The sequence below is a fragment of the Chaetodon auriga genome, chromosome 19 (assembly GCF_051107435.1).
Source record: "Chaetodon auriga isolate fChaAug3 chromosome 19, fChaAug3.hap1, whole genome shotgun sequence".
NCBI lineage: Eukaryota > Metazoa > Chordata > Actinopteri > Chaetodontiformes > Chaetodontidae > Chaetodon > Chaetodon auriga.
The window spans coordinates 2,024,417-2,168,595 of NC_135092.1; the positions used below are offsets into that span (position 1 = coordinate 2,024,417).

Genomic DNA, 144,179 nt, shown 5'->3' on the forward strand with positions numbered 1-144,179 from the left:
ATCTTCCCTGGATCGAATACGCCCATAACTCCATGACCAGCGCAGCAACCAGGCTCTCCACACTCAAGGCATCACTGGGATACCAGCTACTACTGTTTCTTAGCCGAGAGGGGGAGATTGCTGTCCCATCAGTACAACATCACCTACACTGCTGTTACATGGTGTGGAAGATCACCCACACAGTTCTGCTACGCTCTATGGATCTAAACAAGAAGCATGCCAACAAGCATTGAATCCCTGCTCCAGCTGACCAACCAGGTCAGAAAGTTTGGCTGGCTTCAAAAAATATCCCATTAAAAACTGACTACTTTGGCCCATTTTTGAGGTTGACACTGCAGTTAAAGTCCATGTGAGTGCATCCTACTTTCCATGTCTCTCAACTTAAACCAGTTTTCCCTAGTCCTCTATGCAACAAATAACCAAGGAGTGTGTGTGTGTGCGTGCGTGCGTGTGTGTGTGTGTGTGTGTGTGTGTGTGTGTGTGTGTGTGTGTGTGATGACTGTGTGTTTACTTTGGCTGGGCAAAGTAATTACAGTTCTTAGAGTAATTGGAGCAGTCAGCATAAGTCGCCTGTGGGAGATATGTTCACTGTCTATCTCAGAAGGAGATGAGGAGAGATCAGTTTGATCACAAAATTAAAAACATGTTTTGTTCAGTGTCATGTTTGTGATTGTTGAAACTTAATGTTAATTTCTGACACCCTGGTGTCAATCTCATGTTGGACTTCTGATGGACATTGTGTCAGAGTAAATGTTTGTCTCACACGCCCACAATAATAACATGCTGTTGTTTTGCAGGTATAATGTTTATCATGGTCACCATTTTAGTTTAGTGTATTGGCATGGTAACATTTACTAACTGATGCTAAACACAAATGAAGCTGAGGCTAATTTGCTTTTGCAGGTATTTAGATTTACATAAACCAAAGTGGTGGACAAATTGAAACTTGACCTGATGATGGCACTAGATGAAAGGTCAGAGCTTGGCAGAGGTTGTTACAATTCATCCTGAGGGGAACATATGGAAAAACCTGAACCAAAATCATATTTCCAATAGTGGTTGACACATTTCATCTGACCTAAAGTGTTACACTAACCAACACGACCTTCTTTACAGGCTTCAGCACTAGTGTGGCTAAAAAGTAGTAGTAGTCATACTTTCACCAATAATAACAATAACATGATACTGTAAGGTCCATGCCGGTTGCCTGGCAACCTCACAGTGATGACAAGGTGACAAAGTGACTGCGCCCATGCAAGAAGTATTCTGAGTTTGACCAGTCCAGTGTCAAAGTGCAGCATACTGTGTGCTAGACTGTAAACTGACTTTTGAATGGAAACACAGCACAGGAAGCCGGTCCATCTCACACAGCAGATATTGACTTGACTCTGAGGTATTTGGCTGTTAGGGGCAAGAATCCACTGAGTGTTATGGAAAAAAAATCTCACTCTCACATCTGAAAGTTATCAGCTGCCATGACATCATCTGAATAAAAAGGCATGATGACATTATACTGTGCAAGAGACAGAGAGAAAGGGAGACATAGACAGACTACAAGAGAAAAGTTGAGACTGAAAGTGTTAAATATTTGAAAACACTTAAAAACATCCAAGCAGAATGTCATTTTATACTGCACATGTTTCTAATACAACAGTATAGCAACAAAATGAAAGGAGCACTGTACAGGCTTTACGAGTATGTGGAATAATGACTGAACACAAAGGAACATCACATAAACCTGCAGGAAAGGTGGAGATTTTTAGTACTCACATACCCATATGTGTGTTGAAAGAGTTACTAGTGGCTGTAATCAATTATTCTTACTTGCTGTTAAGTGTTCTAAAACTTATTTTGTTTGCCACAACAGACCTGGTGCATTAATCCAACTTTTTTTTTTTTTTTTCCAAGTTTCCAAGTGTGCAGTTTACCGAATCCAATAAAATATGAGGCATTTCTTATTGTCAGCAAATCCCATGAGGTCAATGGTTGTCCCAAAACACATCCATGAGTCATACTGTTGCACTGGGTGACATGTTCCTTCATAACCATGACCACGTCATGCAGTAGTTTATTTTGACTCAATCCCATATGCACCGTCCTGCTGCCCCAATATACTCACTAGAGCACCAAATGTAGATAATCCGTCACTGACAATACTCTCCAACAAATTGACTATTTCCTCTTATTTGACTGAAATTGCAAAAATCTACAGTGCCCAGCTGTTTTTAAAATTAAAATGATTTTGAAATGATTGAGGGTACAGCCTTTTAGATTAATTGATAAAACAACTGCATAAATAGTAATTGGAATAATGTTGTTACATATTCTCGTGCCCAGTGGATCTTTTCTAACAATCGTCCTAACAATCGAGCTGTATCCTCGTTGTATTTATATATGTGGTGGAAGTGGTGGAACAAGTGGTGGAAGAAGCAGTCGGTGACATAAAATGGAAACTTATACAGTATCAGTACCTCAGAATTGCCCTTGAAGGTCAAGAGTGTAGTATTTAGGTGGATTTATTGGCAGAAATTTAATATAATATTCAAAGCTATGCTTTCATTAGTGAAGCTATAGTATAGCTCATTACTGTAATGAGTTCATTATGTCCACAGAGGCAGTGGGTCCTCCTCCACAGAGTCCACCGTGTTGCACTCCCATGTTTCTATAAACCAAACACTGGCTTTTCAAGAACCCCTTTTGCATTTGTCTTGGCCACTGTAGAGAAGCGTGAGGAAAGGAATGCTCAGTTGGTTGCAGTCTGCAACCTTAACACTAGATGCCACTAAATACCACACACTGGGCCTTTAAGAACAGTACTTATTTACTTTCTGCCCCTGAACCACACTGTAACAGCTCAGTCACAGGCCACACTGAATCATGTAATCAGTAATGTAGTGCTAGCACCCTCTAGTGTTCAATACAGAAATCGTTGCATATCCATTATGATAGTTAAATAAAAAAATACTTAATATATACCTATTTTCTGTTTCCGTGACAAAGGCTATCAGATGTTTATTGGAGAAGCTCAGCAGATATTTCAACAAACTGGAAAATCAGCTGATGATCCCATGAAGAGTCTGAGGAAACTGGCAGGATTTAATGATGTGGAGATTTTACTTGAGTGAATTATTGATTCAAAGACAACTGTATCAAGCAAGGTATGATTACTGTGGGATGATGGAATAAATGGTATTAACATAAGTATGTCTTATTTAGAAAAAAGACGAATGGAGCAAAATGTTTCCAAATGAGCCATATAATATAAAACACTTTCCCTATAAATGTATTCATCTCCATTGAAAGTTTCCCTGCTTAATTGCTTTACAGCATTGAAAAATGGCCCTTTAATGTCACAGTTCACAGATATTTGTAAAGTGATCAAAATTAATTACAAATCCAGAATACAAACTGCATATTCATATTTGTAAGTATTCACCCCCATAATAGGACACATCTAACTAATCACATCATCATGTTGCAGTCAGCTGGTTATAGAAGTCACATTATTGATTAAATTAAGATCACCTGTGTTTCACCCAGGGGTCTTAGTTGACTGAAGTATAGATACACCTGTATCTGTAATACAATATCTCTGTATCTGTAGTATAAATACAAATGTATCTGTAGTTTAAATGTGCCATTATCTGTAGTGCAGTACCTCTGTAGTACCATCTGTAGTATAATATACACCTGTATCTATAGTGTAAATACACCTGTATCTGTTGTATGAATGCATCTGTATCTGAAAAGCATAAGTCAGGGGCATAGATGCAAAATTATTTCCAAGTCAACACCCCTTAGTATCATTAAGAAATTTGAAGAGTATGACACAGATTTAGCCTCCATGTAGTTCAAGAATGTGAATTACAGCAACAGTTGGTCGGCTGCATCACCATTTGCAGCCATACATTATAAAACGTGGACATAATCTGCATGATGTCACCCATAGGTTTCTGAAGAGCCACCATCACACTCAGTGACAGTGACCATCACCATCTCTGCAGATGGTGCAGTTTAGACGGGCCAAATGAAGCCTGGTTGCTGAAACCTAGCAGCCAGCTGTTACTCAGTAAACTGGCCATGCCCGTAATGATCCATAACTTTAAACCTGAATCTAATTTAATTGGATGATTGAAAATTTCAGTCCCTGCATAGTTGTCATAGAAGGTGAAATTAGCTTTCAGGACCAAAACTCCTTTTTTGTACAGGGCAGTAAACCTGTTTATTTCAGCTAAAAAGATGGGTATTTTAATATAGGATTCTATGGGGATTGACTTGCTTTTAGAGCCAGCCTCAAGTAGCCATTTGAGGAGCTGCAGTTTTTGGGACTTCACATTGGCTTCATTTTTCATTATAGAAATACTTGGTTCATAAGTAGAAGGTGTCTCAATGAACACCCCTCCCCCTCTCCTAATTGTTTGTATTATTTCATATTTTATGTAGTCAGCTGATATATACTGTATGTACAGGGTATACAATATACATTCCTGTGAATAGGATTAACCATTTGAGCAATGTTTTAGCTTCAGCTTTTCCATTTTCCAATCCATTTTATGTCATTTCAGGGTACCAAAATACTCTGAATGCAAGTTACACATGTCTCATCTGACCACTGTGATTCACAAAGAATTCATTATGACAGTTGCATGGATTTACGGTTTTGCTTTATAGAAGGATTTATTGTATTTGAAACTTAGAAGTAGAAGAGACATAGATACCAAAATTAGGACAGGAAGGTTTTACCCATACAGGAGTTAAAATGTTAAAGGCCTTCTTGTAATTTATTTACACATATATAATCACACTGCATTGGCAAAAAACCTCAGGAAAAACATTACAGTGAAGATTGTATTTTGCTTCATCAGTCAATCATGAAACAACAAGGTTATTGAAGCTATTCTACAATCTGACATTCTCTTCTGCTCAAGTATATTGGCCCCTTAAATGACTTTGCTAAGGTTAAATGCCTGGGAGAACTGAAGGTGCCTTTTTGATGAGAGGTGAAATATCTTAAAGAACCTAAAGCCATGCTTGCAGCAGCTAGCAACAGCAGTGCGTGAAGATTAATGGTCATGTCAGCATGCTAACATGCTCATAATGACAATGAAAGCATTCTAACACACAAAATAGAAAAAAATGAAAAAAAGTTTGGGAATCAGAGTTATTCTAATTCATCCTCTGGGATCATGAATGTCTGTATTAAATTTCACAATCACAATCTTTACAATAGATTTTTCATTAAAAAAACAAAATATCTGCCTCTTGGTGGTGGTACATGAAAAGTTAAAGGATCATCAAAGTCTCCAGCATCATGAGAATTTATCCCTAATGGGCTTTGAATGGGTAGTGTTTCTAAATTTCATTGCAAACCATCCACTAGCTGTGAGTTATTTCAGAGTACACCAAAGTAGTGGACAGACAGACATGGTCATCCCTAAAGCTATGCCTTTAGCATGGCTAAAATATGTTTGAAATAACATTGTAATGTGTAAATATGTACAAATAATAATAAAAATTCTGTTCACCAAATTAATTTTCAATATCTGTTTTTTGGCAGAATTTTCATTTTCACCATCGCACACACCATCATGTGGATCAGGAGGTAGAGTGGGTCATCCACCAATTAAATGGTCTCCTCCAGGGTGCATGTCAAAGTGTCCTTGGGCAAGATACTGAAACCCAAATTGCTCCCACTGCTGTGTGTGTGTGTGTGTGTGTGTGTGTGTGTGTGTGTGTGTGAGAATGGGTGAATGTGGTATGTGTCGTAAAGCACTTCGAGTGGTCAACAGTGCAGTTTACTATACTGGCTGTGCATGCATCAGCTACTTTGAAGCTGACTGTGGTAATAAAATATAAGTGGAGACCCCCGACATAGGACTTTCTGGATCCTCTGTTGTCTGGTTTACAGTAAAGGTTTCTGCGGTAGTCTGAGGTTGGTATCCGCTGGAGCTTCTGTGTATATGTGTGCCCTCATGAAGCTCTGGACCAGAGTTGGACTGATGATCCCTAGACTGTATTATCAGGTCGTATGATGGGTTAGGAAATACACTTCTGCTTTTGAATAGAGAAGATGGTAACCCCAACTGAGATCCGTTGGCTGTGATGGGATAAGTGAGTGGTGATGGGATGTACTTCTTCAAGGGCTGGTTGTAGTAACCTTTCACAGTTTGTGAAAAAACAAAAAACATGTTTTCCTGACTGACATAGCCATTCTCAAGTGCTACTGAGTTGCAATGCAGCTCTGAAACATCCACGATATCTGCTTCACTCTGATCCATGCAAAGAGGACGACAGCTTTTTCCATCCTTGAAAACAGAAAACACAAAAACATTCATAAAAAGATGTGTGGTAGTTGGGTGTGCATATAGTGGGAAAACTAAGCATTATTTTTACCAAATATGAAAGGGATATTTCACCAATTAAGTGTTACACTTCCATAAAGTTGGGGACTCAGACACAGTAAGATAAGACCAAATGCCTACAGCCATGTTATCTTAAACTGCTGAGGCAGTTGTGCTTAGAGCCAAATGCTAATGTCAACATGCTGATGTTTTGTAGGTAATGTCATGTTTACCATCTTAGTTGAGTGTGTTAGCATTTGCTAATAAGCACAAAACCCAATAAACGTTAGCATTGGACAAAATACAATTTTTAAGATGGCAATAGAGGAAAAATGAAGGGATCACCAAAGTTATCCCAATTTATGCTGTGTGGAACATGAACATCTATACAAAATCTCATTGCAATCCATCTAAAACTTGGTGGGATATTTCTGGGCCAAAGTGATGGACCAACAGATGCACACTGCCATCCATGGCAGAGTCACACAGCTAGCATGGCTAAAAAAGAATGTTCGAAATCAAAGCATCAGAAGCAGAGATATATTGGCTGTATATATTTAAGTGTTGATAATCAGTCAGGCTCCAAAACCACGGAGACCACACTTCCCATAATGCCACTGAATGGCATCTGTGACTTGGACAGATACCAATGCCCACATCTAACAAACTACAACTACTTTCAAGACTTATCCATGACAGTGCTGATGACATTCTTGTGACATCATCGGGGCTGCTTCATCACACTACAAAGGTCCCTCCAGAGCAATACAAGATATTTTACAATTGACAAGCAAAATTAGTGGAGTGCTCCTTTAAGACACAGTCATGAGAACCTACCGGTGATGTTAACCATTCATCCGTCAACACTGGCTTTGGGATTGAAGGATAGACTTTCTGTTTGATACTGTTGGATGTAAGAATACATGAAAACAAATCACAAATGAAGGTCTGGCAACAACAGGCACTCATTCAAATGGCACCATCTGAGTACAATCAGAGGCAACATCAAAATTGGTTACTTGCTTACCATGTCCAGTGTCTGTAGCAAAGGATAGTGATGAGGGAAAGGAGACTAAAAACAGTGACCAGGCATATGATGACAGGCTTGACCAAGTTATCAGCTGTTGAGTTAAGACACACAGTCCAATTGAAAAACAGAAGGAAATCAAACCAAATAACAAATACATGATTCGATTTAATGAAGAAAATTGATTTGCCCACATGCAAAAATAGTGGTTTGAAATGAAAAAGAATCAACATACTCAGTGAATTCAAAGTGACAGTAGTGGATGTAGTGCCACATTCTCCAACTGCAGTCTGTGCCTTCATTGTGAATGTGTAGGAACTGATATTGAGATTTCTTGCGGTCAGGTTGGTGGCCTCAGGATTGTCTAAACCAAGAGAAGGAGATTAGTGTCACTAACATCCTGACGAACCTTCAACGTCACAATTTAACACTAAGAAAGAGTGCAATAAGTACTAATACTTAGTTTACTATGTAAGTAGCATACAGCCATATAATAAATGATTCATAATGCACTGTAATGTAGTTTTATGCAGTTTCAACGAAATTTAAGTGCTTACTAATGTACAGTATTTGTTAACAATTATAACCTCTATGATGACACATTTGTCATTTATTATCTGTTTATACAGCAGCCTGCACTTAAGTTAACAAGAGGATTTATAGTTGTTGACAAATACATTAATAAACACATCATTGCCCAGTAGTATCTAAAGTGTCTAAAACTGTCTCCACATTGAGAAAACTACAGCATTAAAATGCTCTTACATTTCCTCCTTTGCCAATGGCCATGGTATATATACTTTTACTTAAGTAAAGGATCTGAATACTTCTTCAACCACTGAAAGTAAATAACTATAATGAATAACATGCAACAGGATTCATGTCCAGCTCTGCATATCCTGAATCACATGCTTTGTATGCATTTCGTGGATACACGTTTCATAGATTTCAGTTCACATTAGTATTTATGAGGCTGTACATTCAATATTAAAAAGTAACTTAACTGCCATCAATGGTTGAAATTTTTATGTCTGTTGCACCTTTGACTATATCCAGTATTACTGATCGGTGTGGTTGGGAGCTCTGTTTCACCTGGAACCACATCCTACTGTAATGCCACGGTGTACTGACACATGCTATCATACACTTCTATGTCACTGCAGCAAGGTGACCGTGTTAAATCTCTAGAAGTCAGTGAAACTTTTCCAACTGGTACTAAATTGCTTTATTAAAGTCCTGATTTTATTTATCCATACTAGCAGGTTTGGTAGGTGAGAGAGAGAGAGAGTATATATATGCTTCATAGCATCATTTGTTGCCTATCATCAGATAATAACTGGGTGTCACAATACCTGAGTGGAAACTGATGATTATTTTGTTGTTGTTGTCCAAACAATACAGAACATAGCCTTGGATGAAAGCCGACTGTTGTCTTAGATCTATAGGGTCCCAGGATACCTCAACATCTGAATCCCGCTGTTTCCATTCCAATGATTTAAACAGGCCATCTTCTATTCCTGGCAACATAGGTGAAATACTGTTGATCACATTATTTTCTGGACTGACAAATTTATTAAGCAAACAGTGCGCCACACTGACAATCCAAACCTACTTTTCTCACTGACATAACCTTCTCTTCTTTCTAGTAGCACTGGAGCTCCTTGGGTGCAGGCATATAGCGATAATGAGTACCTCACTCCATCATTTAAACTTTCTGTGTTGGAGAAAAAGCAAAAGAGACGTTTTGTTGCATAAGAAAATGCAATGTGACATAGGTGCAACTGTTTTGTTGGCAAAGAATAAGACTTACTTGAACATATTCTGGCATTGGTTTCATTTGGATGCATTTTCAGCCACTCCATCTTGCACTCCTTTATGGTAGGACACCAATCTACTATGTAGCCACAGCTTGCTGTAGGACTGGAGGACCAGGACAGGTTGAAGCAACCATTGCTGCCAATGATCCAGGAAGTGTCCACTCTTTCTACACTGTCTGAAGATTCTGTGAAAGTTTACAGAGTTTACAGGAACATATAGCTGCAGGTCACGTGGACATTATTTGTCACAGAGAAGATCACAATATCTTAAAAGCATCCTACAATTCCCTAAATGTCTTTGATACAAACCTCCTTGTATCAAGCATAAAAAGACCAAAGTTTTGCTAATCACATCCTCAGTGATGAATAATGAAAAAATGTTGGAATGTTGGTTTTCAGATCTTACTGTGAAGTAAGTACTCTTTCACTGGATGTTTCACTTTCATCAATTATGACTGTTACTTTACTATATTTGTTAACTGCAATTCACCATATGCTTTGCCACAATTAAAGTCAAATAAGCAGTTACACATCAAAAGATATACACTAAATACTATTGTAATCTCGAAAGAACCACATTTCAAAAACAGCTTGTTTGCATGTAAGTGCTTGTTTTGACTGTTTTTGATCTTTAGACATGATGAACTGTTGCATATTGGAACTCTAGATTCAATGAACATAAGCATAGCCCACTTTTTTTTAATGAATGACATCTTGAAATAGATTTGGGCCGTCACTTCAGCAAGGAGATCCCTCAGAACAGGCAGTACCAGGGGCAAATTCTAGAGAGCATGCAACAGTTTTCTGTCCGCTGACTCCATAAAAAGTGCTTCACTGAAGGATGTGTGAAAACTGATATCTCTCTCCAAAGTCCTGGAGAAGTCCTTTGGTGGCCGGAATATGGCTGGCAGACTGACATGGAGGGGTTCCTCACCCTGTTGCACGGGAGCCTTGTAATCATAATCAGACACCAGGGGAGATAGGAGAACCAGGAGAAGATCCTGAGATGGAGGGAGTCGGGCTGTCTTACTCATGCCCACCGTCTGGGTTCTTTTCCGAAGTGACTGGGAAGTCACCTCTGATTAGTCTCCTCCTCCAAAGGGATGGAGGACGAGACTATGATTAGGGTATAATTAAGACTTTATAGCCTCTCTTCAGGTAAAACTTTAATACTGCAACACTCTTGCCTTTGCAAAGTGAGAAATCTGACAGAATCAAGTCCCTATCTCTCCCTGTCAGCCCATTCTGGACTGCTTCAATGCATTTGCCATAAAGGTGAGAATATGACTTCAAATTTAGGGGTTGCTGGTTTGACCACATAGTTGCTAGTGACTGCTTCCTTGACTGCAGTTAGCCTACCATACATAAGGATCTGCAACAGGCCACTGTACAGTGCACAGTGACAGAACAGAAAATCTGTGCACATGTGCAAGGATACACCCTAAAGCAACATCTCTAAGAGGGCAAAGGCTACACGAAATAGAAGAGTTCTACACTTTATTGGACATGCACATGGACTTCAGTGTTTCTTAAACAAAGATGCACATGAAAATCATTTTTCTTTTTCTATGAATAGGCTATTAAATCTTCACGTCTTCAAAATAAATTATTTATAAGGGTATTAACTGACATCTTGTTTTGTAGCCCCTTTTCAGGATTACGGCCTATATTCTTCCCTAACTCTATGTGCAGCTCTGTTAGCTTAATACCTGGATTGAGGCCGGGGATGGTGATGGTTGATGGGGATGAGCTGCCGTTTATATTCCAAGCTGTAACTGTGACAAGATAGTCTAGAGTCGTGTCCAGACTGAGCTGAGCTGAGCTCAGTCTGTGCTCGTTCTTAAGTTTGACTCTTTCTTGTCGTTCTCTCTCTGTGGTCTTTGCCCATGTTACTTCATAGATTTTGATATCACCATGACTTTGGTTGGCCAGTGGTATCTGCAGAAAGGTAACATCAGGACATAAGCTTACCTGGCAAAGCACATGTATGTAGATCATGCCCTTATCAACACTATTTCATAATCATGCACCCTGTATAAAGAGTTTATAAGTCATCACTTATATCTTCATCAATGGTAAAGAAATAATTTTCTTATCATTTACAGATTAGTTTTAAGCCATTAATGAGAACAACTTATAACTGATCTATTATGCATTCATGAATGATTTACTATGCATAAATAAAGGCATTACTTGCAATTTATAAGGGCTTTGTAAAGAGAAGCTTAATATAAAGTGGTTCCCACTCATCTGACTTACTTTCCAAATGATTATAGTTTGGGTACCCTTCAGCTGCATCCACACATCAAGAGCATCTGGAACTGTGAGACAAATCAGTGTTCAGAAAATGTAAACAGTATCTATTAAAGTGCAGATATCATTTAAAAGTCTGTTTGGTTTTATCAATACTTGCCATCACTCTTTGTCAGAAAGTTGATGCTTGTGCTCCAGTCACTCCATTTCCAGAAATGTTGCGTTGTTCCACATCGTACTGTCACATTATATGTCCAATGCGGTATCAAATCATTCAAAACTGAAAAATCAAGGCCAACTCCAAAGCTTTCCCTCTGGGAACACAATATGGGTAAAAATGATGTAAGTGTAGATCAGAAAATGATTTGAATTTAAAAACCTGGCAATATCTCATCTTCCTTCCTTTGTGAACTCACAATGGTATTTCTTTCACCATGACTAACTTTTACTTGGCACGTTATATTGAGATTATTGTACTGTTGAACTGTCCACTCCCACTCCAGGGTGACATTTCTGGCATTCACAGATGAAACTGTCATTCCCTTCGGAGCAATCATGTGCACTGAAATAAAAGACAAAAAACAATCACCTGCATTTAATTATTAAAAAGAGATATCAATAGCCAAAAGAACATTTTAGCACATAAAATGTGATTTTTTTTTCTAAACAAAGACATACCTCTTTTAGTGAGGTCTGCATAGTCTGAGAGCTCCACCTTCCCAAGATTATTTTGTGCTGTTAATGTCCAATTTCTCTCCCCAACATCTACTTTCACTTCCATCTTGCATCTCCCCATAGACCCATTTTCACATAAGCTGAAATGCAAATGGAAAGAAAATATATCTTTTAGGTTAATACGTAGATGCTTTTTTTTTTTTTATCTCAAACATGGATAAATGAAATACTATGAATTTAACATTTGTAAGCAACTGAACCATTAAACTGAATAAACACTGAATACATAATACATGTTAAATGTCGAAATATAAATTAGAATAATGCTTTGGCAGGTTATGTTCTAAATATAAATACCACCGAATTTATGCCATTGACATATTTTACTTTGAAAACCATCTGTCTGAATTCATGTGATTTAAATTTCTTTCTTCTTCTTCTTTAACATTTCCAGAAGGTAATTCCAAGTGTTTAAGGTTTCCAGTCACTCTTTGAACTTCTCTTTCTTGGATCATGTGACTGAAAAATATAACTGATAGGACAAAGGTCTGATCAAGGCCATTCAGGCTTGACAAATCTATATAAGAAGGTGGAGTGGATGGATGAAACAAACAAACACAGGTCTTTTCACTCAGGAGACTACTCTTTATGTCCTGTGTGAAACCAGGTAAGTGTTGATTTTTTTTTAAAACTTTCATGCTTAAGTTATGTAATGTTCATGAGAGTAATGTTTTTAAGCCAAACCATGTTTTGTTTTTGTTTTTTTTTTCTAAACTTAACCAAGTACTTTTGTTGTTTAAACTAAGCCAAGTAGTTTTGGGCTATAAACCTAAGGAAACTGCGACCATTTCACAACGTTAAGTATGTGCTGACAAAGGTCTGGTATGACAAAGGTCGGATTTGAGCTGAAAACAAGCACATGGCGACCATTTCAAAATGTTAAACACATGACAACAAAGGTGATATTGCTGGTATTCAGTTGATTTAGTATGAGGATGTTGGTTGGTCAATTAACCTTTGGTCCAGACTGAAATGTCTTAACAAATTTTGAATGGATTGCCAGGAAATATTGTAAAGATATTCAAGTTCCTTGCTGTATGAAGTGGAATAGCTTTGGTGATCCCTTAACTTTTCATCAAAATTATAATTTTTCCAGTACTTTGGTTTACGACCAACACACTAAACTAAGATGAACATGATAAACATGATAACTACTAAACATCAGCATGTTAGCATTTTCAGCGTGAGCATGTTTGCATGCTGATGCTAGCATTTATCTCAAAGAACCAAGTACATCCTGAGCTGCTGGCATGACTGTAGACTCTTTATATATTGTACGCTTTACTTCTATATTGGAAAGTTTTATTTTACATCTAAATTGCTGAACCCTAAGAAAAATTTTAAATTAAAAATTAAAAAAAATGTAAATGTTTTTTTTTTTTTTAATTGCACAGCTTGAAAATACCTGGATATTTAAAAGAGGGGAATTCGAAATATTTAAATCCAGATAGATGGTTTTCAAAATAAAATATTTCAATGCTTGAAAATTTGTAGCATTTGAATTTCTGCATTAAAGGGGAGCTCCAGCAATTTTCCACTTCAAAGTCTATTTCTAGGTCTTGGGGAGTACTACTGCATAAGTGAAAGTAGTTGTATAAAGCCCTTTGTGTCTCCAGAGGGAGCTGTGTGAAGTCTGATGAATGCCCACAAGTGATGTCATTTGAGTCAATGTCAGTTGGAGCTGAAGACTGAAATTGGACAAGGCTAAAAAAGCATAAGCACTTAGAAGTACCATGACCTGGATGAATGAAAATTTTCACAGAGAAGTCTGAAAAGGGTCTGGCTTACTCTGTATCCCACTCCTCATGTCTGCTGCAGGCTAGAGGCTCCAGGCTACATTAACCACTACCAGCATAACACACCTGAATCTCTGACTAAACTGTTGCTCATGAGTTTGACAATGTGTTAGGAGTGCAATGCTAAATCCATGGAGTACTCTTTCAAGTATTAGGTAGTGATTACATTTCACAATTATGTATTCAGTTGCTGATAAAGATTCAAAACCTGACATCCCTTCTTGCTTCCAAATTCCAAATACATCAGGTATGGTTTTATTATACCTTCCAAGTAGCTGATAAACTGTTGGATTCTTGAGCAACAAGTGTGTGTTTCTTCCTACTGTCCAGTGACATTCAACTGACTCCAGATTTTGGGTTTCACACTGAAGATCCCTGTCACCAGGTGGGTCTGAGTCATGGCAAGCATAAAAAAGGAACATTCAACATTTATTGACAAGTATTTAAGACTACGAAATCACAAAATTCCACACCATATTAAGTCATACTTACAGCCAATGTAAGCACAAGCCCCATTGTTGGATGTGTTTGTTTCACATATTACATTAGTGCAACTGTCTTTTGATGCTTGTTTTAGGGGGACAGTCAAGGTATATGTCTGATTGCTGATCTTGGTAGTGTTCATATTAGAATCATTATAACCCATCAGATACATTTTGTTGAAAATTTGCCCCGCCGGCAGAATGCAGCAGAAGGTGACTCTACTGCCAACCTTAAGCACTCTGTCCCATGGAAAAACCTGTGGCCTTTTTGAGTTTTCTATCCCTGCAAAAGCATAATGAGAACAGACAATAAACATCAGAAGGAGTGTCATGACTGTTGAATGTGTTAGAATGATGGTTTGAATATTTTTTGCAATCAAATATGAAGCTAAGCAATTTTAGTATCCACCAGGAAGAGTCTGAACTTGTTTCCATGGGCTTGTATCATTTTTGCATCGGCACCTGAGCCTGACTGAATGGTAAGCACACTCCAATGGCAAATGGGACATCCAGTTCCATGAGTGGGTAGATCCTATCTGGTCAGGTATTACAGCAACTTCCTCCTAAAAGATTTTCATAACCAAATTAGAGGTATGTTTGTTTTGCTTTTCCAAAAGTTGGTTAGGTTATTGTTATTGAAGTCAGAAACGATGGCGTATGAACTCGTACATAATGTACTTGCTTGTCCGCTGTGAGGACCACCAGCTCATACATCAACACATCATCTAATGCAGAGCAGAAAGGGTCGTCTTCCCATGTTAACAGGATCATCTTGCCAGAGCTGGTAAGAGTCAGATTCTGAGGTCCATAATGCAAGACACCTGAGGAAAAGGAATCAGAATACATTTTAAAAGACCTTCTTCATCCTGTCCAGCAAAGAGACACAGAATGAAGAGAAAATCATCAGCTGTACAGACAGTGGTACAACAGTACTCCTGATGGCTCTACTAGGACACTGTATGGCCTTATTTCATGTTTCAAGTGGAATCACATAGTTGGCTTAGGCATAGGTTCACAAGTTTATTGCCAATAACACATTTTAAAAATCACTTTTTCCAACATTTGAATATAATTCTTAAAAAAGATATCTAAAAATATTTTTTTTAAAACATTCTATTATCATTAGCAGTCCCATTGTTCTCATGTTGAAGTATTTACTGTACATTATATCACAGAATTTATAAGCAGTAATATAAACAGCTTATGACACACAACAATAGACTATAAGCAGACATGAAGACCATTTAAGTGTTTATGTATGAGCCAACAATAAAAACTTTTATTTACAAATACCTAGTCTTCACTTTGAGGGTTAGGATTAGGGCTACTCCATCTGCTGATGGATGCCATAAGATGTAGCTGAAAGTCATTCACAGTTGGTGGTGCTAAAAGGTCAGTCTACATGATGATGTCAGTCTGAATGGAACACAATTTTCATGTTTTTTGCATTAATTTGAATGGCTAGGATAACTTATATATAATAGTTATGAACAACAATTTGAGAATGATTTGCAGACAGTAAATCTGAACTCCAATATACTGTATGTCAAAGCAGCGACGGTGAAAATGATGAAAAGGATGAAAAGGGAGAGATGGTGCCTGGATGCAGGCTAGAGATGTGACCCATGACCAGTTCATCATAGTTTAAAATGCAGACCTGTGAGGACACAAACATTTCATAGAGGAGTCGGGCGAAGCCTAAACACAGATCTAGCTGCCCTAGCTGTCATTGTTGTCACTTCACTAATGAACCACAGAACTGTAGAATGAAATTAGGCTTCATGATCAAAGTAAGTTTTTATGTCACATCCTGATGCTCCCTCTCTCACTCGTCCAGATAAGCTCTCTCTGTCTCTGCTGATCAACTCAACCCATGTTGAACCCATTCATATGAGACGGCTATCATCCTGCTTCGCACTGTTAGCGAAGACTCCATTCTGCAGTGTACGCTTTACCAAAAGAGCTGAAAATCACACTGAATTATATAGATTCATTCTCATGCAAATTTCATCTCTCTATTTTTCCATAAGCTTCCCCCTCTCTCTTGATCACCCATGCACTCTGCTTTGTAATTCTCTCTCTCTCTTCTTCTCTCTTTATCCCTCTCTCTTTTGTCAGCAAGTCAGTTAAATAAAGTTAATGAAGGATTAATATCGCTGGATCACTTTCCATTCCTGGTTGCAAGCTAGTCAAGTAGCCTCCAACCCCAGTCTGGAGGAGGGTTGGTTTACGCGCTCACCCATTCAGATAGACCCCTGTTACAGGTTTGACCTGTGTCATCTTGTCGGTCTGAATGGGGTAATAGCCTCAGCTGTACTTTCTCATGTGTAATACACTGGCTACATCAGAAAACAGCTGTCCAGTTGGAGCAGAGTCGGATCTGTATGTGTGAACACATGCAGTTTCGTTACATGCTTGGGGATCTCTGCTATAAATGAGAAATTAGAAAGAGAAGCATAATCATACACTGAAAGGGTCATGGCTAAAAGTTTTCTTCTTCTTTTTTTGCATTTTACCAAAAACAATCTAGAAAATGTAAAGAAGTATAGAGACCATGGTCTTCTTTCAAAATCAGTATAATTTGCAATATAAATTCACTTGGAAATAGGTCAACATTCTTATGCTGTTAATACAGTATTGTATCAGATATTCTGACACTAAGTAAAAGGATGATATACTCACCATTTTCTTGGCCATTTCCATCTTGTGTGCTCTTGCAGAACAGTGAGACCAGTAATAACCATGTGATCATGATATTCCTCCGTACAGTGACTGTTTGTGGTCAATTGTTATTCCGATATGAGAAAGTTGTTGGCAAGTCTTCTTTAGCACTTTTATCATGGAAAAGACATCCCAAAAAAAACGTCCACTAATTACACCTGAAACCTGTGGAAATAAATGTCAGTTCACTTAGTGTCAAAATAATATCAGCTTCAATGATGAGCATATTCCCAATGTATTTTTAGAAGAATGAAAACTTCCATGAGCAGGTCCGACTGGTTGCTACGAATCTTACCCGGGGAATGAATTTAATTGGAAGGCTAAAAAGGCTTAGAATGAAACAGGAAAAAGTCATAGTGTCAAGTTACTCCCTGAAGCAACTCCCTTCAAAAGCAGCCAGCGATGTATTCTTGGAAAACTCATTTCCTGTTTGAACTCATAATGATTGTGAAATCGATGTGGACCTCAGTGCAGGAAATTGAGAGGCTGCTTTCTGGTAATCGTGAGTCACAGTGCCAGATCAGACATGCCTAACATGCAGTCAGAATGTTTTGATGCTTGGAAATGATGTTACAAAACTACTTTCAGTATTTCAGTGTGGTGGGAGTACATGAAGACAGTTTGAAAATTCTCTTCATTTATTTGGATGTTTTCTCATGGGTCACAGTACCAGCTGGACTGTAGAGAGAACCTTTACAACTCCTTGAAAATGTTCTCTTAAAACCCCCTCCCATTCCTGTAAAATTACTCTGAACTGCCTGTCCAAGGCATACACAGAGTAAATTGAAAGCGGTTCTTGAACCACTTGTGGTACATGAATGGTTTTGGTTTTTGAAAGGTTACACACTGACATTTTATCCCAAGTGCTACTGGTATTGAGTAATAGAAGTCTGAACACACTGAAGTAGTATTTTTTTCCCACCAGATTATATTGGGTTTTTTTTTTTTTGCAAATAGACACCTGCAGATGACTATATCTTGGCCTTATCAGCTGGAAAACACAAGGGGACCACAGCATGATGCCTTACCATAGCCCAAATTTAATCAAAATGGATAACAATACCTCAGAAAATGAATATTTTACGTTTTTGCTAATGGTATGTCGAGGCATTCTCCAAATAAGGCCATTTATTGGATTTATCTACACAAATATCTATATTTATATTCAGGAAATCTAAATTGTGGTTAACTATATTCATATTTAAGGTGTCTATTCCTACATCTTAGCTATATATCTCTAACTCTTCTTCTACTGTTCTTCTACTACAGCCACCTCATACACTACCACTCAGGTGTCACTATTGTTCTCTGAGACTAATTGATCCGCTTCCCTGTGTCCTGCCCTTATGTCTGTATTGGGTGCAAGTGTCAAGGCTGGTGTGCAATTAATGCTTGTGCAGTCATTATCTCAGTCTTAGCTGTTCTGTGTGTTTGTCTGAAGCTCACTTCTCTGGTCTGAGGGTACAGTCACCAGATCTGTTTGGACTCCCTTGAGATTTACAGGCTGAGCTTGCCTTGGACCAGCCCTTAGTTATGCTGTTATAGGATTAGAGTGTCAGGGGACTTCCAATGGTACACTGAGCTCCTCTGTTCTTCTATTCCTTTCCACACATTCATGTCCTACCAAGGCATGTTAGCTTCTTCCCTGTAGTTTCCGTGCTTTGTCGTCTCGCAGGTTCCCATGAATAGTCGTTGAACCAGGATTGTGAATTATAGCCACATATCCTGCCATGGCCCTGCCTGACATCCACTGCAACTGCTATTACAATTACAATGAGTCATTTGGCAGACGCTTTAATCCAAAGCGACGTACATATGATTCATTGATATGCCTAACCAATTATGAGCTAGACATCCAGAGATATAAACTTTTAAAATGGCAATAAAAAGTTAAAAAAGTACTTAAAAGGGGATTAAAACTGAAGCGATCAGTCAGCCTCACAGAATCTTATCAGTATATCAGTTATACTGTGAAGTCATTACTTAATATAAATGCAGATCTCAGTTTAGGTGCCATATTTTAGCTTTATCAGAGGTCAAAAATTAAGATTTGAAATTAAAAAGATCGAACTTAAAAATTAAAAAATTCAAAAAAGCTTAAAATTTAAAAATTAAAAAGAGGGTGAGAGAGAAAGTAAGACAGACAGTGATGGAGTCATATCTGTAACAACCAGGAAGGGCTGAAAAATAGCAGCTGATGAGGAGACTTCCCCCTGACCAAGTTATAATAAGTTCCTCTTAATTACATATGTCCACACACACACACACACACACACACACACACAGCAAAAGAATTTTCTTATTTCTCCAAAGTACACCAAGTTTATTCCCGCATCGACTATTTTTTCTATAGACAGGGCTCCTCTACCTGCTGTGAAATCCATTGAATACTCTGCTGTCGTTATTTCTGATCACGCTCCTCACATTTTAGACTTAACACTTTCACCTATTACTACAAAACAGTGGAAGTTTAACACAGGGCTATTAGCTATAGATGAGTTCTCTGATTATATTTAAAAAAAAAACAAAAACTGTTTTCCTTGAAAATAATAAGACTGAGTCCACATCGCCCTCTCTATTATGGGAAACATTAAAAGCAGTAATTAGGGAGATATTATATCATACAGCACACATATGGCTAAGAAAAATAAACAAAAACAGCAAGAGCTTATCGATTTAATCCTCAGCATAGATAGAGAATATTCATGCTCCCCCAGGCCAGAATTGTATGCTAAAAGGGTCAAATTACAATCTGATTATGACCTTCTCTCTACAAACAAAGCAGAGTACCTTTTAAGACGGACCAAAGGGACATACTTTAGATATGGTGATAAAGCTAGCCGTCTCCTCGCCCTCCAACTTAAACGTCAGTCTGCCTCAAAGTTTATATCACAAATATATGACTCCTCTCACTCCCTAACTACCAGCCCAGCTGAAATAAACTCCACCTTCACTTCCTATTATTCTAACCTGTATCAATCTGAACCCTCTGCAAGTAAGATTACAATGGATAATTTCCTGGATAACATTGATATACCTACCATAGATCCTCGTATCAAAGAGGAGTTGGAAAAGCCTATACAATTGGAAGAATTCATTTCTTGTCTTAAATTAATACAAAATAACAAGGCTCCAGGGCCGGATGGATTTCCGGTTGACTTTTATAAAAAGTTCTCCCACCAACTTGCTCCTTTGTTATTAGACATGTTTAATGATTCACTGAAGCAGGGCTCTCTATCACCAACTTTAAATCAGGCTTTAATCTTGCTCATTCCTAAGAAAGACAAGAACTTAGATGAATGTAGCAGCTGGAGACCGATAAGTTTATTAAATTCAGATGTAAAGATTTTAGCCAAAGTACTAGCATGCCGTTTGGACCCCTGTCTAACAGGTATAATTTCTTTAGATCAAACAGGGTTTGTTAGAGGTCGTCAACACATGCACACACACACAGACACACACACACACACACACACACACACACACACACACACACACACACACACACACGTAGGATCATGTGGCTGCTCAGATTCATGTCTATGTCTATTATGAAACTGTTTTCCTCTGTGTTTGGTCCTTCCAACCATTTTGAGTCCAATTTCCTAAGAGGAAAGGAGTAAATGGCAAAACAGAACTGATGTGTTAGTTGGGCTGCACATTTTCTGTATGGTTAGTCTTGCTGTTGTAATTAGTCCCAACAGGCATCAGGTACTGTTCATTACCTGACTAATGTGTAGACAGACAGCAGAGAGAGAAAAAAACAAGTCTGATGAACAGAATCAAACATTTGTTAAGCTAAACAGAGACAGTGTGAACAATAGACTTACATTAAGTCAGATGATAATGAAACATGAAGAAAAGATGAATGCTAATGTTACTTTGTGCCTGCTAGATGGGACAGTAACACATTAGCAAGACAATCACATAAAATGGCGATATGACAATCAGTAATTGATGATCAGTAATTTTGTGGTTTTCATAGAGGACTATGAATGCCTTGAATTTGTTGAAAAAAAGACTACTGGATGTTGGTTTAATCAGAACAGAGCCACTGATGTTGAGGCAAGTTAAAGAGTATGGTAAAATGTTTGATATCCCCAGTTTTGAAATCACACGTATGCTCATCAGACATTTAGCTCTTTAGGTCCAACAGGCTTCCAAAAATGGAGGGCATAAATGACACATCATGTTCCATGTGTTAAAATGGACCTTTACATATGGAACCATGATGACTGAAGGACAATTAAGTGCACTGTACCACTGTATCACTGTATCACTGTACCAGGGTTGGAAAAAGAGATCTAGTGCATCTTAAGTGACATGGGCATGCAGGATTAGGACCTTCCGTCTTGTGAAGTCTCCATCAAGTGGAAATGTGAACTGCTGTGGATCACTATATGCAATATCAGGCAGGAGACATTTCACAGAGGTCACACTTCACTATTAATTAGTAGCCCTCTGTGGGCGTGGGAAGGCAGAGAGATCTGGAGATATGGATCAGTTAATTTGTTCTCATGCTTTCGGCCTACTTTTATATTATCATTACATTAGAGTATGGTCCCCACCCAAGTGAAATGAAATTGTCATGTATTGAAAAATAAAGTGCTCTGTTGCTTACTGAATCACTGTATTTTTGTGGACATCTGACTCAAATGCACAAACTACGTTTTTACATTGTTAGAATGACATGAGAAATAATAAAACCAAAAGAGTTTCCGTGACATAGTGAAGCCAAAAGATCAATTTTTATCAAAGATATCAATTTGAGTTCGTAGTTGAAACAGAATTCTCTCCATTATGTATATATTGCCACTAACAACACCCTCGATGAGTATTTATCTTGTTTTGCACAGTGCAGCTCTTCTAGTTCACAAAGGTACATGGTTTTTAAATTAAAATAGATTTTCATCTTAAAAACTGCTTCCTGGATAGTTCTCCAAAATGGATCCACTGAGGGAGAGTTCCAGAAAATGTGAAAGTGGTTTGCCACTGTGCTTCCACAGTACCTTGGAATAGTTAGTCATGTGCTCTGGAGTACAGAAGAATTGAGTCACATTTTTCCAGCTGAATTCTCTCCAGGAGGGAGAGCTTGTCACTAACCATTGCTGTCTGCGGATCTTTAGTATTGTTGTGAAAATACCTTGTTTCCCATTTTGCTTTCATTCAGTTCAACTCAGTTTCATTTATATAGTGTCAAATCACAACAGAAGTTGTCTCATGACACTTTCTATGTGGAGTAGGTCAGGTAGGTGTTAATGTCAATGGAATGGTAAATGGACAGTATTTATATAGTGCATTTCTAGTCTGATGAGCACTCAAAAAACTTTTACAACACAAGTCTGCATTCACCCTTTCACACACATTCATACGATGGCAAGGCCATCTCCTCATTACAAGCTTAACCATTCACACACAGTTAGTATCTTGCCCAGTACGGTACTTCGACACGTAAGACTGCCAAGGCCAGGTATCAAACCACTGACCTTCTGATAATAACGTATAATGATGACTGCTAAAACTCCTGAGCCACAGCCTACAGAAGCCCAGCAATTCCCCCATGAGGAGGCACTTAGCAGTGGTGAGGCAGAAACCTGAAGCACAACCAGGTTATGGATGGTAACATTCAGAGCATGATCTTTCTCATTGTACTGTCATCTTTTAGAAATTTCTTGTCAATGTAATCTTTGTTTTGTAAATGTGAAGTGAAAGTGAAAGTTGTCCTTAAGGTCCTGGTAGCTTAAAAGTGTACTGTACCTCTAGACTGTACAATACAGTGCAGCTTCTAAACCTTGTGTCATATTTTCTGGGTATGAAGTCTGGGTCTCAGCCAAATCATTCAAGGATTTCAATCGTACTCTTCGGTTGGCAACTATTATTTCATTCCTTTAGAGCAGTGTTTCCCAACCACTGTGCAGTGGCACATAAGTGTGCCGTGAGAAATCATCAGGTGTGCCGTGGAAGATTATCCAATTTCACCAGACTGGTGCTCTAAGGCTTAGAGCACCAATCAGGTGAAATCTTCCTGTGTGTCTTTCTTCAGTTCCTGCAAGAATATCAGCTTTGTGTTCAACTAAACAGGCCCAGGTTTCACACTTTCAGTGAGTAAATTGAGTAAAATGAGAATAGATTTTCATTAATTCAAAAAAATATACTTTTTGTGACATTTTTGTTTGGTGGTGTGCCTTGTGATTTTTTTGGTGTGTGCCTTGTGATTTTTTCAAATTCCACATATTAATATCTACTAGAATTACCCTTTTCAAAGGACCATAATTTACTTTTTCTAATGTGGATAAGTCTATAGACAGTAAAATAACCAGATATTTTTTAGATTTCCTATCCCAGACCATTTGATACTTATAGCACAAATACTGAGGGGGCTTATAATGGTTATTAAGGACCTGAGTTTTTTGATTTTATAGCTTGAGTATGACCTGTGGTGTAATGGTGCCTGAAGAAGTGGGTATGATCTTAATTCATACCCCATTTTTTGCCCAGTGACCTGTCCAGCAAAGGATAAACACCCTGTGTTTTTAACACTGACATGTAAAACTAGGGAGTGGGAACTGAGCTATTGTTAGCAGAGCTGCTGGCTAGTAGCACTGACGTAGCATCACAAGGTCGTTTTTTTCTGAAAGCAGATTGTTGTTTGAGTTGCTTCATATTTTCTTCATTCCTTCTTTCTGTCATTAATGTAATTATTGACTTTATTATCCAACAGGACAAGCAGGTAAACCACAAACCACATTCATTTTCCTAGGATGGCATTGGCAACATATAACCTGCCCTACTCTGCCTCTGATTGGTTTACCCTGTTATTCTTACCCAACCAACCAACAAAGGCAACAATGACTAGTAACCAATCAGAGGCAGAGTAAGGTGGGTCATGCTTTTGCCATTCTAGTGCGCATCAGAGGGGATTTTTAAGTGGGTATACACTGTATACCTGCGTATACCCTGCACTACACCACTGACATTAACACGTAGAAAGTGTGGGCTACACAAGAATAGAGTTAATATCGTGTGCAGATAAGGTCAGTTTTTGTTCCTGCTGCCATCTAATACCTTCGATCATATCATTCTGTCTAATCCATAGTACCGATGGTTCAAAAAAAAAAAAAACACAAATAAAAGTGGACTTAATGGGAAGCCCTGTCTTGTGGATCTCTCCAGCAGAAAAGAATCAGTGAATCAGTGATCGACTCATCATTGATTTTCAGTCTATCTGATGACCGGCCGGCTTCTATTGTCTTAATGATTACTTAATTAAACCCAAATTTCTTTAAAAGATTACATTGGAATTGCCATCTTACAGAATCAGAAGCATTGTCAGCGTGCCGTATTTTATTTTGATTTATACATCAACTTTTCTCTTACTCAGTATGAATCAGACTCCTTTATCCTCAATAGTGGATATATGTTCATTCATTACTCTTCCAGAAATCAGTTTAACTACCCTCTTCTATGTTTTCAATCCATCTGAAGAAAAAATACTGCATATTGAGACATCGGGACATTTTGCAGACTTGTTTCTGGTGAGTCCACTGGATATTTTTAACAAGACATCTGGATATTTTCCAGCCATGTTTGTTGTGATTCCATTGCTTATTTTTAAAGAGATGTCAGGATATTTTCCATGTGTGTTCCTACCAACTCCACAGGGTATTTTTTTTTTTTTTATCAGAAATCGGGATGTTTTCCAGCTGTACTTGTGGTGACCATGTAGCTCACCTGCCCTGCTGAGCTACATGAACCCTTTGAGGCATCTGATACAGGCCTGTTACTTACAACATTGCCTGTTCTAGTGTGTGTAAACAACAACGTGTCCTGCTGTAAAAAGCCCAATGTAAATAAAGATCAGTCATTTGTTCATTCATTAAAGTCCTTCAATGTCAGGAAATGTACACGCAAATATAATCAAAAGTATTTGGGTCTGGTCTCACAGGGTGGTTTGTTGATAACAACATGACAAAGTATCCATCCATGTCCATTCACAAGATAATTTATGCTGACATTTCAGTGCTGCACTTTGAACCAGAAATGTTTAATTAGAAAAAAAAACTGCATGATTATTAATTTAATGTGCATTGTACCACCAGAGGAACAGCACCACTCAATCATTACACAGCATCATTTTAAGTGCATGATGGTGATCAATAAGAGAAAAAAACAGAACACTGGTCCACACTACCAACTGGAGCTTGGTGGTCTTGCACCAGGTGTGGGGTCCAATCGTCCAAATATCACTCAATCACTCTAAGAGTGGTATTACTATAAAGTGGGACTGATTAGAGTCATCATTGACACTAGCCCTGCAGCATCCATTACATCTATGAAGAGGTGAGTAAAGTCTGGAGAAGCTTCACAGTTTGGCTATTGGGGTTTGTTCCAGCAGTGTCCTCATGTCCAACAGTGCATCCTCCATGACCTGAGCCAGATGTGCTGCATTAGTTTCTTCACAGGTGTTGAAAGACGACACTGCAAAATTGATGTGATCATCCATAGGATTGTAGCACACGCCGTATCCGTCAGTCACAACTGGGCCGAAACACATGACGCAGTCAGTCTTGGATGGTACCTTGTGAAGAAATGAGAATGTGGTGAAATTAAAATGTGGTTAGATGAAAGTTTTGGTTAGGAGGTCAAAAAACTTCAGGATCAGGTTACTTTATTTGTGCCCCTGCGTAGATTTGGTTTGCAGTAGACAAGAACAGGTAAAGACAGGGATATTGTGACACATTTTACAAAAAACACCACCAATAGACAACAAGTACTCAATGCTCCAATTCTTAAAAAAAAAGAGAAAAATAACAAATTAGAACTATAACAAACCAACTCGCCTTGCTGTTGTAAGCCTCTGCCAACCAGTCAAGTTGCAGTTTACATCTGTGCCTGTCCAAACTCATTTATGTAGTGAAGAATTTCTGTAAGGTGTCTTGATGATACCAGTGAATAGGCACCCAAGATCAATTCAGCATCCCACAACCTTCTGTTCCTGACTTTTGACTTTGAATAATGGCCAGATAAGTGTTCTTGCACAGTGTAGGTGACCTTTTGGATATAAAATGCTATCACTTCATTTTTTCAGATGAGGTATTTGAGTAAAATTTGTCATAATTAGCATCTGAATTTTTGAGTTATGGCGTGTGTGTGAATCTGGGTTGGATGTCCAACCAGAAAACATGTCTTCAGCCACAGATGTTGAGGGGCAGAGGCATACAAACCATTAAAATAGATAACCACTGGATAAATAAGTTAAAATGCAGGTAGAGAATGTTTGTCTCTTAAAATAGAAACATTGCTTCTGTAGCATCTGTGCAATGTTGTTTCGACTTGATCATCTGAGTGATGGCTGCTGGAACAAAGCTGTTTACATCTTGGGAGTATAAACCATATCTTACATCTAATATCACATTCTACTGCTTTAGACTACTGATGTGTATTTATATTAAAGATGCAATGTGAAAGAATTGGTTGCTCTAAACAATTAGGGAACAGCATATCACCAGAGTAACTGCTATCTGCTGCTCACTGTGGCTATGCCACTGTGGCTATTTTTGGCTGTAGCTACCAGCTGCCGTTAGCTAGTTAGCTCAGTTAACTGTGCAGCTAACGGCCCTAGGAGAGAAGCAAGAGGAAGGCTGGTCATCACCAGTGTGGAAAAGCAGCATCTAGAATATATTATAACATGTAGCTCTGAGAACCAAACTGGAGATGGCAATTGTTTAATCAGTGGAAAGACAACACAGTTTTTGTGAGTTTTATTTTTGTTTTTTTCTGTTGAGTTTAGTGTGTTTTACAATCAGTTAACTTGGCAATTAAGTTCATCTTAGCTCAATACAAGAGAGAAACTTGAATTCAGAAGGTTTCTTTGCATTTTTATGTTTAATAAGAAAATACCTGTATTTCCTTGCTTGACATGACATTTCGTAGCATGAGCTATACTATCAGACTATCACCTTTTGAGGTGCTAAGTGGTATTATGAGACAGGATGGGCTGAGGCTAGCTGGTTAGCATGCTAACTTCCGCAGATAGCTCTGCAGCACAAACATATAGATGCCTTTGACAGAACTTCAGAATTGTTAGTTTCTGATGATAGTGACAGCTTTTTTTGGGAATACTTTTAACTACAATCCAGGCCATATCTTGCAATGCACCTCTTATATTTGGCCATTAAGCAATAACTTTCCTTACTTTCCTTACTTACTTTTGTCATAGGAAGAAAATATCTTTGCCATTATGGAGTGGCATTCCTTGATTTTTTTTTTGTCAACTTCAACCTTTGCCCATACCTGACTTGTAGATAGCTGGTAGTGTAAGGCTTTGGCATAGGCAGGGTCTGTGAAGATATCAGGTATGGAGAGTTTCTCCTCAACAGCCACCATCTTAAGGCCCAGGAGGTGTCTGTCTATGGCCTGGCCACTGATTGCCTGTGGGGACAGAGAGAATTCATTTAAATATGACTTTAGTCAATGGTAGTCGCGTTTAGTCATGTTGACTACTTAAACATAAACAAACAACTACCAGTAAACACGAAGTATATCATTTCCTGAAACAGATGTTCACTGAAGTTTTTCATTCCAGTGAAATTAGCCTAGAGCACCTGTCCAAGGCATACCCAAAGTGACTGAAATCTGTTCTTGAACCATTAGGAGTACATGCATGATTTTTATTCTCTTATGAAAGGTAACGCTTGGGGGTTTAATAGCTGAAAAACACAATGGAAGCACAGCATGAGCCCTTGCCCTAGTCCAAAGTCAACAGAAATTGCTAACAATACCACAGAAAATGAAAATTTCACATATTCTCTAATGATATATCTAGGCTTTCTCCAAAAAAAGGCAATTTATTATATTTACCCAGATAAATATCTATATTTATATTCAAGCATTCTATATTTAGGTCATTTATATTCATATTTTGGGGATCTATACTAAAATTTTGACTACATATCTTTATATTGGGACCATTTACTATATTCATCATTTCAATACCATACTCGCATTGAATTCCTTGACTTGTAAATTACCCACTACTGCAGCATATCCTCATTTTTGGATTTTCAAAGGGCATCTATCTATTTGTTTAACTGGTCAGGAGGGCTGGCTCTGTCCTGGACTGTCCTCTGGACAACATTGAGGAGGTGGGTGAGAGGAGGATCATGGAGAACCCATCCCACCCCCTGCATGAGACAGTAGGGGGCTTAAGCAGCTCCTTCATTAACAGACTGCTTCATCCAGAGTGTAAGAAAGAACGCTATTGCAGGTCTTCCATCCCAACAGCTGTCAGACTGTTTAACTCCAGCATCATGTGATGTGGCACTGTGTTGATGCTGTTTACCAAATTCTACATCATAAACCCACTTTTGTTTTGCACTACTGTTATCTATGCTAATACATGCTCACATTATCCATTTCATCTGGTGCAATCTTTAATTTGTTGTATTTTTTTCAACCGTGCAAAAAAATACTGTTGCCAATATGGGTGATAAATACTGTATTTATCACCCATATTAGCAACAGTATTATTTTAGAAACTGTACATATTGTACATATACACACACTTGTGCAAGTCAATGTTCTCTTTATGCAACAGTATTTCTCAAGTGCAATACAACATATGACAGTGGTAGTTTTTCTCATAAGAATATTGGCAATAGCATTTTTATGGGCAGTAGTATTTTTACAGATATTAGTATTTTTATAATCTGTACATAATGTTCAGATACAGTCGATTTTTTTTCCCATGTGAAGAGCCAAGCCAACAATGAATGTATCCTAGTAACAAGTATTGTGCGTGTATATCTAACATGATATCTCTCATTTGTGTGTGCCATAGGGCTCGATTGTTGTTGCTACACTGTTGCACTGGGTGACATGTTCCATCATTACCATGAACACACACTGTGGTTTATTTTGATTCTGTATCCTTTATGAAATTTATCTTGATCCTTCTGTGCCACTGTTTTTACCTTTTTTAATACTTGCTGGCTCTAATGACTTAATTTCCCCAGTGGGGATCAATAAAGTGTTATCTTATCTATCTTTACACAAAAGAAGAGAACAAGGCAGATTCTTGTTGGCTCTTGTCAGCTCTACAGATGAAAAAAAAGATCCTAATTGGTCAAGTGAGGTGTCAATTGAAAGGTCAAAGTGCTGAGGCCATTTTGAAACCATGTCTTCTATCCATGCATGCTTACTGGATGTATAATGGAGAAAATGCAGAAGATTTGCAGGCTGCTGGCTAATCTGAAATGATAAAACAGTTTTCCGTGGATTATCATTGTGTTTTGGACTAAATATTTTACTAGATTGGATTATCTGAACCTCTGATAATGTTACCAAGAACATCTTTGTTGGAGTGTTACGATCTGTGGATTACCATGACACAGGTGAGTTACCTCAATTTTAGAATCAGTTATTTGTTTGTTGTTGCCGTTGTTTGCTGTTGTGATTGTTGTGATCATAAGAATCTTAGTTTTCTAATGATGTATGGCACAAGTATATGAATATCCAACCATAGCGTTTACGTCAAATGACGGGCACACAGTTGAACACTCTTTGGCCTGTGGACAGGCGTCACTCATAGAAGAGGAAATGGTGCATTTCTTGGGTACTAACTACAGCAGCAGATTAACATGGTTAATGTGAGTGTTTGGGGCAGCAGGATGGTGTATGTGGGGCTGAATCAAAATAAACCACAGTGTGTGTTCATGGTAATGATGGAACATGTCACCCAGTGCAACAGTGTAGCAACAACAATCGAGCCCTATGGCACACACAAATGAGAGATATCATGTTAGATATACACGCACAATACTTGTTACTAGGATACATTCATTGTTGGCTTGGCTCTTCACATGGGATTTGTTGACAATAAGAAAAATGCCACCAGACTTCTCCTTTACACCGATCCTGGTGTTGTGAATACCCACCATGTTAGTGTATGACCTGTGTGCTTTAATAGCTTTCACCAATAGAGCAACCTTCTCTGTGTTCTGTGAAAAACAGGAAGAAGACAGCAGTGTTAAGACATATAGTTTAACAGTGTTCAAATATATTGAATTATGAACTTGAAACTTGATAAGTAACACTGAAATTCCTCCCCATTAAAGACCTGTTTGCTGGGGTCGTCAAAGGCCTTGACAAAGGTAGCTGAGGCACTTGAGGCTGATCGAATTGTGTCTGTACGGCCCTTTCTGAACATACGCAGGGAGGCACTTTCATATGTGGCACAGCAGCGCTGGTACATCCTGCCAAGACAAGAGGAGAGATGGCATGAGAAAACTCTGCAACACACATGCAGTTGCTGAGCCATAATGGCCTTAATGTATAAAGCTGCTCTGTGAAAAATACTGTGCGTTAAAATTCTAACCAGTAAATTATAATTCTCTTATTCTTAGAAGGATGAATGTCATGCATAAACAACTTAAAGTGCTCAGACTTGACCTCAGTTCCCAAATGATTTAAGAGAGCTCCAGTAATCACTTCAATCAGTTTAGAGTGAAGAGCAGATGGGAGCATTAAAAACACAAAGACTCAGGACACGACTGGACAGGACTTTGAACAAAGAGACGATGTTTGGGAAATGCATGAAGATACAGTAAAACTGCCACAACACCAACAGAACATGATCCCACACATTTTTCTTCCTTGTCAAAACCTAGCACCACAAATGCAGCTCATCAAATACAGGTCAGAGATTTGCATGTGTTACCCAAGTAGTGGCTAATAGCTCACTTCTTTCTAACTCCACACGCCCAGATTCTTTTTATTTTCAAAATTTTAGTCATCACTCAAGTCTTAATGTTCAACTTAGACATAATGCCACTTGCTGCCATCACACAGAAGCATATTATGTGTTATCATTCATATGCTGATGATCCACCATTGCGTATTTTACTTTCACATGATAATCTCAGCCCTATGACTGACCTTGCCAAGTGTATCATTGACATTAGACATTTGATGACCCAAAACTTTCTGCAGTTAAACAAAGACAAGACTGAGATTCTTGTGGTAGGTACTGGAGGTCAGAGACAGGAGATCCACTCCAAACCCATCTTGCTGTCTCTGAAAACCATTGAGCAGGTGTGAAATCTAGGTGTTATCTTGGATTCCCAAGGCAACTTCACAAGCCACATTACACATTTAACTAAGACAACATTTTACCACTTAAAAACATTTCCGTAATGCACTTCTTGTGGGTCGTCTCAAAAAGACTAGGGGATGGCTCTACCTCTTTTTAAATGCTGAAGTCTGAGTGCTCACTGGTACAAGAAAAGACAAACATATTACTGGTATACTTAGATCACTTCACTGGCTTCTGATAATATACAGCATTGATTTCAAAATATCGCTTACTGCAAATCACTTAATGGTCTAGCTCCTGAATAGATCTGTGACCTCACAAACTTACACTGCTTACAAACCCTCCAAAAACCTCAGATCATCAGACACTAGTCTCTTAACTGCATCCATGATCAGAAGTGAATCTGGTGAGGGTGAATTCAGTTGCTATGGGTCTGCTCTTTGGAGCAAACTCTGATGATATAAGCTGTATCACAACTGTGCTGTCCTTTAAACATAAGCTTAAGACCAGCTCTTCTGTCTCTCCAACTCTCTGTCTCTTTCTCTTTGGGTACGTTGATGGGTGGGTGGGGGGATAAATACTTAAATACTTTTTATGAATTTCTTCCTTAAAATCATTTAAATATATATTCATATTTTGTTCATATTTGTGTGTGTGAATCAGATTGAACCTAAATGATAAGAAATGTGTTTTATATATATAAATTTGACACGACTTGACTGATTTGAGATATTTTTCAGACTTCACATAGCGCCCTCTGGAGTATCCAGTTAATGGATACAAAAAAATCTGTTGGAGCCAAACTGTGAAATGAAGGGTTTTTTTTATTTTCTAATTCATTTTTTTCATTTTGTAAACATGATGCTCTGTAGTTAGCCTTGGTTTAGAATGCAAGACACTCCATCTCCACACCACTTTTCAGCATCTCACCTGTAGTAAGCCAGTTGTAGAGCTATCTGTATGAACGCATCAGGGCTCATCTTGTGGGCCTTTGGGACATTTTTCCCAAAATGACCAAATACGATGACCCTCATATCCAGGTCTTGAGCCAGGCTGTGATGGGAGAAATGTTAGGACAGTGAGACCAGGTCTATCTGTATGAGTATAGTAGTAGTATATAAGTATAAATATGTATATACTTATATACTTTTAGTGGTCATTGAGTGACATTATAAAATCTGCCCGCACGTGTTCATGTTGGTCTTGGCTTCCTCAATGTCCTTCTTGACCTCAGGTGTGATGTTGAAGTGTAGTTGCCGGGGCATGGGCAAAGGCACCATAGGAGACCGAATCATCTCTGGCTTCCTCCTTTTCCATAAACAAGACAGAAAAGAAATGATTCCCGAGATGGAATATAAACAAACGCTGGGAAAAACCAAAGTCATGCAGAATAAAGCAATGGTTTTCTAATTCTGATTTTCAAGCAGACTGGGGTGATACTGCTATTCTCTACGCTGTTGCAGGCTGGGGCAGCAGGCTGAGGATGGCCGACGCCAACAGACTCAACAAACTGATCCACAAGGCCAGTGACGTTGTGGGTATGGAGTGTGACTCTGACGGTGGTGTCAGAGAGGAGGATGCTGACTAAGCTACGGACTATCTTGGACAACGTCTCACACCCACTTCCTGATGTGCTGGTCAGACACAAGAGTACTTTCAGTGAGAGACTCATCCCACCAAAATGCACGACTGAACGCCACAGGAAATCATTCCTGCCTGTGGCCATCAAACTGTACAACTCCTCCCTCTGAATGGCCCTTGACTCAGTACATATATTGTTTAGTTATCTGTATGTGTGTGTGTGTGTACACACACACAAGTCTATATATTTTGTTTTCTATATCTCTTCTATTTCTTCTATTCTTTTAAGGAGCACCTGAAACAAAAACAATTTCCCCAGGATCAATAAAGTATATCTAATTCTGATTCTGATTCTGATTTTGTGTTGAGTCTCTCTGTAGTGTCTTGTTGCTGACTTTTCAAAGATGTTGCAACAAGAAAAACCCCAAACACCTACAGAGCCAAAATAATCTTTGACCTACTTACGTGTATTCAACAACATGGTCGATCAAGGCAACTATGGGTGGGCCCTCAGCTGGGGCATGTTCATAGTTCGCACCACATGTCCCATCCTCTCCAATAATAAACTGAAAGAAAGGTCAGACTCATTTAGAAAGAAACAGAAAACAAGAAATTACAATACAGACAGAAGAATTTGTTTTAGGGTCAAATTATGACCTTATCAATTTTACAAATCTTTCATTTTTCTAAGCCTCAAGTCTGTTTAAGTCAACAAATGAATGTAATCATTTTATTGTGGAGAAGTTTCTATGTCTCTGTGACTCTGGGGGCTACAGCTCTTAGTGGGTCCCTTGAGGCAAAGTACTGTAGTTTCAGACATGGGGCCAAGGTAGGGGCCAGGGTGCAATAGAAAAGAACTCATTTGTATGATGTGTCAAAAATCTAAAGTATTTATAGTGGCTCTGAACCCTCCTAAGTGGAGTGTAGAGCTTCTTGTCATAGAGATACTGTTTAAAAAAAATAAAAATAAAAAAATAGAGTAAAATACTTGACAATACTTGACACATAGGCAAGAATCAGCCAAAAACTTAGCTTGAAACTTACATGGAGAGTTATTCAAACCTCCTCTACAAAATATGATTTTTTATTAAAATCAGCTCGAGTTTGAGAAATAAGCCCACATGGACTGCAGCATGGTGGCTCAGTGGTTAGCACTGCTGCTGCAAAGCAGGAAGGGTTAGGAATTCGATTCTCAGCATCAAAAACATGTTTATATGTGTATATTATGTTAATTCTCCGCTTCAAACAGGAGTTGCTGCCTACTGCTCCTACTACTATACTTAGGATGGGTTAAATACGGAGAATGAATTTCCCTACCAGGATCAAATAAAAGGAAAACTTCTCTTTAAATAACAACTCTAAAACCATAAATGTATCTGTGAACATAAAGCCTGTCTATTGGTCAAATACTTCTTTACAAGAAGATAAGAAAAAAGCTAAAACAGCACAGAAGTGTTTGGAAAATGAACAACGAGCTTTATGGCATCATAGGGACAAACGTCTGTGGGAAACATTAGTTGAACTATTACCAACAACTGTACTTTAACTAAGGAAAATGTGTGTGTGTGTGTGTGTGTGTGTGTGTGTGCGTGCGCGCATGTGTGTGTGTGCATGGCTGCATCCGTGGATGTGCATATAACAAGCCTTCATGGGTCACCTGCAGTGTCTTGTCAAACCAGCGGTTACCACTGTTCCACTGGCTGCCTCCTCCATGCAGCATCTGGATGGCAGCAGTGCTGCGGTACATCTCTTCAGACACTCGAGGCATTGCTCCATCCAAACACAGTGTGAAGATGCTCCTTTGGATAGCTGACACTGATTCTTTGTTGGTGTTATCTGGACACATCAAATACACGTACACATAGTAAACATGTCATTACGTAATCAGATTAAAACACTTAAACTACTCGAATCTAAAATTTGCATATTAGGGGTGCTAATAATTTTATACCTTTTAGAATAAGTCATTTTAATTTTGTTTAAAAATGATTCCATAATTTAGTCTGAATTCTACCAAAGCAGCTCCATGTGTCCATCAGCATAGTGTCAGTGGTCTTTGAGCTCACCCTTAATGAGGTTGACGTAGGCCTTGCCCCAGGAGTCGCGATGCTGGGTAGTGAGGATGCCGACAGGCTCCATGTCGGTCTGCAGCGAGGTGCTGCAAATCCTCTCCAGCTGAACGCAGAGCTGATCAGCTGTCAGTGGAGTTCCATCACTGTTGTACACGTCCAACACAAAGAACTGATTCAAGCAGAAGAAATACAGGAAAGGCTGAGTCAGGGTTCTCACTCTTAGTATACGGTTGTCGGTTAGTTTTCCACCTATATCTGGCTTTCTGGTATCACCAAACTGGCTCACTATTAACAAGGGCAGATCACTATGGTAAGCTATGCTGCACAGCGACCCTGTCCTAAACAGGTTGAGTTTAGAGGATGTGATCAAAACTTTGCCTCCTGACCTGACCTTCTACAGCTTCTAGGAGAGAAAAACAGACAAATGCTTTTAAAATCAAGCGTTAACAAAGAGAACATTTTTACAGATCAGTAGAATAACTTTGCTTTCTACGCATTCAAACATTTTTCACACACGTCCTTGAAGATTCTAACAAATAGAGATGATATACACCCAAAAGAATTGTGATTACAGCTTTAACCAGCAGCAATTGTTTTCCTTTCTGGCAGCAGAAACTTTACTTTTAACTGTGATTAATCACTTATTCTAATTGTTTGTTCTCAATCTAGATGAGTGAATGTGGTGAAAATGCCAGCCATACTCTAGAAACCCCAGAGTTCTTGTTTTTGTTCTTGTTTTGTGATACAGGCCCCTCATCCCAGACGAGCTCAGCCACAGATGTGGGACACTGACCAGCGTTCCTCACCTGATAGTTGTGTACAACAGTGATGTGTTTGGGAGGCCTGGAGCTCTTGGCATGGTTCACCACTGAGTCTCTCTTCAGACCAGGGATACGACAGGACGACAGAACTTCATAGTACTGATTCATACAGAGAGGCTTCCCTGCCAGATATTCAATGGGTAGTGTCTCACTGCAAAACAAAAAGCGCAAGCTCTGTCATTTAACACTAACTTAGCCACAATATCATTTACAATATGTTACAATTTACTCAATACCCTTGAAATTGCCACATTTCACTGGAAGTTGCAGGACTACTTTGATACAGTCTTGTCTTTAACCTAACACAGATTCAGCCTCACCCACATGATAAGAGAAATTATGAGGCCTTTGGATATAGTCAGCTCACAATTAGACAAGGCACATGATACAAAGTTCAGGGTTTGATACACACACAATTTTGATTGATTAACCATAGTTGGTCAACAAACCCAGTTCACAGCTCTTTGGAGAAACTGATTTTATGTTTTTGGTTGAAGGGAAAAATAAATCAGCATGATAACACTTTCAAGCATGTCATTTGAAGTAATGTAATTTTACTGCCTCTCTGGCATTTAATGTGTGGAAAAGATGCATAGCATTGTTATATTTCTTTTAATGACATTTTGACACAATGTGCTGCTTTACCTCTAGAAGACTGAAATGACGTGGTAGGATGGCAGCTGTGTAGCTCGCATGTGTCTGGTATTGACTTAATGTGTTTCAGCAACAAGAAAGTGCTCTGACTCAGGAAGTTAAAAGACAAAATAACAGACTGCATGGGAAATTGGGAAGTGTTGCATTGTGGCATGTTGGGTGTGATCACCTTGCACCTGCATTGTATTAAATATCTGAGCAGTTCTAATAATAAGACATAAAATGTGAATGACTGACAGAGGTCAAAGAAAATGTGAGACTTTCTACTCTAGCAGTCTGACAAACATCTATCATCATCATATTTACATAGTAGCACTAGTTAGATCAGTTCTCTGGGATCAGCTGATCATCTTACTGTTATAGTAGTTGTGGTGACTGCTCAGACCCAACAGAGAGTCACAGTAGAGACTCATCTAGTAGTTACACAATTACATAGAGTCCAGTTTTCTATAACATATATCACCATGTTTACCATGATAAATCAGGTTCCAGATCAACATCAAGTAGGCAAATAATGTCAATAACTTAATAACCTACACCACCAAGTTAGCATTACAGCTTTTCATCATAGAAACAGCTGCTGCAACACACAGTCAACTAGTTGAGCTCACTTAGATGCAAACTCTGTAGGTAAATTCAAAGCAAATATGGTCTTTTTAATCCTTAAATCTGGTATCTGTGGTAGTGTTATGGTCTTTTGACCAACTCACAAATGTGGACTCTATGAAGTGTGTAGTAGGCTGTCTGATCCGGTCAGGACCCCAAATGTTTACTTCTATTTCACTATAGCCAGAAATAGCAGCTGGAGGCTAAGACACAAAATAGGGAATCATAAATGGTCAATCAGAATAATATTTGAAGTTCAGTACTCACTTGTCAATCATTGTCTTAAAGTCCAACACACCTGCGATGAGTTTGGCAGCAAACCTAAAAAGAGACAACATTATTCATATTCATTTAAATGTTAACTTGTATGAACATTTACTAAAATCTTTAACTATGCGCTTTCTGAAAACACTTTAAAAAAAAAGAGAACAGATCACCGCACAGTGGAGCTACATGATATGGAAAAAATAGCGATGGTTGTAACCTGTAGAAAAAGTAATGAGACAAACAGTACTGTAATAAACTGGAGTTGTTATATATTTTGTTATATAAAACTCACAAGTGATTATCATTGGGCCGTTCAAATGGAAAATATCAGTATCTAATAACCACGCAAACCTTAATCTGATTGTTCCTCTAATACATATATTCTTTCTGCACGTTTGTTCCATGTGGGGCAAACACTGCAGACCTTTTACTAATCACAGAGAGTTAAGTTAAATCATCCTTTATAATTGGTCTGCCTGTTGTTGTCAGGACCACTACTTTTCACCATTAATTGCTACAGGGCTATAGCTCGAACAGCCCAAGTAAAAGTAGAAATTTAGTCTAAAAAAGGCATATGTTGAGCAAGTTGTCATGTTTTACAAACTGTTAGATTGTACCTTCACTACGCAAAGCAATCTAAAATTACAATAGCAACAAGGGCATTTGGAATAACGGCCCCAAAAATTATGTCCAATGTGTCAATATCGCTTAAGATCTTTTACGAATCACAGAGAGTTCCATTTCAGGTGGATGTATTTGCTTTGTCAATGGCTTAATGCACTTGTGTCATCTGTGTCATCTAAAGGAGACTTATCAAACTGTTTTAAATGGGGTGTATGGGTGGTACAAGGGCAATGACGTCCACTGTTACTCACAGCTGGAAACACTGAACGCATAAATAATACATGCAAATGTCTGAAGCAGACCAGATACATGTTAAAAAGGAGTGTTTGTGTGTTCGTTTGTTTGTGTGTGTGTGTGTGTGTGTGTGTGTGCGTGTGTGACCAGCTGTGGCTCAGTTGGTAGAGCGTTCACTAATCAGAAGGTCAGTGGCGGTCTTGATCCTCTGCTCCTCCAGTCTGCGTGTCAAAGTGTCCTTGGGCAAGAAACCACATATTGCTCCTGATATGTCTGCCATCGGTGTGTGTGTGAGTGTGAGTGTGTGTGAATGAGTGAATGTGGCATGTGTTGTAAAACATGTGTTCTAAAACACCTCACGTGGTCGCTAGACTACAAAAGCACACATAAATGCAGTCCATTGATCATTTACCTAATTTGCCCCTGCTTATCCCTGAAGTTCATGCGGGGTAAGACCAACCCAGGACTTGAATGAACCACCACAGGCATTCGGTACTCCAAATAAGCAACCTGCACCCACCACTCTGACAACTACACAGAGACACACGGTCAGTAACAGATCGACATAATGACAGAGTTCATCAAAACGAAATCAAACAGACTGTGTCAGGAAAGCACTGTATCTTAAGTCCTATATCCTCATCCTCACAATATGTTTTGGTGTCAAAGTGTCCACAGCTGTGGACCCAGGTGTTGAGCTCACCCAGTTCTCAGTGTTGCATGCTCTCTTTTCCAGACTTCTCTGCAGTCGCTCTCCCACTCCCCCTGCTTTCTGAAACTCATCCACCAGCTCTTTCGTGTGCTTCAACTCGTCCACCTCCATGATGGGCTCCAGGGCGGTGATGTAGCGCTCACAGGTCTGCTGCAGAGGGGGGACGGGCAAACTGGGCAGTCCCCTCTGATGGGTCAAGTATCTGCCTGTGACCCGAGTCGCCGATACAGGCTTCACCAAGTGACATGGTTTCATAAAGCCACAGGGTTTCGCCATCCCAACCTTTACCTGAGAGGCAAAAGAACATCCATTAAATACATGTTTGGAGTGGAATCTTGTTGAAAGAGCGTGATGACATTAAGTGGACTAACTGGAAGAGTCTGCTCTTTAATGGGATTATTTTTCAAAACCAGCAATTTTTTTTGCCAGAGACTGTGCCTTATTTCATAATATGTATCTAGAAGGACTCCTTCTGTTAGTTAGAAGTAAAGCCAGTAAAACTCTTTAGTAGTCTGATCAATAGATCTGGTTTCTTACTGGAGTTTTAAACATTTTGTTAAATAACACTGGTCAATGTTTTGCTTTTAGATACTCCATAACATTATGACCACCTGTCTAATATTGTGTTGGTCCCCGTTTTGCTGCCAAAACAGCCCTGACTAGTCAAGACATGGACTCCACTAGACCTCTGAAGGTGTGCAGTTGTATCTGGCACCACGATGTTAGCAGCAGATCCTTTAAATCCTGTAAGTTACAAGGTGGGGCCTCCATGGATCAGACTTATTTGTCCACCACATCCCACAGATGCCTGATTGGATTGAGATCTGGGGAATTTGGAGGCCAAGTCAACATCTCAGACTCGTTGTTGTGCTCCTCAAACCATTCCTGAACCATTTTTGCTTTGTGGCTCGGTGAATTATCCTGCTGAAAGAGTTCACAGTCATTAGGGAATACCGTTTCCATAAAAGGGTGTGCATGGTCTGCAACAATGCTTAGATAGGTCGTACGTGTCAAAGTAACATCCACATGGATGGCAGGACCCAAGGTTTCCCAGCAGAACATTGCCAAAAGCATCATACTGCCTCCGCCGGCTTGCCTTCTTCCCATAGTGCATCCTGGTGCCATGTATTCCCAAGGTAAATGCCACACACGCACCCAACCATCCACTTGATGTAAAAGAAAATGTGATTCATCAGACCAGGCCACCTTCTTTCATTGCTCCATGGTCCAGTTCTGATGCTCACGTGCCCATTGTTGGCGTTTTCGTTGGTGGACAGGGGTCAGCATGGGCACTCTGACTGGTCTGCAGCTATGCAGCCCCATATGCAACAAACGATGCGATGCACTGTGCAATCTGACACCTTTCTATCAGAACCAGCATTAACTTTTTTGGCAATCTGAGGAACAGTAGGTCATCTGTTGGATTGGACCACACGGGCCAGCCTTCACTCCCCACATCCATGAATGAGCCTTGGCCTTGGCCGCATGACCCTGTCACCGGTTCACCATGGTTACTTCCTAAGACCACTTTTGATCGATACTGACCACTGCAGACCGGGAGAACCCCACAAGAGCTGCAGTTTTGGAGATGCTCTGACCCAGTCGTCTAGCCATCACAATTTGGCCCTTCTCAAACTTGCTCAAATCCTTACACTTGCCCATTTTCCTACTTCTAACACATCAACTTTGTGGACAAAAGGTTCACTTGCTGCCTAAGATATCCCACCCACTAACAGGTGCCATGATGAAGAGTTAATCAGTGTTATTTGCTTCACCTATCAGTGGTCATAATGTTATGCTTGATCAGTGTACACCATACACCAAAATCAGTCGCCAGTGGTTTCTGCCATCACAGCCATTCTTGATTAACAGCTGTAACAAATCAGAATACAATCTAACACCAACTGAGGTGTAGTTTCCAGTAGCAGTTTGACCTCCTTAAAAGCGACACATCGCCAGCAGATGGCAGTCTGTACTTATTTTCAATCAGCCCACAGCATGTACAAATACATAAACAAAAGTGAAGAAGTCAATGGCAAAACATCAAAAATATTCAGAGATCAATTCTCAAAGGTTCACAATGCATGTGAGACTAACAGTAAACTACGATTACTGTTAGTCTCACCAAGTAACATTAAACTCAATCTCAACGATCAGGTGTCAAAAGCAAGGTGAATTTTGGAGCGAGTCCCCAATATCATACGTTACTATTCTCATATGAACTGGCGAGACAGACGAGTAAGTTTGAGAGATCCCAAAGGACATATTACTATATCTACAGTATTTGTAGATTACTGGACTGTCTTTAGATCAACTGATAACGCTATTTAGATGCCCTGCAGACAAGTAGACCAGCAGGTGCCTTAGTCGCACAATAATATTTGATGAGTTGGTTTAATTTTACGTTTTTATACTGTCTCCCAATCTATAGTAAAGATGACAGTAAACGTTCGCCCACTAATTAAAGCGGGATATGGCAGTATCGGCAAAGTATGTCCTTTAGTGCCTTGTAGCTATACTGAATCTTAGCTAACCACAAAATCACCTTTGACCCAGTAAGTTAACGAGCTAACTGCTAACTGCTAGGTGACTTCAGTTCATTGCGAGCCGTTCGCTAACGTTAACTTTGCTAACAGCTTCAAATACTTCACCATCGAGTCGGCTAACGTGAGCTAGTGTTACCTGATCAATCGCCATAATCATAGCAGTCTCTGTAGTGTCAAGGTGGTCGATTTCAGTATCTTATGCTAAATTTAGCTTTTGACAAGTCTAACGGTTTAACAAGCATAGTCAGCTAAATGTGTCACTTACCATAGTTCTACTGCAAATACCCCACATTCTGCACTCAAAGGAACGCCCACAGAGTCAGTGTTCAGGTCCACCGTCAGCGATGAGCTTTGGCTTAGGATCGTATCGGCGTTTTGTCAACACCGGTCCGCTGGAGACGAACTGGAAGCAGGTCAGCTGCTGAGCACAAAGGCTGGGCAAAGTTACTCAGCTGTCAGCGGTGGGATGTGCCGAGAAGTGATGGTCTGCCAAACACTGATCCTTCTATGCAGTTTATTCGTCTGCAGCCACTTTGACCTGGAACAAACAGTCATAATGTGCAACTACGTAACTTGTTCGTGATAATGTCAAAGGTCTTCAGCGTTTCCTGTAACCGGATAATCACAGTTGTGGCCAAAGAAGTGCTCGCGGTTTACGTCGTAATCAGGCACGACTTAATGTGATTATAGGCAATACTATACGTTTGTTTTCGGTGTTTATGTGTTTAATATGTCTAATGTCCTTGTTTTGGCCTATAATTGGAAACCACACTGTATTTCACATGCTATATGCGTGGGTTTATAAAATAAAATAAAAGCATTTAGCATAATGAGTACTTTTATATTTGATACTTCCTGTACATTTTTGCTGGTAATATTGAAGTGTTTAAGTGTGCTGAGTAAAATATCGAAGTCATGGCATGTATTTATTTGTTTGTTTATTGATTGATTGAGTGACGGGTTGATGCTAGAAAGTGAAAATGGGTTTATTTTTAGTCGCCTACAATTGCACTTAGAAAGACAAGAAAGGGAATATCATTTACTTTTCGGACAGCAGGGGGCAATAATGAGCTCTGACCATTTTAAATGTGCCTAAAACCCACGAAGAAGACTGTCACCCTCGCCATGGCGGATACAGAGCAGCAGTCAGGTAAAGCACTGCCGAAAGCTTCTTCGTTAGCAAGTTCTGTGTCGCATTTGCCGTCAGGCTTTAAGACTGGTTCTGGTGACGTTAGCAGGCACATCATACTGCCACATGGACATTTAACGAATGAACTTTAAGTGTTACAGAAGCTGTCACCGCTGTCCTCAGGCGAGGCTAACTTGCCCACAACTGTTACCCAAAACATACATTTCAATAACCTACTTGGCCGTTTGGGCTTCTTATAGACTTGAATACCAACTTGTAGTCGGATTTATTGTTTTGTAAGCAGTCGTTGTGAAACTCTTAAAAAGCCTCAGTTACAAGCTTTACTGTAAGCTAGCAAGTGCATTACAGTACATTTGGAGGAGAGAGAGTTTTCAGTGTTGCTCCAAAGCCTTTTAGTCGTTTATGACGGACATCAGCAAACACACTGTTATTTAAAAGTCGGAGGGATAAAATATTCCACGCTTACACCTTCCAAATGCAAACCAACCGTGCACGAAGACTGATGTGACCAGTGGTGGAATGCAACTAAGAACAATTACTCAAGTACTATACTCAAGTACAGTTATGAGGTACTTGTACTTTACTTGAGTATTTCTTTTTCATGCTGCTTTATACTTCTGCTTCACTGTTATTTTTACTCCACTGTATTTATTTGAGAACATTTCTTGTTACTTTGTACATTCAGATTAATAATACAAAATATAATAACTAATAGTGCATCATTAGATTAAGCTACCCAGCAGCATATAAAGTCATTATAATAAGCTCTACCTTTATCAGCTGCAACATTAAAGTGATGAACACATTAATGCATCAATGATCAGTAACATGTTATTCTGAAAAGGGCCAGTCTGCATAACAAACACTTTAGCTTTTGGTATTTTAAGTATATATTGATGTTAGTACTTAAGTGCTGTGACTCTTGTAAAATTGGTAATGCAGGAGTATTTTTACACTCTTTCACTGAAGGAAAAGATCTGAGCTCTTCTTCCACCACCAGATTGGACAAATTGAGCCAAGTATCCACATTGCCATTGGTTAAATGGTGAGATTGAAAAACTACTCTGGCAATTTAGGATTTCACTTTCATAGAGGTGCTTGAGCCACAAGACATATTCAAACATGAATTGTCAAAATTAAACTTCAGTTTATAATACAGGCTGTCTATACTAAATCTCTAGTAAATAGTAAAATTAACAATATCAGATTTAGTTAATACTGAATTCAGTTGTTTGTTGTTTGGAAAACCTAATGGTAGCTGCCAAAAACAAAAAGATGTCCACTGCATATTGAAACTGGAATTATCTTTGAATAATTGTTGCTTAATCAACTGGTATAAATATTAAGACTGAGAAAACTGTCTCTACTTCATGTATTTAGGAGCTACTCCGGGTGATGAAGCAGCTGACGTCACCATGAGCGACACCTTCACGGTACCCAAGAAAGAAATCAGCATGGTGCCTGACATGGGCAAGTGGAAGAAATCTCAAGTAGGCTGCTGCCTGTGGTTGTATGAACATGTTTCAAAACTCCTGCTTTGCTCTGGCTTTCCATATTATTTGCAAAACATACCAAACCACACCAACTGACTACACATTCCAGTTTTCAACACTTCTCTTCTTACAGGCATATGCTGACTATATGGGCTTCATTCTGACACTGAATGAAGGTGTGAAGGGCAAGAAGCTCACATGTGAATATAAAGTGTCAGAGGTATGTTGTTTTTCTTATCAATGGCTTCAAAAAGCATGTGCTGTTAGCCATTTCCATTTATAAGGATTGTTATTGTTGGAGCTTGAAGGACAGGTGAGGAAAACGTCATACTTTAAGAGGCATAGTTTCACAACTTGACATGAACAGTTTTACTCCAGTTTGATGAGACCATCAGTTTGTTACATAAGATAAATTATGTAATGTTGATACAGTGGCAGATTCTGAGCAGATTTTGTAGTATATTATTTTTATGATGATAGTACACACCCAAGCTAATAAAATTGTACTTAACAGACACATTAAGCCCTTAACAGATCGAAACTGAAGGGAATAATTCCTCTGTTTTGGCCTTCTGCCCACAAAGTTACTACAGTTTGTTTGTTTTTGTTTTTGTTTTTTTTTTTTACAACAAAGCTCTCCAGAGTTGAGGAATTTAGAATCACAGGTGTGATGATGTGGTGTGGATGGTGAAAACCAATGGCGTGCTGTAAGCCAGCTCAGACATGGTCATGTGCCATGTGGTACCTCTTCTAAGAGGGCAACTTCTTGTTGCCGCAAAATTTTTTGCAACCATTCATTTAAAATCTAAACATAAGGGATCACACACTGCAATTGCTGCCATTGCCGTATGTTTATGTTTAAGCCATCAGATGCCAGAGAATAGCGTCCGGATCCTTGTCTCAGTGCAGCACCCTAGAGTTCCTTTTCTCTTTCAACCAGCATTTATGAAAAAGGAAATAATCACTTTTTATAATTGGTCATTAGTCTGAGGACAGAAACAGAAAATATGTCAATGAGAACAATTGAACTGAAATTCTGCTATATTGAAACACAAAGAAAGAGTTCCCAGAGGTTTAATCAGCTGAGGCTCAGTAGAGCGAATGCTCTTTTATTGGTTGCTCTTTTTTTCTGTTTCTGCTCATTAAACCCATCATGTGATGCTGATAAATATCAGTTACTGTTGCTACAGTCACTGTTATCTTGTTGTGTGACAGACAGTGGAGAAGTTACTAGATCTTTTGGGGACTCTGGACCGATGGATAAATGAGACGCCTCCTGTTGACCAACCGTCACGCTTTGGTAACAAGGCCTACAGGACCTGGTACGCCAAACTAGACCAAGTAAGTACACACACGAATACACACACACACGCATCCAAAAGCTCAGTCAATGTAACATTTTCAAATGTCTGAAGTCAAGTACCAATCTAAGCATATTACTGCATATCAATTCTTCTCTACAAGCGAGGCTGTTCACATCATCCTTTTTATGGTTAAATAACATTTCAATTGTAGCCTAACATTGCTGAACTTACATGTTACAATGCATCGACCTTCTAGCAGCAGACACGTCATCACAGTCAAGCAGTCAATGCATGCCACACACACAGTTACTGCTGTAGGATAACTGGTGTTATGAACTCTTCACCAACACAGTTCACCTGTTCGGGGCTCAGTTTTTTCCCGAGCAAACCAAACTCGACCTTGCTAAAACTCCATCATTAATTAAATGTAACATTAGTTCTTGTTCTGTGAGCTGTTCTCCTTTATCAAGTTTTGTTAATCATTTGATGACATGAATCATCTGTTTATTTCAGCTATGTGATGTTTTAAAGCTACCACTTGCACGAAAGTGCAGAAACTGTCTAAATCTAGTATTACAAAAACTACATTGAGCACAGGGAGTATAATCAGGGGTTCACATATTTCTTTAGTCAGGTACTCAGGTGAGTACCAGGAGATGGTGTTTGGTAATCACCACATACATGGCGTGGGCTTGATAAACATGATCCTCCTTGCTTTCTTCCTCTGTGTGTCCCTCACTGTCCAGCGCTTCAGTTTTCTGTGTGGTAGATGATGAAGATGCACCTTCCAGTCCTTTGTTGAGTCTCAAATTAGCTGTCTCTGTCCACAGGTCAACAGCTTGCTTTGGGTCAAACCTGTGGTTATGTTTGACAGGTGAACATGCATCAGGGCTGAGAGACAAGATCTGTACATAGGACATGCCTGTTTAGCCTTTTGAAATGCTAGGGTGAAAAAAATCACAAACAGCTTGCTGCTGTTACTCATTCAACATGTTTCACCATTTAGCAAGGGGGCAGTTGGACTTCACAGTGTGACTAGTTTGTTTGTTAGCGATAGCTTGTGCCCCATTCGTGCACTCCTTACTATTTTTTTTTTTTTTTTATCAAATAACAGATGATTGAAACTCTTTCAGCCTGTATAAAACATACACCTGTTTTGTCTGCTAGATGTCAATGGTAGCAACATTTCAGTGTGCTCATTGTCATCCTCAACCCTCTACCTTTCTTCTGCTCAACTTTGGTTTGGCATTTCTTTGTAGATGGTGGGACGCCAAAGTAGCTGCTTAATGTCTGTTGTTTTTTGGACAGCTCTCACAGTAGATTATTTCACTGGGTCAAATGTGTTGACATGAAATGCATGTAGATGAGAAATGTGTATTAATGACCAATAACAGTTGCTGCCATCTTTGTCTGTTTAGTTTTATGGCCATTGGCATCCATTCGTATTGCACTACCACCACCTGCTGGATTGTAACAGCTTCACAGTGCAAACCATTTCCATTGTCCACCCAAATTGATCACATTCACAACATTGTCCTTTCTATAGCCCAGACCCAATCCAGTTCCTGCCTGGTACACAACTGCAAGTTACGCATTTCTGATTTTTGTCAGGCGTGCATACCTGCGCACCAGTTTATGTGCACCCCAGTATATAATACACACTCAGTTTCAAGTAAAGGCCTACTACTACTTTCACGTTAAGATTCATTTATTGTGATGTAGTGTCAGCAGGAGCCTTACCCTTCATTTGCCCACCATATTAATTGAACCAGGCAGAACAAAAAACTGTATTTCCTGTGGATCAGATGTGGTCAGTATCCAATCCTCTTAATTAGGTCAGTACCTGTGCTGATACAGTGTATCTCTAAATAAGACTGTAACTGTCACCCATCCATCCATACATCCACAACAACCACATGCTCTGCTTACAGATGCCTTGCCTTACAGGGTGCTTGTCTGTCTGTCTGTCTGTCTGTGGGTGTGTGTGTGCGTGTGTGTGTGTGCGCATGTGTTTGTGTGGGGGTGTAGGAAGCAGAGGCCTTGGTGTCAGCGGTGCTCCCTGCTGACAGAAGTGCTGCAGCTCCAGAGATAGCCGTCTATCTGAAAGAGTCTGTGGGGAACGCCACCAGGATAGACTATGGAACAGGTAAACCTTCTATAGATCTATTTTGTTGTTGTTGTTGTTTTTGTTTGTTTGTTGTTTATTTCACTCCAATACTATAAATCTATATAAAGCACACAGATCAAATCAGACATCCTGGTGATCTAGACTGCAGACCTTTTGTTGTTTGTCATTACCTGTTTCTTGTCAGTTCTAATAAATAGATCTAATAAAGGTCAGCGTGCACCAAACAATACTTAGCCTCGGCACGTCTTGGAGCCATTTGTCATAGAAAAGTCTTTTCTTCTTTGTGAGTGCAGTTTGATGTTTGTTGCTGCCCAATGTCTGTTGTTTTTTGGACATTTCTCACAGTAGGTTACTTAGTTTGGTCAAATGTGTTGACATGAAACACATGTAGATGAGAATGTCTATTGATGACCAGTGAAAGTTGCTGATTTCTTTGGCTGTTGAGTTTTATGGCAGTTGGCATCCATTCGTATTGCCTTTCCTCCATTTGGTGGGTGCTTCACAATGCACTCTATTTACAGTGTCCACACAAGTGATATCATTCATGACATTGTCCTTTCTATAACCAAGACACAATTCAGTTGCTGTCGTGTATGCAAAGTTTTGAAACAACTAGATGTTACACATTTCTGATTTTTGTCAGATGTGCATACCTCTCTCCAGTGTGATCTTTGGATGATCAGCAGCAGTAGGGACAATCTTGGCATTGCTGTTGAATTGGAAAAAATATTTTTGATACTGTGAGCTTCAGAAACTCATACCTGCAAGGCCAGATGACTTCTAGAGATAAGTGAGAAAATCTTGGTAATTTTGGTGGATCATCCCTTAAAACTATTGTATGATTTATATTTATATGTAAAACCATTTTTGATCTAGTACCAAATCCTGATCTTGCAGTTTTGCAGGCCAATCACAACACTTCTGTCCATAAACCTGGTGGGATCTGTCATCTCATGTGGAGGGATGATTGCGTACAGGTGCTTCTCAAAAATCCTCTCCATTCTTCCATCAGACTCTGGGACCTCGATTTCCAAATGAAATGCAAAATTTACTTTAATCTGAAAAGAGGACTTACTGAGCAGTGGTCTCCTTAGCCCGGGTAAGGTGCTTCTGACGTCGTCTCTGGTTCAGGAGTGGTTTGACACTAGGAATGCGACACTTGTAGTCCATTTCAAGAACACGTCTGTGTGTGGTGGCTCTTGATGCACTGACTCCAGCCTCAGTCCACTCCTTGTGAATCTCCCCAACGTTCTTGAATCGGCTTTGCTTGACAATCTTTTCAAGACTGCGACCATCCCTGTTGCTTGTGCACCTTTTCTACCACACTTCGCCTTCCAGTCACCCTTCCATGACTATGCTTTGATACAGAACTCTGTGCACAGCCAGCCTGTTCAGCAATCATCTTCTGTGGCTTAATCTCCTTGTGGAGGGTGTCAATGAGTGTCTGTCAATGGACGATTGTCAATTCAGCAGTCTTCCCTGTGATTGCGGTAGTGTGTGCTGAACCTGACTGAGAGATTCAGGGTATTTATACTGCAGAAATAGTGATTTATTCAAACTTGAAATTAAGTATTCTAATATTTTGAGATGTATTTTTTCTATTTTATTACAATCAACAAATGCTTGAAACAGTTTACATGTAATGAGTCTGAAATAGATACAGTTTTCACTTTCTGAAATGACTGAAAGTGTCTTTTGTCTTAACCATGATATTAGAATTTTTTGAGATTGTTCTGGCCATTCGTTGTCTTTCTAAGAGTTTATTCTGACGCCTGCAGACAGACTCCTTCCTTGCTGTCTCGAGTGTGAGATGACAAGAAAGAGCCTGGAGAAGGAGAAGTTATTAGATCATATAAAAAGATGAATAATAAGAATTCCCATTACAAGATGCACCTGTAGCTGCCTTCTGCACATTGATACCATACATATTTGACCACAGATATACAACAGAGACAGTAGTGTGTTTGGTCACAGGCAGATACAATGATGCATTGCAACTCCGTTATTGTGTAAAGAATAGGCTTCATTGAGAGTTTTACAAAGGCAACAGACATTTAGTCCTACAACAGTGAAGCTATAAGAAATTAGTGCTGTCAGGTTTCATTCCTCAACTCCAAAATGGAGCATTTGGTAGTGAATTAAAGTAAAGCAAAAATGGACTGCACACAGCTCCTATTCATGTTTGAAACTCCTTAATGTTTGCATATTTATCTTCTCAGGTCATGAGGCTGCTTTTGCTGCGTTCCTCTGCTGTCTCTGTAAGGTTGGAGCTCTCAAGGTAGACGATCAGCTGGCTATCGTTTTTAAAGTTTTTAACAGGTATGGTATCTTTCAATCCATCCATCTAGAAAGAGAGGGAAGTGGACTGGTCTCCAAAAGCCCTAACTTTAAAGATGAAACATCCTGTTCAGTATTTTAAGCAACATTATTGTATGTTTTTGTTTTGTACAATTTTATAGTAAAGAAAAAGGAAAGGAGCACCATACAAAAGTTTGGGTACCCCAAGAGATTTGAACTCTCATAACTTTTACCAAGGTCTCAAACCTTAATCAGCTTGCTAGGGCTGTGGCTTGATCACAATTATCATTAGGAAAGGTCAGGTGATGCAAATTTTAAAGCTTTCTAAATACTGACTCCTCAACCCTTGTCCCAACAGTCAACAGTCATGGGTTTCTCTAAGCAGCTGCCTAGTACTCTGAAAATTCAAATAATTGATGCTTCTGTGAAGGATCTCCAAAATAGATGCACAATAGACCACAGACTCGTGTTTGATAGGATTTTGTTTAGTTGATAAAATTGGGGATGTCACAAGAATCAATACATAGATCCCACAGATATTAAATCCAATACCAGATTTTTTGAAATGATACTAATACCAGTGTTGTTAATGATCAGTAGTATCAACACCTCACTCTATAACTCATTGTTAGCATTTTAATGTAGCTGTTAGTTTAAATGCTGAAACAATTCAGTTTCAGTCATACAGGCTTGCAAAACAAAATGAGAGCACATTATGGCACACTTGTTTGTTGTTACAGCATGACATTACATACCGTTCCTCTAATATGTGTATGTAAAGATCACTTTCTATTCTGACCCTCCTACGACATGCTGTTGTGTGTGTGTACTCTTTGTTTCTGCAGGTATCTTTCAGTGATGCGGAAGCTGCAGAGGACCTACAGAATGGAGCCAGCTGGAAGTCAAGGTGTGTGGGGACTGGATGACTTCCAGTTTCTTCCCTTCATCTGGGGAAGCTCCCAGTTTGTAGGTAAGAGCCTGGCTACAGCAGTTCAGTCAAACTACAGAAAAGAAGCAAGACAGGACTGTCTGTATCTGATGGGGCGATTGAGGTTGGGACATGTAGTGATATAATGTTGATGTTACTCTGTCAGAATGGGAAACAAAAGTGTCAGTGGCTGTGTGCAATTCATCCAACATGTTGGTGGAAAGAAATCCATTCAGACCTCCATATGAAAGAGTGAAAGGAACCTAAAGTAGGCATTAGTATATGCAGGCTGGTGTTTTAGCAAGCTGTAACAGGTAACAGTTTAAGAGTCTTTTTCTACATAAACAGTTGTGGTGGTGGATTTTCAAAAGGTCGAGTTTGAACAAATTCAAACTATTACTACTATGATTATCATATCAGCATGGCTTTACTCGCAAGCTTCCTTCTTTATTTTTAATTTATTAGCGTAGATAGAGTATAAAATGAATATGATTATGATGATGAGGATTTTTGATAGAAACTTATCTAAATAGAATGTAGACCACAAATACAGACCTGTAGCTAAATTTATTGGAAATATCCACAATCACAATATTGGTCACAAAATTGTATTTGCCTCAATTGTTCAGCCCTGCTCAGAACCTGTCACACCAGACTTTTTACCTTGGATCCTGGGATGGTCACTTTCACACCCGCAGAAAAAAAAGATGCATTCTTTCCTTTACACTTCTGGCCCATTTTGCATTCAGAATGACTTTTTACAAACAAATCTAGAAGAGTAAACATGAATGAACATAACCAATTGATTTGACCGTTTTAGTGATGTCTGCACCATCAGGGCTACATGGACCCATAAGGGGAAATTAGGTCACACAGCACATTGCTGAACCTGAGGTGGTTTCTTATCTTCTCTGGTGACACAATGGAATGACTCATGTTCACGCTCATGCTTATGAGCATTAGTAATCTGGACTGCAACTAGTGCTCGTGTATCATTATCATGTATAAAACTAAAAAAATAGAATAGACAGATGGCTTAAATAAACAGAGTACTACCCAAGTTTAATTCATCTCTAGTTTAACACTGTTTGATCAGGGAAAATCATGGCACTTGTACATTACTTGTAGCTTACATATCAGGAGATGGCCTCTTCAACAGTCCATAATCAGTGGATGGATTTGATACTAGTTTAGCTTTTGAATTTATACTTAAATCAAATTTATCATCATAAAATCCGGGGTTGGACAATACAAATAGCACAATTTGATTGACAGCTTTCACACCAGCCTAGAGAAATGATGATGAGTTTATGTGAACTCCATCAAACAGGTTAAACCTTTAGAGGTCCCTGTCTGAGGACTTTGGACCATATGAGCGTTTCATGTGGAATTAACCAAAGCTCTGCAGTATAGGTGAAATAATAATGGTTAACACTGAAATTTAAAATCCAATATGAAACAAACTGACAAGTTGACAGTTTAGGGAAGCTAAAACAGGGCTCCTTTGATCTTTAGAAGTTTAGACAGTGTGATGTTTTTCTTAGCAGACATTTTGACTTGTCATTGCATGAAAAGCACAGGAGTTACTAACAATGGCTCTGTTCTAATGTCCCAGGAACTCATAACATTCAGCTGTCATTCATTTTATTTACTCCTGTATTGTTTCATTGTCACATGCCAGAAACACAACAACAGAAGAACTAAAAGACAACTTAACTATGCTGATTAAAGATCAGAGTTGTGGTTCTGTTCATCTGGGGCAGTGGTAAAATGTAAATGTAAATATCGGAGGTAGAGACCACGTGACATTGAAACATGTACACATCCGCATGGCTCCACAGAGCTAGGTGATGTTGATCTCAGTTAATGGGAAGGTAAATGGTGACACTTGGTGGTGAACCTGTGTACTTACAACTCATTCCCCCTTCAGATCACCCAACACTGGAGCCTCGCCACTTTATTGATGAGAGGGTGGTGAATGAGCATCACAAAGACTACATGTTTCTGGATTGCATCAAATTCATAAATGAGGTGGGAAAATGAAACACATCACACACTTTCACAGTCATCACATTTTGATTGTTTTTTTAATCAGCTCTTTGTTTGCTGAAACATTTAATTTTGCACACTCCTCATTCCAAGTGAAGGTACATGGGATGGTCAAAATATCAGGAGCACTTCTCAGTTTAATGCAATTCAATACAAAAGTAATTCTATACATCCTCCTGATGCTTCTAATGTTTTTGGAATGTTTCATGTCAAAGAGGTTTTGACTCATCTTTATGGTAACTTTGAGTCTATACTATGGTGCCACTGTATTCCATTGTATTATATAAACAAATAATATAACAATACAATGCTTTGAACTTTTAGTGATAACAGTGGATTCAATGATCCATGGAAGGTTTTGGCACATTAAAGCTCATTATTTTGGTTTTGCAGCCCAAAACATTACTATTTTGATTCAGTCTTTCCACTCTCATCATGTTGTCTTCAGCAGCATCAGGCAGCTGTTTTTAGTAAAAAAGGAATTATAAATTCCAGTTTCCACCTGCTCAGCAACGAATGGCAATCTGATAAAGTTAGCAACTAGCAAAGGGGGGTACTATGAAGCAAGTTTGCCACAGCCATGCTTTCTTTACGTGAGCTGGTTTCATAAATCTTAAAAAGCCCAATCAGAGCTAATGTGTATCAACACAGCAACGCTATGGCGGCTGCATCGACACTTCTGCATGACGGACAGGGGTAACAAAACCAGTTTCTATTGTCCAGTAATAACTGTTTTGTTTTTTAAAATCTGTTGAAGTTCGACATATTTAAGTCTCTCCTGTAATAACGTCCTGTGAAAATTATTACGCCGTTCTGCTGTTTCCCCTGCTGCTTCTCTGAAGTCAGCCCTCTCTCTCGCTCCTCTCCTGAATTAATGAATTACAACTTTATTTCATCCTTTTTATAATGTTGTCAGACATTTATTGCAACAATCTGTCAGTCAGTCTGTCAGTGTCAAAAACAAACACTTTTAGTGGATGTACGCTGATAGTGTGCAAACACCGGGAAGGATTAAATTGCAGCACATTTCGTGGCTTCCAGCACTCTTATTCAATACTGAAAAAACTTCAAAAATTGTTGTCTCCATTAGTCACTTGGACAAAAAACCTAGGAAAATAGGGGGGTCCCTAATCAGATAACATGTGACCTGAATTCCAATTTTTCCGGGACACTGAAGTCTTCCAGGACAAGTGGACCAGCACAACTGGACACACAACGTCACTTTAATTGATTGAAAGTGGAAATGGAGGTCAAGCTGAAATGAATGCATAATTCATAACACTGTACAACCCTGTAGAGGACATTCTTTTATTTGTTTATTTTGTAGTGTTCAGGTATGTAGATCTTTTAAAAGATATGTCTGTTGAAATAATATGCAAATAGTACGTCTCTCTTCATATTGGTTTTCCCTCTTATGACATAATGCGCAGAAATAGATATTGGAATGGTTGAAACCTTATATGCTTTTTTAGAGGGATCATTCAAAAGTCATTTTGGACCAATTTTGACGCCTATTTGCCAGCCATGTGGTTGGCCGCCCCGCCTTGCATCGCGGTTGGCTCGTAGAAAGCAGTCATTAGTTATACACCTTTGCTTTGTACTGTTACAGAATTTATTTTGGCTAAATCAACACCGGATCATGTATTGTGCATCATTATAGCCGGTGAAGTGATTTAGCTAGCTAGCCAACTAATATATCCACTCATAGACACAGGCTCCTCTAAGCAGCTGCTTAGAGTCTATAAAAATGACAGCAAAGTGTTATCCGTCCAACCATTTTCTATACCGACTATCCCTTTCAGGGTTGCGGGGGGGGGCTGGAGCCTATCCCAGCTGTCAATGGGCCTGAACCGGTCGCCAGTCGATTGCAGGGCAACATATAGAGACAGACAACCGTTCACGCTCACACTCGCACCTAAGGACAATTTTAGAGTCACCAATTAACCTAATGAGCATGTTTTTGGTCTGTGGGAGGAAGCTGGAGTGCCCGGAGAGAACCCACGCATGCACAGGAAGAACATGCAAACTTCACACAGAAAGGCCCTTCTTGCTGTGAGGCACGCGCACTACCTGCTGCGCCACCATGACGCCCCAAAGTGTTATCATGTAGCTGTTTGCTCAGTTTGTAATTTAAGAAACAGCAGTTAACAGTAACAGTAACACTGGAGGTTAAGCTGAGGACTGGAAGACCAAGAACATTTTCAGAGAGAACTGCTCATACGGTTGCCAGAAAGGAAAATACAACCCCCTGTTTGACTGCAAAAGACCTTCAAGAAGATTTAGCAGACTCTGGGTTGGTGGTTCAAGTCCTGTGCACTGATTACTACACTTGGAATCAATACTACACACCATGAAATTATATGGGGCACATCTCCACTGATTAATGAATTAATCAATTAATTGATTAATTAATTAGGAGGAAAATGAATTACATCAAATGAACCTGTCTTATATCTGAAAGCTCTAAACTCTGATTACAGGGGCCTTTGTCTCTGTTGTAAAGGAACACACAAATACAGTGACTTTAAATCAAGACATTTATTGAACTAACTAAACATATATACATTTATACAATTAGAATGGCTGAGTGAATGAATGAAAAGGTAAATCAACAAGTTACTGCTGACAGACTGAATGGAAATAATAAATGAATGTTATCCAAAATGATCCAAAAGCACAATAAGGAGTAAATAACTAAACAAAAATCATTTTTAAAATGAGCTCTGCATCAGCTTTCAGACAGAACACATGAAAGATCTTTAGTTCCTACTGTTTCTGTGCTGATGAAGACTGATGATGAGGCAAACTTCCCAGAAAGCACCAAGCGTGGTGAAGGAGACTCTGATCCTCGGGTTGCCAGGGTGACAGACAAATGAGAACCACTGTAGGTTGAGTGAAGCAGCTGGTTCAGTGCTTCCCCAGGAGGATGAATCCAAAGTTCATTAGCAGGCTGCAGAGTTGGGATGCCGGAGCTTTCACCAAAAAGTGATGAAAAGTCAAAAAAGTATAACTGCACAAAAAAAAATGGGAGATTACAAAATAACCGATTATTCATATAGCAAACGACGTGCCGTGACTAATGGTACTTGGCTTGTAGCTTTTAAACATCTTTGCAGTCTCTCTGAAGCTTTTCAGCCATCACTAAAAATGAAAAAGACAATGCCTGAAACACTATGGCTGCAAAGCCAGAAGGTTCACAGAAAAAAAATAAAAAAGCCAAAAGGGGGGAAAAAGGGGGCGGCAGTTAGTATTCTATGTTTTTTATAGTCTTGGAGGCGTGTTTTGGAAGAAAGAGGATCCTTGGAACTCCTTTGAGGGACTGCATTGATTACTAATTAATTCCTGGCCTCCAACTTCAAAGGAAAATACCTAAAGGCTACGCATTTCCAAACTGGATACTCACTCATTCAATATGACGTATCATGAAAACCAGTGGGAAACACTTAAAACTTGCAATATTGATCGGTCAGTTAACACAGAATAACCAGCGCCTTTATTTTCACAACTGTTTAACAGTGGAGCACATCTGAAGTCATACATGATCCCAGCATTCAAACCAGTGTCCCATACGTCCGGTCACATGGTCTCCTCCTTAAGATCCTCTGCACATAGGTTCCTTTGTTGTGCAGATATATTATTAACATTTTCAGGATACACGACACAGGAAGAGGCCTCCGCCCCCTCTGGACTAACATATTTTACAATGAGTCCATTCATTTCAGTCATGCACAATGCAGACATGGTCAGATCATGTGGACCTATAAGACAAAACATCTATTCATGTTTTAATAAGAGCACAATCATGTGAATAACAGCAGGATGATTTGGAGAAACAGCTTCATTAGAGTCCGACCCTAATGTCATATTTCAAAGAATATTTTACATGGATTTCTTGTTTTCCTTTACCTTAAATATACTATATGTCTGCATTTGCTGAATGGTCTGTATTACTGAAAAGGTCTTTCGGTAGCAGTGTGGCACCCCAAAATATCAAAACAATTACATGTGTTAGGACAAGATACATATATTTACACATTTTAGTAATCAATTCTGACCATTTCAGACACTCTCCAGTCTGTATCTGAAGAGAAAAACAAGATCATTAGTTCAAAACTTTTTCTACTTTCCCTTTGTGGCTGGAAGGTTGATGCGAAGAGGCCGGGGTCTTCTTAAAGTTCTGTTCTACTATAGTAAACTAGTCTATTTACCAGATCAGTCCCAGGAGTCTGGATGAAGTAGCTTACATTATCCAATCAATATTTTGATATGTTAGCTAACTAGCAATTTGCCAGCATCAGTAAGCAAGCTAATGTTAGCAAACATTAACCATCTGAAATCAGAATATATGTCACATACTTGCAGTACTGTTAGCTTTGACTTTGGACTTTGTGGTGGACTGTGTTGTGATGGGTGCATAAACATCACATCCTTTTGGATTTTCCCGAAAAAGTTCTTCATGTAGAAATCAGTGCGCAGGCTGTTAGAGGCAACCAAGAAAGTCCGGGAAGGTCTCATTTTTTAAGTTATGTTACAGTCCATTCACAGATTGACAGTACAAAGTAATTAGCAGCTGAGAATTGATTCACATTCTTACTTATTGTACCTTTAAGTGTCAGTTCATGCTAATTACAAAGTATCTTCTCACCTCTGTTGGAAACTCTCCATGCAGATAGTTAGCTTTTGATGTAACTCTTTCTGAGATTTCTGCCTCCACTCCAGAACAATGGAAGTGAATGGAATTTAGTTTGTGCTGCTCACAGCAACATTCAAATCATTTAACAGTACCATTTCTCCCCAGAGACAGCATCCCTGTTTCTCTTGATAACCATAGAAGGCACTCTATCAACAGTTTTCTTAGGGGATATTTCTTCAAAAGGAATTCATTCCAATTTTATCTTTCTGCAGACTTTTTGAAATAAAATTGTCTCCCCACATAAATAAATATACTCAAGCATACTTTAAGTGTATTTGAATATTGTAAAGCAATTTCCAGTACATTTATATAAATGTGTACTTACTTTACTTACTTTAAATAGATTAATCATAGATTACTTTAAATAGAAAACATACTTTGAATATATATACGACAGTAAAATATATTTTTAGTAAAATTCAAGTTACATTTTTAAAGTGTACATTTACATAACTGCTGTCAAATATTTTCAGTAAGTGTGTTAAAACACTATTAGCATAATAGTGCACTTAAAATGAGGTTTACAGATTAAAAGCATGTCCATACAAGGCCTACCTCATACATAAACTTATTTCACACTTCTGTCACAACAGACAATGTTAGTAAGAGACACATTTTTAAACTTTCTTCATCATCTTAAGATCAAATATCCGGAATGCTGTATCATGCTGTCAATGAGAGGAAAGGATCAATAAGAAGTGCCAAATATTTCAAGGACAGACAGACATTAATGTTTATTGAATATAATGATATATCTGAGGACATATATGTACAGTACATCCTGTTTATCCTTAGTTTGAAAGTACACTTAAGGTGTATTGAGAATGCTCAAGAAGTATGTAGAAATACGCTAGTAGCCTAATTTTAACATTAGTAGTACATTTCATGTACAAGTACAATATATTCAAGCAAATTTGGTAGTACACTCTAAGTCCTCACTTGCAATTTTAGGAGTTATCATGTACACTTAAAATGTATTGAAAATGTTCTAGAAGTTTGTAAAAATACACTAGTATCTCAGTTTAGAAATTACAGTTTTCATTAAATTCTAAATGTATTTCAGTTGTACTTACATTTGAAGAATAGCATGAGTATATCACTCATGCTATTCTTCAAATCAAAATAAATAAATAAATAAATAAATAATTAGTACATTTGCAGTGTCTTAAGTATACTGAAAAAGTTCAATTTCTGTACAATCAAGTATACTTAATACAATTTAAGTTGGACTTTTATGCATCTTAAATACTATTTAATTGTAATAAGTACAGAATTTGTTGTTCCAATTTTGCTCATTAAGTATACCAGTTTAATAGTCTGGATGCAAGTACACTTTAGTATGTCAGTATACTAATATTTTATACGTTTTAATGTTTTCTTGTTTGTTTTTCTTTTATCCTCTAGGGTAGAGAGGTAGAAAATTCTAGGTAGAAAATTGCTGACTTTGTTATATTTATAGGTTAATACTGTAAAATAGTAAACTAATGGTTCATTTAATTGGATGCTGTAAGTTCAGCTCCCAGATGTTCTTAGAGCTTCCTGCCGAGCCAAAGGTTGATTGTGAACAATCTGTCAATACAACATGGGGAGGTATCCAGACATGGAGTACTGTCCCCCAGTGGACATTTCCCTCACAGTCTGGATGAATTCTTTCTATTTTATAAAATGTGTTTAAAATTCACATTTTGATTTTTTAGATTACTGGCCCATGGGGTGTTTTAGATAACTGCCTATTGACCATATTCAATTTGTATATACAGTACTATGTGTACTTGTATAAACATTGTACTGATTTTTTACTGCTTTAGCTGTTGGAAATAAATTTGTGGACCACAGCTGAATGTGGTTTTGTCCAGGAAAAGGAAGACGGGGAAAGGCAGATGGATTCTGCTGGTAGAGTGCCAGAGCAGGAACCGTGTGCTTTGTTTTTGGTTTTTGTAGGAAAAGGAGGGGAGGGAAGTGTAGGAGGGCGTTTATGGAGCAGCTACATCCTTTTCCTCCTTCCACCTAAGAAGCACCACCTCCGTCTCTCTTTTTACTCCGCCTCCTGCTGCTTGACCTCTCCCTCCTCTTCACGGTCATGAAAGGATGCTGCTGTTGTGTCAAGAAGGGCCTCTGTGGTCCTTCTCATCCGTTACTCCCCGTTTTTATTTTTGGGACTTTGCTCTGTCTTTTTGTCTTTTTCATTGTCTGTTTTGTTGACATTCATTTGATATTTTTCTGTGACTAAATGTTGGAGCTGATAAAGCCAGTTAAACTGTTAGTTAATCACCAGAAAAAATAACCAGAAATTGTTTTGACAATTAATTAGTTGTTTGGGTCTTTTTTTCCCAGCAAAAATGTCAAACAGCTTCTCCAATGTGAGGATTTGGTGCTTTTTTCTTTTTCATATAATTGCTAACTGAATATCTTCGGGTTTGCTGTTGGTCACTCAAAGCAAAGCATTTGAAGATGTCATCTCTGGCCCTGAAAATTGGAAAGGTGAAGTTTTTTTTCACCTTCTCCTGACATTTTATAGACTGAACACTGACTCAAGAAAATAATTACTCAAGATTAATCAATAATGAAAATAATATGTAGTTGCTGTGTTGCTGACTGTTTTCTGTCTGGCTTCCTTTCCCTTCCCCTCTTGTGTGTGTTAAGTTGAAATGAAATGCAGGTTAGCATGTTCTTGCAGAAAACACAGTGAATCCTTCATCAACTTCTATTGCAGTGTCCCCTGAAGCTGATCGATAAACTGGTGGTGGGCGATAGATTTGCTTCAAAAATACCTTCAACTTATGACATCTGTCAAGTTCAGCTGCTCACCAGCTATTGCTTTGCGTATGCAAGCCAAATGGGGAGAAGAGTCAGCACCTGGTCACACCAGAGAGTGGTATAGCCAAATTAATCTGTACATCTTTGCAGATTTTTTGGTTGTAAAAGCTTGGTAATGTACAACCCAGATTCCAGAGATGTAGTCAACATTGGGACACGGTGTAAAACATAAATAAAACTGAATGTCGTCATTTTCTCATCTTTTTAAACTGCTGTAGAACTGGCCGGAACTGCAGAGTCAGTTAATCATTCACAGTGGGTTTGTCACTATAAGGTACATCTTTCACATTACACTAAGTCATTTGAAGTATTATTAATATTAAATGTTCATTTGTACAGCTTTAAATTTGACATCTAAGAGGTGGATATATAAAGGTATTGCACTCTAAAGCAGTTCTGAGAAAAACTAAAAACATGAAGTTACTGACCTGAAAATTGCTGCCTTCTGCGACCAAAAATGGTGACAGTGAATCAAAACAAAGTTGTGGGTCAACAAAACAAAACTATGAGCTGAGTGACACTATAAACCAAAACAATGTGCTAAAAGACAGTAGAAACTACTCCTGGCAGGAACTGACAAGTAAGAGGTGGCTGTATAAAGGTATTGCAATCAAAAGCATCTCTGATAAACTTTTAATCAGGGAATTAATTTTCCGTTACTCCCACATCATTTCTGCAGACTTTTTAATGAATCTGCATAGTTGACTTAATTTCATGTAGGTATAGAAAGACCGTTGTAAGAAATGGTTTGGAGGGACAATGTTAATGCCAGAAATAAAGAGATACATACAGCTCTGATTCCAAGAAAATTGGGATGCAGTGTAAAACATAAATTTGCTCATCCTTTTTGACATATACTCAATGAAAATTTTAAATGAATGTGATATTTTACCGATGCTTTTTAACATGTCAATTGAAAACAGTACAAGGATAATATAATTGATGTTTGGCCATGCCTTGTTAAATATACGCTTATTCTGAATTTTCAACAACACATTTCAAATGAGGTGGGACAGGAGCAACTAAAGACTGGGAAAGTTGTGGAATGCTCCAAAAACACCTGTTTGGAACATTCCACAGGTAAACAGGTTCATTGGTAACAGGTGATAGTATCATGATTGGGTATGAAAGGAGCATCCAGGAAAGGCTCAGTTGTTCACAAGCAGGGATGGAGTCAGGTTCATTACTTTGTCAACACATGATTGTATGAAGGATATTACTACATGGGTTCGGGAACACTTTGTAAAACCTTTGTTAGGATCGTAGTTTGTTTATCAAATGATCACACTCAGTTTTATTTACATTTTAGATGGTGACCTTACATTTTGGGAATCAGGCTTATAGTCTGCTTACTTGCAGGGTGAGTTGGTGAATTGCTGTAGCTGTCAAGCTAACTTCTACCTAGTTACTAAGCGCTAGTGCTACTTAGTCACAGTTGGACCAGAGCTTCTCTCTGCTGTTCTGTTTCTTCCCCCTTGATATTTTGTTTGGCATTTAATTCAATAAAAACTTACTGAAGAGGGGAAATAACAAGCTTGCTATTCTTGCTATTTCAGTTAGAAAACCCTGAAGCTTGTTACCTCAATACTGTCCCCTTTTACATAAACTCGTCTGTCAGAGTATAAACTGTCAGGAATAGGAATGGTACAAATCAGCTAATAATTCTTCCAATTTTGACTCTCCACCTATTCAGCACTGTCAAGATGGCTTGCTGTTGATCTACAATGCAAATTTGCAGTTCAAAAGTCATCAAAATCAAGCAAAATCCCAATGAACAGTAGTGCTTTGGACTGAAAATAATCTAAATAAATGATTACAGTGTAATGCAAATATGTATAGCATGTACAAAGACCATGCACTTTCCTGATTGGTTAGTAGGTGTCAATAACACCATGGGGACACATCAAAGGTGGTTCAAGTCAACAAAGAGCAAGTTTTATTTAACTGTGGGTAACCATACCAACAATATTGAGGCTTAATAGTGAACCAATCAGCTCTCACTGTTGAAATGTGATCATAGAATAATGTTAAATATACTGTATTTTTCTTTGGGAAGTGATGCAGAATAAACATGATAACACTCTTTCTTCTCGTAGATCTATCACTTGCCTTATTCAGTCTTGGGTTTTCCTCTTTTGTGTACTGCTGCTCAGACAAGCTTGTAACCATCCAACACCCCGTACATATGCACTCCCAAGTATTTTCCTCCTATTCACACACAGATACTTCAAACTCCTGTGTTGTTTTTTTTTTTTTAAATTTACACAAGGCGTGTGTGGGTGTGCGTGCGTGTATGTGTGTATGTGTGTGTGTGTGTGTGTGTGTGTGTGTGTGTGTGTGTGTGTGTGTGTGTGTGTGTATGTATGTGTGTGTGTTCCTAAACATGAGTCACTTCCTTCCCCACATGCTGCTGTGAATCACTCCTTCCTCCAGGGAATACGGGCTGTCTCCACCCCCCTTTCCTCCCTCTTCCATGCCCTTAACAACCCCCCACCCCCACCCCCTCATGCGGGGCCCTGGAAAGTGTCTAGAGCAATGTGAGGGTGGGGGGATGGAAGGATGGAAAAAGGAGGGGGCTGTTACATTGATGCCCCAAGGTCTGGGTTTAGGTTCCTCTGCCTCTTGGGAGAAAATGGTGGGAAAACGCTACATAGCCCTTACTTCATTCATACATATGTGAATTTGTACATTTGTTTTTGCCAGTCTTATTTGTTACAGTGACTGTGTAGCTATTTTTCTTGTGTATATTCATACTATTGGTTGTCTGTCTGAGCCAACAAACTCATTGTTGATCCCAGAATTTATCAATGATTTATGTTATTTAGGTGATTGCTAATCAATGTAATAAGAAAGCAAAGTAAAAAGAAGCTTTTTCCCACATTTTCATTGGTGTGAGAGGACAACAGTCTGTTTGTCAAATTGTCATACTCATTCTTCTTACTCTGTATTTTTCTCTCAGCTTCATTTTATGTTCAAGACAACCTAAAAATAGAGAAAAAAAAAAAAAAAATGAAACAACCATGCCATTACAGCATTAGAGGCTACATATCCACTTTCAACGTGCTTACAGGATCATTTCCAGAATTCACTGTTGAAATTCCAATCATCAACAGTGGGGGCACTATTGGGTGCTGATGAGTGTAGCTTTTAAGTTACAATCATCAATCAACCGGCCAGAAGCATCAATACTCTCTACAGTGATTAAACTCTCTGCAATGAATAGATCTTCGTTATCAGAAAGTGATATGAAATCTATGGTCAAAGTGCACAAATTGTATCTCAAACCTATGATTTATATGCAACCCGTTTCCAAAAAAGTTGGGACACTGTGTAAAATGTTAATTAAAACAGAATGCAGTCATTTGTAAATGACTTGTGTTTACCGGCAACGGTTTTACAAAGTGTTCCTGATTCCATTTAATAATATCCTTTATCCAATCATGTGTTTACAAAGTGGTGAACCTCACTCCATCCTTGCTTGTGAACGACTGAGCCTTTCAAGGATGCTCCTTTCATACCCAATAGTGATACTATCACCTCCACAACTTTCCCAGTCTTTTGTTGCCCCTTGTTAGGTAGGTGCTGCTGGCATCAGATTAAGTATATATTCTCAAAATTCAGTTAAAGGTACATGAGGTAAAACATGAAATATATTGTCTACAGTTTTCATTGAGTATATGTCAAAAAACATGAGCAAATTCTGTTATTTAAGTTTTACACTGCATCCTAATTTTCTTGGAATCAGAGTTGAATGTATCTCTTTATTTCTGGCATTAACATCCATCCATCCATTTTCTATACTGACTATCCCTTTTGGGGTTGCGGGGGGGGGGTGGAGCCTATCCCAGCGCCACCGTGCCGCCCGGCATTAACATTGTCATTCCAAACCATTTCTTACAACAGTCTTTCTATAACTACATGGAATTAAGTCAAATATGCAGATTCATTAAAAAGTCTGCAGAAATGATGCGGGAGTAACAGAAAATTAATTCCCTGATTAGAAGTTCATCAGAGATGCTTTTGATTGCAATACTGTTATACAGCCACCTCTTACATGTCAGTTCCTGCCAGGAGTAGTTTCTACTGTCTTTCAGCACATTGTTTTGGTTTATAGTGTCACTCAGCTCATAGTTTTGTTTTGTCGGCCCACAACTTTGTTTTGATTCACTCTCACCATTTTTGGTCACAGCAGGTAGCTGCAAAACATATCTAACTCGTGAACTGCTAAATGGTCAACTATGTTCACCAGCTACTCACTAATTTTGTCTTGTCTGCTGTTGGGTGCTGAGCAGGTTGTTTTAAGAGCTTTCACAACCTCAGAATTTGATTTCAAACAAGCTGGGACAGGGTAAAGTTTGTGGAATGCTCCAAAAGTATGTCACAGCTAAAGAGGTTCATTGGTAACAAGTGATAGTATCATGATTGGCTATGAAAGGGGCATCCTCGAAAGGTTCAGTCATTCACAAGCAAGGATGGAGTGAGGTTCACCACTTTGTGAAACACATGACTGTATGAAGGATATTACCACATGATCTCAGAAACACGCCATAAAACAATTGTATTATTTGCAATTGATTGCATTCCGTTTTTATGTATGTTTTGTGCCATGTGATCCATTGGAATAAAAATATTGATTATTGCAACTTTAAGATCTTCGACATCCACAAATCAAAACAAATCTTTAAAGATGTGCAGAATTTGTTCTCGCCTCACCCTGGACTCAGAAATCAAACAGCAGCATCTTTGGATGCCTGACTGCTACAAGTTCAAGGTCTTCCTTTATACACAGTAGATTGTGTTCCTGTACAAGACATAACTGAACATTTCCTTCATTATCGCTGCGCTGCATTTCTGACATCCCCTTTCGGAGTGAGTAGTGCCTTTTAAAAAACTTTAAAGATGGATGTAAATTTCAAAATCCATTTGTTGGTTGATTAAGGAATGCAGCATGTGAATGGAGTTATTCACAGTGAATACCACTGGTGACCCAATTTCTCAGTGGAAGGAAGGTTTTAAGGCTATTGTGTTAAAATCATTTAAACCTTGTGATGCAATAGAAGTAACTAAAGAGATGAATTAGGATTAAGATACTATATTGATATTAATCAAAGGTTGCCATTAGATAGTTTCTAGCATAATTTCCTGACCTGCACACACATACACTGTGTCTGCTTAGATGCAATAATGAACGTGCCTCAGTTCTTTGTTATCCTGAACAAAGTGTGAAGTCCGGTAGCAATTTGAGTTTTCCTTTGGAACTGAAGCTCAAGTCCTCTACTTTTTGTTACAGTGTGGATGAGTGACACCAAACGTGTCTTACTTGTCTCTCTTCACCACAATTGTCACTCTTTTCTCTGTTTTGTAGATGAAGACGGGTCCATTTGCTGAGCACTCCAACCAGCTGTGGAACATCAGCGCTGTTCCCTCCTGGTCCAAAGTCAACCAGGGCCTGATTAGAATGTACAAGGCTGAGGTACGACTCCTTCATTATCTCTCACTGTCACTGATCAGTCCAATTCTTCAGCAATCGAACAGTTTTTAGTCATCTCTGAGGTTTTAAAGCATCAATGTAGGATTATTGCCTGTAAACTTGGCTGACCCAAAGATAAAGTTGAACTCAAAAAGAACATAAATTGCAAGTTTCATAGAAAACAAATACGAAATCCCATAGAAGAAATCTTTGTCGAACTTTGTGCTACAGAGGCACTATCCCCACCAGTTAATTCAAGGGAATTTATTTCTACCCTCTACTTTTGTCTTTACTGACTGCAGACCATGCTGTATTTCTTTGGATGCTCCAGCAGAACAAGGTTATGCAAAAAATGTATATTCATCTAGTATGGACTCCAGTGCTATTGGTTCCCTCTAAGGTCAGCACAGTGTAGATCAGTGGTTCTCAACCTCAACGCCCCTCTACTCAATGCCTACACCTCTTGCTGCCCCCCATCAACGCCTACCCTCTGTATTCATAGCCACTGTAGCCCTGTCATTTAACACAGTTTGGTAATTATTATAATTCTTCGATCAAATAATAATGTAAATGTATTGTTAAATGTAAAATTAATGAAGACTATGCTTTTTTTTTTGGTCGAACATATATTTATTATCAGAGCCCAACATCAATTAGGCTCCTTCACTGATCTAAATTGAGGAACTAATCACAGTTCAAAACAATAATTTAAAAAAAATCTGAAGTCTGAAAAATCACTGTTACAAATTTTGATGCGACAAAGCCTATATTAAAAGATTTTCCATTAGTTTTTTAGCAAATGTTTGAAAATGAGACTGAGTCTGCAGCCATGCTACTGGCATTATGAGGCTATATTATTGAGCATTATTGAGCCAAATGCTAATGTCAGCATGCTAGAATGTTCACAATAACAATTGGAAGATATACATAATGTTTACCATGTTCACCGTCTTAGTTAGCATGTGAGCATGCTAACATTTGCAGATTAGCACTAAACACAAAGAACAGCTAAAAGTAATGTCATTAGTTTTGACCTGATGGTGGCGCTAGGTGAAAGGTTAGAGGATTACGAAATTATTTACAATTGAACATTAAGGGGCCGTGACTGCACCAGTGGCTGTTGAGACATTTCACTGAAAACCATAAATGTTGACCTTACCGAAGGAATTGGGATTCATCCTGTTGGAACCATGAATGTCTGCACAACACTTTTATTTAAGTCATGCCTGCAGTATGGTTCAAGGGACAGCAGTGTCTGTCAGTCAGTCCACAACTTAATTAATTCATGAGTCCTACTGACTTTTCCTCTAACACCAGCATGAGGTTGGAATTTTCATGTAAGACTTCAGTGTCTATTTTTGGATGGATTGCCATGAAATTAGGCACAGGGATTCAATGTCCCCAGACAATGAATATGAACGATGAATGACTAACTTTGGTGGCTCCCTTACATTCCTTTAGCACCATCACAAGGTACATTTATCCAAATACTTTGGTTTCTGACCCAATATCTGCAAAACTAATGACATTCCCATCAGCCTCAGCTGTACTTTCCCTCCTCAGCACTGCTGTCACAGTGATATTTTCCCTATGAAGGCTTTTAAATCACATATTCAAATAAGAGCGCCGTTACAAACCCAGTTAAGCAATACATCGTCAAGAAATTATGACCTGGATATCTCATAGATCCTTCATCCGATTGTGGAAACATTTAAGAAATCACACAACTGCTGAAAGTTGACTGTGATCAGGTTCCTTATGAGCAGAATGCTCGATCAGACTGCTGGTTCTTTGGGTAGTAGAGGAGAGAGGCAGGAAGGGGTTAACAGAGGAATGGAGAGAATGGATGTGTGTGTGTGTGTGTGTGTGTGTGTGTGTGTGTGTGTGTGTGTGTGTGTGAGTGTGTGTGTGAGTGTGTGTGTGTGTGTGTGTGAGAGAGAGTGCGTGTGTGTGTGTGTGTGTGTGTGTGTGTGTGTGTGTGTGTGTGTGTGTGTGGGCGGTGGAGGGTGGGGTTGGGGGATGTCTAAACCCGTTCTCCCCGCCTGCATGCCCACATCCTGTGTTTTCCAGAGCAGCCTGTGAGTCTTCCCAAAGAGCTGAGGGGCCAAGCTGTCTGCCTCTCCCTCCCCCTCCTCCTCCTCCTCTGCGTTCCCTTCATTAAATCCTCCCCTCCCTCTGTCCCGACCTTCCACCAAGCCTGGAGCAACCATCAGCAGACTTGCATTCCTCTCTCCCTTTTCCTGGCCCCACACAGGGTTTCAGGCAGAGAGCTGTGCTAGAACTAGCAAGAGCCGAATCCACCATTTTCTGTCTGAGAGAGGAGGCAATTCTGGAGCCTTGACGCCTGTTTGGAACATAAACTGAATGTGTGAAAGGACACATGCTCAGGGAAACAAAGATAGATGGACTTGGCCTTTTGGCTTGATTTGAATGGACAGAATTACACAGTAATATGTCCATATTTTAAAGGAAGATCAGCCACCAGCTTTCACCTACACATTTTAAAGGCCCTACTAGTGTTTTTAGTATATTGTGCTCTGTTTAATACCAGTCATGTATATGTGTATGTACATTCTTCAGCCAGCTATTGGGTTCAGTTCATTTCAATACACATAAAAAATCAACTTGCACAGACTTGAAACTTGGTCGAGAGGGACAATTCATCACAGTGAACATTATGTCTGATTTATTGTTATCAAAGACAAGCTAAGTCCTAACAAGTTCATTTGCAACTGGAGGAAAATGAATGAAATCCAGACTGTACGGAAAGGAAGACAACACATTCAGCTACGCTGGATAGGGCTGGTGTTGTTCTATATTTTTCTCATGGTTAAATCTCATGGAAAGACCAAAGCCAACAGTGTTAGTCTCTCAATACTTTCTGAGAGGGCTGTTTGATCATGGCAAAAATCATAATCATTATTTTTCTGGTCAATATTCATTGAATTCATATTTATTGTAAATAAGAAATTGTTCTTAATCTCTTGCCTGGTCAAATAAAAGTTGAATGAAAATTTAGATATTGCGATCACTATTATTTAACATGATTACTCACTTACTGATTGAATAATTCAACTGGGAAACAAATAAAAAAAATAAATGTAATATGTATAGTTGCATCATGGGCTTCACTGTGTCTTTTTATCTGGTACTGTCTGCATGATACATCTGAGTTTTCTCTAACTCATTCAGTACTGAACATGCTGGGCGACCAGCGACACACTGTCATCTCTGGAAATGTTATGCACGTACAGTCGTCGCTTCTAGAGAGCTGATACATGTGCTGCAAGCTGTCATATGGTTACGCTGTCCTCTAACTTCATTTTAATATCGTGCTATGTAATGTCGTCCTGTCTAACAGCTGAATTGGTTTCACGTTTCTTATTGACCAAAGGTTCTCTTTCCATCATCTTGGCTCGAGCTGAACTGAACATGCCACAGCCTGGCTGAGAGTGAGTTTTGGCATTTAGGGGGGGGGGGTGAAAGCACACTGCTGTAAAGGAAAGGGGTCTTGTAACATAAGACAAAACAAGAGCATTATTGCGCAACAGAATGTGGCACAGTAATCGTTTTAAAATAATCATACTCTATGATCTGGTCTTTATAATCATTGGAAGTCAAAATTGTAATTGGGGGAAAAAAAAAAAAAAAATATATATATATATATATATATATATATATATATATATATTATTTTATTTTATTTTTTTGTCATTTTGTCAGAAAAAGGCTCAGTCGCTCCCTGAAACAGCTGTCCACAGGAGTTATTATCAAACATTACTCAAACAGGTGGAAATAGTGCATTAGTTGGGGACTATTTTCAGTGGTGGCAAGATGCTGTATGTGGGATTGAGTCTAAATAAACTACTGTGTGCATGCATGTGTGGTAATGAAGGAACATGTCACCCAGTGCATCAGTGTGGCTTGATGATGTGTTTTTAATAATTTTTTGACAACAATGGAGCTCTATGGCACAGAGGAGTAAGATATATCAGGCCTTAATACACACACAATACTTGTTACTAGGATACATTCATTGTTGGTTTGGGTCTGCAAATGAGATTTGCTGACAAAAAGAAAAATAGAGAACAGCAACAGTATGTAAAGTGTGATTTGTAGGTAACAACTACAGAAACTCTGTTGAAAGCATTAACGATATCGTGGATAATGTGGATTTAGCAAGGAAACGTCATCAGTGGGTTTGCTTGAATTAATTTTTCAGCAAATTAATTCAGTCTATGTTGAAACATTTTAATGGGTTAGTTTTCAGTTGACCTGCATTACGAAAACCTATGAACCTATCTGCAATCAATGGTTCTTTTACAAATCTTACAAATTGTAATTGATGAAATGCCTGTTTAGACTAAAGTTCTCTGAGGCATGTTTTTCTAGCCCACTTCTGCACAGATGATCATGACTGCTAGTGTCACTGCCCAGATAGACTGAGCACAAGAGTTCAATTCCACTGTGTTCCCCCAGTACAGACTCCCAACCCCCACTGCAGACAACCAGAGCCCCCGCCCCTGCTCCCCAAAACTGGGTCCATGTCCGTACGTACAAAGAGCCTGTTCTGAGCTGCTTCACGGCTATTTTGAACATGTTCAAAGTGACAGGCCATTGGGAGGAGTTAACATCAAAACTTAGGTCAAGGTTAGCTCTCGGAGTTTGGGCAAAATCTTCAGTCACACAGTGGGAGGGACCAAGTGGGTATGAGGTGGTAGACTTATCTTGGACTTTTAGCTACTTAACAATGTCCTGTCTTGCTCTGATGGAGCTCAGCAATCATTAATAAGGCCTGCTTTATTACAAACAATTCCACTGTATAAACCTGGAATCTGTGTGTAACAGCAGACCTGTGTAGATGTGTAGCAGGAAACAGAACATGAATTAACTGTCAGATCCTGACCAAAGCTACGTCTGCTGTGCCACATGGGTAATCTGCACATCACTCTCACTGTGTAGAGATGGACTTATGGTTTCAGCTGCTGTGTGATGCTGTTTTATAGACTCAGAGGAAGGAATCTGACACAAAATTCTGTGCACAACAAGCAGAACAACAGTGCTGATGTTTCTGCAAAATTCAGGATACGTTCAGTGACAATGGAAGGACATTATTGTAAGATTTATCTAACACATCAGACCCGCCTGGGTCACATAATTAGCTGTATTTGGATTTTAATTAGATTATACAGAAAAGTAAAAGAAGCAGAGCACTTGGAAATTGGTTTGTGGGACTTGTGTGCTCACCTCTACTGACTAAAACCATACAAACGGAGGCCTTTCAGTATTCATGATGCACCAATCTCCAGTCACTGAAAAAATAACTTTACTGATCTTATAATAGCTACATCTATGGCCTGTACTATTCATCTTATGTGTTGCATAGATTTCTTGCCCTTCCTCTGATGCTCCACGTTAAGATCTGCTATTTTACATTAAAATACTGGGTCTGTGGACCAGAAATAAACAAAGCTAGGTTCAAAACAGTCTGGGCTGAAGCAGCGGCAGCCCACAGGGCTTACAGGATGGACCCAAGGCTTTGGCACCACAGTCACTGTGTTCACTGACATGAAGTCAAACAACACACAACAGGTTTTCTGTGAAATATGCACATCCAGTTCATTTTGGAGTCAGTTTAACTATGAATTTCAGCTTTCTTTCAGCTATTTGGAGGAGTGTGATGTTACGTCAATTATAAACATTGGGGGGGACAAATTCCCATTTTGCACACACTGGAGGCACATGACCCAGCAGTGGTCTCCTGTGAAATGAGACAGTTATCTGGATGTAAGTCCGGGTCTCCACGGTTGCGGCAGGGGAATAAAACCATGATACAGCCTGATCAAATACTATACATTCAGCTGATGTTGCAATGGTGCCATCAGCAGGTGAAATCTGATGATGAAGTAGAAATCAAACCTTCCCCGTATGTACTTACATGGCAAGACTGTGGTTAACCCATTGCTTGAAGGACTTACAAGCAGGTCAGTTTTGACATTAAATCAGAATTCTGAGACAAACCATACCTGAAGCTGGGTTCAGATACAACTCAAAGGCAGTTTTTGTCATTCTTAAGTCTCACAAGTCGACCTCAGGACTTTAAAGAATTCTCAAATGCATTGAATTGTAATGGCACATACTTGAGGACAGCTTTCCCTGGAAAGCATTCATGGTGTTGCACTCATTTGTACACACAGAAAGTGACCTAGAGTAGTTGTACAAAGAAAGAAAGAAGAGTGGGCATCATTGTCGCATTGTCTGTTTCAGAAAGTTCAAAAATTTGTTGCATATTGGCTGCCGGGTTCTGTCAGCATAAAGATGATTTCAGGCACAGTTAGAGGAACCGCCAAGCACTTTGAAGCATATTGAGACCTTAACTATATTTAGTTTAAAGGCCTCAATGTTCTTTCTCAGTTTTCTCATCTTCGTAAAATATTCCCTCTCTTTTTCCCCCTCCCATTTGCAGTGTTTGGAGAAGTTCCCTGTGATCCAGCACTTCAAATTCGGCAGCCTGCTGTCCATCCAGCCAACAAAGCCTTGACGCTCATGCCATGCACACAATGGAAAGACCAAATTCCCAACAGTTTTCCCTTCCTCTGGCATCCTCACGTGCAAATACAAGAGTAGCAAAAATAAACCACATGTAGTTTGACACATGCATTCCCACATGTATACGCATGTAGTCATGGAAGCCTGTAGGCCATCCATAACTTCAGTGCAGAGAATTTTGTGGATGAGCTTTGATTTTGGAGCAGCTTTATATTTTTGTCATTGTATTTATATAATAGATATAGTTTGAATCAGCTCCTTTTTTGAGGGAAGGGGAGACTTTTTTTTAGAAGTGTGCTCATTGAAGTTTAATGCTTGAATTTACCTTAAAGTTTGGATCTTCATGAGCAGTAGGCTCATTCACAGAGTATATTTCTGGTATTTTCTTGGTTTTGCTTTTAAGGCCAAATGTTGTTGCAAATTTACCAATATTTTAATTGCTGACATGCTAGTCACATTAATTATTTGTTAAGAAATGACTGTGTTTGAGTGTTTTCTCTTAAACAACATGTCATCGCATTTCAGTGTCATGCTCAGAGGGAAAAGTACAGGATTCGATCTTTAAAGCATCCATAAATGCTCATCCAAAATGGGAGCTACAGAATTTCTGTCAATGTATTTTCATTAAAAGTGACTTTAGGCAAGAGTGTCTGCATGAAATTTAGTTTTATTTTTCCACATAGACTGTCCCTTATCAATTACTGTCAATTGTCTGTGTCCATGTTTTCAGCATAGTCCCAGCTGACCTCAGTCTTGAGTTAATTTGATTTCTTTTTTATTGGGTCAGCTATGGTAAAAAAGAAAAAAAAGAAAAAAAAAAAATTGATAAACCATACCTGAATAAATTCTTGTTTTTGTGCTGTGCAGCTTCTTCCTCACAATTCTCAATTGAAACACTTTTTTCCCAGATTTGACTACAGATGTCAATGAGTGTTAATTTCTGCTTATACTTCATTTGGCACATTTAAAGATCTTGCCATGTGTTTTTCATTTTGTGTTATTACATTGACCTGTCAAACCTAATAAATGTCTCCCTTTTTTCATCTTTTATCTCAAGACCCCAGCATACAACATCTCCCACTGTGTGTCTTGTGTCAGTGTAATAAGACAACCATACTCGCTGCTAATTTGAAAGGTGCCATGTATATTTTGCCTTTAAGTTAGAAATGTTAGTTTTTTCATTAGCACAATTAGCGACCCAAAACTTACCACATAAGGCTATCTATTGCACACAGTATGTGGCCAAGTTTCATTCATGAAAATGTAACTAAAAAGTAAATGGAAGGCTTTAATTAATTTGGAACTTCAAATCCTGTGTTGTAATAGTAAGAGTAGACTTGTAACTATATGTAGCATATATAGCATAGTATATACATATGATATATTTATGTTTCTGATATGTGTACATATTACTAACAGACAGTATTTGTACATAATACAACTCTATTGATCTAATAATAATGTAAGTATGACTGATATTAATAGCAGTTGCAGTAGATGTCAGGCAGAGCCATAGCAAAAGACTTAACTATAATCCACAATACAGGTTCAGCCACCTGTAGGTTCAACCTGTGAGATGACAAAGCACAAAGGAAGAAGAAGCTAAGTTAGTAACATGCCTTGGTAGGACATGCATATAGATGGAGAGGGAGAGAAGATCAGAGGAACTCAGTGTGTCATTGGAAGTCCCCTGACAGTCTAATCCTACAGCAGCATAACTAGGGGCTGGTGCAAGGCAAGCCTGAGCCAGCCCTAACTATAAGCTTTATCAAAAAGCATAGTTTTAATCCTACTCTTAAATGTAGAGATGGTGTTTGCCTCCTAGACAAAGACTGAAAGATGGTTCCACAGGAGAGGAGCTTGATAGCTAAAGTCATAAGGTCCTAACTTAGCTGACATATATACACTATGTTGCTGTTAAAATTTAAAGATCAGGCACATGAGAAGGCTGGAAGAGACATACCTCTAATGACTGACTAACCATCTATTGTGTGCCATGAAATCACCAAATGACTATTCAGCAGAATTTTTTTAACGAAGTCTGAGGCTGATTTGCCACCACCTCACACACAGGTTTTTTATTATGGTATTATACTATGTTACAGCGCTAATACTGGCAACTTGACCAAATTCGACATTGGATAATAACATCATCGTATTAAGCAAATATGCTCATAACTTTCTCATCAACAATTACGAAGCTTGCCAGTGTAGGTTATCATTATGTGTTTGCTATAACATTACAATTTTATCTGCCCAAGGAGGGGACGACATTCAGCAAATGGCCCCAGGTTTGAATCGCACATGGGCTGCGGGAGTAAGCTCACAACATGGGGCGCACGTTCAACCCAGGCACCCAATGGATCGCATTTTAATACCAGGTGTTAATTTAACCGTTTGAATATCGTGAACAGAATATTTATTTTGCATTAAGTTTGATTCATTGACACATTTTATTTTAGTTACATTTTGTATCATATTTAAATGTAAACTTTTAAGTCATTCAGATGAAGACATTATGATTTCAGATCAAATGAGTCAGACTGTACATGAATGTTATAACATCATTAATGTTATTTGCACAGAGGAGAAAATTCTAAGCAGAATTTCAGGAGAATGTCAATCTCATCCCTGTGACTTAAGAACAAATCTTTTCATACTAGTGTTTCTTGCATGAGGCCCATTGTTTTATTGGAAATAGACTTTGACTTCAAGTGACCCAGAGATGAACCAAACAGTGAGGCAAATGGATTCTGAAATGAGGGGAGAAAGTGTTGAATATTGCATGATCCGGGACTTTAACTACTCCTCCATGTGCTCCATGTGAAGGATGATTTTTTTTTTTAACAGCTGTTGTTACCAGAAGTAGGGGAATTCCAGAACAACATTCAACAGTCCCTTTTTTTTGGTTGTTGTTCTTTTTTTCTTTTTTCTTTTTTTTTTTTTTTTTTACTTGTTACAGTCCTCATAGGGACTGAGGTGAAAGCCCCCTCACATACAGGATGTTGGACTGCAGGGGAGAGGGTGGTGGAATGAAGCATGGCAATCCAAAGACGACTCATGGAAATGCAGTACAACGCAGCCCATGAAGGTGTGATGTTCAAAGAAGTGATGTCTCCTAAAATGAGACACTCTACAGATGAAAAAAACAGAGGAAAAAAGCCCTGATGCATTCAAGCAATCCTCTTCAACTCACAAAGTCTGACAATCATCAGGTAGGTTTTCCCAGGTCTTTGTATTCATTCAGTGGTAAATACATGACATGAATGGGTCCAATGAAAACCAGGCATAAACTCAAACGTTTGCTCTTGTCAACAGCCTGAACATGATGCACATGCTACGTGGGCTGTTAAACCAGCAGTCTACTCATCATCCTCCTATGGCATGTTCTCACAAGCAAACTGGTGGATTTGTGGACCAATTAAAATGCTGACTGTGTGGCATATATGCTCCTGGCTTTGTATCTTATTCATGTTGTGATAGCGACATTTAAGTGATATTGACATTTAGAAATATTGTTTACAACTTGTCCATTGTATTGAAGTGAAACATTACAACTAGTAATTTTGGGGTATCACAGAACTTGTCTCCCACTGGGATTTACTGCTCAGGTGTTTGCAAAGAACAAGAAAATGGTCAACTATGAGTTGATGATGACTGCTAAATTCTCAATTGAGAGTGTGCATAATGGATTTGGGGGTGTAAATCTGAAGGGAAAAATGGCAGAATTTCTTGGCCTCATTCAGAGGAATGTTTGGTATGGGACAGCTGCATCAACCCGTTCTGACATGTCTAGGCTTGAAATGTGGACTTCAATGGATGCAGTTTCTGAAATGGGATGCAGCTGCAGACATAAGATGGTGAAAAGCAGCAGCATTTATCTGACAGCTGTGGTTACTTCCTAGGTTATGATTAAAATAAATAAATAAATAAATAAATAAATGAAATTCTTCTGAAACTTTTTGACTTGTGATCCCCTACTTTGGGCCCGGTGTCAGAGGTCTATGAGTTCCACCAAAGTGATTTTTTTCCTCAATCTTCTGATATGGTTTATTTTAAGAACTATTCAAGACAGAAGGAAGTAAATTAGAATTTTTCACAAAAAAAAACAAAAACAAAGATAAGAGAAAATAAAACTGAACATAGATTTCTCTAACAAAGTTTTTTCCTACCCCAATACCTAGCTCACAACCCCTCAGATTTATCTGGTGACCCTTTGGAGGGGTCCAACTCGTGGTGAAATATATGACTGTACAGATTCATGCATCAACAATAATATAATAATTACATATTACATATAATATCACTCACATGGCCATTTTTTGTATAAGTACATTTAGCTGACAGTACTTTTTTTCAACTATGTTTTTAAATACATAACTTGACTTCTAATGGAGTATTTTTATATTATTGTAATACTTTGACTTAAAAAGGCTCCACCACCATTGGAGAAAAGTGTCACATACTCCACATGAACATCCAACATTACAATTCACTTTTGTCTAAAACAACTTAACATTTTCATTCATTCATTCATCAGGAGCAATTTGGGATTCAGCATTTTTGCTCAAGGGCACTTCAACATGTGGGCAGGAACCACAAAACCTGCATTCAATGATCAACCCTCTCTTCTCTCCCAACTGTGCCATACTTATATTGTATATTTGCACAGGGTTTATCCTCAGCAGGACTGGTTAGTGCTACACATCTACACAAAATTTTTAAACCTCAAATGTCAAACAGCTAACACCTTAATGTTGTCCAGGAGAATTTCCTCGTGGGTATGTGCAATAAAACCAAATTGTTTTTTTATTATGATTTGAAAATAAGATATGAGATACTTCTACCGATTAGGCAAATAGAGCCATCCTCACAAGAAAAACAAATTCAAAGTCGACTTTGCAAGTAGGCTATTATGACCCGCATTTATGTTTATTGTTATTGTTTATTGACGTCTAGTGGCCGTAGTAATTATGGCGGGAGCAAAGTACAAAGGCACGTGATGTAGTTTAAAGAGTAAGACAGGCACTTGGAGGAAGGTTGGGTGGATGGATAATTTAAATTAAGAATTGACTTTGACCCAGGAGACGGCTGTTCGTGTCCCGCGTGAAACAGAAAGTCAACATTGACCCATTTTAACGTTACATAATGCACTTAAGTTACATCACATGCTAATAGCAACATAGCCCATGATGTTTTCCTAAACCTAAAAAATCACTTTTTGTAGCCTGTACCTAACCTAAAAGTAGTTTTGGCGCCAAAACCTAAGCTAACTGCAATCATTTCAAAACATTAATGCAGTCAAGTAGAGTTCTGCCTTTGGAAAAAGTCTGCCTTCATCATACAGACTTGTCACTGGTACTCTCCAATGGTGAAGTATGGTTTTTTGGGAGTCATTGGCAATCGACCTATTAAGTCGTTGGATAAGGGCATAACCAGTTTCCAGTGTGCAATAGATTCCATTTGGTTATTTAATATTCAAAAGGGGTGGGGTCTGTTTCTTTCAATGTTAAAATATGGGCACAATTAGTCTTTTTCATCAATATGTATCGTCAATTCTGCCCATTTAAGCAAAGAGGCATGGTCTATTTTTCTCCTTTTAAAATTGGGGTATTGGCATAGTTGTCTAGGTTGACATAGTTGGCATACAAATTATATGCAGAATAGAGTGATCCACTATGCTATTATGCAAAACATGTTAAAAGAATGTATATAGCCTATATGAATACGGCACTGGTCTATTTTTAAGAATGCAAATAAAAGTGTGGCCTGTTTGGGTGTCGCATTATCCATGTCATCTTGAATAAAGTATACATTTATGAGTAAAGTATGTTGCTATATTTTACTTTAATATGCAAGTAATCAGCAACTTGTTTGTGTTTTCTACCGCTTTTTCCTCACCACTCCAGAAACAAGAGGAAACTGCAGTGAATTGTATCATCCTTTCAAAGTTTTGGATTTGTGGCAACACAAAAGAAAATCACTTTAACTGTCAGTCTGAAAGCTGTATTTATGGTTGTTACTGGAAAATCCTATTTTCTTATGACAATGATGCAGTGACGTCCAAGTGTGTTCCAGGACCCAGTGACGACACTGTTGGCTGTGCAACAAAGCACATTTCTGGCCTCATTCAGCCACACCCAACAGTGATGCTGATTGTGGTTAGAAGTTATACAGGTTTGAAACTTTAAGTCCAGGCACCAAATATTACTTTTCAGCCTTTTCAGCGCTATCTTACACTAAGTTCTGACAACGAATATGAGATAAAATGCAGAAGTTTACTTAAACTTCTTGAAAACCCTGCCCATTGCCACTGACACCACCACAGTGCACCATGGTCATACATTTGCTAGCTACCCCAGGTCAGTATTGGGCTGCATTACTGACAGCCTTCAACAAGTCACTATTTTTCTCTGCAGCCATATGAAGACAGAGATATATTTCAATTTCAATTTTATTTGTATAGCGCCAAATCACAGCAGAAGTTGTCTCAGGAGACTTTCCATATAGAGCTGGTACAGGCCAAGCTTTTTTATCTACAGAGACCCAACAATCCCCCCATGAGAAAGCAAGTGGCAACAGTGGTGAGGAAAAACTTCCTTTTAACAGGCAGAAACCTCAGGCAGAACCAGGCTCTGGGTGGGCAGCCATCTGCCTCGACCGTTTGGGTGAGAGAGAGAGAGCAAGAGAGAGAGAGAGAGAGAGAGAGACAGAAATGTAACCACAGTAACAATGAAAGTGGATGTTTTAATAGTAGTAGCAGTCGCATTGGATGTCAGGTAGGGCCATGGCAGGAGACGTAGCTATAATCCACAATCCAGATTCAGCCACTATCCATGGGAACCTGTGAGATGACAAAGCACAGAGACTCTGGGGAAGAAGCTAAGTTAGTAATACACCATGGTAGGACATGAAAGCATGCAGATGGAGACGGAGAGAAGGACAGAGGAGCTCGGTGTATCTTTGGAGGTCCCCCGACAGTCTAATGCTATAGCAGCACAACTAGGGGCTGGTCCAGGGCAAGCCTGAGCCAGCCCTAACTATAAGCTTTATCAAAAAGGAAAGTTTTGTCAATATATATAATAATATATAATATATGTCAAAGATAACATGGAATCTGTGTGCATTCAAAATCTGCATAAGACTTGACAGAATGTTGGCTTAAAAGGTGAATTAATTCAAATTACACTGAAAGTTTTCTTACTAACTTCAAATGGTACAGTACAGTATCCACACTGTTTCATAAGGATGATTTCTTTGGAAGAAAGTTGTTAAAAATGTTCACAGTCTGTGAATTATACAGAGTGACCAAGACGATGATGTTGCTGTTGAATTTTTATTAGATACACTAGATGTGAGGATCTAAGGCTGGCAGGTTTAGTCTAGATAACCTGAATGAATAAAACATGCCTTAGTAAAAGAAAATAAGTTTTGCTTGTTTGTAATTTAGGTGAATGGACCATTTAACACATCAACCCCTTGTTGGAAGAGAGAGAGGCCTACATGTAATAACAAAAGCCTGAACCATGAAATGGCGTCAATACACTGTCAGGCCTAGTGAATCTCAACTTGGTATGAAATTTGGTTTGAATCCACATCCTGGCTTCCCACTGGATGAGACCCACTGGAACTCAGGAGAGTTTCTGCAACACGGCCACAAAATCACCTAAGACATAAGAATCAATACACTCCACTCCACATCAGAGATGTATTGTTCCTAATCAAATGTTTGTACTTTAACTAGCCAACAGGCAACAGTCCCCCACCTCACTGGACAAGTAACAGATTGGGTTGTGTTCACTAAAAACGTTTGGATCCTGAAAAAGTCCTCTCTGTACCTGTAGAAGGAAGATACGCATTACACATTTTCTTGAAGAAAGACAAGGATAATTTCTACACCTCGCTCTCTTTCAATTAAGTCGACTTTCACTGTCTCCTCTGCTGCCTATGATCAGCCTGCCATTAAACCTGCCTACGAAGCGATACGACAGCCCAATCACTGTCTGAGCTTGAGGAAACTCCGCTAGACTAAAACAGACATTAATAACTCTCCAAAGCAAATTTTGAGAGGCTGTTGTCTGGGCAGAGACAGGTTAATAATATTGTGTTACTGTAACGTTTACTGTACTGTTGTGAAATTAACAGACTACCAAGTGCTGTTGTTGCTGTTTGAAATACCTCAATCGTGCTTGCTGCTTGTACCTGTGTCCCCATTGCCATGGCTGATGAACCCAAGTTTGTATGCCAGGCTCCTTAGTGATAATGGGGCACTTATTTTGTCTTTTTGTGGCAGTAAGGATCTCCAAGCACACACACACACACACACACACACACACACACACACACATCTACATGCCTTCACACACATCAACACACACCTCAAATGTACAGTGGTAGCATAACTCAGCTTTGCTCCATGCCATCTTGTTGTCTGAGATGTGTAAACCACACGCCTCCATCTTGCTTCTCGTTTCTGTTAAACTCACAATTCTGTCAGCCATCTTGAATTCTCACGTGACGTAGCCACTCTTGTGGTCACAGCTGCCATCTTGCTCTCTCTCTCTCTCTCTCTCTCTCTCTCTCTCTCTCTCTCTTCCCTCTCCTCTCACACACACATTCACATGTGCCACAGGCTTGTGTGCTGCCTTTATGCTTGTTATTATAGCTGCTCCTGCTTATAGCTACTTATTGTGTAGTTGTACTAGTTGTACTGCTTCAGTTGCAGTTAGACAGTGCATGTTTATTCATTGAGGTGTTACTGACTGTTGATCAGTGCTGCTAAACTTGTCCTTCTAAGGAGAAACTGACACTGTAATTATTAATTCTTGTTAATAATTTTGTTGGTATCTTTGACATTTGCTAATAACCAAACCTGTCCCTTCCAGTTCCCAACACCTTTTGATTGTTGCTACGCTGTACGTTGTTGCTTTAACATGTTATAGTATATATTCACCACATATGTAAAAGCTTTACCATCAGCATTTTCAGAAGGCTGTTTCACTTGTTCAGAGCAATGTGACACCAGTGTTGTAACTGATTGTATCTGGAGGAAAAAAAAAGTCCAAATTTAAAAGGAGCACAGAGCACCAGCCTACTTCACATACATGGAAGACCAAAACTGGCCAAAAAAGGGAACGTTTTCTCATGTCCACATTAGCCTGAACCATGTCTGCATCAGATCCCTCTGACAAAAACCCTCCTTGACCAAACTGCCCCCGCCCTCCCCCCCAGACCTCTATGCAACCTGTCTGACCCGTATGATCCCTGCTGCCACAGTCTGCCTCCCCCTGCCTGTGCACCTATTCCCTACAGTCCACCCCACCACCCACCCCTCCCTTCTGCTGTCACATGTGGCCTCTTCCCCCCTCTGCAATCCCCCCAACACATCAACCCCCTCTCCTGACAAAGCACGCCTCCCTCCCCCACTGCTAACCCCCCTCATGGCTGCTCCTCTCCCCCCTCCCTCTGTTGTCTACCCCTCCTCCGTTTCCCATCATCCCCCACACACCAACACTCGCCACCACATTCCCCCCACTATCCACCCCGCTCACTGCACCCCCACCACCTGGTATTGTCTTTAAATGTTGATAAGGTGATCAGAGAGTGAGTGATTGGTAAAATAAATAAGAACTCTCCAGAAATAAGTTGACTATAACTATGTTTATATTAAGTTATACTCCAAATGTGTGGGTTTTATTTTCCTTTTTGTCTTTACATATCTATATCCCACACACTATTCAATTTGGATGCTTTTTTCAGATACCTTGTTTTGTATGTATATTTTTCTATTTTACATATATTATGTATATAATATTTTACAACATAACCAAACCAAATCAAAATATTGATGGACAAAACTAAATGAAAATAAAAACGAAAAACAAAACAAATGAAAACAAAATCAATGGAAAATCACTGATGCCAAAAAGGAAAGCCAATATTTTTATTTTGTGTGTGTGTGTGTGTGTGTGTGTGTGAGTGTGTGTGTGTGGGTGGGTGGGTGGGTGGGTGGGTGTGTGTGTGTGTGCATGCATGTGTGTGTTCATGGGTGTCAGTCTTTCCCAATCCAGATGGAGGAGCTGTGTATACACCAGAAACAAAACCATTGTCCACACCTGTCAGTATTGGAGAAGGCTGAACCGTGGTTTGTTTCTGATATCATTTCATATTTGTTTTTTGTTTGTTTGTTTGTTGGCTTGCTTTATGCTCAAGCAAAGAACTGGTGTATTAATGCAGTAGGCAGAAGCTTTCTGTAAATAATCAGATATCAAATCCTCTTGCAATCCATTTCTGCATATCTACATAATGCATTGTTCACATTGCATCAGCACTTCCATTACATCCTAGGCTATGAACTGTAAGTTATTATGAGTAACGGCAGCTGTATAAAGCCAACATAGCTGGAGGAGCAAACGAGCAGCAGCGATGGATGTGATATGTTAGTGCAGAGTGATGCCTCAGTCTAAGAGGCGGAAAAACAAGTCAGCTAGGAAGAGGAGGAGGACGAAAGAAAGACAAGGAGGAGGAGAGAAGGAGGGTGTCGGGGGCTGGTGAGTGGAGAGTTTGAGGGAGGGTCAGCCTGAGGTGGCTCTGCTCTGCATACACAGCCCTTCTGATATCTTCATTCATTGATTTTAAAGAACACCACCAAGTGGCACAGAGCAGAGATAACAGGACTCAAGGTTTTGCTTGGGAAGGAAATTCCACATGAGAAGTGTTGGCTAATGTGTTACAGGTAGTGCATTGTGGGGGCATGGAGCAAAAATGAAGATTGGGCCTTTATATGACATTTAGCATAGATAGTATGACAAGCCTTTTAGACCACTCAGTATTTGATGATTCATTATATGCCACATTATCTGCTAAAATGCAGTATTTTTGCAGTACCTGTGTGACCTGACAAAAATTGTGTACAGCCTAATCCAATATTACGGTGGCCCTGAAGTGCAAAACGCTAACGCAAAAGAGAAAACACGAACGCAAAAAAGAAAACACAAACGCAAAAGAGAAAACACGAACGCAAATGAGAAAACACGAACGCAAAAGAGGAAACACGAACGCAAAAGAGAAAACACGAACGCAAATGAGAAAACACAACAACATTAACTCTAACGGAAGAGGTAGGTACCTTCGGGTGGCATGACTTGACGCTGATTGGACGACGTCACTGCCCGTCTCTTTACCAGGAAGTAAACCTACCTCAATGCATCGGTTTCAAAACATGAGCGCGATTGGTGATTCAGACTTAGTTGGTATTATCAAAGAGTACTTTGATGCCGGGCATACATATGACGTCATACTAGATATGCTGTCAACTTTTCACAACATTAAAATAAGTTTGCGTACACTGAAGAGTCGTTTAAAGGAAGCTGGATTGTTCAGGAGACGTCGTCCAATCAGCGTCAAGTCATGCCACCCGAAGGTACCTACCTCTTCCGTTAGAGTTAATGTTGTTGTGTTTTCTCATTTGCGTTCGTGTTTTCTCTTTTGCGTTCGTGTTTCCTCTTTTGCGTTCGTGTTTTCTCATTTGTGTTCGTGTTTCCTCTTTTGTGTTCGTGTTTTTTCATTTGTGTTCGTGTTTCCTCTTTTGTGTTCGTGTTTCCTCTTTTGCGTTCGTGTTTTCTCTTTTGTGTTCGTGTTTTCTCATTTGCATTTGTGTTTCCTCTTTTGCGTTCGTGTTTTCTCTTTTGCGTTCGTGTTTCCTCTTTTGCGTTCGTGTTTTCTCATTTGTGTTTGTGTTTTCTCTTTTGCGTTTGTGTTTTCTTTTTTGCGTTCGTGTTTCCTCTTTTGCGTTCGTGTTTTCTCATTTGTGTTCGTGTTTTCTCTTTTGCGTTTGTGTTTTCTTTTTTGCGTTCGTGTTTTCTCTTTTGCGTTAGCGTTTTGCACTTCAGGGCCACCGTACAATATAACAAAAAGTCTCATCTTAATAAGATAAGACTTTATTGAGCTCACACCAGGGAAATTTAGTTGCTACAGCCAGCAAGTATTACAAAGAGCGAGCACATTGGCATAAAGACATGAAAATAAAAAAAAGTATATAGAATACAGAATAGAAAAACAACTATATGTACATTTGTACAGATTATAAAATAATTGGAAATGGCATAACAGTCCAACTGCCATAAAAATACTATTGCTAATATTCTTATGAGAAAACTGCTAATGACGTATGTTGTAATGCACTTCATGAAGTTATAATGTTCAATTTGTGTCAGAGAGGAGTTGGTTGAGTGGGTGATTCAAGAGGCTGTTGTTTTTGATAGTATTTTCACATACACAAAAAAAATCAATCAATCAATAATTCCTTTTCTGGACCATCCCTTTTTAAGACTCCAAAGCCACCTAATAATTTATTTGTTTGAACACTCAAAGAGTGACTGTTGGCTGCTGTCATCGTCTTCTTTTTCATTTTTTTTCTGTGGGTAACAACACAAAGAATTATCATTGAAGCATTTTTATCATTATTATTGTTGTTGTTGTTCCTGTTGTTCAAAAACACTGAAAGAATATATTAAACATGCCATGTACCTTCATAAAAATAAAAACAAATCTTTACACGCATACTTGCTGTAAAGTAATGAAAACTGGAGCTGCCATAAAACTTCAGCACACTCACAATAGCATAATAAGGTGAGGGTGGTGTTAACTACCATTGAACTACATTTCATGGTGGAGTTTGCTCATGGAAATACCTCATTTGTTATCATATGGCCCAAGAAATACAATTAATATAAGGAATGAATGAATGAATGAATGAATATATATATATATATATATGTATATATATATATATATATATGGTGCAAAATAAAACACATGGAAAAGGCTTGTGGAGAATCTAGACCACAATCAATTTTGTATCAGCTCGTTGAAGGAACAGTTCGACATTTTGGGAAATGTTTGATAATAATGTTTCATTCAGCAGCTGGCTAGCTTAGCTTAGTTCAAAGACCTGTAGCCAGGATCTGTCCGAAGGAAACAAAATGTGCTTTCCTCTTAAGATCATTAATTGACATATTCCAACTTGTTTATTGGATTTGTTACAAAAACCAATGAATGAAAACAACAATTTGCCATTTTAAGGGGGTTAGCTGTAGGACTCATATTTCAGCTCTGAGCAGATGCAGACAGCTAGCAGAAACTCCAGGAAGTCGCTGGTTCCAGCTAAGAAATAGAATATAATAACACGTTAGACTTCAGCGTTTGTATCAATTAAACAAACAGGATATTTTAACTAATGTACTTTGGAGGCGCTGGTAGACAGATATTGTTACCTTCAGACAGATCCAGGCTAACTGTTTCCCCATTCCCAGTCTTCGTGCTAAGCTAAGCTAACTGGCTGCCAGCTGTAGCTTCTTATTTAATGAAATTAGAGTGGTATTGATCTTGCAACTACAGATATGATGGATTCTTGTAAAAAGTTGTTTATTAATAATGTGTAAACCTTTATAAATGTGGACTTATATTGTATAGTTTATTAAAAGTCAACGCCTGTGACCCTTTTTTATTGACTGACTGATGAACATTTATAGCTGCATTATTACCACATGGAAAGAATACACACCAGCCAAAGGATTTTTTCAATATGTGAACAGGAGGTGTTCTTTTCTGTGGCTTATACTGGATCTCTAACACATTAATAAATGATTTATTAACTAGTAACAAAGCAGTTACTTTATAGAGGGTGTCTTGCTTAAGTGTATTACATATATTTGGGTGTGTTTCAATAATGGTATCATGTGTGACAATGGTCAGTCACTGTAGGCCGGTAACTCTATTAATGATAACAAAATGCTTTATAGCCACAGGCAAACACAACAATTAAGATTAAGTTTTTCATTTTTTATTAAGATTATAAATCTTTAACAAATATTTTCTGGAACAGTTTTACCCGGTGATATACAATTCAGTAAGCACAAAAATACAAGAATAACAACAAAATATGTAGAGAATGGCTGAATACTCTCTTTATTTTGGTACACATAGTGCTCATAAAGCTAATGCGTGGATTCTCAGGTTATGGCTAAATCATGAGATTGCCTTTTTAAAACAAAAGGACTAAGTTCATTCTTTTACATAACAAGTAATACTCACAAAACCAAGACATGTTGGAATTATGAATTGCTGTGAAGGCTTTGACCAACAACCATGATTAAGAGAGGATGTCAAACTGCCAAATTTAACCCAGACTGTGTGCGATCACACACTTGGAATGGAGGTGAAGTGATGACCACAGTAATAGTGTTGCGGAATTGAAAGTGTTGGCACTCCATCAAGTGATAAGAGCTGGTTCAGTCCATGTACCTCAAAGGTGTTTTGGAGGGAGTCTTGAATGTGGTGTTTCACATGACAACAAATTGTTCAGAATGTGCAAGGTCCACTTCAAACTGGAGATGCCTTTTTCCAAAAGGTTCCTCAGCCCAGGACAGAAAAGACATTCACTCATTTTCAATTTATGACAATAGCTAGCAGTAGTGTGCATTGAATTTAAGGCAACGGAAGTCAGTCCATTTCACAAAAGTGTATTCTGTAGACATGATATATATGGCACAAACTCTTTTCATCTCCCTGCCAAAACTAATGTCATTAAAATGTTCATTTAAATAGCTTTTCTCTTTCCTGCAAAAATAAAGTTGATTTAGACCTTCTAGGGGAGTCTGGGTTCAGTTATAACGCCTCTATTTCCTCCAATCAGAAACAAGTGTGAGTGATGTCACCCAGTGCACACCAATGAGTCAGGCTCACATATGTTATTCGTGCTTTTTTAAGACAAATGTGTGCTTTGAGGTATAATTCTTGATGCTTTTACCATCTGTATATTTTCAATTGCCGTTACGAGTGTACTGAGGCTTGCTAATGTCAGTTGTGATTTTAGCACATGGTATTTTACTATGGCTGACACTGTGGGGTCAGTTGTAAATGTTCGAGGTTCCATGTATGTGTTAAACATATTCAAAAATGAACATTTGAACTGTTCAAAAATGAAGTGAAGAGGGTTACAATGGTACCACACTTTCTATGTGAGAAGTTAATTAATAAACCTATACCAAACTAGTGGTGACAAATTCGTTCACTGGTTCTTGTGTGGTCATTTACAGAACATTTGCTGAACGTCCCATCATGGTGTAACTTCAAAAAGTTCCACAAATGACATCTTTTTCTACATGAAATATAAATCTGTAAATTTTCTCAGAACGTTTCTTTGTTAACAGTAACGTCCTCCTGAGCTTTAAAATGTTCCCCATCAAACTGGCAACAGAAAATAGTCGTCTACTTTGTGGAAAAACATGTTACAACTGACCCCGGCCCCCCTAAAATTAAGTGTTTGATTCAAAATGCCACAATCGCCCGGGTCCATGCCCCCAGACTGGCCAGGACCTGTTTGCTACAGATCTGTTCCAAGTCCGTCTGTCTGCTCAGCAGCCCTGAAAATCCCGAGCCAAAGATGGAGATCAGGTTGGAGATGTTAGAAGTGTCCGTGTAGTCCGGGTTGGAGTAGGAACAGTCCTCCCGTTTCGCCCTTTTGCGTGCCGCTGTAAAATCCGATACTTCTTCAACGTCGGATGCACAACAACCGAACTCAACCTTGCGTTTCTTGGCCGGGGATTGCGCGCCCTGGCCGCACTGGAGCGCGTCACAACAGCAGTCCTGGTGGAGGTAACCGTTCTCCACCGTGGTCACCACATGCGTGTCCAAGTCCAGCACTGTGGTTTTGTTGCAGTGCGCGCTGCTATTTGCTGGAAACTGGTCACAGTGGGACACGGGGGAAGCCTCCATGCAGCAGCTTCGGTAGTAAGAGGGTTCTGGTTCCTTGTTGTCGTCCTCGAGGGGAGAGCAGTCGGTGAGAGCGGTCGCTGCCCGGCCGTGCGCCGCTGGGTGCGCCGCGTCTCGGTGGCACGCAGAGCCGCACAGACTCGCCTCTTCGCCGCAGCAAGCAGTCCGCGCCTGCTCCTCGTCTTCGGCGTCCTCTGCGTCCAGGTCCAGCGGATTGAGCTCCTGGATCTCATTACAGACCGTCATCATTTCCTCGTACTGCTGCATCCTGTAGATCTCCGCGTATTTCTCCTTGATGTAGACCTGCCTGGCGTTCCTCAGCACATAAGAGACCAGCAGGTTTTTGTGCAGCTTGATTCCCCCTCTTTGCGTTCTGGAGTTGTGGATTTTCATTAAGGAAATGGAGATCAGACTTTGCGCGTCCACTGCGCATTCCATGGTGTTGATCATAATTATCTTCACCCAGTCCACCTCCAGCTCTGCTCTGGGAGAGGAAAGCCGACTCTCAGCGATCTCTCTGGTTATCTTTTTGTTCGGGAAGAAGGTTCAAGTCACCTCAGTGGGAAAACATTGAGCACGACGAGCTGCCTCCTTCGGAAAGATAACAATCATTTGCAGATGGCCTGAGACGAGAGTATATATAGTCAAGACGGGTGTCCGCCCTCTTCAGGAAGAGCAAATCAGCTGCCTGGGATCTGTTGACTGACAGACTGGCGGTCTGGAAATATGTTGTTCTCGACCAATCAGCGTCAGGCGGTTCCTCTGTACTATTCAAATTTCACCCAAGCTGTCTAACAGGAATGTCCTCATTTCAGCTGCACCATAGCTGGGACTTCCAAAAACCTACTTAGTTTTCTGGGTATACATGTTCCAATCGAGATTTCTTTCTTTCTTTCTTTCTTTCTTTCTTTCTTTCTTTCTTTCTTTCTAATCTAACCAATAAAATGATCACAGTTCATTTCAAAGATTGGTTTTCCAAATAAAAATATGTGTTTCAAACTTTTTAAACAAGATAGCTGAAGCTTAACTGAATTTTGTCCCCAAACAATCTAGCAAAAATGACAAGAAACAAACAAGTACATAAAAGCATTTGTAGCAACCAGATCAGAACATTGTAATTTATGACAATAACAGTCCTTATAAAGCTAATAGGTTGTTTCATTTTGATATAACACAATAAAATGTGTCATTTTTGTTTCAGTATGCTTTCAATTTGAGTGTTTTGTTCACCAATGGTACTTTTTAAAACTGTTAGAATGTTTGGTCTATTCATGGGATCTGATCACAGAAAGGAAAAAAATACAACAACACCAACCTTATTCTTTAAAAACAAGTTGGGTCAGTGCATTGTTTAGGATAGAGTAATAGCTTGAAAATGTGGGTCCATGTACAAACACCTGAGAGAAGGCTGTCAGTCAAAGTGAGCAATGTGATGGATGTGCGGAGGTCATCCTCATCATCCTCTAACGCAGATTGTGCTAAATACGAAATGCTCAGTCCTCTGGGCTCCAGGTGCAAAGACCTTGAGGAAAATGCACACACACACACACACACACACACACACACACACACACACACACACACACACACACACTGGATAATTCACACACCTCACTGTCAACTGTTTTCATTCAGACTAGTTTCTAATTACATGAAATTATTATTACATAAAATTCTATTCACCTGTATTACATTGAGGTATAAATCTCTGGAAGAAACATTTGAAAATCTGGACAAATTAGACAATAACACACTCTCACCAAAGACTGTCCCACACCAGATGCCGTGAAAACACAGAAGCAGACTCCACTATGGCTGAAAACTAATTGCCACTAAACAGTGCCTCCAAAAATTTTCTATCTGCACGGGATTACACTGAAAATGTCCCCTTTTCTCTGTTGACATACAATGTCAGTATGTGTTTTCCACAGGGAGTTAGACTTTCTACTGAGGCTCCAGGTTGACTTCTGCGTCATGGTGACAATTTGATCACCCAAGTCTGCAGTCTTTGTCAGCTCCACAGAGCATTTTAGTGTCTTTCAGCTCATGTAAATTTTACTGTTATGGTGTTTTGGTCCATTTTCAGCATTCTCATCAGCTTCATTTCTAGACAGAGGCAGCTGTTTTTCATGAAATTTCTCCAATGAAGCCACTGAACACTACCTGCCAAGCACCAAACAGCAGTATTTTATTTCAAATACTGAATTAGAAAATGCTGACTTGTTCCACAAAAACAGCAGTCAAAACAGGCAGTGATGCACTGGAAAATATTTTGTCAAGTCACTAAGAAAGATGAACATCTTTGCTGACTGTTTACTGTTTACCACAGCTCCTGGGTCTGTGTCATCCTTCTGAATTTGATTTGTTAGTAAAACTGTATGGCTGCTTGTCCATGTAAAGACAACAGCACATGTCTTCAGTCAGAAGTAACATTGGGTGCTAACCTGCTAACATGTGGGAATGTTGTCAAACAGGTATGCTATTGATGCATGTGGTGAACCAGCAGCAGAGAAACAGGTTACACAAACCAGAAGCACAGAGTTACTTTGAAATATCAGTTCTGCCTGATCGATTTTTTCTGAATTTCATGGAGAGTCTGGATAAGATCTGTGTGTATCAAAGTAACAAATCTCTGAATCTTGTCTTGGGTTTCCTGATCCATATCGGTTCATTTTTACACCCTTATAAATAGACAAACATTTGCTAATGTATAGATTTTTATTCTGTAACCCTTATAGAATAAAAATCTGTCAATGTTGTGTTTATAGCATTATTATACTGCCCCCCAACTGGTCAAAAATAATGAATGCAGCTTCTGGGTACATTGAAAGGTGCGTCAGCCTTGTCAGTTTCAGTAATGGTGGTTTCCTCTTGCTCATCTCATACAGACTGCACTCTCTTTGAATTGAATTAAATTAAGGTTTCTGCCTCCAGATGGTAGATGGTTAGGGTTAATGTTAACCCTTCAGAAACTTGTCTGTGACATCACAGATATCATGTCAATGTTTTAAAGGATATATGGCAGCATCTTGGGAGACATGGTGAGGTATCCTGCATAAACAAAGACAACAAGTTTCACATGACATCACAGTAGAATGATGTATTTGTAATAGTTCTGCATCTTTAAACCGAGTGACCCATCTACCTGAATATTAATAATCCTTATTGTCAGTACACACATTGGAATTATAACAATACATTTAAAAAAAATCATATTGTCAGTGAAAGTCAGATTGTAACGGTAGCTGAACACCTGAACACAATAAAGGGTGATAGGATGTGAAAGAAAACACACAAACAAGTTTTGTGTATGACTGAGCAATACCACAGTTACAAGCACACTGAGTCACATATTGCAGGACACCAGCATTGCAGTGGCCTCTACAGGTTTAAACATAGGCTCTAATGCTTGCCAAGTGAGTGCAATAACCTGTGTTGAACCTGTAGAGGCCAGTGCAGCACTAGTTTTCTGCCCTGTGTGATTAGTGTTTGTTACTGTCTTCAAATTGTTGTTCTTAGGTGGGTCAGTACTTCTACAGCCTGCAGAGAGCAACACGATATTTATTTTCATGCAGGATGAACTAGAAGTGGAACCCCCCTCTAGATAAGACCAAGACCATGCAGAGGGATGGCTGGAGGATGCCTGCTTGTAATGTTCTCTATGAGTGATGAATGTATGATGTAGAGCGGGACACACACTCATCTTTTCTTCCAGAGGAGGTTGCTGTTTGCAAAGAGGAGCAAACAGAGGGTCTGATGAAACAGGTTTCCTTCACATTAACATCAAAAGATTCACTGCTCAATAGATAAAGGCTTGTTGGATGTGCTGGAGCTCAGATTCAACATATTAGGAAGAGCATCCAAACGCTGCAGTCTGTGCAAAAATAATTAAAGACAGAGGATGCATCAAATTTCTAATAATGCCTAGTAACATATGTACAGCCATATTATGGCACTGGTGTGTACCATGAGAATCTACCAGCAGTGTGATAGATGACATCTGGACCATCAGGTGAGCTCCATGCACTCATGATCCATGTGGAAATTTGCTGAGAGACTGTGTCACATGTCAACATAAATGATCCGGCCACCCAGATGACAAACAAACATATTTTCTCACATACCTCTTGTAGTATGTAGCCATTTACTAGATATTTTTGTCTTTATTTGTTCAGGTTTGAGATACCTGTCTCTTAGATTTCAGCCTCCACCCCAATACAATAGAGATGAATGGAATTTGGTTTGTGCTACTCATAACAAGTTGTTTAAAAAAAAAAAAAAAAAAATCAAGAGCAATCTGTCATTCCATTGTCGCTGTTACTCCACAAACCTTGCTTTTTTATTACAGCTAATTTCTACCCAAGAAATAGTTCCAAAGGAAACAGTTGGGTAAATAAAACCTAGACTATCTGCATTGTGGAATACAGCTTTATGTTTTGTTTTGGGGTTTTATATATTTTATATATATTCTATAGGACATATTGTGTACATTTCCTTTTAAAGCAAATGAGTCAAACACATACAGCCTACAATGTTGAAAGGAACATTTAGGAAAATATGCTTATTTGCTTTCTTTCCTAGAGTAAAATGAGAAGATCTCATGTCTGTGTGTTCAGTACAGAGTAAAAATATAGTTAGCCCAGCTTAGCATAAAGACGACAAATAGAGGGAAACAACTAACCTGGCTCTTTCCAAAATTTAGAAATGTCTCTAACAACACTCCGAAAGCTTATTAATCAACATGTTTATTTCATTTGTTTAATCCATTCTTAAAAAAACCTGTCAAATCATTAGCCTTATGTGTGTTTGTGATGGATGGAATAATATACATTATCAGCAAGTCACAGCAAACAGCACAGTAATGTTTACTGACCTCATATGGAAGCCTTCAAATTGTGATATATGAGAATTTTCATGCTATAGTTGTCAATTATGATGGTTAATGTCAGTTGCAGTAGTGGGAGTACAGTGCCTTTGTGTTCTCTTCTGTTTTGTATTGATAATTTTGTTCTAGAACGAGCGGTTGTAAAATTGGTAGCAGTTAGCAGAGGGGTCCAGCAGGGGGAGCAAAGAATTGTTGAGCGACCTTATGTACACCTGACTTCCTTCGTTCAGTCATTGCACACGTGAGGTAAAGAAACCTTGTGTTCAGGCATTATTAATCGTGACATATTATGAAGTTTTTTCAATAAGTTACATAGGTCTATGGTTTCCATAAAACATGTTTTTGAAGCTGTTTGCTGGAAATAGATTTTAGGAAAACATTCTCACCTCACTGTATTTCCCTCTGTTCTCCCTCAAATGGGCTGCTGCTGCCCCACCCATGTTATCGTGGCAACGGGGAGAGCGTAGACTCATGTAGCACTACCTGTGTGAAAGTAGCGGACATGGCGGCAATGAACAGACTGACAACAGACAATGAACAGCGTCTGTGTATGTATGGCTTGACCGACTGGGTCGCTGGGTTTACATATGGAGACCATGCTGATTGCTAACTAGAAGCTAGCTGTTAGTGTTAGCTTGTGCTATATGGCAAAACACGCTACAACACGCAAAAGTTCACGCTAATCTACAAAAGAAACACACAGCTAATTATTTGTATACTTACATGTCCCTTGTCTGCAGGTATTCCACGCAAAGCTGGAAGTGACCCGTCCTTTAGAAAAAATCTCCCGGCTAATCCTGCCTCGTACTGACCGGGTTGGAGAAACAGTCAGTCTTGAAGTGGTTAGCACACACCAACAGGTTTTTGCCAACTGTAGCGGGGACGTTGCCTTCAAAAATGGATTCAATCCATGCTGCTCTCCTGTCCTCTGCGGCTCAGAGCTGATGGAGCGATTTGTGCTCGTCTTTACAGCCAACAACAGAACACTACATGTGGCGCCTCCACATGATGATTCCTAACACAGTGCTTTCGATAGCGAAATGGCGGATCTCCGAGAAGGTAGCGCTGTATCTGGTGGGTGGAGAGACACCGGGGAGATCGGGAGGGGGTGGTGGCTGGTGGGTGGGAATATGCAAATGTGTGGGCTTGTTACATAATTGTCCTCGCGGAAATCAATCGGCTCGTTTGGAGGCTGCAGGCAGGGTGCTTTCAGAGATCCATATCTCACTCAAAAAAGCATGGACGGTCTTGTTTCAAACTCTGTATGCATGTGGTAGCACCAGAGACACAAAATAAGAAAAAAGAAGAAAAAGTGAGTTTTTCATAATGTGGGACCTTTAATCAAAATACCCCCTTTTCAGTGCTTTTATATTTGGAGGTACCAGTGGGATGAAAGAGGTGGGGCTGGCATTCCAAAGCAGAGAAAACACCTCATGTCAATCATCCCATAAAAATGACCCAGGTGGCAGCAAGTGTAGTTACAGGTGGAGGGAAGCCTAGCCAAGGAAAGTATGTGTCCTGAGGTGCATGGTGTTCACTAGGGAACAGCAAAATTCACAACAAGCTAAATGCCATCTCACAGCTCTATTTGTCACTTGCTTGCCAAAACGGATCCAGAGGTTGAGAATACAGTTTGAGGTTGAAGGAGCTCTTTTTCTATTTACCACAGATCACTTAATGCAAACTAGTAACTTTGTTGAAATATCGGGAAAAAACAGAGAAAGCTTACTTGCCTAAACTGGTAATGTTCTTGTTTCTCATATCACTCAGCATGTTGAACATGATGAGCTGAGTGAACTTGAAGATGAGGGAGTGTCAGAAATGTTTAGCCTAATGAAAGACAGAAATAGATCACCTAAACTGATAATACAGCATAAGGCAACTGAAATGAAGGAACGGGCAAACAGAAACTTAAAGACTATAGTAAACAATGAAGTTGGCAGTTCACACAGCCCCTGTCCATGTGAATAGTCTGCCATAGCGAAAAAACTATAGAATCTCTGGTCAGATTGGTGAACCTCAACAAAAAAACAAACTTATCCTCTCTACCTTGCCTCGTCAAATTGGGAACGGTCTCAGCAAAGACTGCCCTGAATCAGAAACAGTGGATGCTGTTATCAGAGCCATTGTGCCCAGCTTGCAGTTGCACAGCTACCTTTACATGAGAGAAGTGCAACTGAGCTGTACAAATAGCTTACCACAGAAGTTCAGGGCAATAAAGAGACTCCACAGAATTTCTTAATAAGTAAGTAAGTAATGGATTTAAGACAGAAAATATTGTTTGCATCACTGGAAGCTGAGTCTAACCTCAAGTATGACCCTGCACTCATGGAGAGCATGTTCATGCACACTGTACTCACAGGCCTACAACATGACAACATCAAAGCTGATCTCCAACCTGACTTGTTGCAACCAACTCAGTCTTGGAGAAGGTAAACATGGCATGTGCTAATGAGAAAGAGAGACAAGTATAAAAAGAGGCAGACCGCATCACAGCAACACACTGGTGTCCATGCTGTTCAGTCTAGTGACACAAGCAGGGACAGGAAATGTACAGCTCGACAAAGCATTACAGTCTCCCAGGATGTGCTATCAGACTTAAAGGAAATTAAGGCAGACATAGTACTGCTGAAAAACCTCAAGGCAGAGGTATCAGAAATTAGAGAGTCCATTCAGAAGACATAAATGGCACCAAAGCTGCATCCTCCAGCTAACAAAGAGATAGATTATGGGGCAGCTAACCACCCAGATTCAGCCACAGTTCGCAGCCTGGAATAAAGAGAGTGCCACAGCTTTCCATCAGCCGGGTGGACCAGTACAGTACAGTACAGTACTGACCTGTTTGTGGCCCAAGGATAATGACAGGGACAGCACAATTTCTGCAGAGGTTTGCACCACAGAGATATCCAATGCCACGTCCACGTTTTGTGTGCCAGCAGCGAGGGGACGAATACTGCGAGCATTGCTACAAACACTTCTGAGCAGGGTGCAAAGGGAACAGTGGATTATCCAGCACCATAAGAGAGTTTTCTTTAAATGAGGAGCATTGCCCCCAAGGGACAGGGAGTGACCAGATCAGTCAGGGTGTCCCAAAATGAATCAACGGTGGAGAAAGTGAGAAACTTCAGAAGTTTCAACAATGCTCAGTGAGTAAAACAGCACTTTATTGTTCCAGGGAATGTCAGTGCTGTCACTGGTCAGAGCATGAAGAAATCTGTAGATCATTCATACATGTTGAGCTAAAAACATTCATGCAAGATTGCGACTAACAAAAGAAACATCCTGACAGAGAAACATTCAACAGTCACTGAACTGATGAGGAAAAAATGTCTCCTCAACTGCTACCTACAAGGGAAGAGGACCCAGTACTGTAGGATACTGACTCACAGGTGTCCGCAATCGATGAGGTATGCAAAGCAGACAATTTCCCTGACATCAAACTAAGAGACATGACAGAGATAGTGGATCCAAATGATCCCTTGCAGATTGAGGCAGCTAATGGTACAGACATTCCATATGTTGAGTGGGTAAAAGTGACATTTCAGCTATTGTCTGGTGGTGAGGGGTTCAGTGTCCCCATACTTAAGGGGTAGTAAGGGAACTGCACTAAGCTGGTTTAAATCCTACTTTTCAGATCAATCTCAGTTTGTACACGTTAGTGTTGACTCTGCTGTGCATGCTAAAGCCAGTCATGGAGTTTCCCAGGGTTCTGGACCAATTCTATTTACCCACCCAACATTAACAGGAAACACTCCATAAATTTTCATTGTTATGCGGATGATACAAAGTTATATTTTTCAATGAAGCCAGAAGAAACCAATCAGTTCACTATACAATTGTGTCTTCAGGACATAAAGACCTGGATGACTGGCAACGTTTTGTTGCTAAACTCCTTAAACCATACATCTTAGAAACTCACTTTCTGATGAAATAGCAATTATGGATGCCACTGCGCTGGCCTCCAGCACCACTGTAAAGGAGTTATCTTTGATTAGGATATGTCCTTTAACTCCCATGTAAAACAAATATCAAGAGCTGCCTTTTTTTTGCCTATGTAACATTGCACATTCTGTCTCAAAACGATACAGAAAAAAACTTCCAGGTTGGATTATTGCAATTGCTTCCTATCAGGCTGCCCTAATTCATTGCTAAATATCTCTATATGCTCCAGAACACTGCAGCATGTGTTCTGACAAAAATGTGGAAGAGAAATCATATTTCTCCGATATTAGTCACTCTGCACTGGCTCCCTGTAAAATTCAGAATATAATTTAAAATCCTTCTCCTTACTTACAAAGCCATAAATGGTCAGACACCATCTTATTTTAAAGAGCCTATAGTACCTTATTACCCCACTAGAACACTGCATTCCCAAAATGCAGGCTTACTTATGGTTCTAAAGCCTCCAAAAGCAGAATGGAAGCCAGAGCCTTTAGCTCTCAAGCTCCTCTCCTGTGGAACCCTGTGAATCCCAGCATTTGTCCGGAAGGAAAATGAGGTAGAGGCAGAGAAACTCATAAACACAGTGAAGACGGCTTTTCCTAACCTAAAGAAGTTAAGGCATTCATTCATGCAGTTGATGTTGAGCCAACACGTGGTATTGAGTGAGAATAGCCTGTCAGAGAATGAATATACCGAGCCATAGTGCTGCCCAAGTAAAATGTTGAATACGTCAAACCCTTCAAAGAGGACATCACATTGCTCTTTGAGCCTGATGACAATCCCAAGCGGCCAGAGGGACTTGAATTTTATGACACACTTGTTCAGGTGAAGAAAGAGGCACAACCCAACATCATCTTTAGTGTCCAAAATCCCACTGACCATGATATTACGTTAACAGGAAGGGTAGTTGTTGGTACAGTACAGTGAGTTGCATCTGTGTATCCACTCAGTGTTGTTAAGGAAACACACCCACCTGCTGATGTAAAAAACATTCAGGCCCAATACAGAAAAGACTGGGAACCAAGTCCAGAACTCTGAGACCCCCTACTGATCTCAACCACCTCCATGAAGTCAGAGACAGGTTGTGTGTGAAACGTGAAACTACATGTTAGTCCCCAAGCCTTTGAGGAAATGAAGGATTATTTAATGGATTTGATCGCACAGGGCTGGATAGAGAAATCCCACTCATCCAATGCTTCACCTGTTGTTTGTGTAAAAAGAAATGTGGCTCTTTATGTCTGACTATAGACTATTTGGAGTTAAACTGCAAGACTCACCCTGACAGACAGCCAATCCCTAGAGTCCAGCATATCATTGAAGCCTTGGAGGAAACACCATGTTGTCACTGTTAGACCAGAGAAAGGCTTATGATCAGGGCTTTATGGCAAAAGACAAAAAAGCCCCTGACAGCTTTCATGACACCTTGCTTGGGGCTTGTATGAATGGACCAGGATTCCTTTTGGACTCATGAATGCTCCTGCAGCCTTTCAATGCTGCATGGAAGAGTCTTTAGAGGGACTCTGAGACAAAGTATGTGTCCCCTATTTAGATGATACCCTAGTCTTCATCAAAATGATTGAAGGCAATATCAGTGATGTAAGAAAAGTATTGCAGAGACTGAGGGAGTGTTGAATCAAATGAAAACCAAGCAAATGTGAGTTATGTGAAAACAAAGTTCGTTATCTTGGGAGAATATTATCTGGAGAAGGGAATAAAGTTGACCCTGCTGACGCTGCTGCCATCAGGGTTCTCAAAGACAAAAATCCACGAGCAGTTGGCGTGCTAAAACAGATTATGGGACTGTTGAGCTACTACCGCTAGTACATAAAGGACTTATCTGGCATTGTCAGCCCCCTTCATGAACTAAGGGACCAGTCCACACAGGAAGTTCACAAACCAGGGGGAGAAAGTCATATGGAAATGGAAATGTGAAAGTAGTGCCCTCTACTGACAGACTGTCTGGTTCAACCACCCATTCTGGCATTTCCAAATTTTTCCCAATTTTTTGTCTTTCACACTGATGCATGCAGTAAGGGGCTAGGAGCCATGCTGTATCAGAAACAAAATGGGAAGGTGCAGGTTATTGCTTACGGGTCCTGGACACTGTCAGCATAAGAAAGACACTATCACCTCCATTCAGGTAAATTTGAATTTATTTAAGTGTGAAATTCCAGAAAGTTTTCATGACTATTTGTACTATGTATGTTTAGCCTTGACATATGTTTTGCCCACTGCTAAGTTGAATGCCACATGAAGTAGCTGGGTTGCAGAACTACCAGACTTTAACTTTACCATCAAATACCACCCTGGCAAACAAAACATCAATGCTGATAGTTTGTCTAGGATGCTGGCAGATATTGAGGAGCTGCTCAGGCAGTAGAAACGCAGCCAGAGACCAATGCCTTGTGGTCTATGGCCATCTCTGTTAAGAGTCTGCTCAACGCTCAAGATCCCTCAGTTGTGTCATTAACACCTACACAGATACAACAGTATGAGAAAAACAACTCACTTATTGGGCCAGTTTTGCAGTTTAAGTTGTGTGGAGCAAGACCCTTACGCCAAGAACTGAGAAAAATTAATATAATAAAGCAATATGTAATGAGCTGTACTTGCCTGTAATGAAAAAAAAAACTTGCTGTGATACAAGGACCCCTCTTGTAAACACTGTCACCACCCAGCCATTCAAACCTGTGTCAGTGGATGTCCTCCACCTCGATAAGTACAAAGGTGGCTATGAGTATATACTGGTGACTGTAGATCGTTTCACACGTTTTGCACGCCTGTAAAAACAGTGGCTGACATGATAGTCAATGATTATGCTCTGAAATTTGGATTCACTAACAAAGACTACACCAATAAGATACAGATTCATAATAGTTTAATGCATATTATGGAGAGCATAGCTGTTAAATGATAATACATTAGGATGGGGATGGAAGGGTGAAGGGAAGCCAGGGTGGGGACGGGAGAGAGAGATGAAGGAATGAGGGGTAAGGGATGGAGGGGATGAAGGTTTAGGGATGGAGAGATGAGGGGATGAAGTAATGAGGGTCGAGGGATGAAGGGATAAGAGCGTGAAGGGATGAGGGTTGAGGCATGAAGGGCTCAAGTGATAAGGGTTGAGGGATGAAGAGGAGGAGGGATGAGGGTCGAGGGATGAAGGGATGAAGAGTGAGGAACGGAGGGATGGATGGAGTGTGACGATGACCAGTGCGATCTGACAGTGTAGAGACGGGGTGGAACCGGGGAAGTTGAGGCTCAGGATGGGGGAGCCGCCTCTTCGGATGTTGTTGAATTTCAGTAAAAGTCCAAAGCAACTTAGAGGATGCTGCTCATGGGCATTTCTGATGTCTATCAGATTATAGTGGACGTACATGAGGAACAGAGGAGGAGACCAGCGGCCAAGAATTGATGACATGGTTAGGAATTACTTGCCGGTAAGTGGTAGAGGCAGCTCCAGAGCAGAATGGATGTCCAAAGTGTGTTCTGCATCTTGATAAGATTTTTGCTTGGCCTGTTTCTGAGACTAGATGCAGTTTATGTAGTCATGGATAGTTTCAAGTGACCTAGGAATGAATCTAGTCAAAGACATGGACGAGTTAGAGTAAACTGGGCTGGTTAGTCTAGCTGTATAAGAGGCGGTATATAAGAGTCCAAGGACTAGATGGAGATGTTGAGACATGGCTGCATGTCAAGATGGTTGGTAGTAGAGGATACTGGCTGTGAACTCTTTGCAGCTTAGAAGGTCGGAAAACGTTGGTAGGATTCTTAGATTTTGTCTACGAATGGAGATGAATAACCTGAACAGTGTGTAGTAATGCGGTGAGCAATGAGGTCTGGAATGAGGGGCAAACTTTGATGTGCAGCGTGTTTCGGCCTCGCGGAGACCTTTCATTAACGAGCTGATGCGAGAACAGGACATGGAGGGACTTAATTTTGCTGATGTAGACTTGAACAGTGAGTGTACAGTGAGTTTTAGTCTTGAGAATGAATTGGAAGAAGGTCGGAGGCTTGTGGCAATTGTGTACTCTGGAGAAGAAACATGAAGGTGAGTTCGCAAACAAGTTTTGTGGCCTGGGATGTGGAAGGCATGGATGATGAACTATTGTACTCGGAGTAAATAGTAATGTTCTTCCTGGACCATTTGTGCCCCCAAAGAATGACTGCTATGATGACTCGGTACAATTTTGCAGATGGTGAAGGAGGGGGTAAGTGTGAATTCAGGGAGTTGTTGAGAACCACCTGCCGCCGTGGTAGCCACGAAAGCTGAGGGAAGGGGCCGCATCTGTGAACAGGTGGATGTTTTATGATTTGATGACATGGTTGCCATGAAAGAAACATCTCTGGGGATAGGAACTGGTGACATGGCTTTAGATCCATCTTGCATGCCTCGTCAAACATGATGTGGCCCTGAAAAGATGTAACAGAGGAGGCACTGGAAAGGAGGTGCAGCAAAAGCATTGACTTGGAGGGATGATGTGGATTATGTAGTTGGTGGCCTATCAGTGAAGGAGTTATTATCTGGTGCTTTTGTGGGCCGGAAAGAAATGTGAAATGAGTAAGGGAATGTGCAGAATACATTTGTTAATTATTATGGATAGTTTATCATTATTAATGATTTTGTTATTATTATTATTGCTTGCTTGATTGATATTTTTCTGGTAGGTGGCGATGCTAGGATTAATAGGTTAATAAGTTGAGGGTGATGCTGAGAATTCTAAGGATGTCCTGAGACTTTCCGTTTGTCTGAGGAGAGGAGAGCTTGATGGTGGTGTGACAATGAGAAGTCATTTAGGTGATGGATGATGTATGGTAGTTTATAATTGTTGAGATCCAGCAGATGATGGATGGTGGGGTAGCGGCGGGGAGCAGGCTACAGAACATGGCGGAGATTCGTTTATTTGGGCCTGAGAGAAGTGGTGAGAGTGCAAGCTGTAGCTGGATGGGATGGTGTTCGGCACGGGTCGCGATTCAGCAAAGAGTAAGCTGCAAAACACAACAGTGGAGCTCATGATCTAGTGTTCTCCAGTAAGTTCCTTGGTTGAAAATGCTGCAAGTGCCCTTTGGCTTTGAATGCAAAGATAATGTGGTATGTATAAAATCTCGCACTACTGAGCTGTGCTGCTCAGTCAAGGATAAGAACCTATATTATATTGTTATTCTTGCACACTTACATAATGCAATATACATTTAGCACCTGCAACTGTGAGAAATGCCGTTATTATCCCTGGATCCTTGATTTGAGGTGCCAGAGATGTGAATGACAATCTGAGGGGTATATCAGCATATTCAGAATTTTATTGCTATTCCAAGCATCATTAATGCTAGAAATTGACTGTGATTGGCTCGATCTTTGCGTCAAGGAGGACCTTGGTTCAACTCAGACTGTTATTGGCTTCTCTGGTTGCTAGGCTTCATGTGCCAGATTGTGATTAGTCAAATGAGGTGCCATTTGGAGCCTGAGACTCCAGAGAGTAAGTTGAGGCAAGATAGCACCCTTCTGCTTATGTTTCTGGAAGTTGTAACAGGGAAAAACTTGGAAGATGAGCAGAAGACAAGCACATCACCTGCCTGAAAACATCTTTCTGTGGATTACATCTTGTTTGGACCACATATCCTAACTGCAGTGGATTGTCTGAGCCTTTGTGGACTTTGCCGGACTGTTTGTGGGAGTGCTATCGAGCTGCATATCACCGAGAATCATAATTGGTGAGTCACGTCAATGTTGTGTCAATTATAAACACAGTTGTTTGTCTGCTGTTGGTGTTTATTGTGCCTCCTGTTGACATTGTATCTTCAATTGCCTTTTGTCAATCAATTTGCACAAATCTAAGCTTTCTAATAGTGTATGAGATGGAATGGGATGAGATATAACTTTATTAATAATGGCATTGCATGTAAACATGCTAGACTCACAAGCTACAAACTTCACTTCAGAAGCATGGCATTAGATAAACAGCAGTTGGCACATTGGGTCATCAGTCGGTGAAAAGTCGATCATCCTTTCTGACATATACTAAATTGAAATTGTACAAAGACAATATATTTAAAGGTTCACCTCATCAACTAAAAACTGAAAAAGTTGTGGAATACTTCAAAAACACCCGTTTCGAACAGTCCACAGGTAAACAGGTTCATTGGTAACAGGTGATAGCATCATGATTGGGTATGAAGGAGCATCCTAAAAAAGGCTCAGGTGTTCACAAGCAAGGATGAAGCGAGGTTCATGACTTCACGAACACATGATTATATAAAGGATATCCGTTGTTGGTAAACAGTTTGTTTGCAAATAATTCTTTTCTTTTTTATTGACGATTTATACAACATCCCAACTTTTTTTGAATCGGGGTTGACATATCTCCTTCAACCTACAATATATACAGCTAAGACATACAGCTCCTTCCCATAAAAGTAAACCTGAAACCTCCTTGAAATTGATATTAATACATTTTCACAAAACATACTGATTTCATCCCATTACCATGCTTTCCTTCTCTCCCCATTATTTTGCTGTGTGTTTCTATTGTCAGTCTTTTGTCGTATCTGCACTCTCCTGTTAGCAGCCATCCTCCCACCCTCGCCTATCTCCTTCCCTCATCTTTTCAGCCTCACTGTCTGTGGCTCCTTTTACCACTCCTCTGCTTACTGTACTGACATCGCCTTATTTTTCACCTCACAGTTTCTTCCTAAGCATGTTTATTTCTCTCTTTGTACCTTGGAGAGGGAGCAAAGCATTGCAGCAGTTGCAGGTGTCAGCAAAACAGATGCTGTTTTCTCTTCTTTTGTATGCATGGTCAGCAATGGAGACCAGAGTTACACTATATGTCTGTGTTGCTGCCACAGTCCTTTATCCATATTAATCCCATGCCTCCCTGCATCTTTGTTCAAGTGCCTCAACATCTTTCCTTGTTATCAGTTTCTTTAGTCTACAACTAGTCTAATTACCTAAGCCTAATTACTGCACTTCTCACCAACCTTTCTACCAGCTGATATGCCGAATCAGTAGAACAATTGTTTGTAGCACACCTTTTACAAATTAGATTTTAACAATGCATTCCAAAGAAAAAGGCAATACACTGCACTGAAATGAAGAATATAATGATTTATTGATGAGTCTGTTTCTGTCACAGTGAGGCTTGCAAAGTACTATCATGCATGATTTCTCCACCCAATCCTGTATGTCTGGCATTTAATATATTAAATGCCAGTGATTGGATTTTGATGAAGCTTTGGGGAGTAATGCGTATCAGTGATTAGTGTAAGGGGAGAAAATGTTTGATTTGGTAATTTGATTTGGTACTGTATATACTCTGTTATCTAATGGGGGTTGACAGTTATTGTGTGCTTGTCTTTGTGAGCAGCTGCCAATAAAGTACACTTAAAGTATACTTTATGTTTTTCGGGTTGATTCAACCCAATTTGTTGACTAGCCAATAGTTGCTTATTTACATTCAGTAGACTCAGAGGAACATTAGCAATCAGATAGAGTTGTGTTGCCGGCCTCCCAGTGAAGTCTAATATTCATTCTCTTAATTCTATTTTTAGTCTTCACCACAGTGGCGTAGCCAGGAATTTTCAACAGGGTGGACTTCTGCAAAGTAGTGTGGGCCATTATTTTTTTTTATTTTTATTTTTTTAATTCTGATATAAGCAGTAGGCCTACAGCAATTGTCCCAAAATTAAATAACACATGATTTCATCACAGATCAGATGGTTAATGGCAAACAATAATGGGTTACACTGATAAATAGATTATACCTTATTTATCCCCAGGGGGAATTTAAGGCACAACATACAAGTATGCATGTGATTTTAACATCGAACATAAAGACATCTCAAATAGGATAAAATAAATAAATTAAGGCCATGGAGAAGAGATAAAGTATAAAGTAGCCTGGGCTAAATATGAGCAAAAACACGCAACCCAGACTAGCTTTATAGGCGATTGCGAGCGCTTTGTAAACATGTAACAACAACAACAACAACAACAACAACAACAGTCAGAATTCAAAACATGAATGCTGAAGGTACTACTCAAAATAACAAAACATAACAGAACAACTTCTGACCAGGAAGGCTAATGACTTCAACAAACATTTTCAGGGATGTTCAACTCAGTACGTGTGTGGCTGAGTGTGAGTGCATTGCGTGTGAGCGTCCGTGTGTGTGCGTGTATTCAACATGAATTGTCTAATTGTGGTTGGAAATTATTCTCTCCTACCTGTCGTAGTCCAATGTGGTCTGTTCATTGGCATACACAAGGCGTAGACGTCTAGGCTTGGCACTGTATATCTTGAGGATTTCCTCGGGGTCAAGTCCCTCCGTTAATTCTCGCTCATGACAAAGAAGTGTCAAATGGCAAAGACAAGAAGTTCCCATGGAGGACCGCAGGTTTGTGTGAATTCTCTCGGTGGTGGAAAAGATGCGCTCTGCTGTGCATGAGGTTGTGGCGAGCGTTATCATGACCCACAAGAGCTTGTTGACACTCAGGAAAATGTCCGACAGACAGCTGTCCATCACCTCTACCAGGGACGCAAACTCATTCCCTAACGCAACCTTCCTCATGGACATTTGTTGGGTGAACACTGCAAGTTCAGCATCTCCAATGTTAAATCCATAATGCTGGCAAGGCGGTGGAAGTGTGGTTATTTCAAACATCCCTGAAGATGGACGACAGGCTGCAGCTGCCTTCATTATTCCATACTGGTCCTCCTGAAATCGACTCGCCAATTCGGCCAGTTGTCAGTCCAGGATCTCATTCCAGAGGTGTTTTAGATCATCATCATTTTGTATATTCTCTGTCTTCCCCACTGTGGACAGCACCACTGACTCGCTAACCCTGGCAGGCAAGTGTCTCGCTCTGCCAGGGGTGACATCCCACTACGTAATTTCATGTTTTTGAATCAGATCATCAGTGAGCCTTAACACTTTACTGAAGTCAGGTCTCGAAGTACAGCAAATGTCTCCTTGACAGATTCAATAAGTTCAATGCACTCCAACATGCTCAATGTCGGGCTCTGCAATCCTTTGGTGGCAAAATCACTTATCTCACAAAGCTTTCCAAAAGTGACCAGGAGAAAAATGAACTTCTTCATTTCTATCTGCTGAGCAAGAGACTGTGCCTCGATTCTCGTCTGACTCTTAGCACTACCACTATATTTTGCGAGGATCTCCAAAACAGCATCAAGTAAAGTCAGCACTTTTTTGACGCACCCAGATTTTGAACTCCAGCGCACATCAGTGGATCACTCCAGCTCAAGAGATTGACGAGTGGGGTTTAGTTCTTTTTGGATTTCCAGAAATCTGGTGTGTCTGTTACTGCCGGTCATAAAGTTGTGTAGATTATTCAGAGTTTCAAAGAAAGTCCTGACATGCACTGATGACTTTGAGATGCTGCAAGGACAAGGTTAAGACGGTGTGAGCTGCAGTGGACGTAAATTGCATGAGGGAAGGTCTCTCTTAAAATGATCTACACACCCTCCTTGTTTCTAGACATGACAGCAGCGCCATCAAAACTAAAGCCCATGCAGAGTGATGGGTCAAGCTGCAGTGGCTCAATTACTTCCAGAATTTTGCGAGACATGCCAGCTGCACTCATGTCCTCAGTCGCCACAAAACCCACAGCCCGTTCTTTAATTATCCCCCTCTGAATATAATGAATGCAGATGGCTAGAAGCTCCCATTTGGCCTCATCTTTATATTCATCGGCAATCAACGCACAATATGTGTCGTTGTTTTCATTTAACTCACTTCTTATTTTACGCAACAGCAGAGCTGCAGCAGCCTCCAGCAAGTCGTTTTGGGTGTCTGGGCTCATCATTGTTGCATTTGTTGGCATTTCATTTAATCGGAGCTGGATTTGCGGGTCATATTTCACGGCAAACTTGAACAGTTCAATGAAATTGCCCCTGTTTAGGGCTTTCTCAGCTTCTCTATGACTACGTAGGGGTATGTTCTGCTTGGTACATAGCAATACAACATCAATCACCACCTTGAGATGTTCTGTGTTCCTGCAAACAAAGGTGTCTGTATCTCGATTCAATAGGCTAACCACACTCCCAGAATCCTGACCAACGCAAAAGCCATGGAACTTCTCTACAGGGATCTGGTGATACTTGCAAGTGAGGGACCTTTCACAAGCCTGACAAATGTGTTTCCAGACTCTATATCCATTTATTAGTCCTGCATCTCAGCAGGAAAATGACGACAGGCCTTGCAGTAAATGGCATCCCTGGAAATACTGTACTCCAAAAAAATAAACTCCTTGAACCACTTTGCAGAGAACAATCAGGGCTTTCCGTTTATTACCGTGCGGAGGAACTCTTTTAGGTGGGACATAGTAGCTGGTTCCTGAAGGGCATACAGGTCTGCAGGCGGACTGCTGGATGATGCTTGGTCTGACTCAGAGAGAACTGAAGGGCTAGGGCAAGGACGGAACTAGGTAGACAGGTCAGAGGGCGGATTCCTGGACTGATGGGCAGAAGAGCCAGGAGAACTATTCACACTCAGAGGCACAGAGAGAGCTTAACTACAAGGACTGGAGGTGTGTGGAGGACGAGGTTGAAGGCAACGAGACCAAGTTATCGTTGTCAGCACTGATCCTTTCTGTAGCAGTAAAATCTCATCTTGGTTTCTTAAAAAATGATGTCAATGACGTTTGTTTTGACATATTTGGAGTGGCATAACAGTTAATAGCGCAGCTAAAAGCTAGCATTCATTGCTAGCTTCCAGTGATTGTTGACGCAGCTAATGCACGCTCGCTGCGGCCACCCACGTAGCTTTACCCAATCAAAATGAAGTGCAGAAAATTAAAAATGGACAAAAGAGCATTTCTGTAAATATCTGTAACATAATGATATTTTATTGAAACAAAATTGATCTCACACAATTTTGTATGATATTATTATGGGCTATTTTTTCGTTCCTTGAATTTCAAGTTAATGCCGGGCACTTCTGATAGGGTGGGCCAGCTGTCAATCATAGTGGAACTGGCCCACATTGGCCCTTAAGATAAGATAAGATATACCTTGATGTGTATTATAGTGCAGTCATATTGAAAGTCTTGGTGAGTGTGTGGTCTACTGGGAGCACTGCCGGTTGTAAAGTCTGACTGCTGCAGGAAGGAAGGACCTGCAATAGCGTTCCTTCACACACTTTGGGTGAAGCAGTCTGTCGCTGAAGGAGCTCTCCAGTGCTGTTAAAGTGTCCTGCAAAGGGTGGGAGTCGTTCTCATGGATGACAGCTTAGCTATCATCCTCCTCTCACCTCCAGTCGAGGGGGCATCCCAAGACAGAGCTGGCCTTCCTGATCAGTTTGTCAAGTCTCTTCCTGTCAGCCGTTGAGATGCTGCTACCCCAGCAGACCACTCCATAAAAGATGGCTGATGGCACCACAGTGTCATAAAAGGTCTTCAGGAGTGCCCCCTGCACTCCAAACGACCTCAGTCTCCTGAGCAGATAAAGTCTGCTCTGGCCTTTCTTGTAAAGTGCAGTTGTGTTGTGAGTCAGTCTAATTTATTGTTCAGGTGAACACCCAGGTACTTATAAGATCTCACCATATCGATGTCCGTTCCACCAGTTCTTTGGTTTCACCAGCTTTGATCTGGAGGCAATTCCACTGGCACCAGTCCACTAAGTCCTGCGTCAGTTCTCTGTACTCTCTGTTGTCCCCATCTGTGATGAAGCCGACGACTGCAGAGTCGTCAGAAAACGTCTGTAGGTGACAGGTGGGTGTGTTGTATGAGACGTCTGCAGTGTAGAGGGTAAAGAGGAATGGAGCCAGGACCATTCTCTGCGGGGCCCCCGTGCTGCAAACGACCATGTCGGACACACAGTCCCGGGTCCTCATGTACTGTGGACGGTTGGTGAGATAGTCCAGAATCTAGTGTGTGAGGTGATGGTTCACCCCGGTGTGCTCCAGCTTGTCCGTCAGAAGTGCAGGCTGAATGGTATTGAAAGCACTGGAGAAGTCAAAAAACATGATTCTCACAGTACTCCCAGGTTTCTCCAGGTGAGAGAGAGCTCGGTGTTGGAGGAAGATGACGGCGTCACCCACCCCGATGCCAGGCTGGTAGGCAAAATGAAGTGGATCTAGCGATGGGCTCACCAGGGGCGGAGATGAACAAGGACCAGCCGCTCCAGGGTCTTCATTAGGTGAGATGTTAGTGCCACTGGCCTGTAGCTGCTGAGGTCCTTGGGGTGCGGAGTCTTGGGCACCGGTACCATGCAGGATGTTTTCCACAGCTGTGGTACTCTCCCCAGCTTCAGGCTCAGATTGAACATGTGTTCGACAATCCCACACAGTTGATCTGCGCAGGACTTGAGGAGCCAGGAGCTGATGCCATCTGGGCCTTCCTTGCCTTGATCCTCCGGAGCTGGTTTCACCCCTGGTTGTTGTGAGGGACAGGTTGGAGCAGGGGGGCTGCGTGCTGGAGGGTGCGGGTGGGGGGGGTGGGTTGATGAGATGAGCAGTGGGGGGTGGCTGTGAGCTGAGTGTTGTAAAGGGAGAAAGGGGGGGCTGCAGCATGGAGGACTGGGCCGGGAAAGGGGCAGATGACTGATCAAATCTGTTGAAGAAGATGTTCAGGTCATTCGCCCACTTCTGGTCCCCTGCAGCTTTGGAGTCAGGTTCCCTGTGGCCAGAGATGGTTTTTAGGCCTCTCCAGACTCCACTGACATTTTTTTGCTGCAGCTGATCCTCCATCTTCCTTCTGTAGATGTTTTTCCCCTCTCAATCAATCAATCAATCAATCAATCAATATTCCTTTATTTGTCCCGTGAGGGGAAATTTCAGAATACAGCAGCATCAGTAAAGATTAGTAAAGATTAATATAAGAAGTGCAATGCAGATTAGAAACAAAACAGTATATACAAAAGAGTGAGGATTTAAATAAAAATAAAAAGAAAGAAATTGTAAAAAAATTGTAAGAAATTGCAGATCGTATTTACAGATTGTTATGTACATGTATTATTGCACAGCTTATTGTCCAGACTATTGCACTGATTACTTGGGGTTGTTTTTATTGTACAATCTGACAGCTGCAGGGAGGAATGACCTGCGATACCGCTCTTTCACACACTTTGGATGTAGCATCCTGTCACTGATGGAGCTCCTCAGTGCAGTGAGTGTGTTTTGGAGGGGGTGGGAGTCATTGTCTGTCATGGAGGACAGCTTGGCTGTCATCCTCCTCCCCCCCACCTCCTCCACCAGTTCCAGAGGGCATCCCAGGACAGAGCTGGCCTTCTTGATAAGTTTGTTCAGCCTCTTCCTGTCAGCTGTAGTGATGCTGCTCCCCCAGCAGACTACACCATAAAAAATGGCAGAGGCCACAACAGAGTCATAGAAGGTCTTTAGGAGTGCCCCACGCACCCCAAAAGACCTCAGCCTCCTGAGCAGATAGAGTCTGCTCTGTCCTTTTTTGTAAAGTGCAGTGGTGTTATGAGTCCAGTCCAATTTATTGTTCAGATGAACACCCAGGTACTTATAAGATGTCACCATCTCAATGTCCCTTCCCTGGATGTTCACTGGTGTTGGTGGAGAGTGCGGGCGCCGGCGAAAGTCCACAACCAGCTCCTTGGTTTTACCCGCGTTAATCTGGAGGTGGTTCTGCTGGCACCAGTCCACAAAGTCCTGGATGAGTCCTCTGTATGACCTGTCGTCCCCATCTGTGATGAGGCCAACAATGGCAGAGTCATCAGAGAACTTCTGCAGGTGGCAAGTGGGTGACAGGTGTGAAAAGTCTGCTGTGTAGAGGGTGAAGAGAAACGGTGCCAGCACCGTTCCCTGGGGGGCCCCAACACTGCAGAGGACAGTCCCTGACACACAGTCCCGTGTCCTCACATACTGTGGGCAGTTGGAAAGGTAGTCCACTATCCAGCATGTGAGGTATTGGTCCACCCCTGAAAGCTCCAGCTTGTGTCTCAGGATGGCTGGCCTGATGGTGTTGAAAGCACTGCTAAGGTCCAGGAGAAGGACCCGAACAGAGCTCCCAGGCGATTCCAGGTGAGATAGAGCTCGATGGAGGAGGAAGATGAGGGCATCGTCCACTCCGATGCCAGGCTGATAAGCGAACTGCAGCGGGTCCATGGGCGAGCTCACCAGGGGGCGCAGGTGGGCAAGGACCAGCCGCTCCAGGGCCTTCATGAGGTGGGATGTTAAGGCCACCGGCCTGTAGCAGCTAGGGTCCTTGGGATGCGGGGTCTTTGGCACAGGTACCACGCAGGATGTCTTCCAGAGGCGTGGCACCCTTCCCAGTCTCAGGCTCAGGTTAAACAGATGTCCAATGATCCCGCTCAGCTGATCAGAGCAGGATCTGAGGAGCCTGGGACTGAGGCCATCCGGTCCTGCGGCCTTCCTGGTCTTTAACCTCCTGAGTTGATTTCTCACCTGGAGAGGTGTGAGGGACAAGTTGGAGCAGGGGGGCTGAGTGTCTTGTGACACTCCATCTCCATGATCTTCCATCTCAGCTCCTTCTGCACAGCCTTCAGCTCATCTTTACTTCCTGTCTTCAAGGTCTTCTTCTCCTTAAGGAGGGCCTTTATGTCGGGGTTAATCCACGGTTTGTTGTTGGAAAAACACTGTGCAGTCCTGGTGGGTACGGTGTTTTCAACACAGAAGTTAATATAGTCAGTTATGCAGTGTGTGAGACTCTCAATGTCCTCTCCATGAGAATCACAGAATTCCTCCCACACAGTTGTCTCAAAACAGTCCTTCAGAGCCTTGTCAGTCTCGTCGGACCATCTCTTCACTGTGCAGGACACAACTGGCAGGTTCACGGGCAGGAGATGAACCAGGTTGTGGTCAGATCTTCCCAGGAGGAGGGAGGGGTGATGAAGTGTATGCCTCCTTGGTGTTGGCATAACACAAATCCAGTATGTTATTGTCTCTAGTGCAACATGTAACATACTGGGTGAAAGTGGGCAGAGGGGAGGATCGAGAGGCATGATTAAAGTCCCCAGAGATAAGAAGGAGGGCCTGTGGGTGCTCTGTCTGCAGCCTGCTTGTGACAGAGAGAACATCACAGGCTGCATGAGCGTTAGCAGAGGGGGGAATATACACAGCTATCGTGATAACATGCGAGAATTCCCGCGGCAGGTAATATGGCCTCATGCTAACGGCTAACAGTTCAACGTCCTTGCAGCAGAGTTGTTCTTTAATAGTGATGTGTCCAGAGTTACACCATCTGTCGTTCACAAACACTGCCAGCCCTCCTCCTTTCCTCTTACCACTCTCCCTCGTCCTGTCCACCCGCAGCAGCTTAAAGCCACCCAGCTCCGCATCCGTATCTGGAGTCAGCGCAGTCAGCCATGCTTCCGAAAAAATCATGATGCTGCACGCCCGGCAGTCCCTCTGGTGCCTGGTCAGCGCCGCTAACTCGTCCATCTTATTGGGAAGAGATCTCACATTCCCCATGATAATGGACGGGAGGACGGGTCTGTATCTCCTTCCTCTGGCGCGACGATCAGCTCCGGCAAGGCACCCCCGTCTCCTCCTCTTCAGCTCGCGGGGAACGTCGGGTTTTTTGTGGGGCAGCACCACGGTGTTACGGATTGCCAACAGCTGATCCCTACCGTACACAATAGGGCCATGGCAGCTTACGGGGTCCCCAGACACGGTCGTAAACAATGAAAAAAACAAGAGATAGACCAGAGCAAACGCAGCGACTTTGGTCTCCATAGTGCACCGATCAATTAAGAAACAAACACGTGAGAATATATTAAAGAATAATAAAAAAGACGAAACTGAAATGGCAAAAAGCTCACAGTGCGCGGGAGCTGCTGTAACAAGCTGCCACTAGTGCGGCGCCATTCTACTCTCATTCCTTATGTGGCTACACCACTGCTTCACCAACTCGTGTGGGAAATATTTAGCCTTTTAGCTGCTAAATACTCCACTATGTTCACCAGGTAGACTAACCTTGTCTGCCTGCTGTTTGGTGACTAGTAGGCAGTGCGCAGTGGGTTTATTGCAGCTGTTTTTATAGAATTAGATGATTCTAGATTCACAAGTGTATTTCGTTTATATATAAATCTCCACCAGTATATTTTTCAACACACACAATACTTCTTATTTTAAATGTATGTAATAGAAAATTACAATGGAAGGAGAAAAAGTCAGTATAGAAATTTGACAACACTCAAATGTGTTTTTGATGAAAACTGCAAATACTTTTGAATACATACAATTATAAAATTCTGTAACAATATGAAGACACGACTGATTCCATAGTTTTGCTACCTCGAAACAAGGCTGATGAGAGCCAGTAGACTGAACCAAAACAGAAGGTGCCGGTTGTAAAACTAAAACTATTAGCTGAAACATGTTAAAATTCCCTATAGAGCTAAGCAGTGATCCTCTGTGGGTGACTGTGTGAGTGACTCCTTTTACATTACACAGACCCGTTGGCCCATTAATGACAGAAAACTATTTATTGGTGTAGCTGTAATTAATAATCAATTCAATGTATATGTATATTTAGGACATTTTTCAATTATATTTTGTGAAACTAGTCACCGGCACAATTGATAGCACAAATCCAGTGGATGCTACTAATATTAGCAATCTTACTGACAAAAGGAATAACCACAATCTTAGTGCAACATGACACAGGCTGAAAGAGAGGCGGGAGAAGGATGAATACTGTATTAGAAGGAGAACTGCAGTATCAGCAGGTGGAGTTTTAATGACTGGGGGGCTTCAGTAATGGCCAATCACATCAGCTCTTCTAATCCCCTTTGAAGGAGTAACTACAGCCTAAAAATCCTGCTCATGCTGCCAGTCAGGAGTTTCTGCATGCTCTGCCACACCCTAACTACAACAATTCAGAGGGCACAATATCATGGCAGGACATCGTCCCAAACGTAACCATTCACACCTGACCACATTCAATTCTGATGTTAGGTGTGGTAGGAATGCAACACGTTGAACCATCAGTGCTTTCACAATATGCAAGATTTAGTGTGACATTCATCTTGGAAAGCAGCAGTTTTAAGCTTCCAGTATCCTTCTTCAGAAGGGCGAGTCCACAAATCTTTCCAGTGTCACATTAGGGGGGCTGTGTCTGGCAATTTCTGTAACTTTCTGAAACTCACAATCCAGCATTCATTGTGATTGGTCAGCTGTGTGAAGGTGAGAAAGGAGCCAGGGTTTGAATTTCTCTCTGTCGCAGTTTGTCTCCCTGTTTCTCCCCTCAAGCCACATTACTGTTTTCCCAGGCTCTCCAGTGCTAGTCTCCACTTACCCAGCGGACACCCTCAAACCTTTCTCCTTTCCCCATCACCTGACTCCCACACCCAACCACACGCCTGTTCTCACTTCCTCTTTCCTGCAGTTGCCTGGACTGGACTCCACACCGATGAATCACTCCATCATCAGCGACTCAGTGTGGCTGTATTTGGAACTGCCTTCTACATAATAACGACAAACACATATAGTTGAAAGTCCAGTGCTTCTCACTGAACATGCCAGGTTGTTCCTTGTGGGTTGCAAGGAAGTTACTTTCAGCTGTAGTGCAACTGAGGTCCAAGCGATTGCGGTAGTTTGACTGCATGTACAAGACCTGGCTGAATCCCTGCTCAATGAAATATGCTGTTGGGAAAGAAAGAAGAAACAGCTTGCCCTTCTCCCAGAGAGTAAAGCTGGGCATATGTGGTACACATGCTGGCCCCGTCAGAGTTGAGGATAGTAGTCTCATCATCTCTCTTGATGTTGACAAAATGCTCTTGGTTAGAAGGCTTGCATTCAGTGATGTCCACCTGAAAGGGCTGCACAAACCAGATGGGAACATCAAGGTTCAGGGGGTCCTGAAGCACTGACAATTCTTGGACAGTTTTAACGATCCTTAGGTGGTCCGTGTAAATGCTTCAGACCCCTGAAAAGGCCAGCAAATTGTTCCCTGTGCAATTTTTTAGACTGTCTGATTTTGAACTGGTTATTCTATTTATAATTAGTTCACTAATAAATTTTTTTTATATTCATAATGCATATATAGACCTATATTTTAATAGTGTGTGTCTGGATGCTAGAAGTTAAGTTGCTTACATGGGAAACTCAGTGAAATGTCCTTCTTATAAATTTGTAACCATGATGATAACACAGCATTTACAGTGTAGGGAGAATGCATTCAAAAGGAAGAAACTCTTAATTTCCTCCACAGGGAATACCATGGAATACCATCATCCATTTTCCTGAGCTAACACAGTAAACACCATGTTGGTGAAATTTTATAGATGATACTCAGACATCACGTTCCCACAAGGCAGCATGAAGTCACACTACAAACTATCCAGCGACAAAAAGCTGACAGAAACACTGAAGTAAAGAGTCATTGCTATGGAAACGATACGAAATCTCATCCAGTTGCACTGGTGTAAACAGCAGACCAGATTCTATTGCAAGTGTTGCAAGTTTCAGCTTGTCTTGTTGTGAATCTTTTGTATAAACTTGCCTCAATGAGTTGGGGGTGTGACACTGGCCCTTTTGAGAAATGCTATGTGTACCTTTCCACAGTGGCTTCAGGTCGATTCCAATCTGTGGCCCTGTAGTACATGTTGCTCCCTCTCTGTCTCCCCCTGTGTACTGTGCTGTCTAATATAGGCTAATATTCATTTTCTAATGAACTTACATACAATTGGACTTGTATTTGCAACCAGTCACCCCTGTTGGCCATTCGAAAGAGTGCAGTTCAATGCACTTCTGCACTGGCCTCACTTTTCAGATTTGGAAGCTCCATCCTGTTTATATTGCATGTATTATAACCAGTGTGACCATTGCAAGAGCCTCTATCACCACCACCTTCAGAATAAATCTTGTAGTTTTAACACCATCACCACCCCGCCAGTTCCATATGGTGGGGTGGAATGGATACTAAACACTAGCACATTTACTGTTTGAAAACCCTTGGTCTTTCTCTTGTCCTTTCTTTCTCCCTCTGTTGTCCATAAGATGTACATTCCATTTTCTAGTCCAGCATTTATCCTCCCACCATTATCAGGCACTGAATCACACTTTTTCTTCAACTTGCATTCTCCTTGTCCCTTCTTTTTGAGATCTGTTCGTTATATAAAAACATAAAAAGGTTCTTTCCTTGCTGCCAGAAGAAAGAAAATCTGTTTTCGTTTTCCTTTTTGTTTCTGTCTGGGTCCCTGCTGCTTTGCTCTGCTGCTCCCCTCTCTCCCTCTTTCCCCCTCCTCCCTCCCTTCCTCTGCTTTGCTAGCTGTGCTTTCATTCCAGCCTCCTCCCCCCTCAGCTCCTCCATCCCTCTGTCTTCTCTCTGGAGAATAGGGGTCATTGCACAAATGATTACTCAGACCCCGGTCGCCATGGCAATGCTGCCATGTAACGGGCGACAGGCATGCATCGAGCACAGCACAGACGCCGATTAGTAAGCTGACGATGGAGAAAGCAAGCGCTGCCTTTGTGTAGCTGCGTTTTGCCTCCATTTTTTTTCTAACAGCCTCTGTTTTTCTGTATGGCTCCAGCTAACTGGGGTGGAGAGAATGGGGGTGGGGTGGGGTGGGGGGGAGCCTGCAAACATTCTGCACACAGCCCTCCAGCTTTGTCTCCTTTTCTTGCTCGCCTTCTGTGTCTGAATGAGGACTGCTGTTGGTTTATTTCAGCAACCGTTTAGAAAAGGTCCTAACGGTTTTGTTAGAACTGGAAATCAAATCTATTCTGTATAGTTAGCCAGAATGTTGAGATTGCAGGATTGGTGGAAAAACGTATACATATAGGATGAGATCATTGAAAATTAATTATTTGTGTTTTTGTGCAACAGACAATAATTCCTATTTATGAGTAGGTCTGCGTTCTTGGTTTTGTAGGCTTTTTTATTTCCCCTTTTCTTAAGAAGGATCTATGGAAGACCATACAAGCCCACAGAAACAATCCATTTTTAAAGGGTAGAATTTACCCCCCTCCCCTTAATAAAAAACTATATTTCCTCGCTTACCTCCAGTGGTATGTAGCCAGGCAGATATTTTTGGTTTTATTTTAGCAGGTTTTTGCATATCTGCCTTTGAGATTTTTGTCTCCACTGCAAGACAATGAAGGGGGCCAATATTTAATTAATGGTACTCACAGGAACGCAAAATTACATTTGTAAACAGTCAAAAACAATGTCCCCAAATAATGTTAATCAGGACACAAAAGATACTATAACTTTCAAGGGGCTACTTCCTACCACAGACAGAGAACTGAAGCGAAACCATAACCATCCAAAATCAAAATAACATGTAAATACCAGTAAATAACAACAGATGTTTTTTTCAATTTGTTTTCACAGACATGTTTTTGTGTATGTGTGTGTGTGTGTGTGTGTGTGTGTGTATGTGTGTGTGTGTGTGTTTTGTTTTTGTTTTTTGTAAAACAATGTCATTTTTCTTATTATTTGCTAAAACCAACAGGGGACTTTTATTGTGAAGGATTTATAGGAAATGTGTCATCCAGTGCAGTAGCCCCTTCACCACTAGTCACAGCCATGGATTGGGCCACTGCTTTTGCATTGACCGAAGACAATTGCATCATCAGCTAAAGACACACCTCCAAGAGGTTAGGCTGTAGTAATGGAGATGCAAATTCCTGCTGTGCCAGGTTGATGCACCAAGTCAAACCAAGTCCAGTTCAGCCAGCTCATGTGTGTGGAAAAAGGCCTAATAGTAGAGCATTGAGCAGTTAATGGGCCAGATATGTTTGGTGAAGAGCAAAACCAAATTAAAAAAAGAGTGATTATTGTACTTACATCCATAAAGGGCCGAGAAACATGACTCCACATGGTCGATAATGTTACTCTATGTCTGCTAGAGGTGTAAATAGGCAACTGCTTGTCATGTTAACTTAAGAAGTGATAAATATCAGAGCTGCTTTTAAAGCTTGTTTCTGTTCAGTCTTATTTAAACAAAAAAAAAAAAAAAAAAGGATGCAATTGCAAAATTCATGCAATTCCTGCATGCAAAAGTAAAGAAAGTTTGAGCAAAATTTGTATAAGATATCAAAGTATTCATTATGCATCAAAACCACGCAGAATCTCAGAATTTATATATTACATTGTTGCATTATTATTTATGATGGTGATGTGTAACCACAGACAGTCAATGAATTGTGAATATGAGGAATATTGAGGGCAGATTTTGTGAAGGTATGTAGAGCTTTAAACCCATCATGGGGAATCCCTGCAGGATGCAGGTGTGACAACTGTTCTGACATGGGCTGTGTCTGAAGTTCACTCTCTATTTACCTATACTTGCCCTCCCCCATTTTATTTGAGCATCTGACTTGAGCCTGCAAAAATCCCACAATGGAAAAAAAGTATGTATGGACACTACTACCAGTCCCACAATGCAATGTGCCGTATTTTATTTTTATTTTGTCCTCAGGTCCTCAGAAATGAACGCTAGGTGCAAGCAAGATGTAATATGCAAATGAACAGCAGGGGCAGTATAGGGATGGTAGGAAGGCAGAAGGTGACTGCAAAGTGATTGTCCCACTGTTTTGTGTGCTTGACATTCAAAAATACTGGTGGTGTTTCTTGCCATCAATTTCTCACACTGGCTGAATGCGAGAAACATTGTCATGACATGCTTAAATGCGGGGGCCTTACATAACATCTACAATGCTGCTGCTGTCACTTGTGCAAAACATTCTATGTATTTCTGCCATATCTGACCTAGTTTTATGTAAGTTCACAGGGAAAATGATACCCTGAAAGATTTTACCCAGGTCCTGTAACTGTTCTTGTAGGAAGAGGAGTCTTTGTCTGTTTGTTTCTGGATTTCTGGCATTTCCTTGCTGAATTCATCCATGTGTTTTTGGAGCGTACTGAGGTTGACGAGGTGGTGAGAGGCCAGTGGAGAATAGAGACCTGATGGCTGATGCCACAGTGAGCAGACCACCAAAAACAACACCGCTGTGAGCAGACCACCAAGGAAACATTTTGGTCATTTCTTGCCTCCAGCGACCTCCCCTGTGACTAGGAACTTTTGTCACAGTTTTCTGCTTTGCACGCTTGACAATGTTATGATTTTGGATTCCACTTAATCATCCCTCTGTCAATTGAGGGGTAGGCAGATGTTTTTGCAGTACACATTTTAGGGATCTAGGCCTACATAGACCTCTGGGTGTAGAGCCTGCAATGGGTAATTACAAGTCTGGGTGCCCTTTGTAAGGTGGTGCCAGTCAGTGGGCCAGGAACAATCACTTCAGTAGATAGGGTGATTCATAGGCTGGGGAGACTGCGGAGGATCCATGGGAGTCTCATCTTGAAACAAACTGGAGTTTGAATACTGTAGGGAAAAGGGGAGTAATCTTAGGAGAATGCAAAGAGGGTGAGTTGGAACATGTACCTATCCATGTGGTGCTACTTGGACGGGAGGCAGAGTGGAGCTGTTCCCTCTTTTGGGTGTGGAGACTGCTCCTCCACCTGGGAGTGGAAACAGCTTGTCGAGTTTGATCTGGTTTGTATGGACCCGTTTGCATGCAGGTGGCTGTTTTGGTTTTGAGAAGCAACCAGCCGAAACTTTCCCATGATCTCCAAGGGCCTGACCAACTTGGAAGGAATTTTTTGGTTATTCCCACCACTTTGGTGAATCGTGAAATAAAAGACCATAACTCCTATTTGGTACCCACGGTGAGGCACTTTCCTGTTGTAGTAGGCTTTGCCTCAATCTGAGTTAACGGAGAGGGCCAGCCCCCAGCAGCTGAACAAATGGTTCAGCAGCAGGACTACAGTCATCATAACCTTGTTGTTGGGCGCTGTGAGACATTTGATCCACTTGGTGAAAGCGCATGTGACAATGAGGAGGTATTTGTTCCCTTGTGTAGACCTCGGGACTGGTCCAATCCAGTTGACCTGAGGGTGAGGCCATGGGAATGTGACCCCTGTTTCCTAGAGTGAGGCCCAAACTGGCAACAGAGCAGACATTCTTGTCTGTAGGATTTGGTATTGCAGGCCATCCAACAGGAGAGTCCTGAACATGGACTAGCATCACCCCCAATGACTGGTTGGCCATTGTAGGTGTACACCAACAAAGTCTTTTCCAGCTTGAAGTGTAACTGGTCATAGTGGAGAGTGCACAGCTTTTGTGATTTGGCTGGTGGGGTTTTTGACGTCCCTTGGGTTTAACACCAGCTTAGCTAATTGGTCAGCTTCATCATTATGGTCCCTGTCGGGACCGGAGATATGGGACTTTCCCCCTACTTCCAGTACAGGGTCATTCCTTGTCTGTCACGAGTTGGTCACAAACCAGGAGTTCAGAGTGTTTGATTTTCTTGTTCCTGGCATCTTTCTTACTGTTTTCTTTCCAGGTATGGAAGTCATAAATTAAGTTGTGCTGATTGTGGTTGAGTATATCATTACCTGTACAATAGCCAGCCTGGCAACTTGTTGGAGCATGATGAGCACCGTAGCAATCTCTGTGTATTGACTTGTGTTGGAAGTGCTCAATGTTGACAATTGGCCCAGCCCTATCCCAAGGCTATCTTATGGTTCAGGTACTTGACCTGATGTCATAGCCTTGCAACGTTGTCATCCAGGTGGTGGCACAACTGTTGGATACCTGTTCAGGAAGGAGACAGGTTGGTGACAAGTCTCTATAATAATCCTAACCCTAACCCAGACGGTAGCAAGGATTATTAAGGAGCAGTCTGTGGTTATTTGTGCATATGCTTTGTGATAACAGTTGGCTGTGATTGTCAGTGCTTATATTCAACCCTTCACTGTTAACCTGTAATGTAAAACAGTCCTTAAATCTTAACATTTTAAGTGAACAATGGTTCAATTATTGATCCCTGATCCCACAGTGGTGCCCCTATTGGAAAGGGGTGTGCACTGCCGTTCTTTGTGGGGGCAGATGTTCTTGACAAGCTAGGTGCCCAACTAAGTACAGTCAGCCAGATTCTGTGGTCTCAGACCATTGCCGAAAATGATCTCCTGACCACTGAACCAGAACACGTTATCAGGTTATATGTTATCAGAGTGTTTCAGGTTACCACCACAATTGGTTTGACTGGACAGTAGATGTCCCCATAAGTTTTACGATTTTAAAAGGACAGAAGATGCCTGGCTTGCAGGTGGTCTTCCAGCTTCAGGGACCAATAGCTTGTGTTTTAGGACATCTGGTATGTCTGGTAGCCTTTCTTCAAGTTCAGATGGTGATGATGGTGCCATTGTTTCCCTTTTTTGGCAGGTTTGACGCCAGGCTGACCCTCATATGGCGCTTAGATTTAGACTTAGACTTTACTTTATTGATCCCAACTGGGAAATTCTTTTGTTGCAAGAACAGGTTAAACATACTGTACACATAAACATAAAACATATCCGATAAAAAAAATAAGGATGAGAATAAAACTAAGAGAAAAGAATGTTTGAAGTGAAGTAAGTAAACATAGAATACCAGCAATTTTTAAAATATAACAAAGTATATAAAATATAACTCTTAAAAATGTAGCTAAGTATATGAACAGAGAGAGCCAGAGCTATAAACTATATACCAGGAAAAAATGCAAGTTGCAAGTGATAAATAAATGTAAACAATAAATAGCAATGTGCAATATTGCAAATATATGTATAATAATATAATAGAATAATAATGTGTAAACATTGAGCTAGTGGAGTTTGTGAGGTTGGTGGAGATTAACTGTTTAAATTAGGGTTATCCATGATGGATAACAGTCTGTCCAGTGTCCACCACCTCCTCAAAGGTGTCTACTTTGCAGCCAATAATGGAGCTGGCCTTCCTGATCAGTTTGTTCAGTCTGCTGGAGTCACCGGCTCCGATCCTGCCCCCAGCTACTACAACAAAGAAGAGCGCACTGGCAACAACAGATTGGTAGAAGATCTCCAACATCCACTGGTTGCATGTATATTTCTCAGGATTCAATACTGTTCAGTGAACACAAAGTTTGAGGACTGCTGCTTAGGTTAGTTGAAGTACAAACATTTGATTAGGAATAGGAATGAAGCCACTCAACGTTGCAGTGGAAATGTGCAATGGAGTGGGGAATATTGATTCTTATAACCTTGATGACATCATGGCCACATTGAAAGAACCCCCTGAGGGCTGGTGGGTCTTGTGCAATGGGAAAGCTGGATTTGGATTAAACCCAGATCTCGGACTGTGAGATTTGTCAGGCCTTTGACAGGGTTTTGGAGCCATTTCCTTGCACAGGTGTTACTTCTACATGAGTATGGTTCATAAAAATATACTTCTAAGTCTTTGAGTCTTCTGACTTTTGGACACCGTCAGGCCTGCCCAGGTCCTCAAGAAGCTTCCAGTGTTTTTCTGTAGTGGGTGGACCTGTTGGCATCCTGAACTCTGGTTTGGGCTGTTCACCTCCTTGCATGAACATCATTAACTTCCGACTGTAGGTGGGCGGAGGAGCTTGCTGTTGTTGATGGCTGCATTGTGCTTAGCCACTTCCTTGAGCACCTAGACATGCTGCCAGCAAAAGCAGCTTTATCCTGAGGCATTTGGGCAGCTGCCAAGGATGAAAAAAATTGCAAATCATGCAAACCTTCTATAAATCCTCTTGGATTAAAAAAATGCAAAGGCAAAAATTAAGCTGTCAAAAAGGCAGTCAGGACTCACTTGGGGTTATGTTCTGAGAAAGTGCTTACCTGTGGATATATTTCAAGGTAACATGTCATCCAACGTGTGTGAATTTAGAACATTTGTTGGATTTAGAGAAGTGAAGCAATTTCATGGCTGCACTAGAGGAACCATATCTAGAGGAACCATTTCTTTTGTTGCTGTTACATCATCAGATGGGGCAATAAGCTGGGGCAGGCTTTCTCTGAAGGTTATCAGTCAAGGAAAAGGATCACACAACACACCATGCACATGCCATGCTTCGGTGAAATTGTTCTTCCTGGTCTGCCTTCCTCCACGGCAGACCAGGAGCGGTGGGCTGCCAGCTGACAGCGGCGCCCGAGGACTCAGTTCCTTCTTGTCACCATTCGGGGTTTTTTATGGAGGATACCCCAGGTGAATACGGGGAGAACATGCAAACTCCACACAGGTGGAGGACACGACCCCAGTGCGCAGGAATCGAACCTGGGACCTTCTAGCTGTGAGGCAACAGTGTTACCACTGTCCCACAGTGCCACCTACTCATGCCACCGGTATGAAAGGGGGCAGCCTGGAAAAACTCAGTCATTTAACAAGCAATGATTGGGCCAAGGTTCACTGCATTGTGAAACAAATGATTGTATAAAGGATTTTACTTTATGGACTTGAAAACATAGACTTTCCCAGGGAGGCTGAGGAGTGTGATCCCCCGATAGTTGGAACACACCCTCTGGTCCCCCTTTTTAAACAAAGGGACCACCACCCCAGTCTGCCAGTCCAGAGGCACCGTCCCCGACTGCCACGCGATGTTGCAGAGGCGTGTCAACCAGGACACCAGGAAAGTCTATTCCAGGGTACTGGAGAGGAGAATCCGGCCGATAGTCGAACCTCGGATTCAGGAGGAACAATGCGGTTTTCGTCCTGGCCGTGGAACACTGGACCACCTCTATACCCTCCACAGGGTGCTTGAGGGTTCATGGGAGTTTGCCCAACCAGTCCACATGTGTTTTGTGGACTTGGAGAAGGCATTCGACCGTGTCCCTCGCGTCATTCTGTGGGAGGTGCTCCGGGAGTATGGGGTTGGAGGTCCTCTGCTGAGGGCTGTACAGTCCCTGTACAACCGGAGCAGGAGCTTGGTCCGCATTGCCGGCAGTAAGTCGGATCTGTTCCCGGCGCATGTTGGACTCCGCCAGGGCTGCTCTTTGTCACCGGTTCTGTTCATTATTTTTATGGACAGAATTTCTAGGTGCAGCCAGGGGCCGGAGGGGGTTCAGTTCGGGAGCCGGCAGATTTCATCTCTGCTTTTTGCAGATGATGTTGTCTTGTTGGCTCCATTGAGCCAGGACCTTCAGCATGCACTGGGTTAATCTTTAAGATTAACTAATACTGAACGATAAGTATACTGTAACACACAATGAAGTGAACTAATATACTTATTCTGTGATGGGGACACTGTTATTTACCCACTGAGTGTTTTTAAACTATTTCAAAGGTTTTTTCGAACTGTACATAAATGCAATAAGAATTAAAATTTCTGTCTTACCTGTAAGTACCCTTTAAGTTTTCACTCTCTCTCTGAAATGTCTGCATAAACATCAACATCACATCATTGTTTCTCAGTCTATACAAATGACTCGAAAAGGTAAGTTTTAAAGATTTACTGGTGTAAATACCAACACACAAACATGTTCTTTCAATAATGGAAAATAAAAAATGAGGAAACAATAATATTCAAATTCAAAGATCTTCTCTGTACCTTTCAATCAGTTAACTCAAATCATGAGTTTCTTAGTACTCAAATACCCTTTTTTTTCAAAGTGCACTCAATATCAAACACCAAATAATGACACACTACACCTAAAGCCGGCAGTTTTAACTAACTAAAATTAAAATGGGTACCCAGTGTTAGTGATGCAGGCCTGGAACGATACTTGTGGGCGTGGGAGCCAGAAATAATGATGCCGGCTTCGTGCTACAGCGCTGGAAAACACAGTTACCACCTCACTACAGTAGTGGCGTCCTCCTCATCCCGTCTGTGGTACAGCGGGTTGCTGAAGCATGGGATGCACACGACTTCTCCCGCTCCCCTGATAGAAACTCACCACACGTCCTCTCTTGCAGGTCCGGTACACAGCAGGCTAACAGTTTCACCAAGTTGAGTAGCTGGTTTAGCTGCACGTGGATGAAGTCTGCTAGATAGACTAATGTGAGCTACATTAGCCGTTAGCTGCGCTCCTCGTTGAACACTCTTGGTCAAAGCACTCTTCCGGTAGACTCAAACACTGTGCTATGAAGAATAACCGTCACTCTGAGACTCACTGTCTGTTTATCTCCATATATATTCCTGAACAACGTCCACACTCTTCATAGTGTTTTTCCCTTACTTTAACTTTCACCGCCACGCCACTCCTCAGTCTCGTTTTTTCTTTTAGCTGCGCACACTTACGAGTCAAGTTTTTGCTCACAACAACAAATCACACCCACACCTTTCTCTTCCTGTTTCACACACACCTTAACCAATTAATTAACAGAATAACATTTTTTCTCAATCAGCACTTCCTCTGTACCCCTGAGACTTTTCAAAATAAAACATTTTAAAAGTGCACATTGGTATCCTTCTAAAACTTTTTAAACTTATTCATTAAACTCTGCTCTTAAACTATTTTAACCTTAATGAAATATTCTTTTTAACACTTTTAATCACAGTTTTACCTGAAATGAACATATTTAAACTATTTATTTATTTATTATCTATTTTTAACAGGGTTACATATTGCATTTGACAATAATTGCAATTCTATTTTTAAATGCAAAATGCTTGCCACACAATATGGTTAAAAAAAGCATTTTAAAGATTCTATCTGTCTTTTTCATTTGATGCCTATATATTTTGGTTTGTACAATTTGTGTACATACTTTGATTAGCAACAATAGTCTCAAGAGATAACAATGTTGGTAAAACGTCCCATCACTTTGGTCCAAACTGGAATATTTCAACAGCATCCATGTTGACATGATTCTAGTCACTTTAATGATGCCCTGACTTTTTATCAGCACCATCATCAATTTTAATTCACTGTCCTTTGGTTTATGACGAAACTAATAATTAGGGATGAGCAAGTACACCACTATCTGTATCTGTATCTGTATCTGTTCAACCATCTAAATTATCTGTATCTGTATGTGTACTCGGAGTGGGCGGAGCCTAACGGAAATGGATGGGGCTTAAATCAGTACATCATAGTCTGAAATTGATATACAATAAAAATATTAATATAGGCTACTTTGTGTGTTCAGCTATATGTGTGTAAGTGGTCTGTAAGACTGTTTATTTTTTAGTGATCTGTGTGAAATTGGTGATTCATGCAAACACCCAGTGATGGCAAACAGGGAAATAATATGTCATCCTTGTTCACTGTATTCTTCTCAAAAGCACCACGTTCAGTGCGAGCACAGTTTTCCAACTGACTTTATATCACCAGCCAAACTAAGAGCAAGCAGACGGTAAAAAAAAAAACGACGCAACACAAGCTGTTTTCAGCTCTGTCTTGTCAAATGTACCACGTACGTTACGAAACGAGTTCACCAAGTAACTTTAAATATCATACAAACCAAAATAGACACGAGCTGAAGAAAACCTAAGGAGTACTGAAGAGAGCAACGTGAGCTAGAGACGTGTCTGTGTAGGGGGGGCGGGCGCTGTGTGTGACTGACCAATCACAGAGCGTGAAGACAGTCAGTTACCCAATGAGGATTTTACTCGAACCGTGCCCATACTCGTCAAAAATGCTTTATCCGTACCGCATACTCGTCTAAAACGAGTATCCAGCTCAACCCTACTAATAATATTCCCATCAGCTTGTACTTGTATTCTGTACTGTACTTTGGTAACACACTAAACTAAGATGGTAACAATGGTAAACATTACCTTCTAATCATGCTATCATTGTCACTGTGAGCATGTTAGCATACTGACTTAAGCATTTATCTACCACCACAGCCTCACAGAGCTGCTAAGGTAACTGTAGGCTGTGTAGACTTTTTTCTTTAAGGAGCCAGAGTTGAGAACATTTTTTTTTTTGTTATTGACCCTTTGGTAGCCAATTTGAAATCTTTAATTATCTGTTGGTGGTACGTCACAGACAACACCAGAAATTACAATGTTGCTTACTATACTGTTCTTCTCGCTGCACATTTACAGAAGAAGTTTAAGTGTTTGTGTAATAAATGTATGTCTATCCTACGACCTGAAGACAAAACAGAATGCACTAATGGTGAGTAAATGACAATGTGCAACAGGAGGCCAAGTCTCCATCTGCTGTTTGGACAACAGTGAAGGTAAAGGAGCATATCACATTTGTGAACAGAGCTCTAAGGTCAAACGCCTTTAAGGGGCATTCCACTATTACAAATCAAAATCAGTTGACTAGTCATGGGGAATATAGAGCCTCTGAAAACAGTTGTAGAATATCTTCTAAGGCTATGGAGAAGCTCAATCAAGTCTGAGCCCAACTCTGATATTGGGCATTTACCAGGCATTGAGGCTCTGGCAAAATTGTTCTTTCAAGATGTGCTATGAGAAGTGTAGGATGCAATCTTTTAGAGATAGACCATACTAGAGACTAAACGTCAAAATACTGTACCTCTGCCTCTGGTGCTTCAATTTTGAATTTTTTTTGTTTTTAATTTGTCTCGCTAAAGGTGGATTACCTCTTTATGCAGGTAATTAAAATGGTACAAACCAGGGATGGGGGGATTCAAAAAGTATAATAATGAGTGTAAAACAGAGATGAGGAGTCAGGAGAAGAGTGCAGATGATGCTCAGTGTTCCTGCAAGAATCCAATTGCACAGCAGGCTTTTTCACATTTGCTGTTAAGTTCAGCTTGGTGTATTTGTCTGTGTGTGGTTCTGTCAGCTTTGTCCCTCAAAGAGCTTTTTTTTCCCCTCACTTTTATTTTCCTAGAGAGAGAGCGAGAGAGAGAGAGAGAGCGCAAGAGAGAGGAGAGAGAGAGACTGGAGCCAGCAGTCTGGAACGAGCATGACAGAATTTGAATTATAGAAGCAACCCAGCAAAGAGGAGAGGGAGCGGGGGAGGGACAGGGGGTTTTGTTTCAGTTTGTGTGTATGTGTGTGTGTCTTTTTCTGTGCAGCAGGGAAAAAAAAGGAGACAGAGAGAGGAGCGTTTCAGCAGTGGAAGCTGTTATTTCGTAGGCATTGTTAAAAAGCAGGTTTGGAACACTGTTACATACCAAATTGCCATTTAAATGGGTCTTCTTCTCGCCATGCAGCATTGAGGAGTAAATTGTGTAAGTATGCTCAAGTACGACACCGATTGTGTGTTTCAAACCTCTCAAAATCACATTAAAATGCTGAGGATGCTGTGAAACAAATCTAAATATTGTCTAAGTAACAGTTAAATGCTAATCTTAGCATGCTGACATGTTTACAATTGAACTGTGAATGTAAAATCAGGGGATCACCAAAGTTATTAAAATGTACCCTAAGAGGAACATTAATTTCTAAACCAAATTTATTGGCAATCCATTTAAAAGTTGTGGGTTAATTGTTACAGTCTGAACCAAAAATGTCAACCACATGGTGGTGCTAGTGGAAAGTAAGTAGAATTCATCTTCTGGGGACCATGAATGTCTGCACGAAGTTGCTCTTGCTAAATTGCTCAAAATCATGACAATCCATCTAGTTGGTCCACTGTTAATATATTCATCAGTAGAGCAAGTATTCTATAAATGCACTTGTACTATTGAGAACCATGGAGAAGACTCTTCAATAATTGGTCAGTTTGTATGCATTAAATAACAGCACAGTGATAACGTTGTTCCAATTCTAATGTTTTCGACAGCAGGGTATTTCTAAGTCTCCTTTTAAACGTGAACAATGACACAGTGAAATCCATTTAATGCCCATTTTCATTCCACAAGAGAGCTCCACCATATTTGATAGAAAACTGACCAAAGGATGTTTTATACAAAGGAAGATGAATAGTCTCGGCCTGTCTAATTGGGTAAGAATCGAATTGTGCATCATTAACGAAATAACATCTAAAACAAGGTAACACTTTGTTCTTATATCTCACTTTAAAGACACATTTACAGATCTTAAGAATGTTGTCAAAAATAGCTAATGAAAAATAGCTAATGAAAGCAATATAAAAAAAGAGACGTGCATTCGTTAAAACAGAAGATTTTACTAATCTAATGAACTGCTCTCTGCAGCAAATTGTTAAAGTATTTATCCACACAATATTACAGTATTTTAAATATGGACAAATTAAACTATTATGCAATGTCATGAAAATGTATTGGGTACAAAACCTCTTAATTTGCTAAGAATCCCAAGAGATTTAGTGACTTTCTTGCCAGCAAAACCAATCTGTTCTCTACAAGAGAGTTAAGCATCAGTCTAAATACTTAAAAAAAAAAAAAAAAAAACACTGATGAAACTTTGATTATTATGACTATAAAAATTATTTTGCTCACTGCCATATTTTCGTGCAAAAAATAGTGGAAATTAGACTTTTTGACATGTAATGACAACTTATTAGTCAGACACCATAATGAGTAATGAAGAAGATTGTGGTTTAGTCCGGAAATGAGAGTTATTAATTCTCTGAGACGAGAAGGTCAGTGTCATCTGCAAAGAGCAAATGGACTGAGGCATTAGGTACTGCAGCAAGATCATTTACAGATGTCAGAAATAATGAAGGTCCTAAAATTTATCCTTGAGGTACACCGTATTGCTTTTTATATCTTTTTGACTTATGACCAAACATATTCAAATTCAGGCACTTATAAACATAAAAGCCATATCTATACATTTTGAAAGCAAAATAGCATGGTTAACAGGGTCAAATCTTTCAAAAACTCTAACAATGTACATATTGCATACTAAGTAGCGGAAGTGGAAGTTGTATATATTCATCAATAGGTTTCTAGAAGTGCCATATAAGTTCAATGAGTTTTATGGAATTCTGGTGATAAGAGAGAATATTATATGTGATGAGTAATTCATTTCTACACTAGTTTTTCCAAAAACTTTGCAAAACATGGCAATATTGAAATTGGATGACAGTTTGTTAAGGATCATGGATTTAAACTGAAGGGATGATGCATTTTCTATGGTTAATGCAAAAATAAATGTTAAAATAGGAGTCAAGATGTCCTTGATTAGAGAGGTGCGAATTCCATCGCGACCCAGAGCTAATTTTTTCCAACTCTAATATCCCAATGTAATATCATTCAACTCCTTGAAGTGAGGCAAATCAAAATTACTCAAAGATGGAAAAAAAAAATTCTTTGTATAATCTAATGGATTAACTTTTGAATCAATTATTTTTAGCAAGGACCATTGAATACCATTGATAAAAGGATCTGCAAAGGTTGAAGGAAAATATTTTTCTTGAAAGTAGCTGATAAAAAATGTTCCATGTAGCCTCGATACTGTGTTCAGATTTTGTAAACTGGTCTTTGAAGAACCTTTTCTTGGCTGTTTTAAGGAGATGAATGTATGTGTTTTTGTAGGATGTATAAGTAACTAAATGAAAGGGAATTGGGAATGAAATATATTTTCTGTAGAGTTTGTTTTTGATTAATTACTTATTGAATCCTCTGCTACAGACAGTGAAGCGATAAACAATCTGAAAAGTTCTGAGGTGTATTCATTCAATCTTTATCTAAAATCTTGAAAAATCACTGAGGGCATGCCCATAGTTAAAACAGAATAAATTTCTGGCAGTACTTCCACAGCAATAAGTTTGGTCCCATTTAGTTAGAGGTGGGACGCAACCTTATCTACCTTAAAGCAGATGCAGAGGCTAGTCAGAACCTCAAAGTCCCCCATCACCCGTCCTGGGTTTTAGTTTGAATGATAGGTGAAATATAAATGACTGGATGCTCATGTGTTTACAGGACCAGGGCGATAGCTGGTGCCACATAGCTGCAATACTGTGGAAGATAAAAATATTGATTCTTTTGATAGTTTAATTATTGTTAATCAGTGTATTTTGTAACGACAATTTGCAACTCCAGAGAGTATATAGTATAATGTTGTTGTGTTGTCTAATGTATGTTGAAGATGCAGTCAGATGCGGATATCATATACTGATGTGAAGTGGAAGGTTGGCACAAGGAAGAATGTAGAGCTGAAAAAGGTGAGACAAGTAAATTTCGAATGTCTTCAACCAGACCACATTCATCCAGGCTCATCAGCATCAACACCAGATCCCTTAAGTGTGTTACGCACAGAGGGCTACCCCAAACTTTTCAAGGATCAGACGGAATTCAAAATTTGTTCCTCTGTGATGGCCACACTATTTCAGCTGCAGACAGTTCCTTCTCCTTCAACAGTGTTACAGATTAGATGTAGAGAATGATGGGGCTTCTCAGAGTGATCCACAGATACTCCATACAGAACAGTGAGAAGTGTCTCACTTTTATGAGAGCTCTGTTTAACTAAGCCCTGCTCAGGTGGAAAAGTTGACAGAAGAGACCCAGGCATGTGACAACTGTTGCACGATGCAAGATGTGACTGATTACCAGCACAGCTAAGAGAATCCCCAAACGGAGCAGTACTAACCCACAAAAAATTTCTGAATGAACATTGCACACCACCTTCACTGACAAAAATTGCAACTAAATATGGAACAGGAATCGAGGACAAAGCCATACAGCTCATGGAAGCTCAAGGACACACTGCAGAGAGGACAGGCCCATCCCTGATTTGGAGTCAGCCCACATGGAATTTTGGACTCAACAGAGCTACTTGAAATCAAGTGTCCCCTAAAGAGTGCCATGTCACTTGCAGAGTTTCTTGGTCAGCCAAATGGTGACATCAGATGCTTACGTGATGGGAAGTGTCAAAGAGAATACTACTCCTGGTGAGAGAAAACTATCAGTAAATATTAGTTATAATGTGTGAACTTATGTGATAGATACTTGTGAACCCTCATTAGAACAAATCGTAAGCCATTTTATTTTTCATTTGTTCTTCCAGATCCAGCTGACAATGACGTGCTTGGGGCTGCAAAGTTGCAAGTTGATTATCTGGACATCAACTGAGCAAAGACTGTACAAATGCACACATGAAACACCCCCTAAATTTTAGGTTTTTGCACATGCTCCCAACATTAGTGGATTATTTTGTTACAAAGAACATGTGCCAAATACCTCAATCTTTTGAAAATAAAGTAACAGGAGTTATGTGCAGTCCACACAGCAAACACCAAGAGCACAGTATAAAGTTAGTAAAAACCTAGGGAAAAAAATAGAATGTTATGTTTTTTGTTTTAGTTTATTAAAAACATAAAACCTTGAACATCCCCTCTAGACATATGAGGATATACAACTATGGGAACAACAAAAATATTTGTACACAAAAACATATTTTCTATTTCTACCTAACCTAGCGGCTCTGACCTTCTTCACCACCGGGTCTTTTCAACATACCATGGCCTCAGTCAGTCCGCTGCCTGCTCGGCTATACATGCAGTTTCCTCCAGTCTAGTCCGACATGCAAATGAGCACATCATATTCCCTGCAACACCTGAGAGCCAGCTGGAAAATAAGCGAGGGCTCTTGTTGAAATTTGCATTCCCCGGGGTCCTGGGAGCAACCGACTGCACTCATGTGCAGTTGCGCGCCCCAGAGACCCAAGCCCACATTTATGTGAACCGAAGGGGGGTCCATTCCATCAATATCCTGGTGATCTGTGACTCAAATTGCCTGGTGACAAACGTGTATGCCAATTTCCCCGGGTCGGCACGTGACTCGTTCATCCTGACGAATTCTAGTATCCCTACAGTCTTTCAGGGGGACACCCCTCTGGATGAGGGGATCAGTTATCCACAAAACTTGCCATGCGCCTCGCCAGCGGTGTTTTTAAAGGTGAGGTGAGGAGCTGGTGTGATTGGTGAAGATTGGACTCAGCAGTGTCAAACCCACTCCACGCCTTCTCCCCTCCCTCCTTCCGAGTTGCGCCGCTGGATGGAACTGAGATGAGAAGGGGGAGTCGTTGCGCCCGCAACACAGTGCACGAAAATACCGAAGTCTGCGCCGCCACGCCCCATCGGCAAAGCGGACCTGACTTTCCACCGTGCCTCCGCTGCGCTGGCGGCGGAAACGAAAATAGAGCCCATTATGTCTACCTACATTCCAACAGTCTTGCTTACCTGGACTCAATCGCAGAATTACATTTTTCAAGTGATGCAAATGCAAGTAGTTAAAAAAAAAAAAAATTTGACAGAACCCCCACAAAGTCATGATAAGAATGCATTTTTCATTCTCTTACAATAACTTTTGTAGTTGGTCTGATTTATATTTCTATATAGACACTGGCTCTGACCACAGGTGTGGCTGCCTATTCCTGGCTTCTATCTATGGCTATGGCTAAGACTATGGTTGGAAAAAGGGGGCTGTTTCTGTGGCTATTGTTCTGGCTATGATTATAACTACAGCTATGGCTAAGGCAGTACAGTTATGGTTGTAGCTGTGGGTGTGGTTGTTGTTGCATCTCTTTACAGCATATAAGGTAGTAAGATTGGCCAAGACATTGTTGTAAAGCCAAATGTTCCTACCAAGGTTTGAACCCTCCAGTCATAGATGGGTAACCACCAGTAATGCAGAAATAGTTTCACCACAACGCTCAGCCTATTCAGCAATGTCAGCTCACTGCACCCGCACAACCTTTGCATATGGTTGGTGTTATACCCATTAATCTGGGTGTCACATCCATATGTGTCACACCCTTAGTCATTATAAGGATAGCCGTAATTCCAGCAAGAGCAACACTTAAAGCTATAGCCATACCTGAGAGGCCTTCCCTAACAAGAGTGAAAACAATAACAGTAACAATAACGATATAAGCATCCACACTGATGAACAATAATGTTCTGTAAACAGCAAGACAACACGAAGAACATGCTGCGCAGTCCAGTTGTGTTGGGAGCTTAGAAAAATGGATATTGATGACCTATTACTGCTGTATTTTGTGCAGTGAAACCAAAGAAAATCAGAGGGATGTGAGTTTACAAAAAGACAAGAGGAGTTAAGAGAATCCAACATTCCGTTACGAGAATTGCAGTCCTTTGAAGACACATTTTACTCATATTTTGAGTCAACATCAGTTTGATGGTATCCTGGTGATCACCAAAGAAGACAGCAGTAAGGACAAAATGAACATCACAGAACAACTTATTGGTGCATCAAAGAACATTTAGCAGTATCTCAGATATCTCAGATAAGTTTTTAATATGAAGTCTAATATTGCGCTATATTACAATTAATAAGTTGTATACCACAATAGTCAAGTCTCCTCATTCCAGTTAATAATAATAATAACACAACATTTACCACTGATTCCGGGAGTGGGCCAAGTTGCATTCTAGGTGTCATTCTTCGTTTTTATTTTATCAAAGGTGTTTTGTTTTTTTTAACTTCAATGATGAGTCTTTCCACCATGTCATCTGCCACGATGAACATGACACCCTATAAATTCAGATGGATTTTGATTCGCTGTCAGTGTTTCTATCATTTATCAAATTGCTCTAAAAGTGATCTCGATGTTATTCACCATGTCGTTGTTGTTATAACTGTCGTGTGGACTCCAGCCATAGCCACAGCCTGTCACAATCACAGCCATGGCAGCAGTCAGTCATAACACAGTGCAGTAAATTTACTAGCTTCTGCTAATTATCTTAGTACAAGATGTACTGGCAGACTTATTAGCTATCTTCCATGAACATAGCGATAGCCAGCCCCAGCAAAGGGCATGCCCACTCAAACTGTAGTCGGCCAGTTTCTGAATTCAGGCTTCCTCTGGAAACACGTGTATGAATAATTCAAAATGTATTGTGAGAGAATGTAAAACTTATTGTAAAGGAATACAAAAGAAGTTCTGAAAAAAAGTGCTCACCATAATGCTTCTATATGTAATTTGCTTAACATGTTCTGTGTTCAGAATGGAATATCTATCTGGAAACATTATAAAAGTTGTTCATATTCATTTATTCATTCATTCATGAAATGTGAGTGCGTTCATCACACCGACTGCTGGTGTGATGAACTGTTTGGTTGAATAGCTGTCTGCCAACTGTCAGGAGATGAGCACTGACTTCTAACAAGCCCTGGAACAAGTTGCATCTTCAGTGTTCAGTACCACTTCCAGGTAAGTCAGGTTTTCAGTAAACAGGTTCCGCAGGATTATTGAATAGTCTGAACACAGAGAGTTTGCGCTGCCCCAAATTACACTTTGCAACGGTAAAAGTATTGATAATCACAGTGTGTCTGTATTGAATTTATTGAATTAGTACTGCTTCTATTGTCACATCAGTCAACTCTTTTTCTGCTGCCACTCTCTGTTTCATCTGCTCACCTGCTCAGCCTGCAACCTTCACCAGCCTTCCACGCCCTCTTGTTCAATCACTGAACACACACCTGGAATTCATCACCTATTCAGTAAAATACTTAAGTCCCTCTTCCACTACCATACCTTGCCAGATTGTTCTTAGCCCTTATGCAAGACTCTCACTTTCGGATAGATTCCTCGTTTTCGACTCAGCCTGCCTTTGACATGTCTGCTCTCTTGCTCGCTGGTAAAGACCTCTGTTCTGTGACCCTGACAACAATTATCGCCAACAATTATCGCCTTGCCCCCAGTAGTCCATAGTACTCTGTTCAGTCAGTCAAAATGAGTGGAGTAATAACTAAAGCAGCTCCGATGAAACAGATTTGAGGTAAAGTACAATCCTGATGAGGCAGGAGGGCACTGAAACATAAAGTACAAAAAGAGTAGCAGTCCAAGAGATGACCAACATTAACATTAAGCACAAGCGGACAGAGAGCTAAAGGCTGAGTACTCACACTGCACAACCAAGGAAACTGCCAGGGATTCAGGACAATCCGGCAACAGGTAAGAGAGGGCTTTCTCTTTTTAGCCTGTGCTTAATCAGGCTCATGCACGTCAGGTGTACACCTGCAGAGCTGGCTGGGTGTAGAGGCCAACCCAACTAGACAGACAGGGGAAACAGACAGACAACAAATAACAAGAGGGAAAAAGAATCACTAGGAACAGACAGGTCTGTAGGATCGTAACATCAGCTGTATAGCTTGTATTCAGTTGGCTAATTCAGATGATTTGCAGTTAATACATATACTTTCTCAAGATGCTCAAAAAGCTTAATAACATTTCTCGTTTACCTTAAAGAATTAATGACCTGGAAGAGTTTGATTTTGGGTTGACCTCTGTATAATCACGCAAAAAGGAAGTTAATTGTAACGAACTGAAGAGTGGCATAGAGGAGTGAGCTGAACAGATATGAGAGTCGTCATAGACCATATAGTGTTCACGGTGTAATCCTTTAATATGTCAAACCATGACATGTTTGCGAGTTAACACTGGAGTAAGTATTGGAGTTCAAAGGAGTTAAATACTTGTTGAGACCTGCATTAAGTGTTTGTCATATTGCAAGCTTAGGGTGAAAGGGTTGCATGTAGTTGGCTTGGTGTTGTGGAGAAGCTATGAGACTACAGTGTCAGCTACAAAGAGCTGTTGTTGTTCTCGGCATAGTCCAATAATAGAGGAACATATTGTTACAAGACCAATGGCTAGTTCATTGTGCACATGTAGCACATTTTCAGACTCTCAACTCTGTGAGGCTGTACTAAATGCTAATCAGCAAGCTAACAGATGCACAATGACAATGCTATACATAATATTTTGCAGGTACAATGTTTACTGGGATGTTTGACATTTAACAGAGGGAGAACGAACACTTGGCCATATTTAATAACCTGCTCAGCACATAATGAGCACATGGAAAACACATCATTCTCCTCCTAGTCTTTCTATGCTACCTCTCGTTTTCTGAAGTATCGCGAGATGTGCTGATACCTTCAAGGTACCATTACAGTGGAAAATATCATTGTTAGGTCTCCATCTCCATGATATACTCTTACAATGTTTTCATAACACCACGTTAACACTTAACCAGAAATATTTTTTTTTGGTGTAAATGCATTAATATAGCATTTTTCTAGTCTACTGACCACTCAAAGTGCTTTACAACACATGCCACGTTCGCCTATTCACACACGCTCGGAGTTCACCCAAGGACACTTGTGTGGACATGCACACTGGTCAAACCATCAACCTTCTGATTAGTGAACAGCCCACACTATCTCCTGAGCCACAGCTGTCCTTTTTCCTTTTAATAGTCTTTTTTCTTAACAACAACTAATACATCTCCCTTTTTTGTCCTTTGTACTTTCAAGGAAGAATGTCCTCACAAGTCCAGCTTCTGGGATGGTTTGCTCACAGACTAGTTGCCTCTTATGTAAGTGTAAATAGCTGCTCCAGCCTGTGTGTTCATGTCTGTGTGAAATTCTTGGCCACCACACCTTGGCTCTCTCTCTGCAATTTAACGAACCCTTGGTGACCATCCTGAAACCTTTCTACTATCCTTATTCACATAGAGGTGGGAATCACAATGTGGTTACCTCCCACCACTAAACCATCTGTCTGTCAACTTTCCTCTCACCTTGAAGAGGTACCTGACTGTCTCAGGTATTTTCTTTTCATAAGATGACTGGGTTCTTCACTACTTGGAGCAGGGGATCTGTGGCTGTGTGGTCTCTCTTGTCTTGCATCCTTTGTGGTGTAGCTTGGACATGGCTCAGGATTGAGTCTGTAAGTGCAGCCACGTTGACACACGTTATCTCATCCCCAAAACTTTGCATTGGACAGGCATTGGAGAGAGCATCAGCTACTGCAAATGTCTTTCCTGTTGTGCACACAGTCTTTGCACCAAAGACATGAAAGTCACCAGCCGCCAATGGCACCTTACTGGGATAATATGAAGCTCTTTACTGTTCATTCATGGTACAGGCGGCTTGTGGCCAGTGATCAGTTTGAATCTGCCAAGTCCAAACATTTATTTCTTTCAGTGTTCACATGCCCAAACACTAGCCAAGCATTCATTCTCGATTTGAGCATACCTGGTCTGAATGAATTGTAACTGCTTCTGAGCAACTGAGTAAACTGCTGCTGTATCCTTAAAATCTCATAGATGTGAAATGCATATTCTTTGACTCTGTAGACAATATTAGCCCTGAATCAGCCTATACATCTGAGATGCTCCTTAAACGAACAAAAAGTGTGTCTGCAGGACCCAGTCTATAGGCTTTAGGGAGTGTCAGGAATGTCTTTTCACTTATGACAGTTACATCTGCCCCTATATCTATCTAGCCAAGCATTTCCAATGTCAAGAGTAACATTCCATTTATCCAGGCTTGCAGCTTCACTTCACCCCCATAAACTGAAACTGTCCCACTATCTCGGTGACTTTGTCCAGGATTTTAGTGTGACACACCTGTGCCCTATGTCATTTTTTACATGTACTCTTAAAGCAGAGCATTTGTTTTTGATCATAGTGCTTGGTTCCATACCTACAGTACAACAGTTCTGGACATTTTTGTCCAGGATGTCCACTGTGTTGCTCCTTTCACCATCTCTTAACATTAACCTTTGATTCCTGCTGCTTTGGTGGGTTAGACTGAAGGCTAATTTGTGTGACAATATCCTCAGATTAGCACACTTGTGGGACAACTTGTGCAACCGTCAAATCTACAGTGAGCTGGAACTTCTGAGAAAACTCCTCATTTCTGATGCCCACCGGTCTTTTGCACATGTGTTCATCCCTCTTGTCATCAAGCTCACAGATCTCTGATAGCTCATACACCTTATGTGTACCTCTCCGTTTTCACTTGGTAGCTGGATCCTTTGATAAAAGCATGCTCTGTCATGTTTTCTTTGTTTTGGAATGAAAATAGTTATCAAAATTCTTCTGAACGTTGTTGTAGTGTTTCTTATCAGTATTTTTCACTTCATACTTGAAGAGGCTGAATACCTTTTCAGCTTTGCTGCCCATGGCATAAATGAGCAAGTAGACTTGTCTCATCTGTTTCATTTGGTGGCTGTCCTGTCCTTTGCGTCCACTGTGTCCACTCTACCCATTCTCCCAGGCTGGCAAACTTAGACTCCTTTGGAGGACTAAACTTCAACATGCTACTTTTGACACAATGTGATGTCTGCTTGACATTTAATAACATTTTAAACACAACATTCTCCTTCTAGTCTTTCTACTCTACCTCTCGCCCCCTGAAGTATCAAGATGTGCTGATGCCTTCAAGGTACCAATGACAGTGGGAAATACAAATTAGTATGTTCACTGCCTTAGTTTAGCATGTTAGCATGCTAAAATTTTCCACCTCAAAGAGATTTTGATGTTCAGACACCTTACTTCCTGCATTCAGGTGAATTCATATGCACCAATAAATGGTTTTCATGCATCAATTTCAGTCCTCTGTTATTGTCAACATTAATTTGAAGGATAAGTGTCAATAAGAGTATTTGTAGGCATTATAAATCTCATTTTAGCCTTCAGCCCATAACTCCTCATATAGGATGGGGTAGCCTAGCCTTAATTAATGTCCACCAAGTGGTTTAATGGTTAGGTTTCTCTCACACACACATACACACACAGTCACATGTGTGAAGGACACAAAACTGTCACATGTCTATAATATTTAATCTCCTCTTTATTGTCAATGAAATTAACAAGAGAAGTTTTTCTTTTTTAAAGTTCATGTTAGTCCCATCTATTTTCTTCAGCAATATTGCATGTTGATGTTTTCACAATAGTGATTAATGACAGTGCTGTCTTGTCATCGTCTTGTCTTAGTCATGGAAAAAAGGTTGTTGACAAACATATTTAGCCATAGTTTTTGTTCAACAAAATGACCGGCACTTGCAACCTCAGTGAACTTGCATCTGGGAGAATGGTACACTGTAGCTAACCATCCTCTCAAAAAAATTGCTAGTTAGTCTCCATAGACATCATTCTAGGTGTCGTTCTCTTTTGAACTATTTGGGTTGTATTATGTTTTATATCAGGGTGTAGGGTGCGTACAAAAATACAGGACAAATTGTCTTGACAAATTGTCTATTGATTCAATAAGGGACAGTACATTTTATTTATCAATATAGGGCAATCCCATATTATACCGCATGTGTGGCAACCATAGCACAATGTGATATTACCAATGGGAAAATGGTCAAAACTATGACAATAATTGTAATAAACTGATCCTGAAAATCAACTTTATCAGTAGAGGTGTTGTGTGTCTGAAACTGTTAATATTAATTAGTTTCACCTTGTCAGCCCTAGGACGTTTCAGTGACATCACCGAAGTTACCTCCAGCACTCCTGTATGTTTTATGGTCAAGCCTTTCTCCTTAGCGTTCAACATAGAGACAGATGTGGATGGAGAAATGAGGTGTAGGTAAACTGAATTTTCTTCTCCTCAGTCTTTCCACTTCATTGTTTAACCCTGCTTCTGTCTCACATCCATCCACATTCAGTCAATCCTGACAGCACAGCGGGATAGAGCATACAGTTGTTCTGTGGTATTTGTTGGTATATAATCAGCAGCAGCATCACACACACCCCCACCCCCAACCCCCCACCCAATGCTCACAGACACCCGACAAACCAAGATGATTCAACCAGCTCCCTCATCCCAAAGCTATCGCCTCACTGAACACTTTCACATAGACAGAGAGAAAGGGAGAGAAGGTGAGGTAGGTGTGTGTGTGTGTGTGTGTGTGTGTGTGTGTGTGTGTGTGTTGGAGGGGAGGGAACATTCCAGAGAAGGTAGACAAAAAGAGAAAGAGAGAGGGACAGACATCATTGTAATGACTGCATGCAACTCGATACTCTTGCATACTGAATATTCCCCCAGAGGGCTTTTTCCATTACCCCAGAATGGTGGAGTCGTTTAGCTGATACAGCCCAGCTTTTCCACTCTTTCTTTCTTTCTTTTTTCACTCCCTCCCTCCCTCCTCTTTGCTGTTTTTTCACAGACACATTGTGCAAATGTAACCTTTTGCAAGCCCCAACTCCCCCCACTCCCCATCCCCAGGAAGTTGGATAGCCACTTTGCTGCCAAGAAATATGAAAAACTGGCAGGCTGCCCGTTTCATCTGCAAACACACAGTGGAAAAGGGAGGGAGGATGGAAGCAGCAGGAGAGAAGGGAGGAAGGGAGGGAGGGAGGGAGGGTGGGAGGGAGTGGAGGTGACACAGAGGAGAAGGAAATGCTACCACTGCTGTGCTTGCCATGAGGAAGAAAAAAAAGAATCAAAAGCAAAGCAGAGAAAAGGAGAACTGCAGAGAGATAAGGATGAATTTTACTTGCATGAAAAGGGGCCACATTACTGACTGAAGATAAATCATGTGGAACATTTTCTTAGCAGCAGCAAACACCACAACAGCCGCTGATGAGCAGACTGAGCTGGGTTAACACATTAGCATGTGCACATACCTCAAACCTCGCAACCAAATCCTGCTCTGCATGCTATGTGAAGATACATGCAGATACTTTAGAGGAAAACGGTATTTTCTAATGTGTGTCTTATTCTCATTATTGTATCATTGCTAACTTTGCAGTAGCATTTACACTCCATTGTAGAGATAAGGGACATGCGGAATCCAGAAAAACTATTATTGTATGTAACACTCAAGCTCAAAAATTAGACCTCTGTATTAACTATTGTAGCCAACTGCATAGGGACCTACTTTCCTCTTAACCAGACAGTACTAATACAGGTGATTGTTCCAAAATTACACACACTGCAAAAAAAAAAAAAAAAAAAAAAAAAAAAAGAGAGAGAGAGAAAGAAAAATCAAATTTTCAAATCAAAACTACCTTGCATGCATCTCATTGGAGTTGACAAATTCTGTGGCCAGCCCTCACCTATGATGAAATAGCTAAGACTGAGGTTTACAGTTTCAGAACACTGGCTGGCCTACTGCTCTTTTCCTTTCCACTGAGAACATAATAACATTTGTCAGGATAGGTAATATCAAAATATTTTTGGTTGTGAAACTGAAAATGGCCATGAGTGACCAAATAGTCTATCATCACCTAAGCTAAGAAGAATCCCTGCCCTCTGTTGGACTTCTCTGACTTGGTCCTAACCAGGGTCCAGGAGGCATGAACCCAGCCAGAGGTTCAAATGGATAAACCCCAATATTTTCTGGCTTATTAGTGCGAAGCAAAGACTAATGGCATTTCTTTGTTGTTGAGCGGAGAATAAAATAATCAAATTTCCATTTTAAGAGATTAGTCTTAGATTTCTTTCTCTTAGGAACTATACTAGCTAACTTTAGCAACAGTAGGTCGTCTGTTGGATTGGACCACACGGGCCAGCCTTCGCACCCCACATGCATCAATGAGCCTTGCCCACCCATGACCCTGTCGCCAGTTCACCACAGTTCCTTCCTTGGACCACTTTTGATAGATACTGATCACTGCAGACCGAGGACACCCCACAAGAGCTGCAGTTCTGGAGATGCTCTGACCCAGACGTCTAGCCATCACAATTTGCCCCTTGCAAACTTGTTCAAATCCTTACACTTGCCCATTTTCCTGCTTCTAACACATCAACTTAGAGGACAAAAGGTTCACTTGCTGCCTAAGATATCTCACCCACTGACAGGTGCCCTGATGAAGAGATAATCAGTGTTTCACCTGTCAGTGGTCATAATGTTATGCCTGATTGGTGTATATTCCTCTCCCATCCAGGTACCTATTTCCATGTTACTGTACTTGTTATATACTGTACGTTTTACTGTGAAAATATGCCAGTTAGTAATAGATATGCCAGAGTATGCTGTGTCTGAGCCAACTATGGCAAGCCAATTGTGTGACTGAACAGTATATATACTCTGCTCCTATCCAGTCAATAAACGGAAATAAATGTAGTCCTCCGGTTCATCTTCCTCCTTCCTTCCTGTACACATTCCATAATTACCAACATGAAAAATCTATCTTTGTACATAAGTATGCAAGTTAGAGACTAGATGGTGAACACAGTGGAGCATTTAATAAGTACAGAAATATTTCCCTCAGGAGTTGACCAAAAACAGAGCTAAAAGTGAGGATTTACAGTCATCACATGGACATGGACATGACTAAATTATGTTCTGTGACTACTGGATGTGTTAATAGGCAGTATCAGCAGAACATAACATATCAACTTAAAAGCTGATGATATATTAGTGTATCATCATCCAGTGTCCCCAACTTGCCAAAATAATAATAATAATAATAATAATAATAATAATAATAATAATAATAATAATAATAATAACTGTTATTGCTGGTTAAATTAAAAAATGATATCTTAATTGAATTAAACTTTCCACTGATCATATTCAAAACATTTCATATAATTATGGCAATGAAATTAGCTGATTTTATTTATTTATTTATTCTTTTCTTTTTTTTTTTTTTGCCTTTTTTCTTTCAGTTAGTATCAGTTATATTTGGATTTTATTTGAACCTGAGCATCTCCTTTTCTTAGACTTGAAAATATAATTTATCAAAGGGAAGAGGATATTGAAATCCAAGAATTCTGTGATCCTGATATCAGAAACACACAATATGGACATCCTCAGCGCACCATCTCTCCAATGAATAATATATCTGATTTAAAGAATTGATTAGTTACCAATTTTTATGTTATAGTAGTGCTGGATAATATTAAAAAAAAGTCTCATTTTGGTTACATTTGTTAAAAGTTGTTCAATTGCATTCCTTGACATTTTTGCTGGATCTCATGTCTGCATCAAGGTAAAGTGCTGAGAAGAGAGTAAGAAAGGTTTTTCTGACTGTTTGGATAAACAGTGGTTCTTCCATGGAACATCTGTGTGATGTGTCTTCCTGCAAGCTCTTCCTGTGGTTTTGACGTCTCCAAGTGATGCTCTTCCTGTCTGTTGCCTGGCAACACAAGGGAAAAAATAGATGAGGTGATGAGTGAAGGTGAGCCTGAGGGAGATAGAGAAGAGAAAAGAGAAAGGAAAGAAATGGTGGGGAGTAAAGCATTGGTTGTTATTTTCTTTTTGGCAAGCTTTGGCAGATTGCTCTGTTTCTGTTCTCTAACATTCCTTGAAATCAAAAGACAACAAGTGATGTGATGTGCTGCTAAGTGCAAGATGATTACATCAGTGGTGAATACATGTCAGAATGTGGATTTCGTGCCGCATTTGATTCTTTGGCAAAAATTGTTTCCTCCCTAATGTCTGAAATAAGGTTTTATCACTTTCTTGTGTTTTTAGTTCGCCTTTCTTAAACTGATAGGTTGTCCTTCGACACCACAAATACACATGTGATACATGCACTGTACTATCTGTGCATTTCATGCACACATGAACCTGTATGTGCAGAAATAATCATATTTTGATTTAACTTGTTTCTCCCTAGCCTCCATATGGTTTTTGTGCTTTTCCATTGGCTTAATGCCAGCTAGTACTTTTCCATTACTGTCAACAGATTTAATTCACAATGTATTTTTCAAATGCCACTGAATCATATTACAACAAAAAAGCAGGAAACCCTGTGAAAAAATGGATGGACCAAACCTTTTTGGGCCCTTATCGCAATTTATTATGGCTCCCCTATCACCCTCAGTCCCATCACACTGTTAGACTCCATAGACACACGGTCAACAGAGAATAATTCTAAAATGGTAACTAGCTTCATGATACTGAAAATTGCATTAAATGTACAGATCTTCAGAATATCAACAAATGGTTAAAAAAAAGCACATTTTTACAAATATTTTTCATCTTCTGTTGTGTGCTATGCCAACCCCGAATTCGCCAATGGTTCCGACTAGTGCTGTGTA

At 40.2% G+C, this 144,179-nt stretch overlaps 4 protein-coding genes and 1 long non-coding RNA gene across 7 annotated transcripts; 2 read left to right on the forward strand and 3 right to left on the reverse strand.

Annotated features, from left to right (window-relative positions):
- Positions 1–4,737: 4,737 nt before the first annotated feature.
- LOC143337653 (leukemia inhibitory factor receptor-like) lies at positions 4,738–17,532 on the reverse strand. 3 transcript variants are annotated; one of them, XM_076757317.1, is made up of 18 exons: positions 17,468–17,532; positions 17,134–17,337; positions 15,121–15,272; positions 14,861–15,014; positions 14,462–14,734; positions 14,234–14,360; positions 12,117–12,253; positions 11,855–12,000; positions 11,599–11,752; positions 11,445–11,506; positions 10,895–11,123; positions 9,179–9,370; positions 8,981–9,082; positions 8,721–8,885; positions 7,604–7,732; positions 7,369–7,462; positions 7,179–7,245; positions 4,738–6,305 (listed from the first exon to the last, which is right to left on the reverse strand). In XM_076757317.1, exons 2-18 carry the CDS (start codon positions 17,201–17,203, stop codon positions 5,823–5,825), a joined length of 2,736 nt encoding a protein of 911 aa, XP_076613432.1. In that variant the 5' UTR covers positions 17,204–17,337; positions 17,468–17,532; the 3' UTR covers positions 4,738–5,822. The 3 variants fall into 3 exon arrangements, with proteins under 3 accessions (XP_076613432.1, XP_076613434.1, XP_076613433.1); XM_076757319.1 differs by lacking the exons at positions 14,234–14,360; positions 14,462–14,734 and having other exon boundaries at positions 14,914–15,014; positions 17,134–17,518; XM_076757318.1 differs by lacking the exons at positions 15,121–15,272; positions 17,134–17,337; positions 17,468–17,532 and having other exon boundaries at positions 14,877–14,936.
- Positions 17,533–24,851: 7,319 nt separating this feature from the next.
- On the reverse strand, positions 24,852–41,864 carry crata (carnitine O-acetyltransferase a). Its single transcript, XM_076757645.1, has 14 exons — positions 41,647–41,864; positions 38,827–39,123; positions 38,536–38,654; positions 37,266–37,319; positions 35,724–35,889; positions 34,912–35,086; positions 34,503–34,681; positions 33,311–33,411; positions 32,453–32,572; positions 32,195–32,317; positions 30,290–30,425; positions 30,108–30,170; positions 27,466–27,603; positions 24,852–25,750 (listed from the first exon to the last, which is right to left on the reverse strand). The coding sequence occupies exons 1-14, from the start codon at positions 41,671–41,673 to the stop codon at positions 25,535–25,537; spliced, it is 1,914 nt and encodes a 637-aa protein (XP_076613760.1). The 5' UTR covers positions 41,674–41,864; the 3' UTR covers positions 24,852–25,534.
- Positions 41,865–42,488: 624 nt separating this feature from the next.
- Positions 42,489–73,331, forward strand: ptpa (protein phosphatase 2 phosphatase activator). The gene is made up of 10 exons (XM_076757646.1): positions 42,489–42,531; positions 43,912–44,021; positions 44,158–44,244; positions 45,240–45,365; positions 47,357–47,474; positions 49,676–49,775; positions 50,600–50,724; positions 52,613–52,713; positions 65,607–65,714; positions 72,178–73,331. Exons 1-10 carry the CDS (start codon positions 42,507–42,509, stop codon positions 72,250–72,252), a joined length of 975 nt encoding a protein of 324 aa, XP_076613761.1. The 5' UTR covers positions 42,489–42,506; the 3' UTR covers positions 72,253–73,331.
- Positions 73,332–86,087: 12,756 nt separating this feature from the next.
- Positions 86,088–93,964, reverse strand: ier5l (immediate early response 5-like). The gene is made up of 3 exons (XM_076758827.1): positions 93,643–93,964; positions 93,306–93,402; positions 86,088–89,556 (listed from the first exon to the last, which is right to left on the reverse strand). The coding sequence occupies exon 3, from the start codon at positions 88,482–88,484 to the stop codon at positions 87,591–87,593; it is 894 nt and encodes a 297-aa protein (XP_076614942.1). The 5' UTR covers positions 88,485–89,556; positions 93,306–93,402; positions 93,643–93,964; the 3' UTR covers positions 86,088–87,590.
- Positions 93,965–127,586: 33,622 nt separating this feature from the next.
- Positions 127,587–132,656, forward strand: LOC143337953 (uncharacterized). The gene is made up of 4 exons (XR_013079210.1): positions 127,587–127,727; positions 130,513–130,588; positions 131,085–131,314; positions 131,431–132,656. It is a non-coding gene; the product is annotated as an uncharacterized LOC143337953 (long non-coding RNA).
- Positions 132,657–144,179: the final 11,523 nt, after the last annotated feature.

Excerpts from the sequence above, each read along its gene's own strand:
- ptpa (XM_076757646.1), top strand. The coding sequence starts at position 42,507 with ATGGCGGATACAGAGCAGCAGTCAG. Across the intron at positions 49,776-50,599 it reads GTTTTTAAAGTTTTTAACAG|GTATCTTTCAGTGATGCGGA; the intron begins GTATGGTATCTT and ends TTGTTTCTGCAG. Across the intron at positions 52,714-65,606 it reads GCATCAAATTCATAAATGAG|ATGAAGACGGGTCCATTTGC; the intron begins GTGGGAAAATGA and ends TCTGTTTTGTAG.
- ier5l (XM_076758827.1), bottom strand. The coding sequence starts at position 88,484 with ATGATCAACACCATGGAATGCGCAGTGGACGCGCAAAGTCTGATCTCC.
- LOC143337653 (XM_076757317.1), bottom strand. The coding sequence starts at position 17,203 with ATGATCACATGGTTATTACTGGTCTCACTGTTCTGCAAGAGCACACAA. Across the intron at positions 12,001-12,116 it reads TGCAGACCTCACTAAAAGAG|TGCACATGATTGCTCCGAAG; the intron begins GTATGTCTTTGT and ends CTTTTATTTCAG. Across the intron at positions 8,886-8,980 it reads AGGTTATGTCAGTGAGAAAA|GAATAGAAGATGGCCTGTTT; the intron begins GTAGGTTTGGAT and ends CTATGTTGCCAG.
- crata (XM_076757645.1), bottom strand. The coding sequence starts at position 41,673 with ATGTGGGGTATTTGCAGTAGAACTATG. Across the intron at positions 39,124-41,646 it reads GTATTTGCAGTAGAACTATG|GTAAAGGTTGGGATGGCGAA; the intron begins GTAAGTGACACA and ends TTTGCCTCTCAG. Across the intron at positions 34,682-34,911 it reads CTACGTCAACCTCATTAAGG|ATAACACCAACAAAGAATCA; the intron begins GTGAGCTCAAAG and ends TGATGTGTCCAG.